At 41.0% G+C, this 101,840-nt stretch overlaps 5 protein-coding genes across 11 annotated transcripts; 3 read left to right on the top strand and 2 right to left on the bottom strand.

Annotated features, from left to right (window-relative positions):
• Positions 1-2,538: 2,538 nt before the first annotated feature.
• Positions 2,539-15,875, bottom strand: LOC118103885 (endothelin-3). The gene is made up of 4 exons (XM_035150956.2): positions 15,602-15,875; positions 14,434-14,677; positions 6,234-6,395; positions 2,539-5,747 (listed from the first exon to the last, which is right to left on the bottom strand). Exons 1-4 carry the CDS (start codon positions 15,669-15,671, stop codon positions 5,654-5,656), a joined length of 570 nt encoding a protein of 189 aa, XP_035006847.1. The 5' UTR covers positions 15,672-15,875; the 3' UTR covers positions 2,539-5,653.
• A 13,940-nt stretch (positions 15,876-29,815) lies between these two features.
• znf831 (zinc finger protein 831) lies at positions 29,816-44,860 on the bottom strand. 2 transcript variants are annotated; one of them, XM_035152492.2, is made up of 4 exons: positions 44,690-44,860; positions 38,910-43,185; positions 37,164-37,447; positions 29,816-30,901 (listed from the first exon to the last, which is right to left on the bottom strand). In XM_035152492.2, the coding sequence occupies exons 2-4, from the start codon at positions 43,135-43,137 to the stop codon at positions 30,020-30,022; spliced, it is 5,394 nt and encodes a 1,797-aa protein (XP_035008383.2). In that variant the 5' UTR covers positions 43,138-43,185; positions 44,690-44,860; the 3' UTR covers positions 29,816-30,019. The 2 variants fall into 2 exon arrangements, with proteins under 2 accessions (XP_035008383.2, XP_047195397.1); XM_047339441.1 differs by lacking the exon at positions 29,816-30,901 and adding an exon at positions 34,791-36,645.
• On the top strand, positions 44,252-55,118 carry cstf1 (cleavage stimulation factor, 3' pre-RNA, subunit 1). Of its 4 annotated transcripts, none has more exons than XM_035152496.2 (7): positions 44,252-44,319; positions 48,362-48,486; positions 48,846-49,061; positions 49,952-50,229; positions 50,315-50,512; positions 50,747-51,137; positions 53,323-55,118. In XM_035152496.2, the coding sequence occupies exons 3-7, from the start codon at positions 48,893-48,895 to the stop codon at positions 53,580-53,582; spliced, it is 1,296 nt and encodes a 431-aa protein (XP_035008387.1). In that variant the 5' UTR covers positions 44,252-44,319; positions 48,362-48,486; positions 48,846-48,892; the 3' UTR covers positions 53,583-55,118. The 4 variants fall into 4 exon arrangements, with proteins under 4 accessions (XP_035008387.1, XP_035008385.1, XP_035008386.1 ...); XM_035152494.2 differs by having other exon boundaries at positions 48,843-49,061; XM_035152495.2 differs by having other exon boundaries at positions 48,362-48,543; positions 48,843-49,061.
• An 800-nt stretch (positions 55,119-55,918) lies between these two features.
• Positions 55,919-69,237, top strand: cass4 (Cas scaffold protein family member 4). The gene is made up of 7 exons (XM_035152360.2): positions 55,919-56,076; positions 64,045-64,458; positions 65,128-65,211; positions 65,329-65,445; positions 66,513-67,826; positions 67,924-68,007; positions 68,201-69,237. The coding sequence occupies exons 1-7, from the start codon at positions 56,074-56,076 to the stop codon at positions 68,615-68,617; spliced, it is 2,433 nt and encodes an 810-aa protein (XP_035008251.2). The 5' UTR covers positions 55,919-56,073; the 3' UTR covers positions 68,618-69,237.
• A 5,192-nt stretch (positions 69,238-74,429) lies between these two features.
• On the top strand, positions 74,430-100,881 carry LOC118104815 (constitutive coactivator of PPAR-gamma-like protein 1 homolog). 3 transcript variants are annotated; one of them, XM_035152020.2, is made up of 17 exons: positions 74,430-75,206; positions 76,945-77,191; positions 77,278-77,360; positions 83,419-83,547; positions 85,230-85,320; positions 87,924-88,012; positions 88,113-88,363; positions 88,826-88,919; positions 89,018-89,239; positions 89,404-89,575; positions 90,537-90,786; positions 90,964-91,078; positions 91,744-91,953; positions 95,423-95,606; positions 96,135-96,273; positions 96,370-96,466; positions 99,257-100,881. In XM_035152020.2, exons 1-17 carry the CDS (start codon positions 74,733-74,735, stop codon positions 99,566-99,568), a joined length of 3,159 nt encoding a protein of 1,052 aa, XP_035007911.1. In that variant the 5' UTR covers positions 74,430-74,732; the 3' UTR covers positions 99,569-100,881. The 3 variants fall into 3 exon arrangements, with proteins under 3 accessions (XP_035007911.1, XP_035007910.1, XP_035007909.1); XM_035152019.2 differs by having other exon boundaries at positions 95,423-95,621; positions 96,144-96,273; XM_035152018.2 differs by having other exon boundaries at positions 74,431-75,206; positions 95,423-95,621.
• The last annotated feature ends 959 nt before the right edge of the window (positions 100,882-101,840 follow it).

The following is a 101,840-nucleotide window of genomic DNA, read 5'->3' as shown; positions in this document are numbered from 1 at the left end:
AATAGAAAGACATGTTTAACCTTCCTACCTCACAAATCCATTTTCTTGCATGTTTGTTAGTTGGTACTTATGTGGTGGCCATGATCAACTAGTGGGGTGCATGTCAAAAGTAAATTGAGTGTTACTACTGCTTAGGACTGCTATAGACATTAACAAACTGTGGAACCTCTTGAGAACCTGCTGAAAAGAAACATTACTCTAGATCTTGTAGAAAAAATAACTCATGTCCAAAAGAGAAGTAAATCCCACAAGCACAGCTCACTAGAGAGGAAGTAGAAGTGACATATCCAGGACCCAAACTGTTGGCTGTAAGAGATGTTTGAGTTTGATTGATTTTCCGTTAGCTCCAAACGTCATATATCCACATGCTGTTTCTGGCCTGCTTTGGCTTGTGTTGCATTGTGATGTAATTGTGATGTGAATTGTTGTCACATGTACAGCACAGCTCCCAGCTTCTTTCTTTCACTGCAGCCATTATACAGACTCTTTATTACTCACATGCTTATGTAAATCAGTTCAGACTGTGGTCACATGGCCACTCATCAGTTACATGTCAGATTATTCTGAGGGTGTTTTTCTTGAACTTCACTCCGTGCTAGTCTGTGTCACACTGAGACAGCTCAAACCTTTGGCACTGAATGTCAGCAAATGCTTTTGGCACATGCAGATGTAGGAAACAATGAGGTGGCCTGTGTGGATATATTCATCCCATACCCCCTCTTTTCCTCTGGTTTATATTTAGTTTTAAGGGATGCAATTTGCTTGGAAACATACTCTGGTTATTATATCATACGTTTTCTTTTTTATTTAGAAGGACAAACTAAAAGGCAGACGTTCCTCTCTGAATTGGGATCAAATGCAGCTGCACTGTTCCTTCAAAGTTAGAAATAGAGAGTTGTATGACAGAACATCTGGCTTTTCACATTTAAGGCTTTTAGTTATTGTTTTAAAAAGATGCTACCATGCAGGGCAAAGCAGTTCAGACGGTACCTGAACTCTCGGTGGTAGCAGAGAGAAAGGTCAGAGTGGGGCCATGACAAAGCCTTGGGTAGGAAAGGATTAGACTGTAGACTTGACTTTGTGTCTTCTGTGAGTCCAGATGTGACATTTGGTTCAGCTGCACATGCAACACAGTTCATCAAGCATGTCTGGTTCAGAAATCAAAACCAATGTGAACAGTTAAGTCTTTAATAGTTTTCTGTCAAAACATCCTTGTGATGGGGCAGTTGCAATACTTTCAGTTTGATGAATACAAAAGAACTTGCCAAAGGGATAAGAAATGAAACTATAGCTGATGGTTTCCATTTCTTGGCATGCCCCGACATCACTGATCTGGTAAATCATAGAATCCTTGTTCATGTTTTTACACATACAACACCATGTGTTATCCAGGTGGGGCATTTTGTCCCTCAACTTTGATCGTGTGCCAATCACCAATCACTCTCATTATAGATATTTCCTCTATGGCCAAAAACCTATGCAGTAATGGATGGTGGAGGACCATCATACTGTACACATGTATCTGCAAAGGCTCAGCATCCGTTAGGGCAGGATACCAATGAATAGCATCCACATCAAGGAGGTCTCCAGAACAACCACAGTTTGCATACAGTGTAAACCTAATGAAATTATATTTAGGACGGATTGTAGAAGCTACCCTGACCTAACGTGACTACAAGGATTAAGATTCTATTTCCAATGCAACTTTGTTTGCAGTTTTACTGAAGAGCATGTGTGTTTTTTCCAGCACATTCCTTATAACAAACAATCCCATTTTCATTATGCCTTCAAACGCGAGACTCGTAGAAAATGAAAAAATAATGAAAAAGCTCAAGAATGCTCAACTTGATTCGATTTAATCCACGACTGACTCGAGCATTTTCCCAGGTGTCTTAACATACTATCTGGGTTAAGACGGTTCTGAGTGGATACCAATATCAGGAACAACCACAACGAATAGTATTTTTTTTTATAGTCACATAATATAATTCATCATTGTTATTTAAACATTTCTGGTCTAACTTTACAACCCCTTGTGGGTAAAGTGGGTATTTGAGAGTTTACATGGGACAATCTTGAATCAGTTCCGTTGGCAGCTTTTCCTGAACGATCACCAACAGAAAATGAGAATTAAGTGCCTGAAGTTTCCTCAGGGCACAATGATCTGCCATGCTGAACTGAAACAGCAAACCTGAGATCAACCTTCCTGCCAGACAGAACGTCAGGACAATTCTGTCATGGATTATGTTAATTGACAATGTTTCTACCAATTGGGTTGGGCAACTAAACATTGGTGTGTGTTTCAGAGATTGTTTCTCCTGTCTGAAAATTGTGGCATTCCCCTCCCTCTAGGCTTAACCTGGATACAGCCCCTGCCCCGACAATTCTAGCTCTATTCCGTCGCTTGGGGGTCATAGATTATTATATTTAACATATTGGAGCATTGCTAGAAAACTGCTAGTAAGGGGGCCTTACCAAAAACCTGTTGAAGAATACCTAGATCAAGAAGGTGACAGGACCCAAAAGATGAGAAGCGTCTGTGTTTCAATAGATCAAAATGATCTACTTAGTTTTATTGAGCAATGAAGCAAATACAAAGTCATAAAATATATGAAAGATTAAATATCAATGTAAGTGAAGCACAGAAAATAAAATAAAATAGATAATTCCTTGCTAAAACAAGATGTGATTCTTGCTTAAATCCTCTTAGCTATTCTCCCTCAGATTCTTCAGTCCTCTGCATAAACTTCCTCTGAGATTTACCTCAGATCCTCGCTCTCAGGGTTACATCTCCTTTATAATGCTGGAACTGAGAGGAGGGCTTCACTATTCCTTTCTTATCACCAACCCATACATGGTATATATTTGAACAATCTCAGCAGTTGATTGGTTTAGACCCAAAATGTTCTGTGGCTATATGAAACATGCATTCAGTGAACCTGACGGTGGATGATACAGAGAGGTTCATTACATCCTTAGTACATGTGATCCTGCATAAACAAAATCCAGATTTTTTTTCTGAGAGCTTACCCAGACCTCTGTTCTGAGAACAGGGCGAATGGAAAGTACTGTTCTTCTCACCACTGATAACCTATATCTGCGAGCAGTATATTAACAACAGACTTCAAAAGTACATAACACATATGCAACAACTTAAATAAAACTCTAAAATGTCCCTTGAGTTTATGGATGTCCTTCCCTTCCTTACTTTGAAGCCTCTCTTGTGGAAGGAGCATTGGTAGAATGCACTCTTGACCTTTGCTCTCTCCTAACATGGGACACTGACGCCTTCTTGACATTACAACGTGCTACACAACCAGGCTACATCACCACTACGTTTTCATTTGAAAATGGTGTTTTCAAACTAAAACGATCCCTGTCCACATTTTGGCTCCATATAAGATATAATCCCCGTCCATACTAACACGCCTGAAAATACATATCATGTGGCCACCCACAAACACTGGGCATGCACATCCCAGTGTAAACAGGAAGGAATGCGCTTCCTGCTGGACGCAGTAATTGTCGCAAATTGCTCAAATAACAGCTCCTCTGCTGCATGGGGCCACTAGCCTTTTCAAATTTCTCAGATTAGGTGGCTCCAAGTTATGAGGACACCAGGCTTATCCGTAGAGTTGATGTGTCTCTAAATGAAAATGTAGAAGTGTGGATGTAGCCCCAGTCACATCGCCCAAAACTCTACACGTAACATTTTCTTATGATTTGAGGGAAAAAAGCCCAACATTAACTGATTTACTGGGGCTGCAAACTCTTCTTTACTCCCTTCATAAAGCCACAATTGCTACTGAGCAATGCCAAAGACGGTAAATACGATCGTAATTCCTTGGGACACTCTGCAGTTTGAATCAAGATGATAAACTTCTCCAGATTGCTACAATCCTGGTAGCCCCAGAGCAGTGGTATAAATCTGCCTTAAGTGCTCACAATATACAATACAATACAATAAACTGTTGTGTGATGATTTCAAGCCAACAGTTTGAATGCAGTGCATACAAGTATACAGTATATAGTTTTAAATTTGTACAGCATAAAGACATGGATGCATTAGTGTTATCCTGCATGTCTACATATTGTGTGTCACGTTATAAGAGTGGTGTTAACACATGCTGGCATCATTCAGGACAAATAGAGGCTATAGCTACAGACAGGTGACAAAGCAATGGCAAAACCCACTTTGAGTGTGATAGTTACGTTGGGCGCATACTGGGGAAATGAACATCATTCTTCCAAAAGATATTCCCTCATTTTGTGTTTTGATGATGGTGGTGGATAGAGATATCTGTGAAACATTAGTCGAAAATCTCACAGGGCCACATCATTCCGTAACCCCTAGTTATTGCTATCATATTTCTCCACTCATTTTTCAGGTTTTTCTATTTTGGTCTGTCACCAGTGTGTGGCCAAATTCATTGTCTCATGATATTAATTATGTGTGAATGTAAAAGGAACCGGGTTTGAACTTTAAATACTCTTAAATAAGTAAGGGCAGAGGATGTCACACATTGTTAAAGCCCTATGAAACAAATTGTGATTTGTGAATATGGGCTATACCAATAAAATTTGATTGATTGAATAAATCCAGAAGTCGGACAAAGTCTTTCAAATATCCTTGTCCTTCCTTTTTTCTGAGACTGAAGGTGAATCACATGTGGCTCTTTTTCTGGGGAAGTCTTCATCAGTCAGAATTGCTCAACTTCCAACAACCCACGCTCTGTAGCCTGAGGTTTTCATTCTTAACGTCTTTCTTGCTCAGTTGGTTGATTCAAAAATTGATTGATGTCCAATCATTGAAAGACAGAAGATAAATAAGATGAAACCATTAATGGACAGCAAGGTGCACTATTTTTTACTTGACTGGGTTCTTTACCACAGAGGACTGGTGATTAGCATGATCACGTATATAATTTGATATACAATATCTTATTATACACCTTTATTGTACAAAAATAAAATTCATAGTCTATTTATACTTAAACACATATATATACGCAAGCCTTCACAAGATTCAGCTTAATTGAGTAAATACTGTAAAATGAGTTTTGAGTATTTTTGCATCCAGTTCGTTTACCTCCTAAAATCTCATGGAAAAGTAAAACCAGTTCACCCAAATGCTGCTGATGATATAGCTCCATTGACGATGGAGCCACCTTATAACCAAAATAATATACAATCAAATGTAATTTATTTTTAAAATAATGCTGATTTACTGGGGGTGACAGCACGCTGACACAGACAGGCAGGCTAAATGTTTGCCCTGTGGAGTAAACAGTTTTGTAAAATGTGTTTTGTGTGATGTTGTAACAACACCAGCTGATATGGTGGAGTCACATGTCAGCAGCTCTTGAAGTTGCCTCGACATCCGCGTGGCACAAACATGTGTGAGCAACACGCTCTTCCAAAGTCTTTTTACTGCCGACACAAACTGGCCATGTAAACCCTCCTCAGTTGTGACAGGACAATGGAAACCATCATCCGCACCAGCCAAACAGACAGAGGCAGAGAGAGCTGTCTGTTAGCATCCCTGCTCACTTTCAGTTTTTGTGCGAGCAGCTCTTGCGGCTATTCATCCATCAGTCTGACGACGAGTCACTGAGCGCACTTCAAACACATGTCCGTCTGCAGAAAGTCCGCTTCAAATGCTGTTCGTTCGTTTCATAGTTGGGCCACTGCGCAGAGTTGCTCTCCTCTTGTGTATTTTGAGTTCTTCTAGGAGTTGTCTCCGCTGCCTGAAACAAATAGAAATAAACATATTATAATGTAATATAATATAATAGGATGCACCTATGGCCACATCTGATCAGGTGAGGCTCAATTAGCCATCATTCACAACAAGTTAGAGGTTAAGTGTGTAGAATTTAGTGACATCTAGTGGTGAAAGTGCATCTTGCAGCTGAATAACCCTCACCCTCCCCTTCCAAACATGAAAGAGAAACTGTGGTAGCCTTAAGTTGTCCTAAAAACTCAAAAGGTGTTTAGTTTGTCCAGTTTGAACTATTGTAAAAAACATGGCAGCCTCCGTAGAGAGGACCCGCTGCTGATGTAAATATTTAAATATAAAGCATTATAATATAAAGGGCTGATTCTAGGGTAAAGAAAACAACAATTTGAACAACTGCGCTGAATTAGAACACATCTCACTCAAAAGTTATTTCACATACTCCTGGGAATTGTTTGTAAAGATTGCATTTGTTCTTTTCCTGTGGCACAGTTACCTGTTCATGCAGAAGCTGCTGCAGTCAGAGTCGTTCCGCCGTGCACACACGCAGCGCTGGGCCTCCGCGTCCCTCCTCCTCCTCCTCTGCTTCTCAGTGCCAGCGGAGCGCCGCATACGCAGTGAACCCTGGTAACTGGACATACCATACAGGACAGTGTGCCTACAAAAAGACACATTCACAGGTGCTGAGCGATCATTAGACTTCTAGGTTTTGTTAGCACACCTGAACTAATGAAATCTGTAGTCTCATGCAATCCAAATCAATAAGACTGTGGCTCACAAATAGCTTCTTTATTCCCCTCTCGTTGAAAAAGATTTAAAACACATTTTAAAAGGCTGTGCCTAGTGCTGGACTGAATTATACTGAGGGGTGTTTCTAGTTTTTGGACCTAAACCATTTGGATACAAGATGGTTAAAGACCACCAGCTTTTAAGAAACACATTTCAGTGTAATGGAGTCCAGTGAAACACCATCAAAGGCTGCAGCCTCAAAAATAACCATAGTTAACCTCCGTGTAAAGTCCAAGCCAATTGAACACGATGATCAACTAAAGAACTGCAATAGGCCGTAAACATACAACATAGTAAACTGATAAGTCTGCTTATCTCAACGTCAATACATGAGAGGATATAAACCAAGCAAATCAACACCCCCAAGGTCACTTTGGCAGATGACAGGAAATGTTAAAGTACATTTGAAGGCTCTTTTTGTTTGTGTGTGAACAGTCCAGTATATTTCAGTATTGCTGTCTTTAAATAAAAATTAAAAAATCAATCATGAAAGTGTAAGAGAATAGTGAACAAGGATGTGCTCCAGACCATAAAAATACTAAGGCCATGCTTTATAAAAACAACGTTTAACAGATCAGCTGCATGGAACTGACATCTCTTTGCACCTCTCCTTTTGCACCAGACACATTTCGCCGGATGTGAAACCCCAAACCACACGGCATCTCAGGGTCAGGAAAAAGATAGAGGCACTACACAAACAGTAAAATGTGTTGATTCAACTCTTAAATGCCCATGAGGGTTGATCCTGCCAGACTCCCATGTTCTCACCTTATACATGTGCGCACATGCTATTTTTTTAACCAAACTGTTTAATGGGGCATTCCAACATCGACTCATTACAATTTAACTACACAACCTGGTTACATTTTGCGGCTTAGTGGCTCAGGAGGAGCTTTGTAAAATCTTAGAACATCGGTGGTATCATCACAGAAAAATGTGGTTGAGGTCTACTTTATGAATCTCTTGGTTATCATCAACCTCCTTATGCAACAACGCAGGTGATGGAGGTGAGGCTGCAGGCCATCGAAATCGAAAGTGACCATCGAAGCTATTTTTTTAAATGTTATCTATCTTTCACATTGATTTAAAGTTACTTGTAGTAAAGCCTGAGCCACACTGGATGAATGTGCATCACTGAACGTATTGCATCTCATTTCAGTGCCCATGTGATCAGGATAGAGCTGCCAGGGTAAAGAATTTAACTCTGTGTGGAATAATTAGTGCATAAAAGTAACTGATATAATAAATTTAAAAGTATTTTATAACTTTTCGTATCAGCATTCAGACTAACTTTTGCACCAGTACATAATTTAGTTGCACCCAAAAGTTTTCACTGCGTCTTTAGGCACCGCAGTAATACACCTAGTATTTATTTTCTTGAAAGTTCCCATATGGATCGGTAATTTCTTAACTTCTCATTCGATTTGTTCGAATATCGATTCAGTGTTCAATAACTTTGCCTGGACATGAAAGAAATTATCAGAGAACGAAAGCTGTAAACTGAACAAGGAAACCTTTGTGCATTCTTAAAAGTATTAAGGTAGGTCCCTTCACAATAATCAATGTCAAATTTTCAATGTGTGTAAATATGTGTCTCATAAACTCTCCAGCGAATCAAACAAACACAAAGTAAACTTCAGTACTGTTTAGGTCCTAATAACTTGTGGCCAGCCTGTGAGTGTGAGGGTAAGCTCTGCAGAGATGAGATGAGGAAGCGACACGACTCGATCAAATACAGACACACCGGCTAAATGTTTGGCAAACCAGTGCATCACTCTGGAGCCCTGTGGTAATATAGTAGTATTGCAGTAATAATATTGTAATAATAATGCAATAACAATTTGGAAACCGCTGCTCTAGAGGGTCGAGGTTTTGCCTATTTCCCCACATGCCGTTCACAGCGAAAAAAAAAGACAAAGACAAAATAATCTTTCATCACAATTTCAATGTCTATATCCGTCGAATATATCACAAACAAATAGTTGAAACACTTCCTATACCCGTTTCAAAGTAAAAGCACTGATGTTGATTAAATCCATTAATTTGTTTTAACAAGGTCATTATTGTTACAGCAGGACCAGAAGATGCACAGCTTCATACCGCACAGTCCTAGTATTTTGTTGCGTATATAGCTGTACTTTTATTGTAGAAAAAATACAGTGATCATAACAGAAACCTCAGGTAGCAGACATGCTCCCTTTGTGAACAACAAGATGCATCAGATCAGAAAGGTGACGCACACTCTCCCAGTGTGTTATCTGCACTGACCATTTCAAATCCTTCTCTAAAATCCTCTTGAAGGTGGGGGCAGCATATTTAAAAGCTTTTTATCCAAGTTCTGTTTTAATGTTGGGGGACCAACATTCTTAGAATATTGTGAGAGGCATGTGTGAACGCAAAGGTCCAAGTGAGCGCCTCCACAGTTTCCTGCCCTCCTGGTATAAAATCTTTATAAATTCAGGAGAAGTCGATGTGTGAACACAGGAGGGGATCCCCCGCTTCACTGCCAGCGAGTGGGGGGGGGGGTTGATGATGCTTCTAACACGCGACAGATGCAAAAATACAAAAAGAAAACAAGAGAAGGATGTCAAGAGAGTTTGAGGCAATAAGAGGCGACACCGGTGTCTGTAAGTTGTCAAGAAACTCAGGTGATCTCCGGAGCGAAGTTAATAAGTTACTTCCTGCGTCTGCCTGCTGCACCTTTTGCCTGAATAATGTGGAGGATTTGTTGCTGTTGTGAAATCCTCGGTGCAGAAAACCCTCAAGCTGTTATTTTGCATGTGTGAAAGGCAAGTCCATAGCCAATTCTCCAGATTTTACGTGCAGGTCATGTCAACGACTATTGTTTCCACATGCAGCAGGCAGGTGTTTTCTAATGGAAAAGCTTAAAATAAGCCAACTTCAGTCTACACACTGTAGCAGACCTGCAGCAGAGAGACAATGTTAGCAACTAGCTGGGGAACTCAGTGGAACATTTAGTGTCTAAGAAGTGATGTGTCCCTCAGGAGCTGCAGAGCTGAAAGAGTTTATATTGGAATCAAATCCAACAGGTCGACACAAACACAAATCTAAATGAACGCTACTGTTGCTTTGTGTCTGTTGTGTTTTAACAGTCTATAGTTTGCTAACATGCCATATTATCTCCATTATGCTCGCAGGCATCTTCTTTACTCACTTTGTTGGCACATCCCCATGTTTTTTTCATTACTGCTGCCAACTGTCAATCGGTGGATGTGAAAATAGTGTAGGGTTTCCCAGTAAGCTTGTGCAGGTACATGCAAAGTAGGTTTCCCGGTAAGCTTGTGCAGATGCGTGTAAAGTATATTTAAGAGGGACATACACACGCACTAAAAAACTGCTTCCGAGACCGAAATACACACGTGCACAGGGTTACGTTAAGGACTTGAGATGCTTTAAATCTGTTCCAGCTCCACTTCGTGACTAACAGTAGTTTGGTAAGAAGGATCAGGATTCATTTAATAAAATCTTTTAAAGAACAGCTTTAACCCTACAATAACCTGTCTCCTATGAGAAGAAGTTTATTTTCCTGTTGCGGTTGTTCCCTGAACTACTCGTATATCTTCTTCATTGAAATGACTCATCTTAAATAGACAGTGCTTCACAAGGCTCAATGCCAATTTCATCCAGGTTTAGGTTTTAAATTTCTTCCAACTTTGCCAAAGATGTTTCAAGATACATATTTCTGTAAGTGAGGAGATGAGACGAGGTAAGACGTTTGCGGAGAGCCCACATCACAAAGATCACCCCACAACACCAGTTACATGTTGGAATGCTGTTTTGTTCATTCTGCATGTGATTTAAAAGACTAAAATTTATAGTTTCAGTTATTTCTCATGATTTCACAGCTTGTCTGAGCCAAAAAATAAATAAAATGCACGGACCTGCCCCGAAATTAACACCAGTTACCTGATTTAATATTGTGGATGACAGGCATATGTCCGAAGTGAAAACCTGAAAGCACTTACTACTTACCGTGCACCGAGGGTGTTGAACACAGCGAAAACTGAACCTGTTTCAATTCATTGTCTTCTAGAGCAGCATCAATCACATTTGGGAATTTTTGATCACCAGCTGCTGAAACGCTTCACATCTGAGAACATGTCCGCATCTGAACCTGATGATTGATCGTCACGTTGTAACTTAGGATGGAGGTTAGAACTGTTTCTGACATGACTTCTGTCAGAGGAAATCAGCGTGAAGCAGCGGCTAGGAAGGTGACAAACCCCCATAGCTTTCATGATTTCTTACTGCAAGGATTTTCCACATAGTAGCAGTATTAAAAAATGGGTGCAAGTCGAATTAGTTCAAATCTAATCACATTTTATTTTGACATAAAACACCCTGTAATATTTCCTGTGTTTTTATTATATCTGAAAAGTGTTGAAGGGCTGTTTTTGCACAGATCGGTTTCGTTTTAAAGAAGCATGAAAACCTAAGACGTCAAAAGGTCGACTTCGGTAACAGCTGCAGCTTGGAAGCACTCCGCTGACAGGGATTAAACCCAAGGCAATTAATTTCAGTCGCACTAAATAATTTCACCTTTTCACACACATGATCCCATGAGAACTGTCAATCACGACAGCTGTTCTCCGAGTTTGTGTCCCCTTGAAATACAAGCTTCTGTCTGACTGACTGTCGAGATTATTTAGCCACATATTATTATTCTGTGACAAATGATTGTGAGGAGTTTTTTGTTATTGTATGACTTTAGGGACTATCTGGAAAACAAAAAGTTTCCATCTCCAAAGTCAAACTATCTTAGTTCTATAGAGTTGTGAATCAATCCCCCTTTTAATGCACACAAGAGGTTCAGAGGTGACTGCAGCTCAAATGTGAGAGAGGACACAGAACTGAAGATGAGAAAATGTCATGCAACATTGGGCTAATGAGAAAGGCTCCAGATATGAGAGCTGTCACTTTTTCAAAAGTTCACATGCCGTGCAGCTTCTTGGAATGAATGCACCTCAAGGAAACTTAAAGCAATGGCTCCTACTTCAAGCTGACCTCACCACTGGATGAAAACATGTAGCACCTTGACACTTAACCCGCAAAGTTCGTTTGTATGAAAATTAATCGAAAATAATAAATTCAGCTTTACGATAAATGAAGACACTTTCTTAAAGCAAATTATGCTTTGTGTTCCTTGAGAGTCGTAGTTTTTTTCACATTTTGCAAAACAGAATCTTTGTCTTTTTTCAACTGTTCCCAATGAGGAGAGAGTGTGACGGCTGAAGGAAAAAGAATGCTGCACCCAGCGTCTTTTTTCAGAACTCAGGCTTTTTTTCCGCAGCTGCTCTAAGTGCTTCTGGTGGAAAATCCCTGCACGTTTCAGAAATCCACAACTTCACTGTAGCTGCGTTTTAGATAATTAAGACTCGTCAAGGTAGGAACTGTTTCTGTTTGTCCCGAGCAGCATAAAATGTCACACGTAACAGCACACATAGCTGTGTAGTCAACACAACATGACAAAACAAGACAACAACACAATTCTTTGGGCTGTGGCTCAGACTTAGTGGCGGCAAGCTCATCAATACGAAGTACGAGGCCAAGCGTCCTCTGGCTGGTGCTCATGGTGAACAAAACAATGTCAAATAGTGATGGACAGCAAAGGGGCCAGTTGGCCTATTAAACAACAGGGATATGTTGTCAAGATCTTGTTGTCATAGGAACAAAACTCACACTCAGCACTTTTTTGTTGAGGCGCTGTGATGAAGCGTTCCCCCCACGCCCTGCCAGTGCTTTTCTGCCAGAGAGAAACACTGTGGACACACGCCCACAGTGAGATCTTAGGATTACAAGGTTCTACCTTTTCTTAAAAAAATAAAACATTTACAATTTTGAAAGGATAATTTGTGTCTGTCATTTTCATATATTACATACACTTTTGCAGTTAGTTATTTGAATTGCAAAAACTCAATATCTGAAATCTGCTTCGAAGGCAGAACCATGATCCCAAATGATATTTTTGAAAATGAAGCTTCAATCCTAAAGGAAAATAATAAATTCTGAGCCCATGTGGTAACAAAAATGTTGATACCAATCACTAATGTAACTTGAAATAGAAATAGTAAATATGGAATTATATTTAAGAAATTATATCACATAATAGACAAGGTCCACTATGTACATTTCACAAAGAAATGTACTGATTTGACTTCAGTCTACGCAGGCGCTGCCAAACAAGACAGACCATTAACATATCTGCAAAACATTAGCACACCGAACGACTTCAGAGGAAAGACCTTCCGGCTGCAGCTTGATTCGCTCCACACATTATAAATCCTCGCCTACAAAAGGAAGATAAATCTAGAAGGCAGTATGCAGCCAATTTTAAAACTTCATCTGTTAGGTGTTACTGCAGAAAAACAGGGCCTCTCACAGTGCAACAGCTTTGATCTCATTGCACTGATTCCTGCTGGACAAATATTTTAATCTGTATGAGTTGTTAAACAGCGATTCCACGCCAAGACGTGTCTCCTGTGCCAGAAACATATTTGAATGATTTAAATTAATTGATTTGCACTCAATTTCAAAATTTTTCAAATGAAGTTCTGAATGTGCTTGTAGAAAAGATTCGCTGCACTGCTCTGTGCAGGCTGAAAACGTTAGCTCTCTGCACCTCTCTCAAAAGCTTTTTAACCAAAGAACCGATAAAAGATGGAAGATCTCATGTCGCCCCACCTCCCGACTCACTGCCATGCCCCAATCCAACATTTTCTCACATATTCCTGTCTGAGAAAAAGGCACACCAAATTAAACCAGAGCCGCCCTGAAGCCCATTGTTTGGACTCAATAAACCAGTAGAATTAACTGCACTTATCTTCCCCATGCTGCAGACAGTTGGTGTCAGCTTATTCGGATGATTATCTTACAGTGTTGTCTTTTTCATGCCAGATACCAACACATTAGTTTCCCGTCTGGTACCAGTCAAATGTAATATTTTGAGGTTTTTACATTTGCTGATTGGGAAGCTGATTCGATATAAAAGCACAGGAAGACAAAAAAGAATGCTGAACAAGTGAATGACAGATGAAGGAAAATAGTGGTGTTGGCAAGTCGAACCCTCTATTTTTCTATAAGATATGAGCTTTGGTAAAATATTATGAAGAGCCATTGCTGTTATCTTGTTTCAATTTAAAACTGGCCGCAACAGGAATTGTGTGGATTTGTGTAGATTTCAGTCTATTCTATCTGAATTTCAAAGCCTCAATAACAACCAGGTGGACCCCTCCCTGCTGCCTGTTGGCCACTGTCAGAAATCCTCCGTGGAATTAAAATACCTGAGAGCTCAGGGTCTAAACCACCTCAGATTACATCAGGTTTTCACAGTTCACAAAGCCACAGGAAATACTGACATATGAGAAAACGCCTGGTGTGTTTGGCTGCTCACTTTGCAACAAATCCTTTCATGAATTAATAAATGAAGAGAATCTCCTTCGCACTTTGTTTTCTACATAACTCACATGTTTTTGTCTCCTGCAGTACACCTGTACTAATGTGATTATCGCTCCAGCACACACAACATGCAACTAAGAGTCTCAGCAGGAAGGTCTGTCTTAAGACTAAGAGTAGAGACTACAGTGAACTAATGAGCGCTTATGACGAGACACTACACCGATTAGCCATTAAAACTGTTAACTGCTTTTAATGTTGGGGAATTTATGGTGTGTATGTTGACTTGGTCAAAGAAAACAAGTGAAACCACAAAAGTTTGAATCTTGTGGCAGGACTGATACTGAGGTAGGTACATATGTAATAGACATGATGCCGTGTCGCAAAGTATGTCACTATATACTCATCAGCAGCACAAACACATTCTAAGTCTCTGTGGGCTCATCAAAGTAGCCATTTAAAAAGTGAAGACGTTTGGAGAGAAGGACTCTTACTCTGGTGTGTTGATCCAGATGATGTCTAGGTGGCAGTAATACACACACTCCTTGTCTTTGTAGGTGTAACACGTGCATCTCTTCGCCCGTTTCCTGGGCCTGGGCGGCTCACAGGCAGGGCATGGATTCACCTCACTGGGAGAGGGAACACTGGCGAGGTCGTCCACACCACCGGGCACAAGCTCGTCCAGCTTGGCTGGCTCCACCTCCTTCCTCTGGCTCACATCGTTGCTTGAAGAAGAACCTGCAGGGGCACAGCAATGGGTTGTGCACAAGCTTTTCAAGTTATGACCAAATGAGATTACTTGAAATCAATAAACAATAATAATAATAACAATAATAATTATTATTATTATTGTCTACAATTATTATTTTAAACATTGTTAATGTTATTGTATGCATATTATTATTATTATTATTATTATTATTATTATTATTATCTTCGGTATTAATATTGTTACTTTAATAATAGTAATTATTATTAGTATTATTGGTGTTATTGTTATTATCATTATTATAATAAGTATTAATACTTTTGCTATAACAATAGTAATAATTATTAATAGTAGTATTATTGGTGTTATTGTTATTATCATTATTATAATTGGTATTAATACTGTTACTATAATAATAATAATAACTTTCAATAGATAAACTTAAAAAATACTTGATTATTACAGGTAATCTTAAGTCTGTGAATGTAAATTCAGCACTGTCTGCGATTAAAGTAAAATGTATTAGTTCTCGAGTTGAATGACAATTAATTATCCGCTGCAATTTTAAGTATGGATTCATTATTTTTTGTAATTTAAACACGTCACAACTACACAACAATCATCAATTATTACAAATTGCTGGATAAATAAATGACGTCAATATAAATTAAAATGCCAATAATAGTAATTTGCAGCACAAATCCTTATAATTTCATTTTCTATAATGTTTTGAATATGTAAGAGTGATTTTGCAGTGTCCTGCTGCAATGTGTTAACATATAGAAATGCAATGACAGTTTTCATTGCACAATGCTCACATTTTTTTCAGTGAGTCATAAAATCTGTGTGGCATCATAAATTGCACAAGTTGTCTATGTCAGAGCATTATTTATCTTTGAATGCCTCCTCAGTAAAAAAGACCACCCACTAGTTTAACAGTAGCTGCTACTCACCGTTTGCCAGAGATGCTGTAACCACGATAAGAAACAAAACTCCCACATCAACTGATGAAACATTAGCCATCACACACAAAGCATGAGAAATCAAAAATGTAGAAAAAAAAAAAGGAAATTCACAAACAGGAGCGATAAAACCTCCTAAAGTCCAAAGTGTCTTCTTCAGTTGATCTCAGTGCCGTGAAAGTCCCGATGGAGACGTCACATGTGTGATTCCACTGATACCTGCTGACAGGCTGCACTGTTGCCACTCAGCTTTTTCTCCCCTCACTCCAACTCTGCTTCATTATAAACTGAGCTCAGTGACAAGTCAACTGTAATATACAGCATGCTTCCTGCTGCACCGTTCAAAGTAAAAGTCCTACCATCGAGGGACTAGGGAGGACTTTAGAATGTAGACTTACTTGAGATATTCATTTTTATCATGTTGGCCCCCAAATCCCTCTATATTTTTTAAGCTATTATGTAGGTAAAATGTAAAAACTGCCCTTTTTTGTTTAAGTTTAGTTCATTTATTTGTTAGAAAAATCAACTGGTACAAAACAACCCTCTCTGTTAAACTGAGTCCAACATTACATGTCTGCTTATAAAACTTTTGTAAACCTGAGATTACAGAATGATAAACCATTTATAATTTGGTTAGTCGTATGGAAATGGTTGTTCACTACTTTGATTGCCTTGTTAGGTTCATGTATGTGAAACGCGATCATCTCTCAGAGCAATTTTCACGTTTTCCTCATTCTTCTTTTATTTTGAAAGGGAAACCCTCCCACTTCTACTTTTTCTCAGCTTCTGTGTCTGTGCTTTGGATTTGAGGCTGCTGAACCTGCAGAGCACCTCCCGCTGGATGCAGTGGCTCAGTGATGCCAGAGGGCTGAGGACAGCGACGCTTATACGATGCAGTCAATGACAGTGGTTCCTGGGCTGTGGTTCAGGGATCTGCAGGGGGCACACAGGAGAGACGCCTGTAGGGTTCACACCAAAATGACAAACAGGCCAGCATCATTTCTCTCATTTGAAGTTAGCAGATCAAAAGGTCTTCAGAGGGCAGTCTATGGCTGGACCTGGAGGATTTGTTGTTTAGTTTTTTTAATTAATAAACAAGTGATTGCAAGGTTAGTTTACCAACCAAGGCAGCGCACGCAACTGTCGATGAGGAGCCAAAAGGTTTTAGGTTCACTGCGTAATTAACCCTGACTCAGACGTGGGTTTCACCCCTGTCCATTTGTTTGTATGTTAGTTGGTTAATGTAAACACTACTGAACAGATTTCCACAGAAAAAAACACATTTATAACACATCTTCATTGTGATATTTTCCCCCATTTCCCGGGGAATAATTTAAGGATCTTGAGGAAAGAAATCAAGCATATTAAAACGACCAATATCTATGAGTGTGCCGAATTTGGTGCATATCCAAATAAAGTTCTAGTGAATTTAATGTGGTTTCATGAGGGGGCTGGGGGGGTATACATCATACTGAGTGCCCTTCTCGTTTGTAACAAAGCACATTTTTGCATTTTCATGGTACCACATTATTCACAATACAATCCCGAGGTTCAACAGCAGGTCCTAGTGTTATCTGGTTAAGAAGAAAACTAAAGTCTTTGTTCGAGCTTTTGTCTGCTTTTCATTGTCCTAATGAGCAGATGGTGTTTGCTCAGTTGTCATGGCGATGGCTCACCTTCACTTCAGTAATGTACTATTAATTGTAAAAACATTTTTCTATTGCAGTTGATATTCTTCTTAATGTTCCTGTACAATTTTGTGTTTAAAACAAAAAAAAAAACGTTTTTAATTGTGCGTATATACTGGTTAGTTTGTGGCTCCAGCAAAAGGAGGTTTCTGCGTGTCTGCTGTGTGTCCTATAATGGACGTCTCCTTGAATATGACATTAAGCATTAAAACATACAGAAGACAGAAGAATGGGGAACATTAGGGCCCACATTTTTGCTCCAGGGCCCCATAATGCCTTAATCAAGTCATCTGGTATACAGTACATGTAGTAAAGCACAAGGTCCACAGGAAGCTCAGCAAACCATACTGTTATGTAATGAAGACAGAAACTCTGACCTGAATATAGCTAAACAACTGGAGGGACACAATCAACAGACGGCTCTAACTGTTGACCTGTCAAATGATAGACATTAGAAATCAAATCAGTCTATCAAAAAGAATGTACTGTTTCATATGTTCACGAAAACCACATTGTGTAAATTACATATTCAGACACACACAAAGATGCCTCACAAAACAGTGCAGGAACAGAGGCAGGAATGTATTTGCATCTATTCAGGGAAACAAACCAAGAGGTTTATATTAAATGAGTTCTGAGTGTACGATCTACTAGATTGGAAGTGGCAGGACTGAGTAACTGTGGGGTTTAGTTTACAGGATGTAGTGCAGCTAGTGGAGCTGATTGTGGCACACCAGCAGGCAATCAGACACACTCACACAGCCGTGTCTCCATGACTTCAGAGGACATTACTTTGACTTACATTGATTTCCTGGAGACTTACTCGAACATTTATTACCTGACTGACCCTAACTTGAATCCCTATTTAAACCTAAACCTGACCTTGAAACATGTCTTTCGTGGTTTACATTGTGGGGGGTTACTTTTTGTCCCCATAATGTGACAGTGACAGATTTAGGTCCCTACAACATGAGGTCCACACACAAACAGGTTTGCAAAGCTTCCTTATGAGGACCTGACATTGACTTCCATTCGTTGTGGACAGCCTAACCCCAACCATATCCCTTAAACTATTTACCTAACACTAACCTTAACCCAACCACAACTACCTCTTATAACAACTCACATCTTACCTCTAACCTTAACACATGGAGTGGGCAGAGAGGCACTCAGGGATTGACATCAGGTTACAGAGGCCCCAAAGTGGAGAGAATGGTAAGATGATAAGTTATACAGTAACCACAGGAAACATTGGGCTGATGAAAAACAGGTGAAGTAGTGTAAGTGATTGTACCTGAACATCTTTCCATCGTTTGCTGCTTTCATTGTATTTTTATGACTGTGTCAGTCAGTTTATGTTTTAGGACCTTGTGAGTGAATTTTCTTTTGAAATAGCTGAATAGATTTGACTCCAGAAGCCAACCGTTGCCCGACAAAGTTTACAGATAACTTTGGGAAATATGTGACTGTGCAGGGCTGAACCACTGCCTCACCACTGCTGCTGAGGGCTTTTTTAGTGCAAGCTCCTCATCCGCCATGTTGTTAGATAATGCTGAGTGGTTCTTCAAATACAATATGACACTATGATAGAGACGTGTGATATAATTTCACAATCAGCATAGCTAGTAGACGATCATTCTGTTGGTGATGTCCTAAATGAGAGTAATGAGAACCCAATTTGTTATTGTATTATATGTGTTGTTTTTTTTTCTGAAGAAGCAAGAAAAATATGTGGTTTAATTCTACTGATAGCTATAGCTCCTCTGCAGTAGATGACCTTAATCGTCCAAACTGTCAGAAAGTTTCCAGCTGGCCCTCGGAAAATGTCACTGTGTGAAATCAAGTTTAGAGATGTTCAAACCAAACAGGTTATAACTGGACTCCCACAGTCATTTGTCATTAAGAGCTGCACCTTCATCAATGGTTGATTAGTAGATTTTATCTTGCATTTGTTTTTCTGCTTGCAGCTGCAGTCATACTCAGGAGCCAGGTGCTATTTTGACGGAAAATACACAAGCATAATGGAGTGCAGAGCTGTTTGGCTGGTAACGCGTTTCACAAGTTACCTTGAAAAGCACTGGAATGCATGGAATTCTACATAAATCCATAGGGAAAATAATAATCTTACCAAAACACAGTATGGAACAGGCCAGGTCTTCCCACCACTTGTGCCTTGTTCTGTGGCTCTGTGACGTCATTAGTTAGAACCTGTGTGGTCTCGACCACAGCGATCCGGACAGGACCAGGTTATAGCCCAGAATAAGGTCCCATTTACAGCTGCTTTAGATACTGGGGCATACAGGGTATCATACCTCAAAATGAAACAGAGTTATACCAAGGCTCACACAGACTCACTGATTACTAATCGTCATGGTATTTATCACAAGATTGGTCTTGCTTAGGTTTTGACATGATGGCTGTGTAAAGTGGAGATCCGGCAACTTTTTAAAATGAGTCATATGACTCACTGAATGAAACCCACTTTTCAAACCTCATCATCGAGCAGCGTAAATGCTCATGTGGAGGAGCATTCAAGTTCACAGGTGGCATGAGAGCAGAGAGCACTAAATGTTGATTTTCAAAAGTCAGAAGCTGCACACAAATGAGCAGTGTGTGTATTGTGAAGGGGATCACAGATGACAAAACCACAGAGAATTTCCCAACAATATAATTTAATGCCATAATAATTTCAATTTCAAAACCATCGTTATCTTAGCAAAGTTATTTTAATTTGTTGGCATTTAAAAAAAAAAGAAAACGGTTTCCATGAAATTTTATCCGTGCAGCAATATATGCACCTACATCATTGTGACTCAGTTTCTACCATTGTCGTGACATTCACCAATGCTGATGTAATTATCCAACATTTTAGCTAAAATGTACACACTCTTCTGTTGGTTTTATAGGCAAGTCTGGCCTCACCACAGTCTGCAGTCTGCACTCTACTTTGTTTTCACAGATTGAGCAGATATTGTGTTTCCTAAAGGCCACTTAAAAAAGGAAAACCAAACAACAGTTCATTGTCAGGCTCGGACTGTGTTCATGTTGCATGCACGTACATCCTAATCATTTTTCAAAGGAAATTTATTTTTAAAAGTTAGATTTAACTTGTTCTGAATATCAAAATCTATTGAATCTAGTATTTTGAAATGTGTAAGGAAGTTAAGTTGAACAATTGACTCAGTCGCTTGATCCATTTTGTCATTATTCCCTCACATCATAGAATGAGAGAGCAGACTGATTTCAGCACCATATACACTAATTGGTTTCGTCCAGACTCTTGTGAATCAGATCCTGTCTTCATTCAACTAGGGATGAATAACATTTAAGTTATTTTATCCATCTTCATTCTGCAGAGCAGCAGTCAGTGCTTCGTCACTCTGAGGAATGAAGTTCCTGCAGCTGAGACATTAAGTCAGTCTGTGACTTCAGGCCACAATCAACAGCTATTAAATACATGACTGGACTGGGAATTTAATTCCAGGCAAGAAGCTTGAGATTTGTGTGAACTGAGTCAAAGTTGGTGTCAGAATTAGTGTCAGATAGTGGGCTCAATACTTTTAGTTCATTTTCTTTTTACAAAAAAACCTGCATGTGTCAAAATCACTTTTACAGACTGTCCAGGGGCTCACTGATGCCCCGATCCAGGTCTGGGAGGAGGTCCCCCAGGCCATACACACTACGGAGCCACATTTTGATCTGAAGATCAAAACCATGATTTGAAGATTCCCAAACCTCCTACACACACAGAGTGAGAGAGCGAAAAGGAGAAGGAGAGCTGGGTTCAGGCACAATTGATTATTATGAGCCCACAAACATGCACGACCAATGGAAAAATGTTTTAGTCACATCCTGATTGTATGAGGTGCCAATTAACCAAAGCAATGTGTGCTCGATGTTCTATACTTCGGCACACCAAGGTACTATCTGTTTAATTGTACATGCAACCTGAGCAATTAATCTGGAATGTGCAGGTATCACAGCTGTGTACGTAACAGGTAGTGCTACGATGGTAATGCTTCGTCTAACAGGATTAACTAGTAAACGTTTAACTTGGCTTGTAGCCGTCAGTTCAACGAGGTATTTCCTGAACTTGAACTAAATTGTGGTGCTTCTCTTATATTTCCGCTGCCTCGGTCAAATAAAATAAGAACGGAAGAGTTTAATCCATTAGTTCTTTGTTAATTTGCTACTGCTAAAAGACGACAGCACTGTGGCAGAGTTTGGTTAATTACATTGTGTCAACCACATGAAATATCTGCTCTTATACAGGTAAAACAATACAAATATTCCTGACAGTGTGTTTGATAACAGATTGTAATTTCTAATTAGCCCCTACCCTTTGTGGTGTTAATGTTAGCTTAAACAGTATAATTTTTCCCAGGCAGACATTTTGACATGTAGACAGCAGCAAAAGCATAAGTGTAATTAATACCACATGGCTCTGCTTCCATGTTGGCAGTGAGCTGCCATCATTATTTATTACACCTGTGATTATCCTGCAAAGAAAAATCCAAGTGTGGAAAAGGCCAACAGCAACGTGTGCCAATCCCCATTAATGCTGATAATAACATCTGTTAAATAAGAGGCCTCTGTTTCTTCATTATAAGAATTTCACAAAGACATTTTTTTAAATGGAACAGTATTTCAGGTAGTTATGTTTCCGTCAGGACAAATGGACAAACCTTGTTAGTGTTAGCCTAGCTAGCTTTAAAACAGCATGCACCATTAAAACTGAGTTTATAATGTTTTAGATTTAACAATGCATTAAAGTACCGGTGTCATGCCAAATGGTTTGAGTTACTGTACCTCCAAATGTAATTGTTCCCTTCAGATATGTGGCAGCTCGGTTTTCCGTCCTGTCACCTGTGCTCACATCATTTGTCACCAGGCTGCTGTTTTCACTGTTACCTGCCCAAACAACAGGTGACAACTTGATGCACTAGGGAACACAGTGGAGCCTGTGGTTGCTACATGTTTTCTCAGGAGTTGGTGGATACCAAAACAGAGCTAAAAGGAAATGTTGGATGGAAATGGACAGGAACCACATGAGTACTAACGTTGGTCAGTCGAAAGCACAGATGGAAAATAATACAATTAATGATGACTGAAATCCTATTAGCAGTTTCCGTTTCAGGTGGTGAATTTGTGCATGTTGACTCACTCTCACTTACTGGGATTAAAACAGAGCAATCATTGATGTTATTACTCAGGTGCCAGTCATTTTATCACTAACCACTGAGCTTTTCCTCCCATAACAAGTCAAAAAGATAGGTGTGGAAAAAAGCCCTAAAGGTAGCCTGGCTATTGTAATAATAATATGATTGAATTCACATACAGTAGTTTCTGCGCCAAAACATAAGCAGCAGCTGTCCTATCTTGGCCTCCCTCTATGCAGTGTTCAGGCCAGGCTTGTGACAGCTCTACATTTCACTTTTACATTCAGCATACAGTTAATTACACAGTGGGCCTGGTCAGACCGATGTGTCTTCTACTTAACAGCAATGCTGTGCTGTATGTTTGACTAGTAAATGATCCATTCCTTCACCTCTCTATCTGTTTATCCCATTCAGGGTGACAGCGGGCTGGAGCCTGTCACAGCACGCACTGAGCAAGAGGCAGTTGCCACCTTGGACAGATTGTCTGTCACAGGGGAACACATGTAGGGCAACTTCACACTCACACATACTGGAGTTTCCAGTTCAAAAGACTTGCCCGCCTTTTAAGTGTGGGAGGAAACTGAAGCACCAACTCACAGCTCCAATCCCTGACTGATCTTAAGGCAGTTACACTAACCACTGAGCCAGCATGCCACCCACTGAACAATTCAGATAGTAGACACAAGCTGTTGCAACATTTCTCATTTCCCATACTTTAGTCACTGGCTTTAAAATGTCTGTTATATCATAACAATTGATTGACAGGTGTTTTTGTCGCTTCTCTCCAGTGTCTTATCATCTTATCACACATTGTTACCTCTGGAGTGTAGTGTATGCAGGAGTTCACTCTTTTGTTCGTGTGCCAGATTTAAACTAGAAATAGTTTGAGAGCCAAAGCCGACCCCGAGCTTGGTTGTATAACTATAGTCTAGACATAGTCTCAAATATAGTTTATGGTCAAACTATAATGACAGAGTACCTACAGTTACCTCATCTCAACATGAGGCTGGTCAGTCCTGTTTAGTCATGTAACTGTTTTGGCCAATGCCCAGAATGCTACCTCGTGCCTACCCATGGAGTATTAGAACATGTGTGAGCATGAGAAACAGAATGCTGACTGCAAAGTCATTAACATCAAAGGTTTTATGAATGTTACACATACAACCACTAATGGGATATTTCCTACCAACTGCTGGATTTTGGAAAGCAAGTTAACCTGAAGTCATGAAGGTTTAGATGATACGATAAAATGCCTAATAAATACATTTCCAAGTCATGTATTTAACATTACAGTGGAAACCGCTTATAGTGATCACGTTTGTCGCAGCCTAAAATGACCACTATAAGCTATTGATTATTGTAACCGCATTGTGTAGCTTCTGTATGATAGTCCCGGAACTTGAGGGAAAGGTTACACACGCACACACACACTGTGACTCCGCTGCTCACTACTCTCTCTCTCTCTCTCTCCCTCTCTCTCTCTCTCTCTCTCTCTCTCTCTCTCTCTCTCTCAGACACAGATGCTCACTCAGCTGATGTCTCTGACTCGCTACAGTTTAAACGTCAATTTGCTTGAAATGACAGCACAATATCAACACTGATCACCACATAATGATCAATACTTTTCTCTCCCCTCTCTCATGCGTGTGCTGACACTAACACACACACACACACACACACACACAGTATCATCAGACACATTTGTTTACTCAGACTGGGTAAAAACAACTGAATTAGTAAACTTAGAGAATGTATGGAGAGCTGGAGGAAATGGTTGGGTAGAGCGCAGTTTGAATGATATAGAGACACAGAGAGGAGCAGTGAATTACTGACACAGCCAGTAAAAACTGTAAAAAGTAACTTTTTACGGTCCAAACATGTATGAAAAGACCCCAAATGAACACTAGGACTACCTGATCACAATAACCAAATTATTTAAACACCATTTGTATAGGAACAATTCTGTCCCAAGCTTTTTGATCCATAAAGGCTATTCCCTAAATCCATGATCACTATAAGCGGTTTCCACTGTATTTGTTTTTTTAGAATTTGTTTAGGTATTGAGAAAAAGTAAAAGAGAAATTATTCTGTTCACTTTATCTCTCGTGAGGAAATGAAATTTTTCAGGAAAAAAATATTTCAAGTACATTTAGTGAACTTTTTAAATGATCCACACAAAGAAACAGCTGTTCCCAGTAAACATCTATAAAAAACGAAATTTCTAAATAAAATCTGAAAGTATTCTGAATATAAATAATACAATGTCTTATCTCTATACAAATTGCAACTGCTCCCAAAGAGGACCTAGACACCCCAGGTTCCATGTCTGTAAACCTTTTGTTGGTAATATTCACTAGTTAATAGGAACCTCAGGGTGGCTCATGTGTACACCTGACCCTGGAATGGGGGACAGGGTCAATAACGGCCTCACTGCTCATTTCTCCATGGGGTCCACTCGTTGGATAAAGCAGCCGCAATGTATTCCTTTAAACCTTCAAATATTTCTACAAACTGAGCTGAATGTAATGTGCTGAGGCATGAAAATTTGTTATTGACACGCCAAGACAATTTTTAGTTTTCTTTGAGTGAATGTGTACATGAAGACTTCTCAGCTCACAGGAGGTCTGATATACAAGGACAGGCATTCTGAGGGATGGAACTGATTAGAAAATAGCATAAAACCTCAGGAGAACAACTGCAATTGATTATTAGATACCACAAACGGAGACAATGCCATATTGTAGCTTACAAATGACTGATGCTTGTATTTTCATGCAGATTGCACATTGCATTGTTTTGCACATTTCCAGCTGTTTGACTCCACACAACAATAACATTTTCAACACTTCACATTCCATGTTTACATGTTTGTGAGCATTTAGTCCGATGCTCACAAAATCAGTGGTTATGGGAAGTAGCTCAGGTATAAAACAAAAGGGCAAAAGTTGTCTTGTACAATAGGTATTGCTCACTTTTTAAAGAGGAGATGTCAAAAATACAGGACACAAGGAGTATGACACAACCAACAACAACCAGACATTTGTATTGACCTCAGAAATTCACAAAAATAAAGAAATCATAACAATCTATAGATAAAGTTTGGTATCATCAAGTGGAATGACACAGAAAACTGTATTGCACTCTAACTGAACCAAAGTAAATTCTTCAACATGCTTCTGGGTGAAGGACTTCAGGACTCAAAACCCAGACATGACAAGCAGGTGCAGTGAAAAGTATGATATCAGAATAACAGGTTACAGAGGCTCCACTCAACAGGTAGGCAGACAAACATTCAAAACTCAAAAGACTATAGGAACGGGGCTGGAACGGGAAACACTCGAGGACGGCAACCAATTTACGCCAAGAATGTTCAGGACCATAAGGGGAAAAAATCCTGATTCATCCACCTCCAAATGTCACACAACAGGGACTTGTGTTACTTTAGAACTTGACTCGACTCGACTTAGACTTGGTATTTGTGATTTTGACTTGTTTTGTCTTTGAAACATAGTAGGGTGATTTCTAGTGCTATGTGGCCAACCTTCTCGAGAGGCTATTCCAAAATAAATATACTTTGGATTCAAGGATTTTGTTGATAGCAGGAAAAGGAGAACATGGTATTTAAGGTATGCGAGCACAACAGCATCTGTCTTAATTTTGTGCTATTTCTAACAATTTTTTTTTATTTTAAGTCGATTAAAATCTTGCCTTAGACAAAGTATTAAAATTTAGAATTAGCATTTCAGTCAAACCTTCCAAAAATATTTCATCTTGTTGTAGTGTATATATATATATATACAAGGGAATTAAAATATTTTATAATCCATAAATGTGTTACTTTTTCATTTCATAAGTTAAACTGTCATTTGGCTCAATAGGTCGCTCTCATTCTAAAGACATATTCAACAACTTAGCCCGGAAATTAAACATCAAACTCAGTTTCTGCTACAGGATTATATATTCTCCATCAATCTGAAAAACTATTGTCCGGCCTACCTCCATGTCAGTCCTTGACTATGGAGATATTCTATACTGTCACACAGCTCTCCAGCAGTTAAACCCAGTGTATCACAGTGCATTAGGCTTCATCACAAATGACAAGTTCTGCACACATCATTGTTCTCTGTATCACTCGGTTGGATGGACTTCATTACAAACAAGAAGAGATAGTCAGCTCATTAAAGCTCCTAATTACCTAACCTCTCTTCTCTCATTTAAAACCAGCACATTCAGCACACGATCCATTAACTCCTTTCCTGATTGTGAATGTTTCTTGTTCTCAGGCTGCTCTTGGAAAAGAGATCTTGATTTCTCTGCAGCCACATTTAAGTATGTTTTCTTTTGTTAGAGTTTAGATTTCTGACTATTTGTGGACATTATTTTAGTAAAGAGTGCATATTTACTGAAGCAAAAAATTATAAATAATGCATTAGTGTTAAGTAAATGCTCTTTTAGGTTCAATTATTTTGTCTCATTTGTTATTATCCTTAAATTATTATATTTTATCAGATACAAAAAATAAAAACAACATATTATTGGCATTATTTATTGGATGTTAACCCTGCTCTCCAGACATCAGCATTGAAAAACCCTAACTGGTAGCTTTAGCAACCATTAAGTAGCTTTTGTATGTCAATTTATGACTCTATATCAGACTTAAAAGCCAAAAATACCATTAACATGATAGTCACATTGGGCTTTGTTCCATGTTATTCAGTTTATGTAGAGTGTGTTGATTACATTTCCAACACTCCTCGCCTGAACGCTTCAGTGATTTCTCTGTAGTTGAGAACGTGTCCCAGCAGAGCATCTCCCCTGTTGTGATGTTCATGTGTGAAAGGAAAACTCTGGAGTTCATTCCTGAAAATGGCTTTACATGTCTAACAGGTGGAGCACTTCTTTGGTTTTTATCGGCATTACCAGATTGAATCAACTGTACAAAAGAGGAAAGTTTGAAAAACCATTAGAAAATATATACATGTTTATTTGGTAAAAGGTTGAACACAATATTGGGAGAAAAGTTAACTGTTAAGTCCAAGGTGAATTATGTAAAGAAACATCCAATCACTGGACTAAAAACCTTGTCACACGTTGCACCACTAATGACAAGTGGGAGATAACATTAACGTGACAAGAAAACATACAGCTTACGTTAGTTCACTTGGATTCTGGGAAACCTCGGATGAATTCAAAAGCCTTGTTGCTCCGTTTTGCTCAGAAAGTCCACGATGAGCCATCATTAATTAGTTACCAAGTTTGTGATTACCTTGATTTCCATAGAAACAACAGGCAAAGCTTTTCAGACCCCTTGAGGCTAAAAAGAAAAGAAAATGAAAAGAAATAAAATATTGAATCTATAAGCCATCAGTAGCACATTTTTAGTTGTTTTAAATGAACAGTAGAACCACACACAATCAGACCAGGGAAAGGGTTTAATATACCTCTTCTTTTGTTGACATAGTTGAAAACAAATTGTGACGAGAAATATATTTGAGATGATTTCATTTGCTTTGTCAGTTTTTCTTACACATACAATCTGTAGCAAGAGTGTAAAATTAGAAAATGAAAACAAAATAAGAAAAGACAATGTTTGTATTATAATATTAAAATAGCTTTACACAGTCATTGTAAACAGCTGTGATTTGCGTGCCCTTGGCTTTCATCTAACATGTCAACAGGCCTGAACAGATTCACTGCACATAAACCTCATTCAGCACTATTACACACATACACCTGTCCAGTCGAAAAGGGTTTATGAACACTAATGGGTTGAGGACTGAGGATGAGCCATAGCTTTGGATTTATGTACAGAAATGTTCACATCCGCCCATTTCCTGTCCCGTGAGCTCCGGTGTCTTATCATAGCTGCTGACTCATCGCCAAACCCAGACTGAGAAAAGGGGTCATGCCTCTCCAGCCAATGTCTGAGTGATCTGATTGGCAGCAGAGATCACCCTAATGGTATCTGGCTGCACGTGAACATAAATCACACACACAGGTGTTGTCGGGGAAGGTTAGAATAGTGTTACAGGCTGCAATTACTGAGAGAGAGTGAGTGTGGGAAGGCAGACACAATGAATGACAAATGTGTGTAAGCATGCGTGAGGCGAACAGAAGTCACGCAGTTTGGATGAAATAGCCGAAGGAGCTGCAGTTTTTGTGTCAACACTTGTGAGGCCAAGCAACAAAGACCTGATGTAAAACAGGAAGGAGCTGGCACACAGAAAAAAAACGGCAATCCTGAGTGATCCGATCACAAGTGTTCAGCGCTAAGTGCAGGTGTGAACGCATCCAAATGCACCGGATCTGATCCCTCAGGGAGGAGGTTTGGGACACGTACTTTTGGCTGTGTGAACGCATGTGTGTCCTGGGCCACATATGAGATCTGATCACAAGTGGTCACAGACGAGACATTCAGGATGCATTTTACTGTCAGGTGTGAACATACCTAACACTGACCACGAGAGATCAGGTCACTCAGGATGGATGTTAATACCGGATGTCTGAGATTTATCAGTTTGTATTATCATGAATTAACAAACAGTAAGTGCAGGACAAAAACTTTTGTGAAATGGGGGCATTCATTAAAGCTTGTCTATGACTAAACTTTTGCTCAGCTAGGTTATCTACTTTGGCAACATGTATGCTGCCAAACCAAGAGTTGTCTTCTTGGTGTGCTATTTAGATAACATGCTAAAACAATATATCATTTATATATTTCTAATTTATTTTCCATACGTGTCATACTTCCTATCGAGTCTGGTTACTTGTTGTAGGGCCTTTTTATTTGTCATAATCTACTGTATTAGTCATTTAATTGTCATTCTGAATTAAATTTGGTTTCTGTCAGCAATGATGCAGCGGTTTTGTGACTTGTTCACTGACGTCTGTGGCTGTTTTTGTCTTGTAGGAGCTGTTGTGAGGGACATTCCTGACACCTGAAATTTCAACTAGGAGGCTGACGTGAGTAGTTTTTCCTACTTCAGTTCACAAAACACTTTAGTCTCAGGGGTAAACAGCATTGCGGCTAAATCCAATACAATTGAAGTAAATTGGACCACTTCTTTAAACGAAAAAAATACATAAAAATCCTCCATACTGCTCCTGTGGTGTCATCCAAGTCTCCACACGCCCCGACATTCAAATTTGACTCGAAATGAGGTCATTTACACACATTCAGGCTAAAAACACGATGTAAATGACGTCGCTTCAAGTCTAATTTAAATGTAGGGACTTACAGACACTTGGATGTCAGCACGAGAGCAGTATGGAGGCATGTTATGTGTTTTTTCTGTTGTTTTATTTCGTCTGAAGAAGTGGTCCCATTTACTTCAATTGTATTGGATTTGGCTGCAACACTGTCTACCCCTGAAACTCCAAAAGTGTTTTGTGGACTCAAACACTTCACCCATCCCTCCATCGGCACAGTGGTGAGCAGACAATGAGTGAATTTTTTATTTTTCGGTGAACTATCCCTTTAACCTAACCATTGATATCTCTGCCTCCACAGCAGATTTGCTTGTGAAACATATAAATCAACAGCAAATAAAAATTCAAATGCCCTAAAGCTCAATGATAAGCTTCCCTTCATCATCACTGCTGCTGGTGTCTTCTGAAAAGTCCTGGCAGCTCTGCACAGGCTTCACTCCAGCAGTCAGGCTCTCGGCTGACCCTTGAAGCTGTGCAGCCAAGAAAAAAGACTGGTATTTGTTGGTCGTGTCAGTTCTCCCAGAGTTACTGCTGTGTGTTATGTACTCATCTGGTGCTTGATCCTCGGTGTCCAGCTCAGGCTCTTGGTATGTGAAGGGCTTTAATCGGGCCCCAGCATTATAACCCAGCATATTGGTGTTTGACGTTTGAGTGTTTCCCGTCCATCCAGCTGAAGCTTGACTGACTTGCAGGGAATGAGAGACTTGGCAGTGGTGTGTGGCGCATGAGGTTTTGATATCCGTCGAGAGACCTGAGGTTTTGTTACTTCCTAATGTTACCTTAGTAGAATGGCTTACTGCTGTGCTGGTGTTACCTGCAGTGTTTCCTTGCTGAACAGATAGGGTCTGCTTTTCCTGGTGTGAAAATGTCGTTTGCTGAGTGACTTGTGAAAAAGCATTTTGTGTCTCTTTGAATTGGACCTGTGTTTTGATCGGTTTACTTGAATTTGACTCGCAAAAGGTCTGTGTTTGTTTGGTACGGGCGACGCTGCTTTCCCAGTGTTGTTGTGAGAAATAAAAGTTGTTCATTTCCAGTGGGGGCTGTGGAGAATTGAGAAGGCTAGTCTCACTGCCGCTGGCTGGTAAATTAAGGTTATTTGACGTGCTCAGAGCTTGCTGAGGCCTCTGTGGAGGATACTCAGACATTCCTGAGTACGTCTGGGAAAGATGCTGAAGATGCTCCTCAGATAGCCAAGAGTTTTTAAAGGAATCCACCTTCACCTCTGTGTCTTGTCCCTGTTAATAAAAGAAGAATATGAGAAGGAATATTACCATCACACACCACTATAATACAGTCATTGTCCTCTCAACTTTGAAATCATGTGAAAGCAATCCTTCCTCTTTGGCACATACTGTCAGCCGCCTGTAGTCCTGTTCTTGTTTTAATGGATTGCTGATGTTTTAAACATGAGCAAAAAGCAAATAAATCTTCATAATTGTGTGAGTGTGCGCAGCAGTCCACATGTAAGATGATATGTTTGTTTTACGCAGCTCCTTTAAATATACAGTTTTAAAGCCTCTACAACTTTTGATCTCATGGGAATATTCATTGTAATTCATGGTAATATTTTCACGTGCTCAACTAGTCGTGCTGACACAGCATAATGTTTTAGTTATTGGGCAATTACACTTGAATTTGTATATTTTAGTGCAGTGCCCCTTCTAAACCTGCCTGTTTGGAATGGTTTATTGTCTTTAGTGAGTCCTTCTCAAACAGTTGTACTATATACTCTTTGTATTGTTTGTGTGCTGGACGTTGTGTGCAGAGAAGTTTATAAACAGTCTATGATGCACAGTGAAGTTAGAAATCTTTGTGTTCATCCTAACTGGTTTATCTGCAGTGACGATTTTATATATATATATATATATATATATATATATATATATATATATAGCTATATATATGTGCTATAAATGTCATTCAAACATTTAATTAGCTCTTTGAGACAGTGTTGCTATTTTGTGACATATAAAAGAGATTTTATATAAAGTTTTGAAAACCATAATTTGAGTGAAGTGTTTTCAGAAAAAAACTGCAATATCATGGTATTGACTTAACATGTGTTGATTATACATAAAGATGTATAGCTACAAGCCCTTTCTCTCTCACAATTTATACTTCTAAGCCTTATTCACTGCCATTATTACAGTTAACAGTGCAGGGTGACTCGTTCCTTGCCTTCCCTTTTCTTCACCCTAAAGATTTTTACATTTGGTTAGCAAGCAATACATGTTTATACTCCACTCTCACCAAAGCTGATTGTTCGAAAAAAATATATTGGGCCAAAGCTTTACAATTATTGTTGGGTCAAATTTCTCCTCAAGAAAATAACAATTTTCTCTTGGACGAGGTTCAATATCAGGGTCTTAAGAGTCTTCTGAGTTCAATCCCACCACTTTTCCAAACAAATCTGCCAAAAGTAAGCAACATTCTTCCTTGCACAGGGCAGTTTTGATATTTGCTACATTCTGATAAGCTGGTGGATTGGAAACAACCTCCATCTTCCACGAGACTGTGCGGCTCGCACAGATGTATGAAGTCTGTCCCTAAGTGTTTTCCAAGGGAGGAAACCTTTCCACTCAGACACATGTTTTTTAAATTTAATATATTTTCATACATAACAATAAATAACATGTTGCTCAAAGACATTGCTGCTTATATCTGTTCTTTTAAGTAAAGCACTTTTAAGTTTCCCTTCCTTCAACTTTAACTTTAACATGTTGCAACTAACCTATAAATTATTACACTCAATTATATCTGCTAAAAGCTTTAGTTGAATGACTTAGCGTATGAAGTGATGGTTTGCACAGCAGTCTCATCATCACTTTTCTGTGGAAAACACTTTTCTGTCTTGACTCTGTGTATGGCTCAAAATAAGTATATTTCTCATGAAATATAATTTCTTGTGTGGTTTGACTCATCTTAGGGATCATGTATTAAAGATGCTGTAAGTGTTTCACAACAAAAAATAAAAAATCTGGCAATGGTGTTTCTCTTTTCTTGGTAAATTTCAAACAATTGTGTCTGAAACCTGCTGCAACACGACCTTCAAATCAATATGTTGTGATAATGATTTGTGGAAAGTTTTATCAGTGTTTAAGAACAATCAATACATTTTTAAAAATTCCTTGTGATTGGGGATCGTATAATATTCTTGATTTGTCTACACAGGCTTTTTAGGATTTTGATATCAATCTTGAAATTATTTACTGTGTGCACTGTGAAACCCTGTGGTGCTAAACCATGAAGCAAGATTCTGTGGTCTATTATTTACATTGATATGTCCTGGTTATGCAAACTTTTGATGGAAATGTACTGCCAGCAAGTGTGTTCAAAGATCACCACTCTGTTTTTAAGTGCCAAAGTAATGGACGTGTGGCTATACTGTGTATGTCCAGCAGGGGATACTGTGCAAAGTGCATGTAAGACCATCAGCCATGGGACCCTTCCCACGGCACGCCGTGTGACTCTGTCCCAAATAAATCTTACTTCCATGCTTCTTCTGTGAAGTGTCAACTCTAAAACATTGTAAAGGCGGAGGATGTCATAAGGGTTTGTGAGTTTGTCAGGTAAAAGAAGAAGAAGGAGGCCAGAGATCAGCAACAAACCTCTTATGCAGAACCCCACCAAACAGGTGAGGGGGTCCAGTAACTCCTTTGATTTTGAAAGGATGCCTATTGACTGGATCCTTGGTGTCTTAGTAGCCAACTGCTGAAGCTAATCAAGAAATAGTGGTAATCAACAAGGAAACCTTTTTTTCATTTCTAGTTGATGTGTTGTATGTACTAGGGAAAATAAAATAAATCAAGGTCTGATATTTGTGTCTGAAGCAGCAGTCAGGTTCTTGCCATTTAAAGAACCATGCCCCTTAGTCAGTGCATGAATTTATGAGAACAAGTCAAACAAAGACACGCCCCTCGGAGAGGGGGGTTGGGATACGAGTGAGGCTGAATTCTTTGATGATTATGATGATTGCATCCTTCATTGGAATCCAAGGAGTCTTATTGCCAGTGGACAAGAATTTAGGAAATTAGTTGTCAGGCTTAACCAAGCTTTGATTTTGACATACCAGGATATTAATGTCTGTGCAAAGGTAGACCTGGTTGGCAGGTGGCAGCTGTGCTACTGTGTCCTGAATGCTTGAAGGGATAGTTCACTCAAAAATGAAAATTCACTCGTTATCTAATCACCACTTTTGGAGTTTCAGGGGTAAACAGTGTTGCAGCCAAATCCAATACAATTGAAGTAAATATTGTTGTTTTACTTTTGAAGAAGTTATCACCAGTTACTTGAATTGTTTTGGATTTGACTGCAACGCCGTTTACACCTGGAACTTCAACACTGTTTTCTGGATCCAAACACTTCCCCCACCCCTCCATTGGCACAGTGGTGTCATTATGCCATCTCTTTAATAGTTGGAAATTGGATTCCCCAGGGCAAGTGTCCTCAATTTCAATAATATGTGTAAACCTAAGTTTGACAATTTACTTACTGGGTGAGTCATTTCAGAGATCATAACCCCTTGTGGGGAAGCCAAGAAAACTATGTTGTGATTGAGGAACTCATATAGAAACACAAAGATTGTGCTAAGACCTATGATAGTGTGGTAGATAAAGCAAGCATGTAGATATCGATGTAAGAACCCTATTCAAGCAGAAGAGGATGCAAAAAGGAAATGTCAAAAGGCATTTTGTGGGACACTAGGTCTGGATACCTGTCAGTTAGATATGGTCCAGAATCCACAAAATGTCTGAACAGGTTGTCAAAACACGAATTTCATTTCTGAAACATGACTGTCAAGAAAAGAAATGCAGATCTGCGTGTCTAGATTTTTCAGTACATCACTTCAGATAAGTGAGGAAGTCTGAAAAAAAAAAAAAATGGAAATGACTATGAAGGAAACCACTAACAGTTCAAACATTTAGATAAAAGATATAAGAGATAATAGATATTTGAAACTTTATCTGTATATATATTCATATTCTATGAAAGGTAACTGAAAGAAAAGGGTAAATGATTTTTGAATTATTGCTTAAACTTTTTCTGAATTGGAAGAAGTACTGTTGATTCCAATTGCAGTTTTAGACCAGGATAGTAGGAAAGCTGTTGTCAATAAGGAAGCTCTAATAATAGTATTCTTGGATGGAAAAAAAAGCATGTGGCTCTATATGGAGGGAGGCACGCTTATATGCTTATAAAACTCCATGATGGTACAATGTTTTACGGTATAAAAGATTTCCTTAATCACAGGTCACATGAGGTGAAGGTTTTTTTTTCTTCCTGAAACTATTGAAAGTGATGCAACACCCCAAGGCTCAGTGGTTAGTCTAGTCCTCTGAAAAGTCATGATAATTAAAATAATTGTTTCTTCCTGCGGACAGATAAGAGGGGATTTAGGATTTCCAGGTCTACAGGTATTCATTGGTTCAGTGTTAAAGTTGCTGCACTCAGTCTTTATTTAAAAATCCTTATCTCCAGGGACACTAGCATTATGATTTACAGTGTGCAATCTGCTGTAAATTCATTGGATAAAGCATCAGTTTGTCTGTCTGATTTCCAAGCCCCCTAACCCAGGACCCTTGAGTGCAGAACGTTCATAAATGCTGATTGCATGCACTGTAGTTGTTTTCATCTGGATGGGGACAATTATTTCAGTCCTTAGCACCTTAAGTCCATTACTTTGGCACTTAAAACAACGGAGGGGTGATCTTTGAACACCCTCTCTGGCAGTACATTTCCATCAAAAGTTTGCAGAAACACTGCGTTTTGTCACGTTTACCTCAGGGAGGAAGGAGTAGGCCTCCTGGAGCTCTTACAAACAGATTGACTGTCTTTTAGTCGTGACAGCTTACCATTAGCCCCCTGACAGGTGCTGTAAGACAGAACCACTAGGCCTTTAACCTATGACACTTGCCTATGACTCAAAGCATCTGTCTTTACAAAAACACATTGATTGACTGACAGACGTACTGAGCAAACAGTATTGAATTCAGACATGTGGTGCAATGTTTTTACCAGAGACAGCTCAGAAAGGAGAAGCCTCACCACTGACACACCGCAGGTCCGGAGTCATTCACTCGTGAACGTGTGCATAGTAAATACTAGATCCATTTCTCACAAGCCACAAATCTTCTGAACATTCTGACACCGAAACAGCATTTTGCAGACAGTTTGAGAAGTTTCTCTGTCTGAGTAACACTCTCTCGCCAGATCTGACCACATGGTTTTTTTTCTTCTCTCTGTAGGTTCTGGCCTGGTTTCACTGCAGTGCTGCCAACATCGTTTTCCAACCGGAAAAACAGAAAATTTAAAGAGGCTATGAATCAAAACATTTAACTGAAATAAAACTTTCAGTTAAACTCTTTACAATACTATTGACTGAAAACGTATTCAAATGTTTTCGAGGGAAAAAAGATAATTATTATTAGACTGACATGATCCTGTACCGGGAAATTTGTATTGTATCCATTGTGATGAATTATTGTTTAATTTTGACATGGTCAAGCAATAACTCATCAAGTTTGGACGAGCAGTAGGCTGTAATACCGAAACAATGACCAGTGCACACAGGAAGTTTATACCATTTAGTGCCACTGACAGAGCTTGTGTCATTTATATACTGTATATATATATATACTTATCTGCAGTGGCATTAAGGGCATGGGCCCACAGATTACTGTACTATATTACTATATTCAGAGGTTATTGTTTTTTTTTAGAGATGATGAAGAGCATTAGCAGGCTATAACACTCTCCTACACACAACAACACACCAGAGGGCCTCTCGTTGCAGAGCCACTAGCTCAGCTCAACCCAGGTATTCACACAGTGACTCTCTCATAGGACTTGACTGTCCTGACTGTCCATATTACCGGACCGTGGTCAGTCAGCCCACTGTGTCTCAATTCAGGGACTGCATCCTTCGGAGGACACTGTCTACCTGGCCCACGAAGAAGGTGGTCTTCATAGACTGCAAAGGCTGAAACGAAATGAGACAGTCTGGTCAACTGCAGCTTTCCGGGATCGCCGTCACAAGCTCAAGCTGAAGTTTGACACAACGAGAGAGTTTTCAATGCCCCTTTTTACATTCATACTGTTATCTGTTCTGTTGAGTTGAAGTGTGATACTCAAGCAGTGGACGTCTCATCGTTTGTCAGTGCCATTAGCTCTTTAAAAAAAAGTTTGTCACTGAAGTGCAATGAATCTTGGGATAGAATTGGGCTGGGAACCATTTGATGGCCGCATTTGAAGGAGCCTTCGAAATGGGACAGTCTAGTCTGGCTGCTGTGACGCAATCGGTCTTCAAATGCAGAATTAAGACACAGCTGACATAGCCACACATTCTTGCAGTCATTGCTACCTTCCTCTTAATTTTCTTAATATGCTGGAAGAGAGGCACTCAGCAGAATTCAAGTGCAATTACACTTTAACACTGAAAATGCCAGAAAAACAGACATGTCGAATAAACATGCAACCAGTGAAGAAGTTCAATCTCACCTCTAACTCTGTCATGTCTGGTAAAGCTGTGTATCTGCAGTTTGACTCTGTGTTGGCCAACTGTCCAGGGACCGTGTCTGCCTTGATTCCTCCGTTCTTATCCTCCCTCATCACTCCTCCACCGCTCTGCCCATCTATTCCTTGGTGGGTTGTCTCTCCGGCCTCTTGGCTCAGTTTTGGCCTCCAGTCGGTGCAGTCTGACTGTCCAGGTACACCTACATGTCCCCATTTCTGTGGCTCCTTCTGGACTTCACATCCCACCAGGCAGTCTCCCTCCATAATCCCTAGGGGAATCAAAACAAATAAAAAGCAGTTGTTATCTTTGGGATGGTGAGTCCACAAACTTATATGTCAGTTTTAATTTGCCTGAAAACTAAAGCAGGGGAGAGTGGACTTTCGCTAAAGGTTTTCTAAAAGTGACTTCAACAATGCTGTCATGGTCGAGTAGCAACTAACCTGGCAGAACTAATGATAATCTGCTGATCAGATAATTCAGGAAATTTTACTTTACGGTGAGTGTGTCTGATCCCCAGTGTGAGTGACAAGTCTTTAAAGGACAACTAGAAACTGTTCATACCTGGTTGTTGGTTGAATTAAGTGGACAGACACATTGAGATCTGATATCTCCGACAATATTTAGAAGGGATTTTGGCCACATATGGCAACACACAGTCTCCCTCTCTCATGCCAGCGCCTTAGTTTGTTGTTTCAGTTTAGCCGGGAGGCAGTAGATGGATGTCTTTCAGTGGCAGTCTTTTTTTCCTGTGCTACCCAACATGACCTTTTTATCTCTGTTATTGTCTGTAATCCTCAGCTCCTTTAAATTACAGAGTGAACTGCTGTTTTGTGCCGTGATGGGGATCAAATTACATTTTCAAATGCTGCAGGACCTTTCTCTGTGAAGACTTAGGAGGCAGCTTGCATGTTATCATAATGAGGAAAATCAGGGTAAAATTTAATTAAGGCCACATGGATCTTCAAACTTCTTATTTTATTTCACCAAAGTGAGGTTTGAAGCAAAATGCCATTTAAATATTTTGTCTATGTTTTAACCCTGAGAATTTAAGTTCTGTGATTCTGTAATACTCAGAGGTCAAGATGAGGGCTTCACTCTACAAACCAGTTATCATTTACCACCATCTTGTGGTGGAATTGGGTTTCTGTCTTGAAATCTTTCTCTGATGGAAAGTTGTCAGTGAGAGCAACACTGCATTTAAGTGTACAAATAAACTGCATTCTCTTAAAATTAAGGGACTATGTGGAACTATATATAATAATCCACCACAATATAATCCACCTGGTTTCAATTCCCACTGAAACCAAAATTCTCCTCAACCTACACACACACACACACACACACACACACACACACACACACACACACACACACACACACACACACACACACACACACACACACACACACATATATGTATATATAGACAAACGTTCACCTGCTAATATTGCCTCATCAGCACCTTAATCTTCTTTTTGTACTTTCTGGTTAGATGTAAAACTGCATTTTGTTGTACTTGTACTATTTGCAATGACAATAAAGTTGAATCTAATCTGAGGTTTCGATCGCCTTCCCTAACGCTAACCCCTTCACCCTCATTGGTATTATTTAGATTTAAATCTAAAATGTGTTAATACAGAGTCAAATCAATAACATTACACAATGGCATCTGTATCCTTCAGATCCTACACAATATGAATGATTTAAATGATTAAAATAGTAACATATACCTGCAGTAGGGCTCTGAATACTTGTGAGCACAGCTGGGATGTCTTTGGTTCTTTCCACATGGATGTTAGAGGACTCTGAAGTAAACAGTTTTTGTGAGTGGGCTAAGCTGATTACATCCTGTGAATCACAGAGAGTCTTTTCCGGTAAAGTGACAGAAGTGTCTGAAGGTCCCACCCCGTCACAACCTGTGTTTTCATGTTTAGATGGATCCACAGTCTCTGATAATGCAGGATCTGAAGGTTTGCTGCAGCAGATGGATGCATGTGGGTTCAGCTTTCTTGGAGCTTTGCAATTATTGACAGAAAATGGAGACACTGACCCAGAGAGTTCATCAGCACTGGCCTTATCAAACCTAACATGCATAGAGCAGGGTGTTTCTCCACTTTCTAACCTGCTGCTTCTGTATGCAGAGGCTTCACACTTGGTTTTCATTATGCTTGCTTCACATGGAGCTCCTTGATTTTTAGGTTTTTGTTGTGTTTCTTTGCCCAGTAGTTCACTTTTTCTATTCTGATTTACTGAATTGGGAGAAAGACCAGAGAGTGTTTGCAAAACCAGTCCACCTTGACTGACCCTGCTGCCCAGGAAAGGTTGCTCTTCAGGAAAGGAGTTCAGAGAAAGGGCACGTTCCTCCTCTGAAGTTTGGTTTCTTCCTGACCGTACAGCAGCAGTTGACATAACATCACTTGCAGAGCTCAGAGTCTCTGTGGCCGTGTTTACATGACTGCATTTGTGTGGGTGTAATGTCAAGCCTGGAGCTTCAGGGGGCTTAGATTCAGCTGATAGTGTAGCCTGTCTGGAATTTCTGTGTTCAGTCATGTGGGCAGTCAGTGGAGGTTTTATTCTCTCCGCATTAAGTGTGGGTAAAGATTCATTTTGGTCCAACTCCTTTTGATACCCCTGCAGTCGATGGTCCGTTCCCTCATTGCTTCTTTCCGTGGCTGCAGAGCTTTGAGCTTTGTTCTGGATCACTTCTGCGGCCTGTGCTTGCATGTCACGTCTCTGTGAGAGGCTGCTATCCTCATGACGCTCAATCTGCGGTTCAATGAGAGCTAGCTGCTCGTCGGATATGATCTGGAGGCAGATCTGGAGATCTGCTGTGTGAACATGAAACACATTCTGACCTGCTGGTTGCACCTGGTCAAACGGTACAATGTGACATGGTACTTTTGGGGTGTTTGGGCCAGTAAATGCTCTGTTTACAAAGTTCGACTGGTCTGTTTCAGGCAAGAACTGTAAGTGTGATAGAGGAAGGTTAGAGTTAAGTCGACACTGTGAGATAGTTGTAATAGAAGTAGCAGATGTCTGATTGTTTTCTGTGCTTATGGGGGGTATAGCAGGGAAGTTTGCAACCACAGGTGCAACAGGGGGGGGTAACTGCACAGGTGCAGATTTCAATGGCTGTATTGATGTGCTGCATAATCCTTCCTGGTAATCATGAAGACAGGCTGTGGTTATTGTGGTTGCTGCAAATTGCCTGTGCACCACAGGGAGACTAGATGTCATATTTTCATTGAATCTTGATGTTTCAGCTTGACAAAATGTTGCAGCTGTGCAAGGCAAGAAAAGCTGGGCTTGTTTGGAATTAAGAGCATTCGTCTTTTTGGAATCACCAGTTTGCATCAACGCTGACGTGACAGGATCACTTAATTTGATTTCAGGATAGGTGACTGAAGGTGAGGTTTGCTCAGTTTTAGAAGATGATGTAGGAGAGGTGAAGGTGCAGCCACCGGTTACTGTCGGTTTATCCACAACATGCAGTGAAGTATTTGAATCATGTTCCCCAGCGTTAGGCAACTTGAGCTGGTACTTGGGCAGGAAGCTGGTCTTGACAGCTGAGGGGATGGAAGTGACAGGCAGGGTGCTAACCGATTGTGCACTTGCATTGATTATGCATGGTGAGAAGAGAGCTCCTTTGAGTTGAGTGTGCTTTGGGGTTTTTTGGAGGTTGACATAACTGAAGTGTGCATCCTGCTGAAGTGCACTGCCACTCACAGAGGGAGGGGGGTAACTCAGTGTGTTTGGGGCGATCTCCATCTCAAGTTGGCGAATTGATTCATCATCTTTTCTCTGCTTTTTCCTATCAGAGGGAACATGGGCTCCACAGAGCTCAGAGATGGAATCACTGTGCTTTTCTGTAGGCCCAGCCCCTGTGCTGCTCATGCTGTCTGCTTGGTGGCTAACCAATGATCCAACTGAGGGTAATGGCAGTATTGACAAAGACAGGTTTCTCCGGATTGGAGTCTTGAGAGAGCTGCAAGGCGAATAAAGCTGGGTAGTTCTTACATTAACATCCACAGTAGAGCCGAGGGACGTCTTGGCAGGAGAGCAGCCTGGATGGCACACTGTTGCCCTGCTGCTTGGGATGTTTATCGCTGAGCCTGTTGTGACTGTCTCCTTATGAACGGATGAAAGCCGTTTTTGTGGCGCCTGAAAAGCCTTGTGCTCTGTGTTCATACATTTCCTGCCTTTGACAACACTGTTATCACCATCTTTCTCTGTGTTGTAGAGCTTCTTAAATGTCCCGCCCCCGTACATGTACCACTTGTTGTAGGCAAACTTCTGAGCTTTCTTCCTCCGGAACTTTCTGTTGCTTGGCTCTCCGCAAATGTTCCCATCGCAGCTGAGACTGCCGGTGCTCGCCTCCTCCACAGATGAATTCATAAAGAGACCGTCTGTTGCGTGGTTGCAGTCTACGGCTGTCTGTCTGACCAGTGGCCGGTGGGTGGATGACTGTTGGTTCACAGGCTTTATGGCAAAACCTGCTGGGTTGATCTGGCCTGAGCTTCCCCTGCGATCCAGTGATTCATAATTGCTCTGATAGGAAGAGGTTGAGCTGCTCCTCTCAGGCTGCAGGGGTGTGACGCTGAAGGGGAGGGAGTTGCTGCGGGTTAAGAGGCCATGCTCCATGGTGGTTGACTGCTGAGTGGGCACAGAGCTGTACAGTCCAGGCTTCCTGTTTCTTTGCAACCCAACATTCGGAGTCCTACTGATCTTCATGTCAAAGTGAAAGGAGTCCTTGTATGTGTATGGCAAAGGGAGGTCGATGCTACCCTGCTTTGAAAGAGCAGTCTTTCGAGGCCTTACATTCTCCAGCTGTTTGTCCTCTACAACAGCTGTATTCTCAGATATCAGCTTAGATATGCGCTCCTCCAGTGTCTTCTGCTCCTGCTCCCTTGCACCTTTGTCTGGTTCTGAAGACGTGTGTGTGTTTGTTGTTTCCTCAAGATGCTCTTTATTAGATTCAGTAAGAGAATCCAGACTGTGGTCGTGTAAAACACTACCAGGACTTGGGTAGTGGTCACTGCTCTCGCTGAAACCTGAGTCTGTGCTCTCGTGGTTCTGTGATGTTCCTCTGGATACCGAGCTCTCCCACTGCTTGGAGAACACAGTGGCCTTTTGTCTCTGAAGTGGAAGATGTCGACCAACAGTCGAAGGAGGTTGTTCATTTTCCATTCTCAGGTTCTCCTCTACTTTTCTTACCTTTGCACTTTCATTTGAATCTGTTTTATGTCTTGCAGGGGCCAAGTCTCTCTGCTCACACACGGAGCCCTGTGTCGTTACAGAGAAGACCTCTGTAGTATTGGCTGGACAGGTAATCTCAGCAGCAGGTAGTGTGGCATCCTTCTCCATGCTGCCCGTCTCCTCACTGTGCTCATCCAGAGACAGACTGGAGGAATGAGTCTCTGTTGAGCTGGACATGCTGTCTAGGCTGCCCAGGCTGCTCTGCTCTGACTCGGATGAGAGGCGGGCATGAGCCTGAGTACGTTTATGTTTGTAGAGGTTGCTCTGAGTCTTAAAAGAAACTCCGCAAGTGGTGCAGGGGTAGGGCCGCTCCCCTGTGTGGCAGCGGAGATGTTTCTCCAGCACACTGGGCTTCATACAGTCCCGTCCGCAGTGAGGACACACATGCTTTCCTGCCGATTTGGGTCTGGCGGTAGGAGCAGCAGCTGCCGGACTCAACCCTGGCGAAGAATGCAGCCCACCGGCAATGTGGAGCGTCAGAAAGCGAAGGGTCTCCTTGGAGTAGAGCGGCGGCATGGTCAGATGGAGCGTGGCCGGTTCCCGTGCAGCAGCAGGAAGCTGTGGGAAAGGCTGCGCTGGTAGAGCAGGCACTGTGTGGATGTAAACAGCCGTCAGCGGGGCCTGGACATCCATCCTTTTCTCTGTCTGCGCTGCAGCTGAGCTGATGTGCACTGGAGCACATACTGGCTTGCCAGTCTCCATGGTAACACTGCTGCTGTCGTGATGTACCAGTGCCAGGTCTCTAATTACCTGTAAGATAAGAGTTTTCATTAGACCTCATCTTTGCTCAGATTCAGAACTGGTAGATCAGTGTATCTGAGCAGGGATGTTTGGCTTTAATTTTAAAAGGAGAAATTAGACTTAATTCCTGAAGAATATTTTGTTATTGCACCATTGGAACAGAGAAAAACAGATAATGAATGTGGAATGAATTAGGACAGATGGCCAATAAAGGAATTAATCCAGTCTGGTTTTTGCATGCTGATAAAATCCAGGGAGATGCATTTTTCCACAACAGCACGAAAACAAAAACACATCTAGATCTAAGTTATAATGGTGTGGTGAGTAATAATACCCATGGCTACCAAGCAAAAAGAAAAGTAGAATCAATTGAATCTCTGCTGATTCCTTTCTAGAGCAGGTGGTGTAGGGACACAACTCTGAGGATATGTTTTGTATGCAGGCAGTGGAGATAGATGAGACAAAAACATGGAGAGAAATGTGAGGAGAGAAGCAGGGGGTGATGTAGGAGAGTGACTCACACCAGGAGAGGGCTGAGGGAGGGAGATCAGATACTCATATCAGAGGCTTTATCTTTCCAAATGAAACGTGTCTGCTGACATTAGCTCTTGCCTCTGTCACCAGTCTGCACCAATTACATGGCACAACCCTTGATTCACCGTAGCATGTAGCAGCTTTGTCTCGTGACAGATCGTCATATTTATGCAGAATCAAAGCGGGAAGCCAACTACATGAAGAGATAAACAACCTTATCTTAGGGTGAGCAAATTTCATTTTCTGTTGCTATGATGCTGCCTCTACATGTATGATGAATTTGCATAATTCACCCACAAAGTCACCGATGGCACGGAGCATAATCTTTGTGAGCTGTACAGCATGAGCACGCCCACGTTAGACAGTGTTTGCGGTGCTGTTATACCCAGGAAAGTTTGCTCCTATTCAAGTTCAGTTCTCGATGAAAACAAGAAGAACCGTGTCAGAGCGTTTCAATCTTTTTTTTAACATTATTTACTCTGTAGATCTGCCCTCTTACTGTAATGTGCTTTCACTTCCCTATAGCTATGTAAATATGTCATGCTGGGATGCCATGGACCTGTAATGCAGAGCTTTGGGGACCTTTTCACCTACAAGCACTTCAAAATGGTGAGTCTTGTATTAAATGGGTTCAAAAAGAATTTAAACTGCACGGAAATACATCCGCTTATTGTACAATAGCAAAATTGACGAGCATCAAAATGTTAATAAAAAAGATTTCTCAGATTTCTTGCAGCACTGCCTCAAATTAAAATCTCTGTCTTGTTTTATTTTATCTACTCTATTCAACTCATTTCCATTAGTTGCTCTGACTTTGTAAAGGGTGCCTTTGAAAAGAGGAAATAATCTGTTGCCATCACAAAGTGTTGTTAAGATTAACATTACAAGAAACCAGAACATGCTGTAACTAGGCCGAAAGTCAAGGGCAGATGTTTAGAAAAACTGAAACTTTCTCATAGAAGATATTAAAATCACTTACCGTCTTGCTTTTGACTTGAATTAGTTACAATTATCCAGCTTAGACAGTCTTGTACCTGAGCAGCCCCATCTTCGGAGTACCTGCTGTGTTTAATCTGTTCCGTCATCCAGGCCGTGCGGCTCTCTCCCATCTGATATTCTCACACAGCTCTTTTGACATGAACTGTCACAAGGAAGCTGAACAAATGCAAATGAGAGAAAAGATGCACTATGAAAGTGGTGAGGCAAAGAGGAGGAGAGTGAGGGAAGGAGAAGGGCTGGCTGGGTGGCTGAGGGGGGTGGTGGCTGTGAGACAAAGACTTCCGGAGGACAAGTTGAAAACACAGAGTGATCTGGAGGAGTGGAAGAGACCAGAGGCCCTGAGCACAGATGAAATGATTGAAGACACACACACATACACACACACACACACACACACACACACACACACACACACACACACACACACACACACACACACACACACACACACACACACACACACACACACACACACACACAGTGCTGTGCAGAAGTTAAAGTGGCTTTTGTTGGAGGAAGTGCAGTGACAGAGGCAGGCTTACCTTCAACAGTCACGTTGGATGAATTACTGACTTTACCATCAACAGTTTGAGCCAGTACCTGTCTTCTGGCTCACTTAAATACTCGCTCCCCCATCCACCTACTTCCTCCCACACACTGTATTTCATACACCCACATAGACAAGGGCGCAGCAAAGCCAATGTTGATGTGGCCGCCTGGCTGCATGTGCAATGCTCTCACTCTCTCATGCAGAGAACGAGAACTGTGAGTGGCTGGGGTGAATTTCCCAGCTCCAACCAGAGCCCCCATTGCATTCAGCGGGTGTACACCAGTTCACACTGCACATGCTTACACTCATACAGTTGCTTTTTTTGAAATTATAATGTCTCATTTCTATTCAAAATATTGCTGCATTTACTGTTGCTGGATTTGATGAGAAAAACTACTGATTTCGTACACAGTATACATTCAGCCAATAAACAAAACATATGATCAGTTTCTCTTGAACAGTACAGTGAGATGTATTATTGACCATAAGATAAAACCCAATCCGACATTCATCTTTATAGTTTGATTCTGATTCTATTCTTATAGATCATTTCTATTATTTATAGAAAGACATCCTTTTACACACACATTTGTCCACATAGCCTGTGTAATGACAGTGCCAGCACCACCATAGTTAAGGCATTGTTCTGTGTCTGGAAAGCTGCAGATTATAAGATCATAATAACCTGAGACAGTTATCGAGGGGTTTCTCACATATTGCATGGGGCCTCAGAAGGCCTGTTACAGGGTGATTCCTAAAATACACATTGTGGGCGTAGGTACACCATTTGATATTTGATATGACACACATCTTGATCATGCACACACAATACTGATATAACATTATTTCATGAAATGGAAATTGTTTGCTAACATCTTGCGTTATCAACTTTAGATTCCCAGCAGATACCGAATAAGCTTTCATATGAAGTAGTAGCTCAGACCGATAATCACTTTTCTTTTAGTCTCCATCTGCTCCTGAGATAAATGTCTATAACGTAATTTTTTTCTTTTCTCTTAATTCTAGAGTGTATGGTGATACTAGGGCTTTCAGCCAATAAAAGACAAATAGGCAAAAGTCCCTCAACTGCTCCACAGTTACATGAATGATAATTTTAGTGGTTTTGTTGCTTCAAGCAAACATTTGAATGTTGCAATGGAACATAAAATATATAGTTAATAAAGCTGCTTTAACTCTTATCTGTGTTTTATTTTTCTAAACAAATGAATAGAACAACATAATCTTACCATCAACACCACATGATGTAAGTGATGTTTCATAGCTCTACAGTCATTTTTTAACAATATGTCATCGTGTGGGATCGGCTGTGCAATTCTCAGATGACATCTGCTGAAAGAAAACAAATAGTTTTTATATCTTTTCACTGCTACAGACTCTTGCTGGTCTCCAAGGCAACTGCAGGCTGATCTGCTGAGAGCATGGTTAGTGTTGACATGGTAACGAGACACCTCCTACCATACATGTTTTTTGTCTTTACATAGCTGCACTCCTGCAGGAGGGACACACACTTTCAGGCATATTCACATTTCTTAAGGCAGAGTCAGATTGAATGTTTGCAAATTGAAGCATGTGTGTAGTTAATGCCAGTTTGCACAAATGTCTTCACTGAAACAGTCAGCAATGTTGTTGTTAGATGATAGATATAAAGAAATATATTATTTGGATATTTATCCAAGTGGGTACAGCTGATTATTGTCAGACACACTACACATTTGGAGTTCAGTGGTCACGTGTCTTAATACAATGCTAAAACATGCTAATTTCATCATTTTTTGAGGACTATGAAGTTCACTGCCTCTTCGCACTGCCATGGACAAAGTCATTCAATATGTCTAAGGACTGAAAGAGCCCAAGGGAAATATCCAGCTTACTTTATTAGAGTCTGGATGAGTATTTTTGCATGTTGGATGAAAAATGATAGATGTATTATTTGAGGAGGCTCATCTCCAAAGCAGGCTGAGCTACCGTTATCCATCTGAATGTATTACACTTCATTTCCGTCTCTTTTTGGCCACAATTCAGGAAGTGACAACTGAGTGTGTGGGTGGGTGTTGAATTGCTGGAGGCCTATAACCATTTACATGTTCCCCTTTACCTTTTAGTGGTTGAAGAACAGCGGTTTCTTGCCCCACTTTTGCCTTCAACACCAATACTAATCTCATCACTGCTACCTGCTGCCAAACACTGTGCCTTTACCCATCAGCCTAAATAACCATAAAGATTATTATTATTATTTCTTTTTCACGTTTAACACTGTCTTAGCTGCTAATGTCAGAGTGTAGCTTGGTTAAGGGTATTTTACAGTTTACAACTTCAAGCTGAGAGTTCTATTACTTTAACAGAGCAGAGATTAAAACCTGAGCAGAAGCTGAGTGTGTTTTCCTCTTCATGTCTTTGAGATGCTGTACTTGTGCACCCTCTGCTGGGTCATTAGTACTGGCCGCCATTACAGGGGTAAAATAAGCCTTGCTCACATTCATTTTATTAATACAAATTATTTATTATTCAACATCTGACTCACTCACAATTATGTCCCTCTTTTTCTTTTTTTATTGTGAAGCAGCCATACCTCTCAGTTTAATACCCAGAGACAAGACGTATTTAGCATTTTGTTTGAAAAATATCAGCCTGATTAAACTATGAATCACCTATTGAATATTTCTTACAGATTTTTACTTGCACTAATTATAGGCTTTTATTAAGGCAATAGGTTTTGCATACACTAGGAAAGAAAGAAGATATCTTCCTTTGTTTCATTAAAAAATCAAGTATTACAAACTAAATTTGAAAGTCTTGTTAACCAAGAGAGAATAGAATTGTGTTCTGTTTTTATAACATGCAGCATCAGGCATTTCTTTTTCTATCTTAGTGAAAATATATTTTCACAAAGACGACAAAACTGATAGTGTTTCATGTGACAGGGTTTTTTGCCATTTCTTTCCTCTTATCGATACATTTTTTCATTTGCTTGTAGCTAAACATTATAAAGTATTCAATATATATATAATATTATTAGTATTGCACACTTATATTAACATGTAGAACGTTTAATAATAAATATGAATCTCTTTTATCACCGAGAATGAAAACCCTGTTCACCACGAGGGAGCCTCCTCTCTTAGCGTGGTGACGTCGGACGCACGTTACGTACAGCGGGACGCACGCTTTGGTTGAGTCCAGGAGCGCCATTGAATCCGAGAACAGAGGTAGATATGTTTCATGCTTTCATGTGAATACAGAAGAGTAACGGTCCTCCTCTGCGGGTAATTAGCTCATCGTGTTGTTTGTGCACAGCGAGCACACTGCGCCACTTCCGGGTTTCACCTGCGTCTAACTTAAGCTGTGTTAACTCCGTCTCAACTGTAGCAGCAGAGCTAGCGCTGTTAGCATCACTGCTAAGCAAAAGTTCCATTCATTCGCTGTACAGTCCGAGCTAAGTAGCTAACGGGGTGTGTTAGGAGCTTATGCTTGATGTGGGAGCAGCTAACTGTAGCTGACGCTGATAACGAATTAGCACTTAAACCATGCAGACGCTTATTTGTGACTGTGTGTTTTCTCGCAGCAGCTAAGTTGTCCGCACTGACGGTGTGGTCCTGGCCCCAGTGACCCAGCATGTATCGTCCCAAGCCGACCCTGAAGGACCGGCAGCACCTGTACAAGCTCATCATCAGCCAGCTCCTCTACGATGGCTACACCAGCATCGCCAACAGTCTCATCAGCGAGGTGAAGCCCCCGAGCGTCGTGTCGCCCTCTGAGCAGCTGATGCAGCTGGCGAAGACAGGTGAGAGGGCTCCTCCGGGGCTGAGGCTGCTGGTGGCCCTACGTCCAAGCTGGGCGACTAAACAACAACACACACTGCCATAGGAAGTTCATTCATAGCAATACATCAGAGGGGTTTAATCCTAACTGGAAAGCAGTGTATCATTAATAACATCATCCCATGTATAAACCTCTAATTATTTTCATTGTAACAACCAGTCTGACAGAGCTTTAACGTGATGGTTACAAAACTGCCCCTGGTCTCCCTCCCTCTTCTCTCCCCCTCTTTTTCACTCCTCTCTCCCCTCTTCCCCATTTTCTCCGCTCCTCCCAACCACTTCTGCCAGAGGTTTCTTCCTCTTCATAAGGGACTTCTTTCTCCTCGCAGTCGCCAAAGTGTTTGCTCGTTGTGGGAACTGTTGGGTGTCTCTATAATCATGTCAAATCTTGACCTAACTACGTAAAGTGCCATCAAATATTGCATGTTGTGATTTGAACACTATACAAATACAATTGAAATGGAAAGGAAAAAATCATTTCACATTTATCATGATAAGTGTTGGCACGGTAGTCACTGTAATCGTGTTGCACGGTGTTCAGACACATACAGATTACATAACTTGCCTGCCGCTGTTTCATTTCTTTTAAAACTTAAAACCTATTTATTTAAAATAATATATTATATATATTTTTATATTATGAGAAGTTGAGTCTAGGTAATTAATGGGAAACAGTAGAGTAAGGCCGCCGGCGCTGAAATCTAATGCACATCTTGTTGAATGTCCGCTGTGGTCACACCATTCCTAATCATGATAATTATCGATATCTAGAGTAATTTGATCATTGTTAACTTGATACATTTTTGGCCATATTGCCCAGCCCTACCCTAAGTGCTGTTGCAAACTCTTTCAGGGATGGAGAATGACGACAGTGCGGTTCAGTATGCCATCGGGCGCTCAGATACAGTGGCACCAGGAGTAGGCATCGATATGGAATTCGATGCTGACATGCAGTCAATGTCTCCAGAGGCATCAGAGTATGAGACCTGCTATGTAACATCTCATAAGGGTCCCTGCCGGGTCGCCACCTACAGCCGCGATGGCCAGCTGATTGCCACGGGCTCTGCTGATGCCTCCATCAAGATCCTGGATACCGAGCGCATGCTGGCCAAGAGTGCCATGCCCATTGAGGTGAGGCGGGTTGGAGAATCTGGGTGCACTGTCCTGAAGTCAGCAGGCTCACGCTCACTATTCCCTTTGTTTCTTTCTATGTCAGGTGATGATGAATGAGACAGCTCAGCAAAACATGGAGAATCACCCCGTGATTCGGACACTGTACGACCACGTTGATGAAGTCACCTGTCTCGCCTTCCATCCGAGTGAACAGATTCTGGCTTCCGGCTCAAGAGATTACACCCTCAAACTGTTTGACTACTCGAAGCCCTCAGCAAAAAGAGCGTTTAAATATATACAGGTCAGAATTTGTTTGCAGGATGTCTCAACTTTATCACTTGTCTTATGTTTGGCCAAATAAAACTGCTCTAATAAATATGATATGAAGATGCTTCATTGCATAGACGTTTCCTAAGCAAATGTAAACAAGGCTGAATTTGAGAACATTTAAATGTTTTAACTGGTAATCTAAAACTATTTATTTTGCTCGAATCATGTTCCAATCTAATCCTGTCCTCAATCTGTCTCTCTATAGGAAGCAGAAATGTTGCGCTCAATCTCCTTCCACCCATCAGGTGACTTCCTGCTGGTGGGAACGCAGCACCCCACCCTCCGCCTCTATGATGTCAACACCTTCCAGTGCTTTGTGTCCTGTAACCCGCTGGACCAGCACACAGACACCATCAGCGGTGTCAGCTACAACCCCTCGGCCAACAGCTACGTCAGCTGCAGCAAGGATGGCAGCATCAAGCTCTGGGATGGTGTCTCCAACCGCTGCGTGACCACCTTCGACAAGGCCCACGATGGCGCGGAGGTTTGCTCTGCCATCTTCTCCAAGAACTCCAAATACATCCTGTCCAGTGGCAAAGACTCCGTGGTGAAGCTGTGGGAGATCTCTGCAGGCCGGACGCTGGTCAAGTACACAGGTACAGATGACTTCTGTTTTACAATGTTACTGTTACAACCCTCACTCTTTTCTTTTTTTTTGACACAGTGACGGATGGCATCTATCCGATGATTCAATGAATATGTGTTAAGATTCAATGAGTAAACAGTTCCTTTTTTATTAGTGATTGATTCATGGCTGGTTTGATATGATTCAGTTTGGCTCAGCTTGATGTTCAATTAAACTTCAATTCAATACTTCTTTAATACTTTTTCATTTAAAGCTACTACGTTTTGAGAAAATTATTTAGACAAATATTTCCATATTTTTTCAGTCAAGAACTGAATACAGAATATAGAGACAATTTAACTGTCACAACAAAAGTAATACTATTATGGGCAGACAGAGTAACTTTTTGGGCAGTTAAAATGGGGATGAATAATCATCCTATAATCTTGTACACAGAGCAACTGGAAAATGCAAATTATAAATAGATCAGTTACTGTATTATAGATAATGAGCTATGATATGATACCAATCAACAATGTATTTGAAAAAGAAAACAAAAAAGTAGCTTGGAGCAGTCAGAATATATTATCTCTGCTCCCAATGCTATCCATACATGGGCTCACTGCTCGTGCCTTTAACAAGAAAAACACTATCTTGTTGTTTTAAAACAAAATGATGATAAGAAACTATTAGTCCCATGCAGGAAAATCATCATTGCAGCAAAAGAACCACGCTAACAGATATATAGTATAGATCCCTTATATCTGAAAACTAACCACATTGTGAGTATCTACTGTACACAAACTGAAAAATAACTGTAAAAATGGATACTGTGTATAAACACACACACACACACACACAAATGGTAAATGTATAATGTTGAGACAATAATCACAATTGAGGAGACGTTGAAAAATGCAACTGAAGTCAAACAACATTTAAAGGCAACAGAATCTGATGTGTCTTGTGTCTGCAGACTGTAGTATTGGCAGCACAGAGCTCAGCTATTCCACCTGTAGCACAGAAAACAGTGTCTGAAAACCTCTAAATATATAAGCCTGTTCATAACATGTTAGTAAAGAATCATTCAACATCATGCAACATATAAGCTGACCTTTCGATCTAAAAACCTTTGCTGAACCCCATATTTTTTATCCGTTTCCTTTATACTGACCCGTCCTCACCAAACTGACATTCAGGGTTGATGCTGTGGATGTTTATTAACCTGTGTGGACAAAGGTAGAAAGCAGTGCCCCCTAGCCAGTTAGTGAAGAAGTGCTTCTATTTAGTAGCATCACCTGCCACTTATAACATATTATTAAACATTAGTCTGTAGAATAATCAAACTAACAGATCAGAAAAGCTTAATATGGATAATTCAATAATAATAATAATTATTATTATTATTATTATTATTATTATTAGCTTCAGTATTTCAGTTTTCGTTAGAACATGGCAGTGCGGATGTGGTGCATTTTAAAGTTACCACAGGTTCCATTACACTGCATGTGTTATTTCCTGTAGGTACTTTTTACTGACACTGCTCTTGTCATGATGTATGACATAGCAGCGTTTCAGTGATAGAACAAAATACTCATGTTTTCTCTAGAAGCCACAGCTAATTTGGTTGTGGTGGGTTTGGGTTAAAGTACCTGGCCTCAGCTGTCCTGTACCTACTAACCTACCGGTTAATTACCCAAAAGACAACAGACTGTTTAACTCTCAGAAGCAGTTATCTAGTCATTGCGTAGTAATGAATCGACTTTTCTCTCTTGTATTCCAAAATGTGTGGTGTTCCACTCAATTATAACTATAGAGACACTCAAAAGTTAATCATGTACAACATAAATAGAAAGTATAAGGGAAATAGGTAGGGTAGTAAAGTTGCGGTTTTACTCAAAACCATTTAAGATGGAACTATGCAGGGCTTTAGGAATCCCTCAATGCTAATCACTGTCAGGAGACAGATGATGGATGAAGTTACAGATTTGATGATGGATGTTTTCCCCCTGGACCTGCAGTCAGCACCTGAGTTGTGGAAGACTGACAAATGAATGCTCTCACCTCATACCAGAGGCCGTGTTGTCAGATACCATCTCAGAAAACCATCAGTGCTATTTTAGAGAAGCTCTATCATGATCGCTGAGCTGTAACAAAAAGAAAAACCCTCCTTGTAGTGGTGAAGTGACGTGTTGTCTGTCTTTCTGCTGTTACAGGTGCAGGTTTGAGCGGACGTCAGATGCATCGCACGCAGGGCGTGTTCAACCACACGGAGGACTACGTGTTGCTGCCTGACGAGCGCACCATCAGCCTGTGCTGCTGGGACTCACGCACGGCTGAGAGGAAAAACCTGCTGTCTCTGGGACACAACAACATCGTGCGCTGCATCGTCCACTCGCCCACCAATCCCGGCTTCATGACCTGTAGCGATGACTTCAGGGCTCGTTTCTGGTACCGCCGCACCACCACAGACTGAGACTTCCATGTTTCCACGTTACTGATGTTCCTCCCCATTTCATACTCCCACCTGAACAGAGACCCGATCAGGATGTTGGACTCTTCTGCAGAATTCATAACAACTTTCTGTTGATCTATGTCATCTTACATTTTGATTTCATTTGAAACTGCAGTGGAGTTTTGGCGACAGATCTTTATTAAACAGTTGTAATGTTCATCTGAAGTGATAGTCAGTTGCCTGGATGTGCACTGAGACAGGATTTGCTTTAATGAATTCTACACTAAAAAGAGCACGCCCACTTGATTTGATGAATCCATTTAGACTTTGGAATATAATTTTTAAGAATCTATTGGCATATTTCCTATTTTTATTAAAGAGTGTGACCTTTCATTTTGAGAGCATGTCTTATCAATGACATTTTGTATTGCTCTCACTCAAAACCACTCATTAGCACTCAAATATACCTTGCTTGTGTTTAGATTTCATGCACTCCAGCTTCAGCTCTTCTCCCCATGCTCATGTTTCTGCAGCATATGGAACGTCTGCTCCCAGATTCTTTTTCTGCTTTGATTATTTATTATAATTTTTTTGTGCAACCTGTCTGTCAAAATACCCATCCAGTAGAAGGCCAGGTGTAGTGATGACAATCGATGTTTGTTGGTGCTGTTCCCATAAAATACAGAGGGAAAGAAACAGGGCAGCATCTATTTTGATTTCATGGTTGGCAGCAGCAGTTTTCCCATATTGTAAAAACTTAAGCTTCTTGATTTTGCTACTCCTCACTGACCAGGGATCTGCTGGATTGGTAATTTGTCTTCAAGCACACTGATGGGAAGCCAGTGTTGTGATAAAGCTGTGGAGGGCGTGAGTGCATTAACTTGGTTAAACGTACTACCTGTACAGGACTCTCAATGACATAAAGCTAACACATCCATAACGAGGGTGAGACAATTTCACTCAACACTACACCCAGTATTCCATTGGTTGTGAAATTTTGACGCATGAAAAATCAGAGAGCAGAGGAGAAATCTGAGATGTTTGAGCACACAGAAGCACGGTGAGCGTGAGAAGAGCTGGAGCTGGAGCGCAGGAAATCTAAGCACAAACAGGGTATATTTTGAGTGCGAGTGCAGGGTTTAGAGTGAAAGCATTACAAAAGCTAAATGTGAAATCAGTGCTCTCAAACTGTAAGACCACACTCACAGAGGAAAAAACCTCCATAAGAATCACAATGTACATTACCTGCTGATGTTTTTCCCTGTGACTGTAAGGCCAGCAGGAAGATGAAGAATGATTAGAACAAGAAATACCTGTTTCTGTTCCGTATGGGGACCTGACTGTTTTAAGTCGAATTTGAGTGTGTAAAGTGAATGGAAACACCTTGTGAATGATGCACTGAGCTTTAGTCTGACTTCACTTTGTGGAAACTTCATGTGTAACCCGCATATCTCAAACGTTTATGTCGTCATTTTGACCACAGAGCTGGGTTGTTATCTTTTCCACTTTTATACAATGTCCTTGATTTTTCTTTTTATTAAACTATTAAAACAAGAAGCCCCTTCTGTTAATTTGACGGTGAAGTTGCCCTCAGACGTCACACAACTAACTGCAGCTATGGTAATATCCTGTAGATATTTTAAGACCACAGTTGTTGTTGCACAAAGAGAGGAACCTGCAGGGAGCAGTTTGTGTCTGAGAACTAAATTCATAAGCCAGTTCCACTCAGGATGGTTTTATTAAAATAAGTCCAAACTTACTGGATTTATTTATATATATATATATACAAAAATATATATATACACACACAATCAATCATTAGTTTAGTGACAAGTTAAAAAAGAATGTAAAACGTATCAAAGCTCCTGATTTTGCGTCCTCAGACTGAAAGTTCACCCTGACCCTGTCACCCCCTCTGCATTTCCCGACCCCCAACACGATTCTCCCAGACGCCACTGTCTGTGTCGCCCAGACAACAACGAGGACATCAACAAGAATTTCTACATCAAACAAACTTCCACCTCCCTCCCCAACCTGCTTTATAAACCCGTCACTCATATGAAGGAATGTGTCAGAGTTAAAAGAAAAGAGGAAGCAAAGTAAAATTTTGTCACAGAAATCCCCTCAGTTAGTTGGAAAAGTAAAAAAGTTGGGTACTCATTTGCACATTTCTCCTTTACCAGAAAGATGGAGTATGAGAGTGTAAAATGGAAATGGGGGGGGGGCAAAAAACATTGTTGGGGTGGGGCAGCTGCAGAGAAGGGGGGGTATCTCTGGCCAATGGGGCTGCAGAAAGCAGCTCAGTCAATGGCATGGACCCTGGTTTCCCCGCCCAGGGAGTAAAAGAGTCTGCCTCTCAGTGACAGCTCAGACAATATGAGAAACGCACAGAAGGAGTAAATCCCCAAGAGTTCTCACACACACTGCCGCTGGAGATGGCTCGTTGAAAACGGACCCTCTGTGGACGCACTCATTTCTCTGTGTGGAGACTAAAAAAAGCCGCTCAGCAAACATGGTGAGTGCTGCTGCCACTCCATCAGCTCAGACTTCAAACTTTCACCTCAAAATGCTGTTTTCATTTTATTTAGAATGAGTGATAATGCAGTTTTTGAATTTATACCTTGAGGTCTTTTGTATGTGCTCTGCTGTCGGCTGTTGCCCATGCAGAGGAATGTCCTTGTATAGACCACCTGCTTGGATTTCACTTTAACTTGCGGTGTCAGCTACCACCTATTTCTACACACAGCCTCTGTGACCCGCTCTACTGTAGGCTGTAACCTGAGAGGCCTGATCCTGACACAGAGCTGAGAGGGAAACTTTATGAGCCTCATTAACACAAAAGCCTTCAGAAGTGAATTTAACATCTCAGTCTGCTCAGAAACAAAGAATTGAGACATTAGTGGTGAGTTTCACTTCTTAAATGTTGCAATTTGCAAGTGTGTCTTCAATATTTTGGTTTCCTACATTTTAAAAAGATTCTGACGTTAAAACACGGCTGAGGAAAATGCCTTTGTGTGTGTTTCGAATCTTTAATACCTAGTGCACATCTGTTGCATTGCTCCATGTGTACCTTTGGTTTGACTCTGCTCTGGCTCCTGCACTCTCCTGTTGAAATCTCCCTCCAGCTGGACAGCTCTGTAACCTCAGCTCACTAACCAGGCTGGATGCTGCAAAAATGCTCTGGAATTTTGAGTTGGTACAACTTAACGCTTCTGCAACTAAATCTGTTTTGCAGCTTGACCAAGACATTAACAGTGGGATGCATGTGCACCATTTCACCTTTGCAAGTCAGTGTTGGTCACAGGACTCCCACAGTAACTAAATGGGAATACACTGGCAGCCAGCAGCAGCAGATGGGGGAAGCATTAGAGTTATCTCTCAGAGTGGGGCCTACCAGACCAGTCAATATTTGGTTTGGGGGTCTTTGCATAAATGTGGTAAATGTAAAAGCGAAGCCTAATCTTCCCAGGACCTGTCTGTAGAGGGAGAGGGAGAGGAAAAGGAAATGCATCATCCTGACATTTTCCCATACAAACAACTCAGTGAGCTCATCCTATTCAATGCTTCTTTAAGGGTAAAAAAACGAGTTATTTGGTTGATGACTAACAAGATTAAGCAATCTCACTTCTGCTCTATAAGGTTATTCCCTAAAGGAATTTATCTCATAGAGCTATTTTGGGATTCCTCGTGTGCTGTTGATGTGTCTGTTTTTGTCATCTGAGAGCAGGAGTCAGACAGTCATGAGGCCATAGGCAGCAGGAGGCTGGCATGGAGAAGTGGCAGCATCCTCTTCAAATCCCACTACAGGAAACTGGGGGGGGGGGGTCAGTCCGTGTCATTAGTCATTGACTGTTGAGGGTTATTATTTTTCGTCACACAGGAGAGGCCATCATAGTTCATGATGTCAGCAAAAATCATTTGAAGAGACTAAAGAGAGTACGAAAACAGAAATTAGAGTCCGTAGCAGTACATCTGAGACATGGATCAAATTGTAAGTCATTGATCGATGAAGAAATAGATATTATGAAAAAATAATGGCTTGCAGCAGCTGTAGGACTTCCCACAACCATTATTGTGAATTCTCATTTAGAAGATTAAGATGTTTGGTTTGTTTGGAAGTTTAGCTGAAAAGCAGGCCTGTATTTTAAATCTGCAGCTCTATTCAATATATAATTTTATATTGATTCATTTACAATGTAATGTGTTGCTCATAGCAACAAAGCCACCGAGAATTATCAGCCAGCGCCAACAGTTTCCCCCGAGCGCAGAGGAGCATTTTAATGTCTTTCAGCTCATTGGTTTTCTACGACCTGCCACTTTAATGTTTCGTTCTCACCACTCTCATCAGCTTTGTTTCCAGCAGCAGCAGGCCTTTCAGTGAATAAAAGCTCCGGTGAAGCCACTGTTACCTGCTAAGCACCAAACAGCACAGGGCTAACTGGTGGAGCATTAAGTGTCTATTGTTTTAGATGTTTTAAATATGTTAAAATGTAAATGTTGTGTTCGCAGCTTGTTCTGATGCCCTCAAGTGGCCCAAAGAAATCGTGAATACTTAAAAAATACAATGAACATATTGTTATAGTAGCTTTTACCATGGTATTTTTTGTGCAGATGATACTAACAATGCATATCCCATAAAACCAGTTTGTTGGGGCTGATTTTAAAGGGGCTCTGTTGAGTTGGCTTTTTAAATAACACTTCTGCTTACTTTCAGTTGTTCTCACCAAACTGTGTCATGGAGGCCTAACAAACACGTTGAATGCATTTCCTTCCTGTAAAAGCATCTGAGAAGTTTGCATATTGTGAGGGCTACAGTTTCGGTCCTTCAACAATAGTTTGACAGACTTAAAAAAAAATCATGTGCATTTGCATTATCAACACTAAAGCAAAAACAATTGTGTTAAAAAACTGCATAGGCTCAGTTCGAATAATCCATCCAACAGCCCACAGTATTAAAAAAAGTGTAAAATAAAGCATATGTTGGGTTGAGATACATGGGCTATAAGCCTTGAGCAGCAAGGTTGGACTTCCAGCCGGCTGGACCATTTACTGTGTCCTATTTCAATTTCATCACGTCTGTCTTTTAAAGGCAAAAATGGTAACAATTAAATCTATTCAGGTTTATCTAAAAAAAAAGAGTAGTTTGTCTTCAAATGTTTTTTGCAGCACCTTTAAATCACGTGCTGAATAAAAATGCAATTCATTTTTGTACAGTCAAAGAAAGTGTAAATAAAATCGTATCATTAGTCAAAACTTCTTTCTCAATCTTAACCCTAACCCTAACCTCTCGACTTATAAATATACTCTATTAAAGTGTAACAGCCACAAGTTAAGCCATGGAGTGACCCCATAGAGCATATACACACACACTGACAAAAGGCAGAGGACAAGATTGAGGAAGTGCGAGTATAAATAAAGTGTGAGCAGTCAGATAAGTTTGTACCGCAGAGCAGTGAGCCTGTTATCTACTGCTCCTCATATTGTTCCTCAACCACACTCACTGTTACACCTCTGGGAAACAAACTGTCAGTGACTATTACTGTAATTAAAATCTGTTAGTTGTATAAGATATAACTATTGCTCACAGACAAATATAATCAGACATCCAAATGAAGCTGAATAAGCTGTTTGTTTCATTTACAATCTTCATATAGCTGCACCACCAGTCTTGTCTCCTACACTGTTGTATTTGCCATCTGCAGTAGAAGTACAACAAGGAGAGAAGAGCCCGAAAATGACTTAGTAATACTAGTTTCCCTTGTAAGGAGCTATGGTTGGTGAGAACAAGTTACTAGTATACAAAAAGACAGTAATAGGACTCATTGTACAGAGGGTATATGTATTTCCATTTTCTTTGACACCTGTGAGATAGATGCCATGGGTTCTCGGCATCCTAATCCAGTGGTTTTATTACCTAAACCTAATCCAGTAGTTTTGTAGCCTAAACCTAATCCATTGGTTTTGTAGCCTAAACCTAATCTTGTAGCTTTGAAGCCTAAATTTAATCTTGTAGTTGTGTAGCCTAAACCTAATCTTATAGTTTTGTAGCATAAACCTAATCATTTAGTTTTGTAGCCTAAACCTAATCCAGTGGTTTTGTAGCCTAAACCCAATCTTGTAGTTTTGTAGCCTAAACCTAATCATGTAGTTTTGTAGCCTAAACCTTACCAATCCAATTGTGAAAAATGAAAGTAATAATGCAGATGAAAAGGTCTCCTGGGTGGTAGTTTGACCCAGTAATCTCCCACAACTTCCTCTGTAAATTCTATGTAGCTCATTGAAATACCTCAACTTGCAAAAACACATGGCTGCAAACAGTGTACCAATGAACAATCTCCGATTATCAGTATGTTCCCAGGTACAGTGTCCCCGGCAGCAGACACACATAGCTACAATAAGCTACTGGTCATACTAGACATAGTGAGGGTGCATCCTGTTGCTTATGAATTCAACCTTTCATTTTAAATAGGAATATTTTGTGGGTTGTTGTTGCAAAGGTTTCATTGACTTGTTTTAAAGGTCAACCCCTGTCTTTCAAATGAGAAATCCAACAGATGTCTTGCACTTGTGGGTCCTCAGAACGCATCATGTCTTACCTGTCATCATACTTATCACCTATGCCCCATATATTCAGTTGCACAGCCGATTCAATTACTTTAACACATAAAATTGTGAGGTAGTCAGTCAATCCAATCTTGAGCCTTTTTTGTTTAGTTAGTAATGAAATATATGAAGTCTTCTCACTGTTTCCATTGCCTTACATTGCTGTGCTGTTTATGTGGAATGTTGATTGGCCACTAAAGGGTCCTTGGAGGTTCTCATCAGTTGTGTGTTTGTGTTTGAGATTTTGACATAGTTCTCACCAGTTCCAATACAGGAAATACCAAGGCAGCTCCAGTGAGTCAGTGTCACTGCCACAGAGCCTGAATCAGTCTCCACAGCCTCTTTTTGAATTTATTTATTTTGGACAGAAGGTTGACAAAGGTAATTTTCCATGGCGCACATCTGAGGATCGTTTTCAGATGATAAAATTGATCGACCAGGAACGAATTCCCAACATGTGGACACTGGAATACCAAATGTCTCGTTCAGTGTTTTTCCCTCTGTTTGTCTGTCCCTATCTCTCCTCCTTGTCTCCCCTGCTGCCCCCGTCTTTGTATCTAAGAAATTGTGGGAAAGTCTAATAAGTAATATTTATGGGCAGACTTCCTGTCCAAATTAAAAATATAAAAATAGATTATCTCAATATGTGCTCTTACTCGTCTTGAACACCCTGCTGCCACTGCTCTGTAAAAAAAGATTTGTCTCAACTTTATTGAAGTTTTAGTCCAGTGTGCTGGACCTGGCATGTGTGTGAATGTTTAATGGATGAGGTGCTGACCTGACCCCAGGGTCATGACCTGGCTGTCGAGGGGCAAAAGGTCTTAGTGAACCAAGAGGGTTTTATTCCCACACTGAGAACTGCTTCCTTGTGTTCCAGTGGTTCTCTGGGACTTGACACTCGATAGATTATCTCTACAGGTAATCTTTCTGCTTATATGGGGAAAATAGTGCAATTATCGAAACTACATCACTCTTTTAAAAAATAGAGATATTTAATCCATAGCACAGTCATGAAATACCTGATGAATGCCTGTCTATGGCTGCAGTATAGTTAGATGAAATATATCGTGTAGAAATGAACATCTACAATCATCAGTTTGAATAGAAATGCACTGAGACTCTGTAGCTTTTAATATATATATATATATTATACAAGAGAATAGGTGAGTGCATCACTTCTTGGATTATCTAACAATTCCTTCCAACAGAAAAGTACATGTCTGTTTGAATGTTTGACCCCCTTCAGAGTGTATGAACATGTAACAATGTGTGTCACATGTGTCAAAAAGGCATCACATACTATTAACACAATCAACACAAAATAATCTGCCTCTTTCAGTAAATATGTGTCATGAAAGCAACACATCCCAAGTAGCTGAATTGGCCTAATGATGCTCAGTGGCGGAACAGAAGCTCCTGTCCCGGAGTTTTAAAAGCATTTCTTGCGCTGCGTGTGCCGGGCCGATGTTAATTTGTGAACAGGATGGAGCGGAGAGACGGGAGAGGCAGGGCGGAGACAGCTGTGCAGTTAAAGTCCTGCAGGCCAGCTGTCAGAGGGGCTGATCAGCACAAGCAGGCGTGTGCAGGAATCCAAAAGAGTCACAGCTGAATCTGACTCGGTTACTGTACTTGGTGATCAACACAGGGACACGAGTGAATACAGTGCGAGGTGAGGCAGGGGGAAGCTTCTCAGGAAAAGCAACTTTAATTCCGACAGTTAAGTTTGTGGGTTCAACTTTGGTTAAAGCAGAGGACATTTATACATCTAATTTGGTCACATTTAAGTGGAACCAATAATCAGGTCACACACTATGTGGTTTAAATGGCATCTGTGGCCCATTGCAAGTACAGGCACTGAAACTCTGCAGGCTTTTTACACACACATCTTCGTGTCACAAAGTCTGTGGTGACAATCGTGAAACCAGTCAGTTGCTAATGTCATCTTAGGATAGTGCTCGGTGAGGATTCAAAGGAGAAAGCACCACAACATAAATCTGGGTGGTGTGTTCGCTGACTGTCATCTGAGCCTGTGTATTTTGCCTGCATGTCTGTAGCATGACCCAGAGGATTAGGCAGGGAGTTTGTTGAGGCTTGCCGTGTGTGTGTGTGTCGGGGGGAGTAAGGTCTGCGTCAGTCAGTGGTGTGCTCCACAGGCCTGCATCCCAACAGGTGCTGAGCATTTTGGGGATCTGATGGTGAATGGTCTCTTTGTTGCAGAGCTTTCACCCTCTGAGACAAGGCAGAGCTCCCTCAACAACACACACACACACTCATAGGCTTATCAGCTGTGGGTCGTGTGTGTTTGGTTTCTGTCTGACTGCGTCCCTGCTGTGTTCCTTTGGTTGGGTGTATAAATATGTCACAAGACACTTCCAAAAGTATGTGGACCCCTCGACATTTCATCGATATGCGATTTAGCAGCAACATCGATATGTTGCTACAACAGTATCACTGTATTTATCATTTTTGCAACATAGTGAAATCATTTCTATGAAACACTGCTCTCCAAAAATGTCCCTGGTCAGTTATAATATTCAGTGTACACATACACATACTGTATGTGTATGTTACAATATGTACGACTGAACAAAAAAAGGCATTACATACACTATTAGCACAATCTCATGCTTCCTGCCTGTTTTGAATGATCTGTTCTCTTGGTCTGTGTTGATGCTCCAGAGCTACTTCAGAGTCCTTTAGTGAGTCCTCCTCAAACAGTTCTACAATATACTGACACTTTATATTGTTTGTGTGCAGAGCTTTTTATATACAGTCCCTGGTGCAGAGTGAAGTTAGAAAACTTTGTGTTTATATAGTTACTGTTTTTCTTAAAATTAAACAGAATTTGCTTTATTACTGTTCATGTGTGTTGCTTATATATAAGTTTAAATGATTTACTGAGCTGCTGTTACTTTTTCTTACATTGCATGTTGGCTATATCAGCACTGCTGTTGTTTATCCAAGGACGTTGAAGTAGACATGTTCATGTCGGTCAACACACTCACTGACTGCTGCAGAGCGCTAGTCACCTGTTTATTCAAATGTTATCTACACTGAACATATTGCTTGCTCTAAATAACACCAGATTTGACACTGCACTTCCTCAGGCCACTAAGAATACACATGCCAAATGTGAAGCCGATAAGATGAACAATTTCCAAGATATGCATTCCACATACAGACATTTGTGGAATTAGGTGGATAACAGATATGTAAAATGTTACTTGTTCCCCTGTCAGTGAATCAATCAGACTTCAGCTGTTGAAATGTATGTTTAAAGTGAATGTAGTTTTTTTTTAACTAGAGACAGAGACAGGAAATGTTTGAGAGAGAGACAAAGGTATAGGATGCGACACAGGTCCCACAAGCAGTAAATCAACACATGGTTCATTATCATTTTTCTACTGCAGGGTAAATGGTATGTGGAGTGAAAAAAGGTTTCATTTAAACAAGTCAACGTATTTATGGAGTGATGAGAGAGGATGCTCGCAAGCCTGCAAGAGGAAGCTTTGAAGAAGCACAAATAGGAAGTGAGAATAAAGAGCAAAAAAAAAGGATTTCATTCAAAACATCAACTTTATTTTGTTTCACGGTCACTATAACAATTGTTGCAATTCTGACTTTGTAGTGTTTCCTTGTGAATATGACGAAGACTCAGACGTGTAACATGTTGCAACATTGTGCAAGAGGATATAATGTCATTGGAGATGCGTCAACAAAAAAAAAACAACCATATTTAGAAATGCAGTTCAGGGTTCTGGAGAATAGACTGTATCACATCAAGTATCTTACTTTGAGGTGTAAAAGTGACACACAGTATCTCACTACACCTATTTTACTTCCTTATCTTTATTTCCCTCTTCACTGTTCTCTCTTTCAGAACAAACTGGCCAAAGCTCTGTATGACAACACTGCAGAGTGTGCAGATGAACTGGCCTTCAGAAAAGGTGACATAGTCGTGGTGGTGGATCAACACGTTGCCGGCACCAGTGGATGGTGGATGTGCTCTCTGTATGGACGTCATGGTCTGGCCCCTGCAAACAGACTGCAGCTCCTACCACAGACTGAAACCAGCACAGGCCCCTCACGCCATGTCACAGAAAAACCCAAATCAAGTGATGCTAAAACTGATGTCAGCGTGCAAAATATCTACCAGATCCCGGTTGTCCCTCGACCCTCCAGCAGCCCATCTTATGTACACATGGACATGATATACAAGGTCCCATCCACTCCTTCATCGTCTTCGAATCTGTCAGCACTTAAGCACAGCTCAGAGGGACCCAAGGGAGACAAGGTACAAAATGTTTTTTCTACAAACACAAGTCTCTGTTTATGTAGAAAAGAGAATGAAAAAAGTGTCGATGTTAGTCAATCTATTGCGCCAAGGTCAGAGTTGGTTCTTTTCTTGGGAAGTGTTCACTCTCATGATTAGAGAGGTAGACTGTTACAGAAATGCAATGCTGTGAAACCCCTGCTGGCAAAAGAGCTTACAGATGGGGACCAGGGGCCTCTCCATGGGGACAGGCATGCAGCACCAGGGTCTTTATGGGCCTGTAAAAAACAAACAGACACAGACTTCAGACACTTTTAACTGCAAACAGCAGCCCATGCCACCAGAGACCCCAGCAAGACCGAAGTGTCTGTACGGGTGACTATGCGGCAGAATGGGGAGAAACTCATCCAGATGTTCACCATTTCCTCTCCTGCTGCAGGGGAGCCCTCTTCCCTTCTGCAGGAGCCACCTAATATTCAATGAGCAGCATGGTTTCTATTAGAGAGCTGTTTTAATTGGCAGAGTGCATGCATAATGGGGTTCTCTGGCACTCTCAGCAGGCTTCAGACCAAACACTGTCCCCATAAACACATTGATGCAGAGGTCAGTGAGGTAGATGCTGCTTTGATCAAAGCAGTGCAAGTGTGGCCAGTCAATCCCAATCTCACAGTCTGTCTGCTTTGTCCACAGCATTCTGGCTTCAAGACTGTGTCCAGTCCAAGAGGGGAGGTTTACGATGTCCCGAACCAAGCAAGACGAGCTTCTACCATCACTGTGAGCTCCTGAAAATATACACAACAGAAAGGAAGAAATGAAAGACTATTTGTAGATGTACTTGAGTTGGGTAACGGTCTGATATGTTCACTGATTTCTGTGATGTTCTGTTTTCAGGCATCAACAACACCAAGACATATGTCTCGAAAACACTCACTGATTCCGACTCCAGAGCTGGGACAGAGATTTGACTCTTCCGAGAATTTCAGGTGTAACAGTCCAGGAGACGCTTATGTAAGTTTTTAAAGGGATTAATGAAACAAGGAACCTGCCATTTTCTGACTAAATGCAGCGTTTCCTTTTATATTGCTTTAATTTGATTTATTATTCTGTATTCCATTGTGTTAAAGGTCCAGTATGCTTGAAACTAACTAATGTGTCTCCAGCACTCAGACCCCAAGTCATTATCATTGTGCTTTAAACTGAAGAAAAGAGAAGTTAAGTGTAAAAAAAAAAGTTTTAGGCCACGTTTACATGCATATGTTATAAGTAGATCATGAGCCATCGCTCGGCCTGTCGACAGCTGGACCGATTAATAAAGGAAGCCTATCTGTTCGGCCGTGCATGAGGCAGACAACTGAAAAAACAAATCTAAAACTCCTTTTCTGTTGCCTTTTGTAATGCACACAAAGCATTGCCTGACCATGTAAAAACACAGAAGTGTTTAAACCTGTTCCATTAGTCCACTATTGAAGGTGGGGTGAAGAGCCTGCCATCATAAGCCTGTTTTACACAGCCTGGCATTCTGCAGGAAGGAATGCTGAGCCTTAATTCCTCCTTGGCGTTTTGTATAAAATGTAAACATGGAATGGGGTCATTGTTGTCTCACCCTGTCTTCGGCAGAGTTAGTCACAGAGCTGGATTGATGTTTGAAAGGGAGCGCCGGCATGGTGGGACAGACACTGATGCTGTTGTGTTACGCGCTACACCTTTGATTCGAGACACCAGCAGGTTATCATAAGCAAAGGCAGCATAACAAGGGTTCTAATAGAAGCAATATAGAGGGATGTCTGTATAAAATGGGCTGTAGCTTCCTCCTGTCTGCATCACACTACCTTTCTAATATCGTTTCAAGAACTCTGTCTTTGCTTTGTACTGTCGCTACAATGAATCTTACAAATGGAGATAGCAATTCATGCTTCTGGACAGTCTCTTCTTGAAGGCATTCGTAGTGTACTCAGGGAAAAGTCGTGTGAAGATCAAAAAAGAAAATGTGCTCGAGAGAGAAAAATTGCTGCTTAATTCCTGAAGTACTTTTTACCCTGCGTAACTGATTTTGACAACCTTGTTATTGTGCACAGGTGTATGCAGTTCCACCACCACCACCTCAAGACCCCAACTATGACATCCCTGTTCCCTCAACCACAGAAGAGCAACAGAAAATGATTGGATTCAACACCCTTCCAAAGCTCTGCAAGCCTGAGTGGATCTATGATGTACCAGTTGGTCCTGAGAAACCAAGCCAACCCCAAAGCTCCTATGACACCATGCCCTGCAAAGGTGTTAGTAGGCAGCTCTATGACACTCTTCCAGCACCTGCTTGGCCCACGCAAAGAGGCAGTCCAACTCCCTCAGTTTACGATATACCAAGACCCAGTTCTCTTGATATCTCGACTTCACCCAAAGTTGTGCCAGTCCTTCCAATTTATGACAAGCCCCCAACTCAGACACTTACAGAGGAGTCATTATATGCTGTACCACCCAAAGAGGAACGCTTCAACCAAGTTCTAAGTGACCCCCCCTTTGATCATATACCCCTAGAGTGCAGAGGTGACTCAAGCAATGCTCATGAACTCATTAAGGTACGCCTGCAGCGTATGAGGAACTTTCTGGCTTGTACATCTTTCCACGCCCTTCCAGGAAGTGGGGAGTCACTGGTGCAGGATGACAGTGAAAAAGGTCGAATCTTACATCTCTCAGCAGCAGACAGTCAAAGAATCAGCACAGCCTCCAGCTCTTCCACCAGCTCCTGTGACTCTCTGGCTCTGAGCTCTTCCTCTCCAGAACCCTTGCGAGAGGTCACACTCAGCCAGGACGAAGCCTGCCGCAGAGTTCTTGACCTGCAGGAGTCCATTATCAGGGCCGTGCCCCAGCTTATGGACTTTGTCAGCAGTCACTGGAGGAGCAAAGAACATCTTCAGAAACATCTGAAGGAGATCAAAGAAGCCGCAGAGGGGATTGCCAGTTCTCTGACCTGCTTCCTGAACTTTGCCCTGGACGTTAAGGGTAATGCCCGTCGTTTGACTGATACCAACCTTCAGACAAGGCTTTATAAACAGCTGTCCATCATAGAGGACTCAGGTGTGATCTTACAACAAACAGTGAGTGCTCTGAACATGGCTGGCTGGCCCCTCAACACACTGTGCCAGGACCCGGGTCAGGTCCAAACACCAGACCAATTGGATCGCTTTGTCATGGTGGCACGTACGATTCCAGAGGATGTCAAGCGCCTGGTGTCCATCATCATTGCCAATGGCAAGCTTCTGTTCAGAGCTTCCCAGAAAGATTCAGAGCCTCTCAACACCACAGGTCAACCAGAGACAAAGAAAAGTCCTAACAGAGATGAACAGGGAGTAGACGTATTGGAGGATGACAATGACTATGTGGAGCTACAGGTAAATGCTTTTAATCCTTTCTATGGTAACTGATTAAACTTCTAACTAAGAAAAACCAAAGAATACTTCATACTGTAATGTTTTTGCTTTTCCCCAGACTAAGAATGAATATGAAAAGCTGCAAAATAAAATCCAGAGAGATCCTAAAGAAAATGTCACACCAGTCTCTAACAGGATAAAGGTCAGTATCTCCTATTAACACAAAACATTTGTTCTTACTCAAAGAGCATGACCAACACCAAGACAACCTTTGCCGCTTAGAAATTTCTAAACGTCTTTCCATACATAATATATCTACCCCTGATTTAAGACTTTCCTTGTAGTAAGCAGAAGACTTGATATGTTGTCCTTTGCTCCTTTTCTCCACTACTCAGGCTGACAACAAGCGTAATTCCTCTGAGTCCAGCGCTGGCACAGAAGAACATCAATCACCCTCCCTGTCAGAGCACTGTCGGCTTTACTTTGGCGCACTCCATAAGGCCATCAATGGATTTGTTGGTAGCCTTCAGGATGGCCAGCCCCCAGAGAAATTCATCTCACATAGCAAACTGGTGATCATGGTGGGCCAGAGACTGGTGGACACTCTGTGTAGGGAGGCTCAACGTGGAGGGTCCAGCCAGAGCCTCCTGTGTAAGAGCAACCACCTGTGTGCTCTCCTGAAGCAGCTGGCTGTGGCCACAAAGAAGGCGGCGCTGCACTTCCCAGAAAAGCAAGCTCTGCAAGAGGCTCAAGAGTTTGCAAAGGAACTGGCCCAAAGAGCGCAGCACTTTCGGATATCGCTTGACCTCTGAGAGCGCACATATCAAGGATACCTGGATATACCATGACCTGGATGACTAAGAATCTCCACAGACACATATGAAGCTTATTGATTCCTACAGTAAAACACATTGGTTTATTCATCTGTTATCTAGCTATCTATTTTTTTTCTCATTCATTTTATATTCAACTGTTATGATGCTTCACTCGCCAAAGGTTCATTGCTTTTTGCCAAATGTTGTTATCATGATGGATGCTGGTGCAGGTTAAAAATGTTAATGATGTTATAAAAAGTGTCTGGTACAAACTGAAGAATTCAAATATGGAGCTGTATATACTAAAATAAAAGAATATTGTATTCAAGCCTATTTTAAAATGCAATTTAAATATGAATAGAATTTGTTTTGTATAATTTAGAAAAATGTTATATTATTTGAACGTTGTTTGTTATATTGATACTTTAGTACTACCTTTAATTACTTTTTAGCGCAACAGGCATAGTCTCCAGGGTAGCAGTTTGATAGAGTCTATGTTTTGTGAATATCTTTGTAAATATTCTAAAAGATATGTTATGCATTCCCAAACTTTTCATGGACAAAAGACAGAGAACAGCACTGTTGGATTTTATTGATAATAAAATTAAAAACTGAAACATGTTGGTTTGTTAATTTCTCTAAGAAGCATACATTAAAAATATAATTTAAACAATATTTCTAAATATGATACTTGAAATCATATTCATAACCTCCCTCCTAAACTTAAAAAAAGTAAAATCTTTACATTCAAAACAAAAATATCAGAACTATTTGCATTATATTAGTTACAAAAGTTTGACCCATCCGTTTGAAGTGAAGCAGACGTATTAATTGGCATCTGAGCGTGAACAAATATTTCCCTTCAATCTCCAATGGACATTTTGTCATTAAGATCCAAGGCTTCCAGGCACAACTCAGAGGTTTTGCAAGAACCAGATGTAAGATAGTCATAAATTATTGATATTAAATCTCGATCCAATGATGAAACTCTGGGGCTTTGTAGTGATTTATTTTGTACAGAGTGAAAAGAAATTTGTATTTGCATTTTTTTTTAAAGTGGACTATTTGTCTTTGCCTAGTACACCTCGCCCCAGATTAAATTAGGACTATGCACTTTATGAGCACAATATAATCCAAATTAATTCAAATCAGAATGAAAGAATATTCTTGACCTTGAAAAAACTGAAAAGCAATCCCCTCTCAAAATCCAGTTACTACCTTCCTCTTTAGCTTTGAGTAGTATCAGATGGTCTTCATCAATATCACTCCAACAGATAACAGAAAGTCAAGTTGGACACAGTAAAGTCTGCAGCTCCTGGACAGTTGCTCACTTTGGATGCTAATTCAAGATGACGGTTGATTCAGTTTGTCAGTTTCAATTCACACTTTTTCTTTTTATAGAAAGCCTGCATCACAAGATGGGGGTGTCCAGCTGGATGCGTTCACCAGAAGGTTTTAACACAAAGATTCTTTATAATAGGAAATTTGGAACTATGAAGCAGATTTCTCAGCATGTGCTGCTACCCATTGTTTTATAAAATCCAGTAAATTCCTCGACTTTGCAAAAGTGTAACAATCGATTGCTGGGGTTTTACTGCTTCTCTTCTACAGGGAAGTCAGAGGTCAGTGTCATTACAGAACCCTGCATTGCTGCAAACAGCTTCATTGTTAGGTCATCTTTTACCACCCACTGTTCTGTTCATGGGATGACAGCATCTATGTATGTAAAGTTCACATCCACACTGCAGTACATTTAGATTATGTGAATGTGAATATGTGAAGCCACATGCTCACCCTTTCTTCTGAGGAGGTGTATTCTTATTTGCCACCTACCCATGTCCTTTTACTCAACTTCCTACTGCAACTGTTTTTTTATTTACATATCTATATATAATACAACATTTTGAAAGTAAGAGTGAGAGTACAACTAAAAATAAATGTCATTACCCATACATAGTCTAACAGTGTAATAAATGCTTGAAAATATGTTCCCACATTTGCTGCAGTTTAGGCAGACCCCCCAAAAACAGTTGTATTAGAGCATACTTTTTTTTTTTAATCTAAAAAAGAAAATATGCGACTGTCAGATAAAGTTCTATTAATTATAATTTTTCTATTTTCACCCTCTAATGAAAAATCCTTATTTCACACCGTGGCCTTTGGGCATAGATGTTTTTTTGACAAAAACCTTCAGGTGGGTCTTTTGCCGCACCTTGAGACCAGGTCCTGTCCTGAAGTTGGGCCATGTTTCAAAAATGTGCATATTAATGATTTTGTGTCAATCAAATCATCACAAAATAAAAATAAAAAATAGTGCACAGAGTAGGGGAGGAACAACAGTTCCATTTTTTTCCCCAAAGGGAGAACACAGCTTGGTCTGACCACAAAATAACCCTAATTGGTTTTACCTTGAGATACAGTGCCTTGCATAAGTATTCACCCCCTTGGACTTTTTCCCATTTTGTACTGTTACAAACTGGAATTCAAATAGACTTAAATAGACTTTTTCCCATTTGATCAACACAACATGCATAGTACTTTGAAGGTGCAAAATACCTTTTATTGTAACACAAACAATAATGAGAACAAAAAAGTTGACATCTGTTGGATGCATAAGTATTCACCCCCCCTGAGTCAATACTTGGTAGAACCCCCCTTCGCTGCAATTACAGCTGTCTTTTGGGGTATGTCTCTACCAGCTTTGCACGTCTAGAGATGGAAATGTTTGTCCATTCTTCTTGGCAAAAAGCTGAAGCTCAGTCAGATTGGATGGAGACCGTCTGTGAACAGCAATTTTCAAGTCTTGCCATAGATTCTCAATTGGATTTAGGTCTGGGCTTTGACTGGGCCATTTTAAGACATTAACATGCTTTGATCTAAACCGTTCATTGTAGCTCTGGCTGTATGTTTAGGGTCATTGTCCTGCTGGAAGATGAACCTCCGCCCCAGTCTCAAGTCTTTTGCAGACTGCATCAGATTATCTTCAAGGATTGCCCTGTATTTGGCTCCATCCATCTTTCCCTCAATTCTGACCAGTTTCCCTGTACCTGTTGAAGAGAAGCATCCCCACAGCATGATGCTACCACCACCATATTTCACTGTTGGGATGGTGTGCTCAGGTGATGGGCAGTGTTGGGTTTCCGCCACACATAGCGTTTTGCATTGAGGCCAAAAAGTTAAATTTTGGTCTCATCTGACCAGAGCACCTTCTTCCACATGTTTGCTGTGTCTCCCACATGGCTTGTGGCAAACTCCAAACGGGATTTCTTATGGTTCACTTTCAACAACGGTTTTCTTTTTGCCACTCTTCCATAAAGGCCAGATTTGTGGAGTACACGACTAATAGTTGTCCTGTGGACAGATTCTCCCACCTCAGCTGTGGATCTTTGCAACTCCTCCAGAGTTACCATGGGCCTCTTGGTTGCTTCTCTGATTAATTTTCTCCTTGTCCGGCTTGTCAGTTTGGGTGGACGGCCTTGTCTTGGTAGGTTTGCGGTTGTGCCATATTCTTTCCATTTTCTGATGATGGATTTTATGGTGCTCCGTGAGATGTTCAAGGCTTGGGATATTTCTTTATAACCTAACCCTGCTTCATATTTCTCCACAACTTTATCCCTGACCTGTTTGGTGAGCTCCTTGGTCTTCATGATGCTGTTTGTTCAGTAATGATCTCTAACAAACTCTGAGGCCTTCACAGAACAGATGTATTTATACTGGGATTAAATTGCAGACAGGTGGACCCTATTTACTAATTCTGTGACTTGCAAATGTGACTTGTGAAGGCAATTGATCGCACCAGATCTTTGTTAGGGGTTTCACAATAAAGGGGGTGAATACATATGCACTCAACACTTTTCAGAGTTTTATTTGTAAATCATTTTGAAATCCATGTAATATTTCCCCCCACTTCCAAATGATGGACTATTTTGTGTTGGTCAATTACATAAAATCCCAATGAAATAAATTTTAATCTGTGGTTATACCATGACAAAATGTAGAAAAGTCCCAGGGGGGTGAATACTTATGCAAGGCACTGTAGTGAGTGGGTCAGTGAAAGTGCTGCAGGATTTTTACAATGTTTGAGACATGATTATACAAAGCTACACAAATATGTAGTAAGAGAATCACACAAAGCAAACATCAGTCATTCTATATGTGAGTATGTGAGTGCACAAAGCAGGACCCAGCTAAAGAGACTGACTCCTAGGTTTGAAGTTTCTAAATGCTGAACTATTCATGAAAATAAAATCTGCAGAGGAACAAACAAACAAATCAACATATTAATAAATCAATCAATAAATGAACCAGAACTTCTGTGTGACTGCTGCTCACACATTCAGTTCTTATAGTTGCATGCTGCCCTCTAGCCGAACTGAATTGACATTGCTGCATTCACATGTTTTTTTTCTGCCTCTTCATTTAAGACTATTCTGATCTGATCTACACAGAACATTGGGACTTTACTTGATAGATGATTGGATGAAAAAAATATGTGCATACTTTCACATTTGGTCATGTTATTTAACAATGTATATATAATTTGATAATTCTATAGGTATAAATTCCAAACTCCAAAAGTTCTGGGCTGAAATATTAGAAGGAGAAAATCCAGGGGACCAACAGGCCAAAGAGAGGACTCATGTGATACCACACTGCAGTGGTACTTGTTGCTGTGGTTAGGCAGCCCTCATTATCACTCCTTGGCATAGTGAAAGTGTCTTTTTTAAATCTGTTGTTAACTGTGACATTACTCTTGTGTTATACTCTTTTACTGCATCAGATGGGGAAGCTGCAACTTGCTCATTGGTTGGTTGAGTCTGAAGGTAAAACTGTGAGTCCACTTTGACCTCAGCACAACAAAAAAGTAACAAAAAGAGATTTTAGCTTGTCAAGATGGTTCACGTCTCGCCTTTTAAAGCCCTGGTTCAGATTACCATATGTTTCATTAGCTAAAGCAGTGTCAGTCCATTGCGAAAATAAGGAGAGTGAACGGGTTACAGACAAGATGGCGGACCTCCACCCTTCGCAACTAATGCGCTGTATTCCGCCGTTGCCGCATGCACAACAGACATTTGACAGGAAATAATGTGATCCTAGCAAGTTTTCTGTCGTTTTCTCCCCCGTGAAGTGAACTCTTGCAGGGATTTATCCCAAGAGTAACACACAAATGTATCAAAAATATACAAATGTTATTGATTAGAAATGTATTTTAAAAGTCAACTGACACTTATAAAGGCTGCATACAACGTTTTAAGTTGAGAACTTTGCATTCGGTACTCTCTCATTTATACAGATTATTTTTTTAATGGCCCAATATAAAGTTGATTCAACAAGTCTTTAAAAAGTCTCCACTTAATGTAATTAATTTATGTACTATATAATTTCTTATAAACACTTCATAAACAATGTGAATATAGTCCATCTATAGATAGATGGATAGATGGATAGATGGATTGCTAGATAGATGGATGGATGGATGGATGGATGGATGGATGGATGGATGGATGGATGGATGGATGATAGATAGATAGATGGATAGATGGGTGGATAGATTGCTAGATACATGGATAGATAGATGGATATATGGATAGATGAATAGATGAATAGATGAATAGATGGATGGATAGATGAGAAGATGGATGTATAGATGGAGATATGGATATATATATATATATATAGAGAAATATTTCTCTCAATCTCGAAGTTTTGTCTTTAACAAATGAAATGTATCAAACGCGGAAGTAAAGAGCAAGGCACTCTCTTGCTTCCCTTTGCGTGTCTCTGTACGTGCCTGTGCGTCCTCGCGTCACGTGCTGCCGCCTCCCCGCCCCTCTCGCCCCGGTCAGACTCTCACACCCTCATGGCTCCGTGAGAGGACACATGGCGGCGCGCAGCCATGACCCAACAACCACCCACCACAGACTGACGATGCTCAAATAGCAGCCTCGGTTCTTTTATTTGGAAAATACCCCCCACTCCTGCGGTACCCTCAGCAGCAGCCAGCCGCCTGTCAGCGCCTGTCAGCGGCCGAGGCACCGCCGCCTGCACCGGCTTCATTTTACTGCTAGTTCAGTTTTTTACAGTTTAAGTTTCCACTCCAGCTCAGCTCATCATGGGTGTTCACGGCTTCCTCGAGTACATAGAAAAGCACTGCCCCAGCGCCGTGGTGCCGGTGGAGCTCCAGAAGCTGGCCCGGGGGAGTATGGTCGGAGGTGGCCGGCAGAGACCCCCTCAGAGCCCGCTGCGACTGCTGGTGGACGCCGAGAACTGCCTCCACCGGCTCTACGGGGGCTTCTACACCGACTGGGTGAGCGGGGGCCAGTGGAACCACATGCTGGGCTACCTGGCCGCCCTCTCCAAGGCCTGCTTCAGCGGCAACATTGAGCTCCTGGTGTGCTTCAATGGCGCCCTGGAGAAAGGCCGCCTTCACGAGTGGGTCAAGCGGCAGGTGAACGAGAGACAGACCGCCCAGCAGATCATCAGCCACGTCCAGAACAAGGGCACCCCTCCGCCCAAAGTCTGGTTCCTCCCTCCCGTGTGCATGGCCCACTGCATCCGACTGGCGCTCCTCAGGTTCCGCGTCGGAGTGAGTGAATGCTCGGCCTGGTGCTGCCTGTTGAGCGGTGCACTGCCAGCGTTAGCAGGCTCTGTGGTTAGCCTGCTAGCCTGCCCACCATGACACCACTGCCAACTTCACCCATGGCATCAATCTGCTGCCACACTCGGGGTTGGCAGTGGTGTCAGCGACCTGCTCTAGTACCATAGGCCTTCTGATCTCGTGACCTTACGTGTGTGAGGATGCATGTGACGAACACTACAACAGTTTCTGATCGTTCCATTCATTTGATTAAAAGGCCACATATTGAGTTGGTCTGATCCAGTTGTGCAAAGACAACAGACTCTCACCTGCGGGTCTTAGAGGCCACAGACAGAAACTGGCTGCTGACACCAGAACACACACACACACACACACACACACACACATTATTACTAGAGGGGGCTTGATTGAAAATATGTGGATAATTGATAATCATGCAGTATTTCACTCTGTCACATTTGATGTTGACAACAAATGAAGACATCACACATAGCTCTGATAAATCATGACTGTCATTTTCTCATCATTTATAGACCAAAACAAGTATGGAAGAAAACTTACCATGTAATGACAGTGTTTGTTAGCTGTAGCCTCAAATATTACCTGAACAGAAATGTACTAATATTTTAGTATTTAGTATTTTAGTATTTATCTCATTTTGTGCGTCGTTTTTTCTGGAGCTTGCAGCAGAGCGGAGCCGTTATCATACTTGAAATGATTTACTGCGTTATAGTTTGTTTTACATTTCTTTATTCTTGCAATTTGTATGTATAAATTAAGGCTGTGCTCTATTGCTGCTGGACTCACCACTAAGTGGGTTGGCTATTGGGCAGATGTCGTGTCCACAAATGGAAACTGATCCACATTAAATACAGTTAGTGTGTCAAATTTGATCTAAACCTTTTTTTTCTTTCTGCCAGTTAAATGCATTAGCTCGTGTCCGGCTGTTCACCTGTCGTGTTACACAGTGAAGGAGGATGGAGTTTGAATAATGACTCTTTGGATTGTCAGAGTTGAGGTGTCAGGACAGATAAAGTTAGATAGGTGCATCCATAGCACTGATGTGAACCTGATGGTATCCTGATCAGAGCCTGACCAATATGGATTTTTTTTGGGGGGGGGGGCTGATGCCGATATTGATATTGTTAGAGTTAAACAATTCTAATACCAACATATTGACTCAGCTACATTTAAAAAATTGTATTGCAATGATTATCATTATCAAACCATTATGACAAAGAAATGTAATTGAGGCTTGATATTTTACAGTTTAACCATAAATGTTTTTATAAATAACCAATACATAGAAAGAGAAATACAACCAGATATATAGAAGTTGCATTAAAAAAAATAAACAGTTTCAGGTAAAATCTGAACATAAATGCACATACTATCAGCCAATTGACAAATCGATCTGGCTCTCGTTGTGATGACGCTGTGAGTGGTGACTTCTATTTCCTGCTCTCAGCATTCAAATGATGATGCTATTTTTAGAGCAGTTCTTTTGTCACAGACTCTGGATAACATTTTAAATATGAAGCCTGTTATTTGTTTGTGTAGCTTTCAGCTCTGTAGAGTTTAACACACTTAGAGCTGCTCCTTCAAACCTGCACCTGCTTTGCTTTGTCTTCCTTCAGTCGAATGCCTGACTCAACATGTCTGTGTTAGAGGTTTCTTTTGAGGCTGTCCCCGCTCAGGCCTAATTCTTATCTCGACCCCTCCTCAGGTTGTCCAGAGCATGGACGACCACCACCTGGAAGTGATAACCTTATGCAAGGAGAACGGCTTCCACGGCCTGGTCGCCCACGACTCCGATTACGCCCTGTGCAACGTGCCACACTACTTCAGCGCCCACGCCCTCAAGCTGAGCCGCAACGGAAAAAGCCTCACGACCAACCAGTACCTGATGCACGAAGTGGCGCGGCAGCTCGAGCTCAACCCGAGTCATTTTGTCATTTTCGCGTCACTCCTAGGTCAGCACGACTCTGCCGCTCACAGATTGGGCTGATGATGGTTCAGAAGAGGCCGACTAAAAGGTGTGCTTGATGGTGTTTTACAGGAAACCACATACTGCCTGATGAAGACTTGGCTGCCTTTCACTGGAGCTTACTTGGTCCAGAGCATCCATTAGCATCTTTGAAGGTAAACTATGTTCTCTCTCTTATGTCTTACAGTCCAGTATAATAATAATAATAATAATAATAAGAGTGGGGAGAGGTGAAGCTTGGTAATGAATGACTGTAACTGTGGTTCAGCACATTGACCTGTTGTGACAGGTCAGTGAATTTTTCCTCCAGTGGAACTAAGTAGTCGAGGCATTTCTCAGAAAGTCACCGCTCTCACTCGCATGTTGAGATGCCGTTGAGTTGCATGATGGGAAATATAGGATTTGGGGATTTTGGAAGTAATAAAGATATCTAGGCCTCGGCTGCTTCAGTGTTGTGTATATTTAATCGTCTATTGGGAGTTAGACGCAGTGCAAGGATAATGTTGCACTACTACCACAGCACATTTGCATCAGCACATCAGAATAGTAAGGATGACCCTTCCCCTTCCTGTCTGTGACTATCATCCCCTGACCTGTTCCTGCTGAAGATGGACACATTTCTTATTAAACACCTGACAAACTAAAGCAGTGGTCTCTTTAGTTTTCAACAAATGTGATTCAGAACTGGAGGGTTCCCTAGTTTTTGGAGAGGGGATGTATTTTAGCTTTTTAATATGCATTTGGTGTTCTAGTGAGGACAGTACAAGTGTGTTTTAGGAGCAACATACATCAGGCTTTAGGCAGCCACACATACTATACAGTTTGATTCAGGTATCTCTAAATTCAGGCACATAACATTAGCCATTTTCAGAAATCAACTCCAGAAAATGTCCGCACAAGTGAGTCTAGACTTTCTTGTAATCTCTCTTTTTTAATATACTTTTAATTTTTGCATCCATCACACCTTTGTAACGTTAACACAACTCACTTGCAGTAAATCTCATGCTGTGTTTCACATCAACTCATATGGACATTATTTAGAGTTCTGACTGGGGGGCTGGCAGGAGAATGTCCGAAGATTATCTGGAGTTCAGCTATGGATGTACGTGGCCATTTCCAACTGAGCCCTGCCTACTTGACACAGGGCAAAGAGATAAACATAAATGCACAATAGCACAAAATGTGTGTATATGATGGACCCCACACTTCAAAGTATGGCTGGGTGATATGACTTCAAATCAATATCACAATTATTTCAAACCTCAACCTCCATTACTATTTAATGATTATTTTATTATTTTCTGTGTTTTTGTGTCTTTGTCCCTGTCGTGCCTCAAACAAACTGACGATCATATTTATTTAGTCATTAATCGATGTCAGATCATCACTGTAATCCTGATGTTCTGGCTGTGCGTCTCACGTTACGTCTCGTGTTGTGTGTGAACTGCGTGCGCGCAAAATGTTGGACTTTTTTTCAATGTATTTAATTACGTGTCTCCTAAACTTTAGAGCAAATCTAACAAACACAAAGTAAACTTCAAGTCCTGTAGCCTACGTGTCCTCATAACTTCTGATTAATGTTGGTGTTTATTGTTATTAGTGTAATGTGAGTGCAGGTCAGCGGGGTAGTGAGGACATGGGGAGTGAGGACATGCAGCAGGGTGATAAAGCAGGAAACGTAGGGGAAACCCGACAGTTTGTGAATACACGCATTGGGGAGTTTTAACCGAATTAACTGACATGAGCAAAATGAGGTCGGTTAGATGTTATAAATGTCCGTTTGGATACCTTTTTGGTTAATTGCCCAGCCTTACTTCATAGTAACAAGCTCGAATGGCTTTTATAGGCCTGCAACTGTAAAAATCTGATTTTAACCAAAACAGCCTGCTCATAGTTACATCAATGAAGAAGCCTTGTCTGGGCAGGAACATGTTATTGCTGTCATACATAATTTAAAGGAACTTATTTTTTTTTTTTGTAAACTCCTGCTGAGCTTTGCCTTGATGACCACAGGTGGACCAGCTCATACGTGGCTGTTTTATTGATTCCACAACTGGATGACGGTGACATTACCTGTCACTGTCATCCAGTTCACAGTGTGTTTGGGAACACTGCTGCTTGATAATGAATGCTTTTGAAAAAATGACTAGTTTGACAAATTGATGTGGAACTGTTGGTAGATCTTTCTGGAATATGAGGTTGAATATTCACACCACCGAATTAACCGAAGATGTAAATGAGTAGAAGACTGAGCTCCACCACCAGCTGCCACCAAGCTGGATCTATCAGTTTGGCTGGATATGAATGGATGGTACAGCTTTATTGGATTGGTGGATTGGTGAAGGGTCGAGTAAGACAGTTGCATGACAACAGTGCCAGACAGTTTGAGGGCACACTGTGTGACTGGTTCAGCTGCTAGTTTGTGATGAGCTGTGATTAAACCGAAAGCCATCTGGTTCACATGTTGACCACACACACACAACCACACAACCCAAATGTCTTGACTGGTGTCTAAACCTCTCTGTTTGCTCTTTTCGTTATTCCGGCTACAGCCAGTGGCCGTAGGCATTATGTTTTCGGGTTGTCCGTCCGTCCGTCCATCCGTTCCTCCCATTCCCATGAGTGGGATATTTTAAGAATGCCTTAAGGGAATTTCTTAAAATTTGGCACAAATATTCACTTGGACTCAAGGATGAACTGATTAGATTTCGGTGGTCAAAGTCACAGTGGCCTCAAAGTATGTTTTTCTTGAACGTGACACCTTAAGATCAGCTTGAGGGAATGTCTTCAAATTTTGTACAAACTTTCACTTGGACTCAAGGATGAACTGATTAGATTTTGGTGCCTGGAGGTCAAAGGTCAAGGTCAGAGTGGCCTCATAAAACCTGTTTTTGGCCTCTTGAATGTGATATCTCAAGACTGGTTGAGGGAATTTCTTCAACTTTTGATCAGTTGTCACTTGGGCTAAGAGTTTCTCATAAAGTGAATAATAGAAGAATTATCTACATGGAAACTGTGCGGACACCACTAGGCAATGCATTACATATTATTATTCTGTGGTGTATATTCTTCTTATTCTCCTGCAAATCTTATCGTACATACACGAGACATACAAAAAACCTGCGGAATTACGTTGAATGGTGTCTTTTCTAAGAATTCCATGAAACGGTTCGCTCAAAGATCGCAATAAAACGGCCGAAAACGACGAATGGGACTTAAGGTCAGACATGATTTTTAGATCCAAAAGTAGGAAAAAAATATTCCTTCGCAGACATGTTACTCTGAAATCTCTCAGCTATTTTTCTGGCTGTAACAATTTATCAAGAAATTATTTTCACAAACCTCTCCATTTGGTCTAATGTTAATTTTGGAGGAAATTTCTGGATGGAGAAAATCCCTGAAACTTTTCTAACTCGCTCCCACGGTCCCATTTCTTAACTCTCACCAATAAAAAGATAGGACTTATACTTTTTGAGTAAGAAGCAGTTGTTTGAGGATTGCGCTAGAGTGTAGCACTTTCTCTTCCCCATTTGGTCTAATGTTAATTTTAGGACATTTTCTGAAGGAGAAGTACTTTTCTAACTCGCTCCCACGGTCCCATTTTTTGACTTTAACCAATAAAACAGATCTGATTGTTCGGCAAAGTCTTGTGATTCTCACGGTGTTCATATTTTACAGATAGGAGTTATAGATTTCGAATGAGAGCGTTTTGTTTGAGGGTTGCTCCCGAGCTCTGATCTCTCTTTTTCTCTCACACTGGTGCGGTAGTTAGTGAGATACACACGCTGAGGAGGGGGGCCTAAGGGGGACAGTGGGATTTTTTATAATAACGACTTCACAGGTTTTGATCAACACTGTATGTCGTGCAGTGGGTAGATCAGTTGGACAGTGAGTCAGAGGTGGTGAGTTCAAGTCCAGGTGAGGGCAGAACTTTAATACTGCTTTTTTTTTTTCTTTCAGAGGGGGACTTTTGAACTCTTTAAATAAACAACTTTCAAAGATTTTGAACAATAATGTGATTGGATCAGTGGGTTGAGACGCTGACTCAGTGATCCACTGGTCGTGAGTTCAAAACCAATTGAAGCAATTCATATATTTTTGCTTATATGATGTCCAGTTACCCTCAAACTTCAATATTGACTCATCGTTACAGCGCCACCTACTGATCAGTGTGAAAATGAAGTGTGAGCAATCGGTCCCAAATTACTCACACTTCAGCAAAGCCCTGACCTGAACAGATCTATTAGTGTGTATGCAGTGATAGTGATAGCGCCACCTAATGATCAAGTCTGTCCCTCTCTCTTGAACCAGCCAGTCTGTGTTATTAACATGCAGCTTTAAAAAGAGTCTCTCTGGAGCCGGCAGAAAGCACTAGGCACCCATTCGAAATTTCTCGTCAGGAGGAATTTTCTAGTTGCTCTTGTCACTGCCCCATTATTGTTTTTTTTATTAATTATCTAAAAATGAGCAGATCAAATTAAAGGCAGGGATGATAATTTGTTTCTGAAACACGTTTTGTCTTATTTGTTGAAATCCTCTTCACATCCCAATAGCCTTCAATAAATAAAGTTTTCTGGAACTAAAAAGATAAATAAATGGTGTCTGTGACCCTCACAGGATATTAATAAATGCAACAAATCGTTTCATTTAGGCCGATTTTAAAACAATTGCCTGGCGTACCTGTCTGTCACTTACTGACCTGCCTTTGCTCTTAAGTCGGAGTCTTCAGCCAGTGAGACATACACGACTGAAACAGAGACACAGCGAGCGAGTCATAGACAAGTCAGCTTCTGGCAGTTAGTCAAAGCACTTTCATGTGTTGTTGCGGAGTAGCTTTGACGAGAGGGCCAATGAGGGGGGTGGGATGTACCGGTTGCATATTTTCAAAGTGAAGCCTGCTGTTGCCTGCTTTTCCAGTATTACCAACCCCAGCTTTATTACATATTTACATCACATACAAATCTCCACAACGAAAAGTGATCTTTGACCAGATAAACACGACAAGTATCATCAACTGAAACGTCACTTTACTTCAGTCTGTTGTCAATAAACAATGTCCAAACTGTCCCTGTGACAAAAGTGTCCGTGTGGGAAAGACACAGAACACAGAGTTGCTCTAAATGGTTGGTCTAGAACCTTGCATGGAGTGGTTGAATGAAAGGCAACATTGTAAAACCATCTGGATAAAAATAGAAAATGCAGCCATTGACCATTTCTTACCAAAACACTGAGTTGCACATTGGGAAGTGCAGTTCTTATTGTCCCTGGTTTTGACAGAAAACGCTCATTCATTTTCCCTACAGACTTCATGAGATGAAACACAGACCAACATGATTCATTCATATAAAAGGTCAACAACTGCAGAAGAGAAAGCTTTACAGTACAAGTCGCTTTCACCCATTCACACACATTCACAACTCGCATTTAGACAACACACACATAGTCATTCATACAACACAGCCCTTTTTTTCTACCACACCATTCATACACTGTTGGCACAACCGTCAGGGGGAGTTCAGGGTTCAGCATCTTGTCCAAGTGCACTTTGGACAGACTGGAGGAGCTGGGGATCGAACCACCCACGTTCTGGTTCGTGGACGACCCTCTACTTCTGAGCCACAGCTGCCCCAATTTCTATAATACACCACCACTCTGATTCATTTCTCACTGGCTTCTTTGCCAGGGCTGCAGTGGCTGAGGGCAGCTCATGGTGTCACAGTATTTAGACCCAACTTCCAAAAGCTCTACCAGCCTGTTGAGAGGCTGGGGAATGTGTGACGGAGGTGGTAGGTCGATTAAACTGTCTAATGAGTTACAAATGCATGGTGAAAACAAAGGGCGGAACATATCGAAGGACAATCATTCAAATGGATTTAATTTGATTACTATGTTGATCAGCGTTACAAATATTTTCTCACCATCGAATCAGCATTGAGACAAGTGATCACAACTGAACTGCTCTGGAGATTTACAGCTTTTAATGTGTACATGTATATGATGAACCAGTGTGTGTGTTGGGCCCAAACTCCTGTTAAAATACTGTAACAGGACCTTCCTGTACACACTAGTACAATTCAAGCTATATGTACAGACCTGCTGTTTGTAATCTCAGAATCCCCAGATTTACTGTAAGATATAAAGAGGTTCTTACAACTGTAAACTCAAACATGATTGGCTGACCTGTTGTGACCGCCATGTGTGGTCGATCCTCAGGTGCGTGCCCACCAGCTTGTACTCCCGCCCTGTGATGTAGTAATCAAGGCTGTGGCCGACTACGTCCGCAATATCCCGGACATCACTGACCTGGAGGCCATCGCTAAAGACATCTTCAAACTTTCACAGGTAGGAGAAGTGGTAGATGTGCCAGGAGGCTCTTTTGAAAAACAGTTTTCTACACTGGAGGTGATGGGTGTGATGCAGAAAGATTTGATCATGTACTTAGAATCAAATACAGTGGGAAGTCCTGAATGGCTGTTTATTGCCGTGGTCTCAAATTTTTATTTAAATCCATGAGCAGTTTTCTTTTTGTCAAAATACAAAATATAGATCCAGCCAAAATGTTATCTCAATAAAACAAATGTCATATCAGTCTGTTGATAATTATTACAGTAAAATATCAACTCATTATTTCCTTCAACTCTTAAGACAGATTTTTCCTCATGAATGAAATTTGACACAACCACAGTCAAATGTGGTTTTAACTTTTTAAACTTTTGGACAGAAAATGACAAACCCTTGTTAAACAATGACACATCAAAGATCAGAGGGAGAACCTTTAAAACTATTATCTGTTCCGTAACTCTCTCAGTGCTTGTGTAATACATATTGATGAATATATACAGAACTTTTTTGTATTGCTATTGAAGGAAATTACAATTAGTTCTATTACAGAAATTGTCCTTCAAATTGGAATGAACTAAATTAATAACAGTTTTGCAGCACTAAATTATTCAGCAGACTAAAGCCTGAATAAACAAAATATTCAATGATCTTTTTGAAAAGCAGCAGTTACAGTTGTGACTTCAGGAGTTAGCGTGAAGCCAATGTTCTACAGCAGGTGCTCCTATGTCAACATGATTATTGTACATCAACATTACTGTTGTAGTGAACCGGAGCAGAGTGAGCTTTCCAATTAATCAAATCGTTGCTTGCTTGGTCTTAATTATAGGACATATAACTTCTAGAACATTTATTTACATTTCTAGAAAATATTTGACTGAAACTGAATTAGGGCACTTTTAATTCCCATCTGCTGCCAAGTTTTTTAAATTCACATTGTTTGGAAAAGCAAACATGTTGACCTGGGCAGCACAAAGAACTGCTATAGATACAAACATGTGCACTTCAAAGCTGAAGTGGGAGTTATGACCCATAACAAAGCTGGAGGCCAAATCATTTTCATAAGGATTCAGTTTGGGACCAAATAGAAATGCAACAGTCACACCAGCTGCGAAACTGAATAAATTATTTTTAATTGCTATTTATGTTTAACAGTATGATCTTATTTACTCATTTTGGTTGCAACAGCAAAACCTTTACATTGTCACTGTCATAATTACACAATTGCATTTTGTGAAGTGAACGTAGAATATAGGTCATAAATGTGCTGCTCTGAAAAGAGAAAATAAATAAATAATGTGGACTAAAAACACTGTTTAGTGTTAATTTACACCGGTGCCAACATTTCTTCTTCTCATTAGAATTTTGTAATAAACGAACATTGCTGTAATATGTTTTTCCCTCAGTGAAAATACAAGCATCCTAAATAACAACACACTGCGGATATGGAAATATGTTGTTGCTCTGGGCGAGAGAGATGTCAGTTGAACATACTGTCATTCTGACTGTGCTGCGCTATTTAAAAGACATGAATCTGGCAACCATTAATTTTCAGCGAACAGGAAATCTGGCTGCATGTTTCACATTATACCATTTAACAAATTACATTATCCAGTTAAACCAAAAATCTTTTCTTTCCTCTGCTTGTGTACAGTGTGTGATTACTTGATGTCTTTTCTTTTCAGTCGTGCACTGATGACAAAGTCATCCGCTTCAAGAAGGCAGTGGAGTACTACTCAATGGCCAGCAAAGCGCCTCATTTCCCTCCACAGTTTGGTGGGTTTATAAATGATCTCTTCTCTTTGTATCAGGTGCTCCAGTATTATTCAGTACACTTACAGTGTTGTCCTCCAACTTGTTTAGAGAGCTACACACGTAAGCAAATTTACTACACAATGAGGTGTAGAAGTTTTGCCATTTTATTAAGCACAGGGGTAATTAATAAAGATACAACAATTTGAAACTGAGACCATGATAAGAATGTCCACAATCTTGTTTTGTGATAGAGGATGATGGACCTGTGATTTTAAGGTGGGTATACCTGTATATAGTAAATATTACACATCACACCTATTTTATTGTCCTTTGACTACATGTATCATGTGACTATTAATCATCACTGAGTGCCCCCCTCCGAGGAAACACAAACAAAGAGCGAATCCGAACTGCGGATTTAGAGAATATTTACAACTGTAGTTATTAATAAGGGCAAAGTACTACACAAAGCTGCACTTATTCACCATTAACTAGCTGGTTATTAGCAGCATATTGGTTCTTCATTAGTTATTAAAAATACATTATTTATGTTGTTAATAAGTCAGTTGTTATTTTGCATAGCCATATTCTACATCCACTAAAGTTTTTCCTCAGTTACATCCTTTGACTGTTGACAGTAAGTAAGGAGGTTGTTTGTGAATTCCAGTCCTGCTTTTCTCAATGTTACTAGGTAGTAACCACAAGAATAACAACACGTAATGAAGTCTTTCTACCTGAGAACATGTTCCATATTCTGTGTAAACGTTATTTTCATGAGCTGTGCCATGATGTTCTTGTTGTATTCACAGTGTGAAGTGTTTACCCGTCTTAAAAAAAAACACATTATCTGCAGTGAGGCGAGTAACTGAGAAATGACTGATATTAAATCCTTTTCCTCTGCCTTCTTTGCTAAAAATTAGTCATTTTAATTAGTTAGAAATGAGAGATAACAAGTGGACGCTCTAAGTTCAGGTGTGATCACATCACATACACATTAAGGACACATTTGAGTTTTGATCACTCAAGACGCATGTGGCCACATTCTTACGTGAACGCAAATGTGTCCTGTGCTACATTGATGACCGCCTACTCAGCTGACGTCCTCTGAAAGGTTTTCTACACTTCTCAATGTTTCACTGACATTAAATCATTTGTGGCCACTCCTACAATATTAACACTGACCACTACATATAGATTTTTCTTTTTCTATTTCAAATAATTGAAATTTTATTTCATTGTAGGTCTCTCACACAGGCCCTCCTGTTCTCTCCCTTCTGCTCACACATTTCATATTGACATCATTTCATGTTCATCAGGTGTGATCTGATGAACTTGTCACCCTAGAGATAGATGTTAACACCATGTCTGAACAGGATCTGTGTCCCTAGAACATAGTTAGTTCACCAGCTGTTTTCTAACTGTGTCTGCTGCTGAGCAGGAAGTGCGCAGTGGATTTGTACATTGTTTAATTCTTTGAAACAAAACAGAGCAGTGACAGTGAACTAGAACAGTATATCAAGGGACGAGGCAGCTCAACTGAGCTGAAACTATTGTAGACATACACTGAACTCCACGTTATCGCTTGAAATTATCCAGAAGGACTGTATCTTCTGAGTTTTTCCAGCCAGCCCCCTAGTAAAAACTACTAAAGCAAAACTAATGTCAGCCAATGTGAGAACATAGCTGGAGATTCACTGCAAGCCAGTGGGCATGTTGATGACGTGTCTAACATGCAACAGATGCAAAACTTATTAAAACAAAATACAAATATCTCGGGATGAAAAAGAGGAGCCATACACGTAGAAGAAACAGACTAACTTGGAAACATTTTTCTGCGTCTTGTGCAGACATTTTTATTTCTGAAAGTGCTCTAGTCAAGGTGAGGGGTGCTGCTCTAGTCAAGGTGAGGGGAGCTGCTTGAGTCAAGGTGAGGGAGCTGCTCTAGTCAAGGTGAGGGAGCTGCTCTAGTCAAGGTGAGGGGAGCTGCTCTAGTCAAGGTGAGGGGTGCTGCTCTAGTCAAGGTGAGGGGTGCTGCTCTGAGTCAAGGTGAGGGGAGCTGCTCTAGTCAAGGTGAGGGGAGCTCCTCGAGTCAAGGTGAGGGTGCTGCTCTAGTCAAGGTGAGGGGAGCTCCTTGAGTCAAGGTGAAGGGAGCTGCTCAGTCAAGGTGAGGGGAGCTGCTCTAGTCAAGGTGAGGGGAGCTCCTTGAGTCAAGGTGAGGGGAGCTCCTTGAGTCAAGGTGAAGGGAGCTGCTCTAGTCAAGGTGAGGGGAGCTCCTTGAGTCAAGGTGAAGGGAGCTGCTCTAGTCAAGGTGAGGGGAGCTCCTTGAGTCAAGGTGAAGGGAGCTCCTTGAGTCAAGGTGAGGGGAGCTGCTCTAGTCAAGGTGAGGGGAGCTGCAGATCCAGGTGATAATTATCTGTATGTTCCCTTGCCCCAGGGATGTCTTTCACATTGTCACATTATTTTCACGTTGTCAGTTAATATGCATTGTAATTATAGATTTAACTAATTAGTATATAACACCTCCACACTTCCATGTTCCATGAGCTGTGTGTTATCTGTGGCTCTGTGCAGCAGCTCCAGCCTTTATCAAGTCTATATACTCAAGCTTCGTATGTCTTTTACAGTCACACCAAAACTCATGGGAGTGCCTGCTGCAGTGCCATCTCCCAAAATGCTCAACATTCCGCAGGCGCCGCTGCCTGTAAAACCTGGGGTAAGGCTTTCGAGGAGACTGACGCACCAGTGAAAGTACTGCAGGTGGCTCGTCTTCACCAGACACCACATGTTCATGTTTCCCTCTCTGTCATCTTCAGGTCCAGCACTCGTACCCGGAGCCTCTGGTGGAGCGCAGCCTGGCTCTGGACACGTTGAACAAAGGCCTCCCAGAGCAGAACAGCTTCAGCCACATTCCTCCTGAAGGGAAGCACACACCACTGTATGAGAGGTCTTCTCCCATCACCCGGGGCCAGGCCGGGAGCCCCAACCACACAGAGGCTGCTTTCTTTAATGCCTCCTCCACTTCCTCCTCCTCGGAGAACGATGAGAGCTCAGGCTCAACTGCCAAGTGAGTCCAGCACAAACCAGCTCTCTCTCTGTGTGACTGTCCTCTTTCCAGGAGAAGGTAGTGTGACAAGGGACTTTCCCACTGGGATCTCCCAACAACAGCCAGACATCAGCCATTGACTTCGTAACATCCTTTAATTTCACAGAAATTCTGAATAAACTTGACTAAATTCATCAATCAACATAAATTGTCCAACACAGAACCTTTTCAGGTAGCGTGTCTCTGCTCTGTCTCCGTGTCCTCTCCAGTCTCTTCTCTATGTGTCAGTGTCCTTCAAGTTTTTCTTTCTCATGTGGCAGCTCTCTGCTGCCTTTATATCCAGGGAAGTCATCAGCCAACAGCTATAGTTTTTAATGTCCTCTACATACCAGCATTTTCCGTAATGATAAACCACCTGTCAGATGTTCAACAGTTCATCTTTTAACTGCTACATGATTCACGTGTATGTTGTTTTATATTTAGTCATGTAAGCGACCATAAGGGAGGTTGGGAGAAGAATGGACATCCTCCTCACTCTGAGAACACAAGAGATGGACAACTGGGAGACCAAACAAAGGTGAGTTGAACATCAGAAACACATCGGACCCCCTGATAACACCAGGTAACTATCTCACCAGTTAACTATACTTAAACTTGTGTCTCCTCTGTCCTCAGACTGACCTCTGTGTGACCTCTGCTGTGAGCCCCGGGTTGAAGGCTGCAGGTCTCCACAGCCTGAATGCCCAGATCCCCTCTCTGCTCTCCATGCCCACTAGGAACCACATGGATATAACCATCCCACCTCTCCCTGATGTGACCCCCGAGGTTCTGAGGGTGGCCGAGCACAGACATAAGAAGGGCCTGATGTTCCCTTACATCTACCATGTTCTCACCAAGGTTAGGAGGTCTGGGCCATCAAGACTGAATGGACAGAAATTCACGTGTCTATTCAGATCTGATGCAATACATATACACACCATATTTGTGTGTGGAGTCTGAAGTGTGTGTAGTCAGTCGTCTGTGTCATTGTGCAGCATTAAGGTAACTGTGTGTCTTTGCAGGGAGAGATTAAGCTGTCTGTCACCATTGAAGATGAAGCTAACAAAGACCTGCCTACAGCAGTGCAGCTGTTTCGTCCTGTTCGTCAATATGTTTACGGAGTGCTCTTCAGCCTGGCAGAGACCAGGAAGAAGGCAGAGAGACTCGCCATGAGGAATAATTGCCTCCCTGAATGTGAGTGCGACAGTGGTTCTTACCTTCTTGATTACTTTATTCAGTAAAAAATGGAATCTGTTAGGTTGTAGATACAATTATAAATGGATAAAATTGCCATTCGTGCCCATCAATCCATACTCTGTACGTTAAGAAATCTTTCCACATTTAACAAAAATCAATGACTGATAAAAGGAAGCTGACCTTAAATTCAGTACTTTGTAGGAGCCCTTCTCTACAAGCTTTGTGCATCTGCGCACAGCCCTCTCTCTCCAGTTACTCAGTTTGGCTGGACGACCAAGTCTAGGAAGAGTCCTGGTTCCAAACTTCCTCCAAATTAATAAACATTGAGGCCATTGAGCTCAAATGCTCAAAACCTTAAAAAAATGGTTTGATATCCATAAACGATCGATGTCTCACCACAGTTTTATGACAGAGGATTACAGAATTTCTTGGAAGTAGTGGTTTGGTATTATTTCTGACATGTAGTTTGAATTGTGGGACCTTATATACACAGAAACTATGTCCTTAGTTATATCCATTCAATTCAGTTCGCCACAGGTGGACTCAAGTCAGATAACTCTTAAGGGTAATTAAAGAAAATAGGATGCTCCTGACTACAGTGTGGAGCCAGAGAACAGCGGCTAAATACTTTAAATGACAACTTTATCCATTTAAAATCAAATCTACAACACAATAAAGAGAGCCTCAAGTGAAGAGGTCTGAATTCTTTCTGAGGTCTCGGTGTACTGTTTACTGACATAGATTTAACTGCAGTCAGCTAATATCTGTCAGTTGACCTGTTACGCCGATTTATCAGTCTAGCTCTCTCTGACGTACAGCAGAGTCACTGATGAGCTCTCATCTATCTATCTGAGGATAGATAGACTGATTTATATTTATTTTAGTCCTTGGTCAATTGTAACCGTGAATACGACACTGATATCTTTAAATCTTTAAATCCCTTCGTTTCCTCCCTCAGATACACATGTGATGGTCAAAGAGTGGGCTGCCTACAAAGGCAAGTCTCCCCACACTCCAGAGCTGGTGGAGGCGCTGCCCTTCAGGGAGTGGACCTGTCCCAACCTGAAGAAGCTGTGGTTGGGGAAGGCCGTGGAGGACAAGAACCGCAGGATGAGGGCGTTCCTGGCCTGCTTCCGCTCCGACACTCCAGCTATGCTAAACCCTGCCAACATCCCCACACCCCTCTTGGTGCTCTGTTGTGTGCTACGGTTAGTAGGCTGCTAATATCCAGAACCAGGTGTGGTCTTACACACAGATACAGTATGTCAATTTCACTGTCGATGTAAGGAGGGAGACCAGTGTGAAGGAGAGTGAGGATTTATTGAGACGGTGCTGATCAGTTCCTGTTATTTGTAACACTGTTAACCTTCTGTGTTTTGCTTCAGGTTTATGTTACATTGGCCAGGAGTAAGAATTTTGCGTCGTAACGAACTTGACGCTTTCCTAGCCCAAGCACTTTCTCCTAAACTTTATGAGCCTGACCAGCTGCAGGAACTGAAGGTGATTTTGTAGTGTTCATGATATGGGGAGTGTCTGAGAAACACGCACACATCATGAATGGCCGGTTGTCAATCACTCTCGAGCGTTGCATGTACTTTCCTGCTCAGAGAGCCGGGGACTGACGAGTGAATTGGTTGGTGTCTCCTGTTGGACTTCATGTTGTATGTGATTCTCTCACACTCCTCATATTCTGCAGGCAAAGCAACATGCTTGTGTGAAACCCTGTTTGGTTACAAGCATGTTGTTCCGTAGCTTTGCTCTGAGACATGTATTTGTAGAGCTTTTGAGGCGTGCTCATGTCCCGTGTGGATGGTTTATCAACTCCATGCCTCACACAGAGTTGTAAAGAAGTTGGAGCTCTATTTGCATTTGGCCTTTGTTAGTCTAAACCATCCACACCCGCTGTGTGCTTGTGTTCTGTCTGTGTGTAGCTCTGTCAGAACATGTAGGTTGTGTCTGCTGGCTTTCTGTGTTTGCTGGATCTGGTCATCCAATGATGTGTTTTTGGCAGCTGGGAGTGAATGGGCTGCTTACGCTTGCTCTGTGCTTTGCTTCGCTGTTGATTAATCTGAATGCTCTGGGTGTTGGGGGGGTCCAATAGAGGGACATCCTCTCTTTTCATTTCAGCAAAAGTTTTAAAATGTGTTGGTTTTTCCCCCCCACAGATCGACCACCTGGACCCTCGAGGAGTCCAGCTGGCCGCTCTGTTCTTGAGCGGCGTGGAAATGGCTCTGTTTGCCAACGACGCGTGCGGACAGCCTATTCCCTGGGAGCACTGCTGTCCGTGGATGTACTTTGACGGCAAACTGCTGCAGAGTAAACTCATCAGGGCCAACAGGGAGAAGGCCCAGCTCATTGACCTCTGTGATGGTCAGGTAGCTTGATCACACTACCCACAAGTCAGCAAAACATGCTTCCACTTCAGGCCTCGGTGTGATTCACTTTAGCTGAACAACCTCTAAATGCAAAACCGTTTGGAACATGTTCTGAATGGACATGGGTTGTAGGCCTTCCATCATAGTATGGGGTTTTTCCCATCTTTATTCAAGAGCATGGTCTTTCAGTTTGAGAGCAGGATTCATTGATTTCATGTTCAGATGCTTTCACTCCATACCCTACACTCTAGGCTAAGCAATATGACATAACATAAATATCACGATTATTTCAAACATTTACCTCCATTACGATTAATGGATGACTATATTTTTCCTCTTCTCTTTTCTAATGAATCGCATGCAGAACTGATCTTTATAAAAACCTGCTCCATGAAGGTGTTGTTGTCTTTCTTAGTATAGCAAGGGATATACATATAATAAATGAAATTATCCACCTGTACAGGTGGCACAGCCTTAACATAGGGCGGGAAAATTTAATTTTGTCACCCCTGCAGCTGACATTCTATTGGTTGGGGAATTTTAACAGATTGTTGCACAAAAAACTCCAAGAGCAGAAGAAAAAATCAGAGAGCAGACATTTGAGCTCAAGCAGGGTACATGCGAGATTCCGGTGTTTTGAGTGAAAGCATTACAATATACGAATGTGAAATCAATGCTCTCAAATTGAAAGACAAAAAAATAAACAGTCATAACCTCTTCCTGGCTGCATCTGGTAACCTCCTGTGTGTCATTTAGATGAATCCTATAAATGGAGATAATAGTGCACACATTCAGACTGCTGCTCCTCAGAGGTGTTCATGTTGCACAGAAGTGATGGAAACAGTTTTGTGAATATTAGCGGGATGGGAGAACTGGAGAGTGATTCAAACTTCTGCACATCTGGTCAGTTGCTGCATGAAGCAAGCTCCACTCTCAGATTTTCTGAAGTAAAGTTTTTGTAAAGTTAGAAAATGTGTCAGACACTCCCAGTTTCTGTTGCTATTAGGCCGTGTGACCCCAGGAGTTTGTTTGAAGGACACCCAAGTTGTAGCGTCTCAGTTTTAACAATGATCAGTTTAGATCAGTTTTAGTTTAACACTTAGTGTTAAGAGCCTGTTTAGTCTGATTTGATTTATGTTGTCTATTTTACTTTATTCTTTCAATTCCTCCAACATGTAATTGTCAGTGACTTTCATTAGCACTGATATGATTTGATAATCATCCGATCAATAAATTGGCAAAACATGAATTGAAACAGATTTTCAAATTTTAACTGTTTTATTCACAAATGCCATGAAATCGTTGATTCTAGCTTCTCAGATTTTCTGCTTTTTTGTTTTCTATCATCGGTTTTTGGGCTGTTAGTCTGTTCGGAAAACTTTCTTTGACTGAGAGCTTGTGATTGGAATAATTTTTTCAATATTTTTCTAAAATACAAGATTAAACTATGTAGCTATAGGCTCCAAATGTATCTACAATTAAAATGCTTATTCCTTAATATGCATTATGAGCTGCCAAATGTGATAGTGATCACTGTTGACAAGTATTAGTTATATAATATTGAAACTTAGCAGTGTTCACTGGACTACTTAGATGCTGTGGTGGTTGTGAGGTTGTTGAGGTTAAGTTGGTTGAGGAGTGGGCTCTGTGCATTGTGAACATCTGACTGACTTACTGTCGTGAGTCGTGTCCTCTCTGAATCAGTGTCACTACCCAAACACTTTAGGGGCTGATTATCTTTGAAAGACTCACTGTAGATGGACGTGAAAACACTTTTAACACTATTAAAACGATAAGGCTACAAACATCCCATAATGCACTGTAGTTAGACTGGTACTCTCTCCATTTAAAAATAGTATATGTTGTAATGAATGACCACAAAATTATGTCGTCTAGATATTTAAACGTAAGAAGTTAGAACAATGTCTTGTATTAAAGCCAACACAGTTTCCTTTCTCTCCAGAGCGGTGGAGAACTCTGTAGTTGTGGTTAACGTTCATTCAGTTAAGATGCTGCAGTTCAGTGAAATAGTGGATCAGTAACAAGCTGATCAGAAAACTGTGCTGTTACTGTGCTGGAACGTGATTTTGTCCATCACCTTCAGTGGAAGCGCAGCAGCTTGAGCTAATGTAGCAGTCTGTTAAATAACACTCTGATATTGATCAGAGACATCATAGCTGCAGATGTGAGAGGCTGATAACTGCACTCACTTAACTGGGAAGAATTTTTATGATTTTAATCAATATTAGAAAAGTGAATTACATCCAAGCCTCATCAAAGCAAGTAAGCACAAGTGGTATTCAGAAATAAAAGACCACAGACAACTGTGCTGGCTTTTCTTTTTCAGAATGGGTGAAAACATGCGCTTAAAGCTGCACTAAGTAAAATATTTAAGTGAATGTACTTAAAGTTGATGATGCATCGACACTGTAGGCCTCTCAAAACGAGGGTAGCATTAAACATGAGCGACCCACTGAACTGCGATGAAAGTAGAGGTGATGGCAGCACGAGACAGATGCTCCCGACGACCTCAGCTCTGCTGCCGTCTAGCAAGACAGACACGAGCACGTCACTGCTGAGCTACGACCAGCAGTGACGTGCAACATGGACTTTCTCTGACTGTGTGGGGTTCGCTTGATTTAGATCGCATCAGACATTAGAATGTGACTTTTTAAGTGCAATAAAGGAGTGTGGTGTGGAGCAACTGAACTGACACTACATATGCAGGGTGTGAGTGTAATGAAGAAAACGATGATAATGAATGTTTCTGAAAACAAACAATGTATACTGTATAGTTGAGAAATACCATGGAGTGATGAACCAATTTATATACAGATGACACCACCAGCCCCCTAGGAGTGGAATCATTGGTTAAAAGCGCCAACTTTAAAGGTCCAGAGTGTAAGATTTAGGTGAAAGGGATCTGTTGGCAGAAATTTAATATAAAATAATCTTAGTGATGTTTTCACTAGTGTCTAATCATCCAAATTGTACAAATTTTAGTTTTCTTTAACCTAGAATAGGCCTTTTTTATTCAAATACTTTATATTTCCAACGGGAGCGGGTCCTCTCTATGGAAGCCGCCATGTTTTTTACAGTAGTCCAAACTGGACAAACCAAGCACTGTTTGAGTTATTATGGCATCTAAATGGTTTTCACAGGTTCTCTTCCATGTTTGGAAGGGTAGGGTGAGGTTAGGGGGATTCCGCTGCAACATGCAACTTCACCACTAGATGTCACTACATTCTACACATTGAACCTTTAAGACGACAATCCTCAAGACTCAGGAACACACCTAATAAATGCAAGCCTCTACAGGTCCTCTTCGAATGAAAGACTGCACCCATTTGTACTCATTCTAAATATTTAGTTTTTTTTTTTTAAAGGGATACAGGTTATGATGTGAAAGTTTGTTGAACGGGAGGCAGGTGTTTTGCGGTGGTTGTGATCCGTTTTTTTCTTTCCTCAGTCTGAGCTGGTTTCCAAGGTGGAGAGGATGCGTCAGAGTATCTTGGAAGGTCTCAGCTTCACTCGTCCACCTCACCCTCCTGTCTTTCCCCCGCCGCCACCACCAAATCCTCACGGGATGCCTTTCTACGCCCCCAGCGGTTCCTTCTACCCCCCACCCGCTGTGATGCCTCCTCAGGGAAGAGGTAGGGGGATGCCTGGTGAGTACAGCCACAAACAGTAAGACGCCATGTAGTTTTGTATTCGGCCCTAAAAGGGTTGATCCTGAAGTTATTTCACGTATCGGTCATTTTTCTAAGATTTAAAGTAAATCATATTCCCGCTTCAACCCAACTTTGCTTATCATTAGCCGTTTTCAGGCATGACCTCCGAGTTTGCCTTTCACAAATGCACAACACAGCAGGAGGTTCTCTGCACAGACACGTTCACAACAGCAACAAATCCTCGGCATTATTCAGGCAAGAGGAGCAGCCGGGTGCAGCAGACAGAGGCAGGAAGCAAGATTTAACTCTGCTGCAGAGATTATGTGCATTTGTTTACAACACCCCGACACCATCGTCTGCTCTTATCACCACAAACTCTCTTGACATCTTCGTTTGTGTCTTCTACGTGTATGACACTGCTTTTTCACCGGGAAATATTTGTTTTCTTCTTGTTTTTAAATGTTTGCGTCTGTCTGCTATTCAGTAACTTGCTTTTCCTTTTCTAATGAGGCCTTCAAGGAATCTCGTCTCAGGGTGGGAAGCTGGAGATCGCTGGTACTGTTGTGGGTCAGTGGGCCGGAAGTCGACGCGGCAGAGGAAGAGGAGGCTTCCCTATTCAGGTGGTGTCTGTTGGGGGAGCAAACAGAGGGTAAGCGCAGAAGGGAGTTAAGATGCCTCATGTATTTTTGCAAATTATCATTAATTGTAAACTACGTCGATTCTTTCATCCGTCTGTCTTTTGTAGTCGTCTGCGAGGTGTGATTTCCACACCTGTCATAAGGGCATTTGGTCGAGGAGGCAGGTACCACACTCAAGCCTTACAGAGTCATGGAGCGTACCTGGTAAGTCAGTGATGTATCATTATTCACACACACACAAGAGTACAGCTGCTTTCAGACATGCACTGACCTCCGGATAATCTCTGGGCATTCTCTGGAGGGGCTGTATGTGAGAACACAAATGTCGGAGTGAGAGCCTCTAGACTTTCTCCTGAGTTTCTCTGGCTGGCCCCCTAGTATAAACTCCAAAGAATCTGAATGAGCTTATGTGTGAACACAGCAGAGCAGTTTTCAGACATGACCTCCGGGTAAAATCTGGAGAATTTGCTACGGAGTTAACCCAGAGTCTCCTTTTCACACATGCACAACACAGCAGGAGGTTCTCTGCACAGACACATTCACATCAGCAACAAATCCTCTGTGTTATTCAGGCGAGGGATGGAGCCGCCGGGTGCAGCAGACAGAGGCAGGAAGTGTCTATTAACTCTGCTGCTGCGATCACGTGAATCCGTTTTTTATAGCGCCCCGACACCGTCGTCAGTTCTTATCACCACAAACTCTCTTGACATCTTCGTCTGTGTCTTCTGTGTGTGTCACCACTTTTTCCACAGTCCTTCCACTGCAGCTCATAAAGGAAGCTCAAAGTGACTCTTTATATAATAGTAACATGACAGAAGAGCTCTGGATTTCGTTGCCTATTACTCATTGAACGTGCAAGTCCCAACTGTCATTACCTTGACATCAAAACTAACAGGGTCAAAGTACGGGAGTGAAAATACAAATTTTAAAGTGTGAAATTGATATTCATAACTGCATGGATGAACTAGAAGAGTATTCAGTATAGCTCATACCTCTGCCAAGGCCCTTAAATTCAAGCAAGCTGCACCTAATTGCACACATTCATTGATATCATTCCTCTAAATATACCAATTTTTCTTTTGTATATATTATTTCTGTTTGAAATTGTTAAAAATGTAAAATGTCCTTTCTGAAATTTTAAAGAAAGTGAATAAAAATCCTGCATTTGCCCCTTTGTCTGGATCAGCCAAAATTGAATCGGTTCTTTCTCTGCCCATGTCCCATCCTTCCACCAAGTTTCATGGAAATCCCTTTTGTAGTTTTGTAACATACCAGCAAACAAACTAACGGGGAAAAAACAAAATCTCCTGGTTGAAATAAATGTCAATGTCCGGTGAAATGCTGAATATACAGAATGGAAGTCCCAACAAAAACTGATCCACTGTATGAGGGGATTCACCATGAGAAAGGAATCAAGCATCCCATACTCTCACTATGGTTCTTCATAGGATTCTTCAAGAAGTCAATAGCAAAAATAAATGTAGATGTAGTGACCATAGAACAAGTCATATACTTAACCCCTGTTATTTAGCAGTACCACTTTTCCGTCTTATGCACCAGGGATCTAATGTTACTCAAGCATTGCAGCTCTTTCTGCTGTACAACAGTCATTCAGTGTACAACCACCGATGTTTGAGTGGCATGAAAACCATCCCAGATTAAAGTAGAAATAATACAGATTCCATGTGGGAAAGTGGCTTCTAAAACAATTCAAGACATTTGTAACATGTTAGTCAAGTGATGCTGTAAGTGTTGTATTTATGCTTCAGGGTTTGTTTGAAATGCTCATGGAAGTGTCCACAAAAGAAAGGAACCATCCTCTGAAAAGAAGGAATGTGCTCGGCATTTCTAATACCAATTAAATTGTGGCATATTTTGAAGTTCTTTTTAATGTGGGTCAAAATGAATAAATAAAATAAAACATTAGGCTCTACCGACTATGATTATCCAATGCAAAGTTCATGGGTATCTGAGTTTTGGCTTTGTGGAGGAAATCTTCTGAATCTTATGCAAATGGTGAATGTTTAATTCAGATTTCATGGTAGTCTCACCAGTAGTCTGGAGTTAATGTGTCTGGACCAAATGCAGCAGGAGATTCTCCGCTCAGACGCATCCATAACACCGAAATCTCAGGAGAGTTCGAGTGCAGAGTCACGATGTAATGTCTAAATTAGGCTACTGAGATCATGTGTTTTGTTTACACCCCATCTACACCAGCATCAGCCCTAATCACCAAAAACTCTTTAACCTCATCTTTCCAAGTTGGCATGAATCAGGATGAGAAGACTAAAAGACACCTCTTTTAGTCTTCTCATCCTGATTCATCCTTATTATTTTAGATTCTATTTTGTGTCCGTCCAGAAACATCATCTTCACACCCACTTTCCTCAGAGGAATCTACTGCTTTCTCACATGGGCTCATTCAGACATTTGGAGTTTTTACCTGGGGAGTGGCAGGAAGAACTCTGGAGAGCCTCTGACTTGCACATTTACACTCTCACATACCGTCCCTCCAGATAATTTCAGGAGAATATCTGGATGTCTGAAGGCAGCTATAGTGGGCACCATACGGAAGGTCAAATAAATATTACTGAAAACCTGGAAGAACAGCCTCTACTATCTGTTTTTCAGTAACGAAGGATAATCCTGCCAGTTGTTAAGCTTCACCATATGTGATTCACAAAGATCAAAACACTGTTTCGCTTTTCACAATTTAATTACAGTGCAACAACAAAGTACACAACCATTGTGTGGGCTTTCAGCATGTGATGTGTGGGAACTAAAGAGCCTCTCAGCAGGTCTTTGTGCTGTTTAAACCCCCTTTATTTTACCCTTAATTGACTTCTACTTCTTACTCTCTAGTCTTTCTGTTTAACCAGAACTGTCAGCCCACGTCTGTGTTTTGGTTCCGGGTCTAACATGATCTTTGACAGTCACTGCTGCTGTGTAACTGCATCATTTTTAACATCCTTTATTGTCTGACATCTGTACCAGAGTAAGTCTGCTTATAAGCCGCCTCATACATCCGGACACGATGCAGTGAAGGAGAAGAAGGATCCCAAGCCGGAGGAGAAGGCATCCTCCCCTGCACCGTGCGACGGCTCAGCCACGGAGAACGGTACAGACAAAGAGCAGGAGCAGCTGAATGGAGATAAAGAGGATTGCAGGGCTCTCATCGTCGAAAGTGCCTTTAGCAATGACTCCAAGACGTGCAATACTAATCCTCACTTAAATGCACTAAATGTAGATGGAGGCTGCCATAGAGATGAGGGTCTGGAGGCCGCCGTCTCAAAAAGAGAAGTGTAAGCCTATTTTTCTAGAGAGGGTGATGGATGAAAGATGGAGCAGCGTTAGGAATACCTGATAATTTGAAAAGCCTACAGTCAAATGTACACGTTTCCTCTCAAAGAACAGAGATGAATTTCAGATCCCTCTCAGTAAACACACAATATATGACACACTGCAAAGTGAAGGAGTCCCTGGTGACATCCCAGCGTCACCATCGTTTCTACATGTTTAAGAGAATTACACTTTTCCTTTTCTTTTAATACTAAAAGCTTTAAGAAGCTTTGATTTGGGACGATTTTTGTTCTTATAGGTTAATAATCTACCAGTACTTGGCACCATGTACTTGTGACAGTACAGTTTAATCAGTTTTGTGTTGTCATGATAACTGCACGTTGAAAACTACACGTAGAAACAGAAAAGCAAAATGCAACATGTCCCCCTTTGGTCAACCACTTTTGTGTTTGATTCCCACTGAAGCAGCAGCTCTGTGCGGTTTCCGCCACTTAGCTGTAACGTTTCGAAAAACCGCTCAAAAATCTGATGCAAAAGATCTCTTCACACCCTGATAGGTTTCCTCACACGCGGAGCTGTAGCAGCACCGCTTCAACACAAACCTTCTGCATGGTTCACACATCAAAGAGGTGTGTAGTTATTATGCATGTCGTCCTTTTTCTTCCATCTTTACAAGCACCGTGCCCATTTGCAAATTGAAGAAACGACTAATACCACTGATATCCCATAAATGATGTTAACTGTTAGTAACAGATTTGTTCTGACCTTGTTTATTTCCCCTGTGATATTGACCTCTGTTGCATTAAGTTAAAAAACAAAAAAACAATGTTATGTAGCTACTTTGAACTAGTGTATTCATACTGTATTGTTCTCTGTTGCTGTTCTGCATTAGTCAAATAACTAAGAAAAAAATTATTCATAGCTTGGATCAAAATCAACCCTTTTGTAGCTCAAAGCAACGTACTCGACCTTCTAATGAAAACTTTAGCCATCAGCCAGTAATTGACTTTAGTGTTGTTTTTACCCTCACACCACCTCTACACCAGGATCATCATTTATCATGTCCACTTAATTCTCCTAAAGCTTCTCATTGTCCATTAGTGATCAGAGAAATGGTGTACTGTACCCCCCTCCCACAGTCCCTCTGCAAGAGCTGAATAGGTTACCTTCTATGTGAGCTGATCACAGTTTCTTCCTAACTCATGGATTGTGAAAGAATAAACTGCTGTTGGGTTTGATTGACAGTTGGATCATGGGGATGGTGTATTTGAAGGCAACTTAGCTACAGTGCTTAATAAAACTATATTCTTTTAGTACAAGCTGTTGTTTGTTTGACTTATTTATTGCTCATCATACTGAAGCAGAAGGAACACATGGATCTTTATACTTCTTCCTGCTCACTGACTCATTTTTACCTTTCTAATGCAGGACAGTGAGCAAATCTGCTCCCAATATTAACATCTGACCTTTAATACACACAAATGAAGATGTAAAAATACACCAATGTCAACATTTAATTCCTATGATTTTATTATATATTTTTCAGACTAATAAAAATGTTCTACAAAATGTAGCTCATACTGTTTTGTTCGGAGCCTTTCAACTGATTGACAGTCTTCTTTAGTGGGTGGAGTTTGATCTGTTGGGTCGTGGTAGCCAGGGATGACATCACAAAGGTCCCTGACATCACTTGGCAACAGCTCCATCTCTATGATGACTGAATAAACTGGATCTGCTGATGAAGTCCATGTGACCATTAAAGCTTACAGAGGCCAATAAAGTGTTTCAATTCATAATACAAATCTATAACACACGTATTCAGCTTATATAGTAGTGCGTAAGTAACGATATATGCAACATCCAACCAAAAAACATGTCATTTATACTAAGGGAAAAATTGTTTACAACTTAAAGATGTTAATTGTAGGTAAAAGTAATTAATAAAATAATAATAGTCATGTTTCTAGTAACTATGCAAGTATACTGTACACCATGGTAATCAGGCACATTATCAAACTATTTTATGACATGAATTATTGTTAAGTTATATATCACACAGTGATTGGTCTCTGATAAAGCAGTTCACCATTCAATAAAAGATCATAATAAATAATAAAACTTGACTTTGACCTGCAGCATCATTATGAGCTATGACCTATGATCAATACATACATATTAGACTTCTGTGCAACCGTTGGCTGATGGTTCTTTAAACCCAGCTCATACTTCAATATTTAGTTTTGTTAATATTTCTAGGACAGTTTTTGAGAGCGAGACC

This window comes from Hippoglossus stenolepis, chromosome 3, assembly GCF_022539355.2.
Source record: "Hippoglossus stenolepis isolate QCI-W04-F060 chromosome 3, HSTE1.2, whole genome shotgun sequence".
In the NCBI taxonomy this organism is placed as follows: Eukaryota; Metazoa; Chordata; class Actinopteri; order Pleuronectiformes; family Pleuronectidae; genus Hippoglossus; species Hippoglossus stenolepis.
The sequence above is the reverse complement of the archived record's forward strand: the minus strand, read 5'-3'. Positions and strand labels throughout refer to the sequence as shown.

Coding starts and splice junctions, on each gene's coding strand:
- LOC118103885 (XM_035150956.2), bottom strand. CDS start 15,671: ATGGCTAATGTTTCATCAGTTGATGTGGGAGTTTTGTTTCTTATCGTG. Junction 14,678..15,601: donor TACAGCATCTCTGGCAAACG/GTGAGTAGCAGC, acceptor GTGCCCCTGCAG/GTTCTTCTTCAAGCAACGAT. Junction 5,748..6,233: donor AGCAGCTTCTGCATGAACAG/GTAACTGTGCCA, acceptor TATTTGTTTCAG/GCAGCGGAGACAACTCCTAG.
- cass4 (XM_035152360.2), top strand. Junction 65,446..66,512: donor ACAGTCCAGGAGACGCTTAT/GTAAGTTTTTAA, acceptor TATTGTGCACAG/GTGTATGCAGTTCCACCACC. Junction 68,008..68,200: donor CAGTCTCTAACAGGATAAAG/GTCAGTATCTCC, acceptor TCCACTACTCAG/GCTGACAACAAGCGTAATTC.
- cstf1 (XM_035152496.2), top strand. CDS start 48,893: ATGTATCGTCCCAAGCCGACCCTGAAGGACCGGCAGCACCTGTACAAG. Junction 50,230..50,314: donor AGAGTGCCATGCCCATTGAG/GTGAGGCGGGTT, acceptor TTTCTATGTCAG/GTGATGATGAATGAGACAGC. Junction 50,513..50,746: donor GAGCGTTTAAATATATACAG/GTCAGAATTTGT, acceptor GTCTCTCTATAG/GAAGCAGAAATGTTGCGCTC.
- znf831 (XM_035152492.2), bottom strand. CDS start 43,137: ATGGAGACTGGCAAGCCAGTATGTGCTCCAGTGCACATCAGCTCAGCT. Junction 37,448..38,909: donor TATTCAGAGCCCTACTGCAG/GTATATGTTACT, acceptor TGATTCCCCTAG/GGATTATGGAGGGAGACTGC. Junction 30,902..37,163: donor CAGACATGACAGAGTTAGAG/GTGAGATTGAAC, acceptor TTTTATTAACAG/GGACAAGACACAGAGGTGAA.
- LOC118104815 (XM_035152018.2), top strand. CDS start 74,733: ATGGGTGTTCACGGCTTCCTCGAGTACATAGAAAAGCACTGCCCCAGC. Junction 77,192..77,277: donor CATTTTCGCGTCACTCCTAG/GTCAGCACGACT, acceptor GGTGTTTTACAG/GAAACCACATACTGCCTGAT. Junction 88,364..88,825: donor AGCTCAGGCTCAACTGCCAA/GTGAGTCCAGCA, acceptor TTTTATATTTAG/TCATGTAAGCGACCATAAGG.